Here is a 144,179-nt window from a genome sequence, read left to right on the forward strand (position 1 = left end):
ATCTAATATATTTCAAGTACAAAGTGTTTTGGTTATTCTTCTCTGAGTGTTGGTCACCCTATCTCTTTTTTGGACGAAGGCTTTCTTGTAGTATGTGGTGTTAACCAGACTCGAATGTCGTTTCAGTGTTGCATGCAATGACGAAGCTAAGGTTTGGCCCAATGGGCCATGGCCCGGGCAGAAATATATAAAACTTTCCGTTTATACAGAGCATGAATTGAATGTGGTGGAATTGGTAAAGCTTGCATTTGAGCAACAGGTAGCATGTTCGACCCTCATGACAGATTTTCTTTTTAGATTTTCTTAAATATTCTCCCATAGTTTTAAGATTATCGTGTTATTATTTATATGAAAATGAAAATCGGCCCTGGTTGCGATTCTATGCTAGCTTCGTCCCTGGTTGCATGCAACTATATAGTGAACAAGTGTCATGTGGTGTTGTGATGGATACATGACATGCAGTTAAAATGAAGTGTTAGACGTAACATAGCCTAAAACTAAATGCGCTCCATTGAGAAAGAATGTTAAATACTCATGGGGCCTGTTTGTCAGATGGTAATATACTTGATACTTGTATTCTTAATTATTTGAAGATATGTAAGCTATAAGAGTAAAGTAAATTGTTTTGTTGCCGGTCAAGGGTAAAATGAGATAATAAGTAAAGCTCTTATACTTGCTTGCTAAACCTATTGGCAGTTTGACATATGTGTACATTTTGTCAACACATTTCTTTATGCAAACTAATGAATTGTAGATGTCTATTTTTTGAATAATTGAAATATGATCGAATATCTTCAATTTCAGCGTTTTTTAGCTTATTATAACTCGCGGACATGAGACATGAGATGTGTTGGCTTCAATGTATGCCTTATACTTGCTTACTAAACCTGAGACATGAGATGTGTTAGCTTATAACTCCCTTTAATCCTCATCAACAAAACAATCAACAACAGCGGAATGAGAATAACCAAAACACTTTGTACTTCAAGTATATTAGATGTAACCAAAAACTTCATCGTCATCGTCATTTTATCAACATCGGATGCTGATAAGATTGAGAACACTCACAGAAGAATAAGCAAAAGCAAACTTCGGTCATGTTTTCTTCCTCTTGGTTGTGCTGTATAAAAAACTGAAAATGGTGTCTCACTCAAAAAATGGAGTTTCTTTGTTTTTATTATTCTTCTTTTATGTCAATTTTTATCTCTTCTTTGCACAATTTCATCGTGCTTATCACGTAATTTCGCCCGAGCATATATGCTTTACCATTATTTCATCTACCTTCTACAAGCCGTTCATATAAAGAACAAATGAAATTCAACGTACAATTACTTCCGCACGTCGTGCCTTGGCTTTTCACTTTTATTTTTGTATGTAACTATGTGACCCCCATACTCCAAGTGCCTTACCAGGACCACTCAGGTATAGGAACATCACCATCTCGGTTACCCGAGACAATGAATATCATAAGATAATAAAGAAACGTACTTTAAAAGTAAATATAATTTAAGTGATTACATGTTCAAAGCCAAAACTGATAAATCCAATACATCCAAAACCAAACTGTCTACTATCCAAAACTGAACAACTACAAATATAGTCTGACATAGCGGAAGACTCTTCTAATGCCAAGTGATGACTCATCCCAGCTAGCCCAAATGCATCATATCAAACCTGCTCAACAACTGCTCACCATCCCCGAATGGATCACCACGGTTTTACAAAACAAACAACGGGGTCAGTACTAATTACACAACACAATCACAATAAGACAAATGCCAAACAGCTCAATCGTCACATCAAACCCCAAACTCCATAATCAATCTCCATAATTGACTACACACTAAAGTGTGTAGTCCTGCCAGAGTACCCATCGCAACAGATACTCCACACCGCCAGTGGGGGACCGCAGCCGTTCCCAACTAAGCCCCGCTCATCTCCATCGAGCGATAAACCCATGTTCATTAATGTGCACATCTCTTCTGTGCCGGGTTCCACAGAAGGCGAATCAAGGGAGTGAAGTCACTTCCGCAAGCGACTCCACTCAGCCAGGAACGCACCCCGAAGATCACAGACAGATACAACAACAACAATCAACGATAATAAACAACAACCGTCACAACCACCAACAATATACTTTAACAACAATCACAACGAAACCACCAATCACATCATGTAATTAATACTGAGTAGGGAAACCCTACCTGGAATGCAATCACAAATCAGACGATCTAGCAGTTGTCTCAAAATCTCTCCTCTACGAATCCTCCTCCTATACATATATTCATACAATTACTACCTTAACCATATAAAACATAAAAACCCCCAAATCCCCAAATTAAGGTTTAACCAACATCAACCAAATGCTATAAAAATGGTACGTAGAACTTACCCTTGACGCAAGGATCACAATGATATAAAGAACAAAGGAAATCGACCCCTCTAGCTCCGGGATTTGTTAATAAAGCGGAAGAACAAAGCAATGTAACTTGAAATCTCTCTTAATCAGTGAATTAGGTTTTGTAAAAGTGTTTAAAGAAGATGACGAAAGTTATTATATATTAATCCACCTTTTTAACAAAACCCGTCAAATAACACCCGATAACTGACTTACTCGATCGAGTAAGACGATCGAGTGCCACTTACTCGATCGAGTGCCAAGGCTACTCGATCGAGTACCCTACAGGCAGACTACTGTTTCGTATATCAAACATACTTACTCGACAGAGTAAGCCCCACTCGATAGAGTACCCACATACTCATAAAACCGTAGTATTACAAACTACGTAAGGGACTAGATTCTATAGGGTCCATACGTACGGGAAAAAAATCGCTTTACTATTGAACTTGTGATTCATTGTTTCTCCTTGTTTCATAGGTTCCTCATCTTCAAAATCGCTTATTTTGTCGCGTGGACAAAAGCGTCTGTCATATACCAACGGATATTACATGTCTTTATTTCGCTGTCGTAAGTCATATACCTTCTCTTAATATCCTTAAGAGCTTATGTTTCTGTTATAATGGTCCCGTTCTCTTAGAGTTTCTTCTTAATCTTCCTTTGGTGCAGATGGCCATACCCGTTCATGGACTTGTCAGCCCCAATGGTAATGTTTTTCCTATTTATAGCATTCCTCCAACGATTGTGCTAACCTTTATACCCTTTTTTTCCTTATAGTGTTGCAAAATACCGATACAAAATTCTAACAGGTTGGCCCTTGCTCACTTGACCTTATCACTTATTTTTCGGTTCGCACCTTAACAAGTCTTTGTGTTTTTCCTTATTTTGAGACATGCGACATCAGTCCGGGCAATCATGACCACAACATATTCTCAGTTCATTCGTCACCAAGGCCGTGTGTTAGCGACAACTTTTCCATTTGGTGTTTTATGGCTATTTCTTGGTAGAATATTTTCGAGTTTTTTAGTTGTTTTGTTAAGTCTATCCTTTGTTTAACTACTCAAATGTATTTACTGTAGTCTGCAGCTACTAATGTGGATAATGTTAATTTTATGGAGTCATGAGTCATGACTGTTAGAAGATGACTTACGAAGCTTTCATAAACAATAGAGACCCACGGACTTGTTTGTAATTTAATTATATCGAGATTTCAAATGAGTAGTTTCGAATCAGTAGTGTTCGTCCTGTTCGATGACTTTTGGGTTGGGTTGGGTTGGGTTACGTTGGATCAAAACAGCATTAGTCCAACAAAGGTTGGCAACTTTTCATCCATTCGACATCTACAAAATACCACAAAGTAATTCTAAAATAGTTTTTTTATAGTCTTTTTTTGAAAATCATTTTCATTGTACGCCTTTTTATTTCCGAACTGGATGAAATTGATTCAGAAAGCAACGGCCAGAAACATCTGTAGAAAAAAGTGTTTATCTGACTCGTATTTTGAGCATAACCCGATTCATCATCAGAGTCATGTGTAAATTGGGCTTTACATGAAGTCACAAGTTAAATAAATTAAATTGGGCTACTTCAGATGGGTCTATCAACTCTACTTGGATCCATACACTTCTCATTATTCTTCTTCTTAGGTTGAGCATCGGTCTAAGACTGGATCTTCTTCTTAGCGTTGAGCATTAGTCCAAAATCGGATTGAACTGAATATCCAAGATTAAAATTTTATGGACCAAAGACCTGACCTAAACTTTTGGTCTTAGATCGGACTGGACCTGAAATATTCGGTCCATGGTTGATAATGTTGGAAAGACATATAAATGACTTGCTGCCTCTATTACATACATGTGTAATGTGTTTATCCAACAAGCCATTGTTATTCCATTGTTATTGAAGGGCAAAAAAACCAAAATGCAAGTTAATAATATTTAATTTATATTCTCGAGATAAAAAAAGGTAAATAAATGATGATGAATTCCCAAAATATAATAGGTAAGTAAATAAACGGAACAGAACAAGTATACAACTGTGCGGAGTAGCTTACTTTTCGTCCATTCTATTCTACATCTACAAAATTCATCAAGTAGTTATTCTTAGAATAGTTTTTTTTATTGTCTTTTTTCGAAAATCATTTCCAATGTACACTTTGTTTTCAAACTGGACAAATTATTTCCAGAATTAAAGGTAAAAAACATTCGGTGCGGTCCTGTCTTCGACCAAAATGGACGGAATAAATCAGATCGATTGAATACCGAAAATTTAAATTCCGTGGACGAAAACCCGATCGAACCCAAAATATTCGGTGCGGTCCTGTCTTCGACCAAAATGGACCTCAAACTATCTTTTTCACGTATAAGATAAATCCATTACATTCCGATAAATCAATGCATTGAACAAGTATACAATCGTTTTTCGTGAAAATAATTGTCAATATTATTTATAATATCATTTGAAAATAAAATGATCATTCATTTTATAATTTTTTAAATAATAGTCTTTAAAAGCATAATATTTAGTCTAAACCTAAATTGACCAATTTTAGACGGAAACAGAACGAATACCAAAACCTAAAAAATATGAACTGAAGACCAGACGTAAAAGAATTAAGTCCGGTCCGATTCATTTTTCAGGTCTAGTCCTAAAGTTGCTAACCTATGATTCTTCATTATCATCACAATTCACACATTCATACAACCGCACAAAAAGAACGAGAAAAGAAAGAAAAGAAAAAAAGCCGCAGAAATGAATCACAGAATCAAGAATGGTGCTCATAGTTGAATAATCCAGTAGGTACGTTCCTCTTTATCTTCTTCTTTATTGTGTCAATTATGGAATTAACAACCGTTTTACATAAAGAATGATTGTTATTAGAGGTTCTGATTCTCTGCAAACTTGAAGAATTTGCCCTTGCAATTAAATTGAGGGTTGTTAGAAGATTAACAGTATGACACGCACACGCCTTTCCCATTTCCCATTTCCCATTTATAGGGAGTCATCTCGAGATGATGCTTATTCCTAATGTCGATATGAATTTTGTCTTTTAATTCTGACCTTACTTTATAATTGCAGAAATTAATTCAAGATATTAAATATTCAATGTTGATTGATAAGTTGATTTCATCAGAAGAATAATCCAGTAGGTATGTTCCTCTCTATTTCTTCTTTCCGTCTTCTTTAAGGATGAAATAATCAAAGATTCCCATTATTCCCCTTCTTTTCCGTTTCACTTCTTAATTAATTGAATTTGTGGTAAGTGAAAATAACCGTATCAAGTTACAGTAGTTAGAAATGCAGTCGCTGGATAATGAACATCGCATGTAAGCTAAATTATTTATGAATATCAATTCTAGACTATAGTTTGAAATGGTTCAGCAGGATAATGAACATTGCCTGTAAACTAATTATATTATTTTCATAATTTTATAAATAATGTTTTTTTTGGCCAAATAAAACGTAAGAGTTTTCATGTAAAAAATAGAAACATGACTTAAATATAAATTAAGAAATATATACTATATACTATATACCATATACCATATACTATATTATAATAACTAAAAGATTCTCCACTTTATTCTTTACCTAAAAAATTATTATTTACTCATTATTTGACAATGCATCACATCTTTGATGATTTCACATGCACCTATGCATACCAATCATTATTTCACAATGAATCATAACTAGTGTAGATCCCGCGCAAATGCGCGGTAAATATAGGACTTTTAATTTTTAGTGTATTAGTTATAGATTTTAGATTTATATCTCGTGAATTTTTATAAAAGATAACAAATATTAAAATTAATCAAAAGAATTGAATAATTCCATGAATTGTGTTTTTTATGAAAATATTTTAACAACATCAAATTTTTTAAAAAAATCTTTTTTCGGTACGAAGTTAATAACATGAGATACAGTTTTTATGTATAGATTATTTTAAATGAAAAATTAGTTTAATAAATGAAAATTTAATTTGTTTCTATATATAAGTTTGAGCACTTTAGAGAAGTTGTATTCTTTTAGTATATAGGAGGATTTATACTTTTAAAATTTGCACCTCATTAATATTTATCAGTTCACTCCATTGTATTTTGATATGAAATAAAAAAAATTAAAATGGAAAACTAATAAAAAAATTTATTTAAGTTGTGAATATTTTTTAGTGAATGTTTTTTGTCACAAAGCTAATAGTAAGCATGTGTCAAGTTATTCTCTATAGTAATAATTATTGCATTACTGAAAAATTTAGCAACTTATACTTTATAATTTAATATCAATTTTTTTTTATTTTAATGAAAAAATCATAATTATGAATTTATTTTAAAAAATTAGAGTTTATTTATAAGAAGATATTATTGAACAGATAATAATGTAATGAAAGAAAATTTTATTTATTACCTTATATAGCTAAATGTTTTTTTGGAGGGAAAACTAAGAGAATTTTTATTCTCTTAGTAGTAGGGGGGATTTTTTTTTATTTTAATGAAAAAATCATAATTATGAATTTATTTTAAAAAATTAGAGTTTATTTATAAGAAGATATTATTGAACAGATAATAATGTAATGAAAGAAAATTTTATTTATTACCTTATATAGCTAAATGTTTTTTTGGAGGGAAAACTAAGAGAATTTTTATTCTCTTAGTAATAGGGGGGATTTGATGTTTAATTACTCGTGGAATGAGTAAATAAATTGACAAAAATACTATAAAGGCTTGTGGATACTAACCGCACGACCTGCACCAAAATTACCCGGCATGTTGAAATTGACTAGATCCGAACCTGAATTAGCCCAATTTAAAATTTCCCAAGAACACCTACAACAGAAATTGACTAATTTCAAACAGAGATCTCAATAATCACAAGGATTTACAACCAAAAATTATCTGAAACACCTTAAATGACCCCAACCTGTAATCATTCAACTCAAGATGGTTCAAATTCAATTCGAGCAACCCAATTGCCAGTCTTGTAGTAAGTAAACAGTAATATAATGTTGGTGATAACCACTGCCGTCCTTTAATCGGTCCACACCTGACATAAGGCTCCAATTGGCCGCCTGTCTGAGGTAATGTTTTGACGTTGGAGAGCAATTCTACGAATTACACACGGGAAAATACTCTCCAGACAAATTACATGTAAGATGATAACAAAGGGATTTTAAAGTTCAAAAGCAGCGAAGTGGACAAAATTCAGGCATATATGATACAGGGTTTGGTTAGAAAACATAAGAATCTGACACCATGTGTGATGTGTGAATCTGGAAATCTTCTCATGCGAAAAAATGGGCATTGTATATAATAGAAATATAGTGTAATACAACAGTTACAAAGATTACAACTTCTTCACTTATAACTCTACTGGCCGAAAATGCTGTCATCTACTCTAATCCTCAGTAAATGTGTTTTATCAGCCAAATCATTTACTCATATGAAGCCGCCGTTCTGACAGTTTAAAATATAAATAAATTTTAACATAACAGCTGCAACTCCAAATTTGATTGGGAGTGAAGCGTCTTTTGAAGACGGTATATTAGTTTGCATATGAGAGCAATTTCCGTGTTTGGGCTGGTGGCGCTAATCCAGAAATGTCTCTGATGTCTTTGTTGTTTGGATACACAAGCTGAAAACAGTAAATACATAGTCGTCCAAGTCAACATATTTTGATCTCCATTTGACTTTGGTTATCAAAGGACAAATATGAGCAATCTGAATATGCATCTACCTAAAACCGATAACATTGAATTAAACCCCATGTCTTCAGTCAAAGTTGGATAAACTAATAGTCAAAGTCGAATCACTTCACATGATCATAGCCAATTGAGTACAATATAAATCGAATGGAAGTAATACCAATTTCACTATCCTTATAAAAATTAAAGTGACATATATGAGAAAATAAAGGTCCAACACAGAAGCCAGATAACTATAATCCTTATCATAAAAATTAAACCTGAAAATGTCCCTGGGCAGAATCGGACAAAGGCTGCAAGGAATCGCACTACCACCACTGTAACACTATCTGTGCCCTAAATTGGGCCCCTAAAACATCTAGTCCCAGCGTGCGGGTCCATTCCATGCACCCGCTCCATCAACTCCACCGAGTATATGGTAATGTCATTTATGCTTCGTTTTTTCTTTTCTTTATCATCAACTAGCTGCCTTTGAAAGTCCTTTTGTGCATGACTAGCTATTTGGGACGGTGTCCTTGTTCTCACAAGATTCTTTGAAATTATCGCCCAACTCCGTTTTCCATACTCCCGCAATCTTCTTAAGAACAACCAGCAAAAACAACTTTTTTTTTAGTTTGTTGATGAACATGAATTTGGTAATGTTTTATAAAGAAGAAGATTAAATAAACTTACTGGTACTCTTCTTCACTCCATTTAATCCCTTTTTTTATCCTTTTCTTGCCGTAGTCAGGAATAGCAACCGCCCCCACTTCAATATCCCAGATATCGGCTTCCAGTCGGATGTAATGTTTGATAACATCACCGACGATTTTATTATGAAAAAGTTCTGCAATGGCGACCCATCGATCGTCAGTAGTATTTTCATCAAATATTGAAAGGGCAGTCTCAAAATCCTTGTTCTCCTGCCAAGTCCAGTTTGCAGCAGACATTTTCAGAGTAAGGGTGGTGTGTGAAAACATAGTATAAGATTGTGAAAACAGAGTATAAGAAAATAGGAGAAACAGAGTAATAATAAGATGATAGCAGACATTGGCACGATATTTATTGACTCATAGTACTCTTGGGTATAAACGTATTAATATCTATTAATATATATATATATATATATATATATATATATATATATATATATATATATATATATATATATATATATAGAGGCAAGATCCGGTGAGTTTGCCACTTTTCGTGAGTTTCCCCCGCCTATATAAGCAAATGACCTAACAAAACTAAATTAGCAATTATTTTACAAACAACCACACGATCATTCATTTCTCTATCTTTCTCTCTCTACTTTTTTATCATCAAACACTGTTCTTCAAAGTTTTGATCATCAATTCATCTGATTCTTCACTTTTTTTTTTCGATCCACAATTTTAGCACAAATTCATTAACTATTTCGATTAAATCACTTGAAACTATCAATCTGTTCATCAAATTTTATCAAATTCATCATCCGGAAACCCTAATTCTTCAAATCCAAACGAAGGTACTATTATTTCTTCTGATTTCGATTTAATAATCGAATAACTTGATTTGAATTAAATAACAAATTCGACATGATTTAGGTGTTTTTTACCGTAATTTTCAGCTTCAACGATGATGAATTCAGATGATCAAACTCTTACTCTGCTTGATAATATTGTTGATAATCAAACATCGATGAATTCAGGTATAAATTTGTGAAATAATGTTGATATAATAAATGTTGTTATTAGGTTGATAAGTTTTGTGAAACTTTTGTTCATTATATTGATTATTTTCGTACTGTTACTCATTTTGTTGTTTAGAAAGTCGTTAGAATAACTACCACATAATATCACAATAATTGCATGTAGATTTCATTCATGATATCATTCAATATCTAGTATTTGAATAACTGATTAGTATAATATAATAACTGAATTACAGTATTAAAATAACTGTACTATTGCATTAAAATAACTGTGATGCATTGTGCTGGCCTTGACTATCAATTTGAAAAACATCCTTTTTCTAATAGAATAACTGGATTCGTATAATACAATAACTGCATTATAACATTAAAATAACTGTTGCAGGAGAGATTGTTTTTTCCATCATAATGACTGTTTTATAGGATCTGGCAAAAATATCTTTAAAATAAACAACTAGTTAATAATGAAATAACTGTACTATTACATTAGAATAACTGTGATGCATTGTGCTGGTCTTGACTACCAATTTCAGTAAAAAAACATCCTTTTTCTAATAGAATAACTGGATTCGTATAATACAATAACTTCATTATAACATTAAAATAATCATTGCAGGAGAGATTGCTTTTCTCCATCATAATGGTGTTTTATAGAATCGACAAAAATATCTTTACAATAAACAACTAGTTAATAATGAAATAATCGTACTATTACATTAGAATAACTGTGATGCATTGTGCTGGTCTTGACTACCAATTTCAGTAAAAAAACATCCTTTTTCTAATAGAATAACTGGATTCGTATAATACAATAACTTCATTATAACATTAAAATAACTGTTGCAGGAGAGATTGTTTTTCTCCATCATAATGGATGTTTTATAGAATCTGACAAAAATATCCTTACAATAAACAACTAGTTAATAATGAAATAACTGTACTATTTAGATTAGAATAAACGTGTGTGCATTGTGGTGGACTAGGCTACCAATCTCAGTAAAAAGCTCCCCTCTCTGATAGAATAACTGGATTCGTATAATACAATAACTTCATTATAACATTAAAATAACTACTGCAGCAGAGATTATTTTTTTCATAATAAAGATTATTTTATATGATCTGACAAAAATATCCTTACAATAATTACTATTTAATAATGAAATAACTTTACTATTACATTAAAATAACTGTGTGTGTATTGTGGTAGACTAGGCTACCAATCTCACTAAAAAGCTCCCCTCTCTGATAGAATAATTGGATTTGTATAATACAATAACTGCATTATAACATTAAAATAAGCTATCACATTTGCGAGAGATTGTATTGTTTTGTTTTGTATAGAATCTAAGATATTGAATTTCTACTACACTAGCTCATTAGCTCAAATGGTAGAGCATTTGTGCAATTGCGCAAAGGATGTAGGTTCAATTCCTACATGGGCTTATTATTATCAACATAGATTAGAATTGCATACTCACGTGTTTACAATAAGGCGCTTTCGCACATCGAATTACTTGGTTGATTGAACGATAATGCTAACTGTTGCATTTGTGAAGATGCTACTGAAAAGTACTCCATTTGTTCTTTAAATATCAGTACAGTAAGACTGTGCTAGACATTATCGAGAGTTGGTTAAAGATTAAGCTTGACAGGGCTAATATACTGAATTGGATTATGAAAATCAAGAGATCAAAATTGCAGAGGATATATGTGACAGTCGTTGTCGTTTCCTATCCCTTAGCTCCGGCTGCAGTATGTAATAACTAGTATCCTAGCGGCTGTTTGCTTTTAATGTGTAGCTGCAAATCACATTGCGACATTAACATAATCACATTTACTCGTCTATGTAGGACTTGAACCCACATCTTGTGCAATGCTCTACCTTTTGAGCTAATAGACGCTGATTTTCCGTAATTGACAGTTATACCACTAGTGTCTCTTTAATGATTATTTATGCAACACTGAATTTCGCCTCCTTATTTTTGCACATAAAAGTAACAGAGGAACTCCTAATGTTGTACAAGTAAAGCAGCAATATTATGAACTCGTGCAAAACAATGCAAATTCTCAACAATAATTAAACATCACTCCCCTCTCACACAAGTTCCATTTGGTGAGTATCAGGCAAATGAGAGTAAAAGACAAGAAAATTGAGACTTGAAAATTGTAATCAGAGAATGACGGGATTAATAGAATAACTATTATTAATAGAATATATTTTTAACATAGCAAACAAGAAATAACTACAAAATACAATAACTGAGTTTGAATAATAAAATAACTCGGTTAAAGTAATACAATAACTGTTTTTAACAGATTAATACAATAAACAAGGAATAACTACAAAATTAGCAGTGACTTACATACAAACATCAAAGAAACTCCAACACGTTCTTGTTAATTCCCAAATTAGCATGACTTGCTTTTGTAAAGAGTTATGAATATCAAACTTCAGTAATAATGAGTCCAATCAAATTCTTAACTAGTCATTTCCATTCAACTAAGGTACACAACACCCAATAGGTCACTACCAGATACAATAACTGATTTTTCATAATAGAATAACTAGGTTAAGGTAATACAATAACTACGTCAATATATTACAATAACAGAATTATTCAAACAACAAACACATTATATCTTCATTAGAATGCACAACGAAATCACAATAAAACAAAAACAACAAAATTCAAAAACGCAAAAATAAAATTACGAAACCCTAGAAATTATGCGAAAACAATAGGAAATGTAATTTAACAAGAAAAACACAACAAATTGAACTACGTAATGAAAATGACTGAATAAATTGAAGAGTAAACACAAAAAAACAAGAAATTCATGCCAAAAACAAGAAATTGAAAAAAGCGAAATTGCTGGAATTCAATGTAAAAATAGTACAAAAGAAGAGATTCATTACCTTATGAGACGAAATTGAAGATGAGTAGAGTTAGTGAGCACGAAAAACAAGAATGACGGAGAAAATCGAAGAAACAAGGACGAACGAATTGAAATCGCAGTAGAAGAAGAATTAGAGAGGGAAACAGTGAAAAGGGAGAGAAAGACTGAAAAAAGAAAAAAAGAAAAAAGGAAACCGCAAATCTTACATCTTTTATATACAAGATGTAAGATTAAATCTCAGCCATTCATTTTAATTTAGATGAGTGGTCCAGATTTAGAGGGGTAACTCACAAAGATTGACCCAACTCATATGATCCTATTTCTATATATATATATATATATATATATATATATATATATATATATATATATATATATATATATATATATAAAGAGAGTTTTTTCGAGCGATTCTAGAGCGTCTATATTGACTTATTTTATTTAAGAGATGAGGAAATCGAGGTGAAAATTGGCAAGAATTTTCGCCTGTGCGAAGATGAGCAAAAAATCAGAAGTAGGGCCTCTTGTGTCAGGCACATGCGTGTTTTTTCTTTTATTTAATTAGCTTATGGAAAATGACCAACATAAGCGTCGTTTTGATGCTCTACAATTTTAAAGCACGTAATAATAGAGTTTGCACTGTCCAATGACAACATGCCACGTTGGTGGGTACAAATTTTCGAACATTTTTCAAGTTTGTCTGATATTATTACCCGTTCAACCTGTTGTAATTAAATTCTTCGCGATTTCTCCCCCACTACTAACTCCAAATAAAGCATACTTCCACCACCGAATATTCTAAAAACTAAACATTCTGAATCCGTTGATAATGATGTGGCGATGAATCATATGTATATTCAATTGCCACAATATATATTGTCACAGTATATATAGGCAGCCATAATCCCCTATTTACTAAATGAATAGACATCCTCACAAATTGTCCCTTCAAAAAACATCTTTCTAAATAAGGTACCTAATAACAATTATGTATACATTAACTAAATAAGGTAACTAATAATTATAATAATTTATTTCATTAACTTATTATCTTTTCATTAAAATAATTATTTCATCAAATTATATTTTTTGACAAAACTCTAAACTCTAATATTTTAATTAAAAAAATTGTATCAAATTATGATTTACTAAATATTTTACTAATTCTATTATTTGAGAATGACTTGATTCATACTATGTATATAACAAAATTATAAACCGTTTTAATTATTTTCGAGACAAAAAAATGAAAAAATAAATAAAAATTGGAATCATTAACTTTGCGGCACAAAAAAATATTATTTACAAAATTACATTTCCATATGCTACTCAATTCCTTTAATTAATTTTAAGTTTAAACTATTTATTTCTCAAAGCAAAATGCAAGGATGGGAAAAATGAACACTTAATGAGATACCACAGAGTCTAATATTTAGTATGAATAAAAAAACTTTATAAGCCGTGCATTTAATTCACAGAGTCTAACCTAATTAAGTAATACAAAAATAAAAAATTATATAAATATCGGACATTTATTGCGAGGGATCTAAACTAGTTACAAAACAATTGACACAATTATTCGTATTTTGTCACATCTATTATGGCTTTATTAGTGTTATTATATGCCACAAATATCATTACTATTGTCGTTGTTGTCGTCGTTTTTGTTTTTGTTTTTTCTTCATTTTATTATTATAATTATTAATAACCTAAATAAATTTTAGTACAAAATCTAATACAATGCAAATGGCATAATCAAATGAGAGTCTTTGTAAAAAAGTAGTGATGCGTGCATTTTATATAGTCTTTTTGAGCCTTATTTGCACGCATTTCTATGCAATTTCCGTAGTTTTAGGCTACGAAATACCCCGAATAGTCTACTTTGGTTCGTTTGTCTATAATTGCAGGAATGGACCTGAAAGAAGCAGAATTGAGCCTGAAACTGTCCCTTTAGCTTTGCATTTAGGAGATGGAAGATTTGGAGCGGAAATACCTACTGTCTTGGGATGCGTGAAGTCGTCTTGGGAAGCTAAATCATACGTCCAAAGGCTGATCCAGTGGCAGTTTCCTCGATCGAGTAGTTTTGCCGGCTAATTTGATCGATCGAGAGCTTTGTGATGAGGAGAAGTCCTCGATTGAATCCCTGCTGTGTTCGATCGAGAGGTGCCTATTTGCTGTTCCTCGATCGAGTAGATTAAGTACTCGATCGAGAGGTTTTGCCTGAGAGTTGTTCGATCGAGGAGTCTGGAAGTGCTCGATCGACTAGTTTGTTATCTTAAGTTACGTGTTTAGGAATAAATATCTTTCTTATATAAAGGAAAGACTTAATTAGGTTTAGGGGAGATCAAATCTTTAATCATTCCCTGCTCTTGTTGAACGTTGCTTTGCCTTTCAGTTTTCGGATCTCGAATTGTGTAGTTTCTTTACTCATCCTTATTCAATTTAATTCTTTCTTGCAATCCTTAATTCTCTTGTTCTTAATTGCTATGTTTGCTATTGTTTCATTCATCATTATTGTTTTATTTATCGTCATGCGTAGCTAATTCTCTATTGCTGGGATTAGGGGAGCCATGATAGTAAAGCAATGATGCGATAATTAGTTTAGGAGGTTTTTAATGTGAGAATTGTTTTATAACAATATAACAGTAATTATTAGGTTGAATGCATGCAACCGAATTGATTAAACTGGTTAAATTCAGACCTAGATCGGAAGATTGGAATGAACAGACCTGTTATGAACAATAGATTAACCTAATCAGAGCGGAAGCTATTTAGGAAGAATCTAGGGCGGATAGCGGAACGGAAGGACCTTTCCACTACCCTTCTCACATCAAACCGACTGATCTTACCTTTAGCTGATTTGTGTAATATCATGGTGAATCGACATCGTGGCATCTTTCTCTCTATTTGATCTCAATCCTTTTCATACTTGCTATTTAATTGTTATTTCTTTTATTGCTTTTATTTCAGTTCATTAGTTAGTCAAACAACTCAAATCAAACCCCCATTTTGTGACCGTAGACAGACTAGATGACAAGTAGATAGTGACCGCCTCCCTGTGGATACGATACCCAACTTACATCTGCTGCATTGGTTAGAGCACTACTACAGATACAGGCTATAACAACGGTCAAAAACCGTTGTTATATAAAAAAGCGGACGTTGTTAAAGCGTCCGTTGTAGAAGGTTTTAACAACGGTTGGTTTACTTAAGGAAACCGTTGTTAAAACTATTAACCACGGTTTTATGTATAAAAACCCGTTGTGGAAAGTGTGACTCAATTTTGGGGGGAAAGTTATAACAACGGGTTTTAATATACAAAACCGTTGTTATAACTAAAGACAGCGGGTTGTTTTAAAATAACCGTTGTTGTTTGTTCTTAAAAAATAAAAAAAAATTAAATTAAATATTACTAGATGCATGCATAATTACTACTGTTAGAATTCCGATGCATGCATTATTACCGACATCACTGTACATATGAACGGATAATATGGAATGAGAAGGGTTAGTAATAGGATTTGAAGCAGCATTATTGAGAGATATGATGATGATTATTATGGCACAACTTCCTAACATATATATTAATTAAAAAGCAATTAACTCAACCCACACATTGCTTAGTATAAATACATTGCATATCTCAACTAACATTTCCATTATCTCATATATTCATCTCCAAACTCTAAATCGCTAAAACAAACTCTACTTAATCTTTCAAATCAAACTCAAAAACTCTAAGAAAATGAATGATTTCATCCTTAAGACTCTTACCATGATCGAGAACAACAACAACTTCATCCGCCGGTTCCTCCATATTGAGGAAAGTTTGGGAGTTACCTTGCGGAAGCTCGATCCGCATCGAAGCACGCCAAAGAAGATGGCTTGACGAAGCGGCAGCGATTGCGGCAATATGACGATATAGCAATCTGCGAACGGAACCTCCAAATAGCCAAGGAGGAGAGGACGGATACGATAGAGCGGAATAAGATCCTCTATGAAAATATAAGAATTGCATTTTTACATATGTAATTTTTTTTTTTTTTTAATTTATGTATTTATAAATATATATATATATATATATATATATTAATTATGTTTATCTTACTTCTTCATCTTGCTTCTTCATTGTTTTACTAACTAATTATGCGAACAATACTTAAACAAATAACATAATGGTCGATAAAAACACATACATGCAAAAGAAATAAATAGAAAAAGAAAATAATGACGATGAAACTAACAAAGACGGCGAGATTTACCCGATAAATACGAACGTAATAGACGATGAAATCACGGTGACGGCGAGAAGATAAAGCGACGATGAGAAAGAGAGAAATAGAGAAAGAGAGAAAGAGAGTGTGTATGTGTTTTGTGTTTGTTTTGTCTGTGTTTGTGTTTGTGTTTGTGTTTGTGTATTAAGGTTTGTGTTTTGTGGTGCAGCAGACATTTGTTTGTGTGGTTTATAGTATGGAAGGTATTGACAACGGTTATTAAACAACAACCGTTGTGAAATAAGTTTTAACAACGGTTGTAAAAAACACCCGTTGTTAAATATGTTTTAACAACGGGTTTAAAAAATAACCGTTGTGATTACTTTTCACTAACTTTGCGCCAATTTTGCGCCAAATTATTAACAACGGTTGTGCATGTGTGACCCGTTGTTAAAACTAATAACAACGGTTTTTATAACCATACCCGTTGTAGTTGATTTTAGTAAAATTCGCGCCATACATTCTACAACGTCTATTGTGATTTTCGTGAATAATCGTTGTTAAAGGGGCGTTGTAGTTGCCTGGATTTGTAGTAGTGGAGCCGGTTGGTTTATTTTTGATAGGGTTGCGACAGCCGTGTCGAGTAGTATATGTTACTCTTCCCTCTATGGTATTTATACTCGTATCATTTAGATTTAAAACGAATTTACACGAATATATATTAAACCACAATTCGTGATCCAAATTGTTCACGAGTTACGCATACAACACTTTATTCTTACAATTTCGCCAATACCCACCTTAAGAAATCCCCCTTTTCACACCCTTTTGCCCCTGTTAACACCTTGATTATCCAATCTAGTTCCAATTATTACATTTTCTCTTATGATGATGAGGTTGATCAAATTTCATAATTTTGAAGATAATTTGGTTAAACTCAACACCCTTTTGCTCCTGTTAACACCGAGTCCAGTCTTACCAAAAGTTTAGGTCAGGTCTTTCGTCCATAAAATTTTAATCTTAGATCTTCGGTTCAATCCGATTTTGGACCAGTGCTCAATCATAAGAAGAAGGTCTAGTCTTAGACCGATGCTCAACCTAAGAAGAAGAAGAATGGGAAGTGTATGGATTCAAGTAGAGTTGATGGACTCATGTGAAGTAGCCCAATTTAATTTATTTAACTTGTGACTTCATGTAAAGCCCAATTTACACATGACTCTCTTTCTGAATCAATTTCATTCAGTTTAGAAAAAAAAAGGCGTACATTGGAAACGATTTTCGAAAAAAGACAATAAAAAACTATTCTAGAATTACTTTGAGGAATTTTGTAGATGTCGAATAGAATGGATGAAAAGTTGCCAATCTTTGTTGGACTAATGCTGTTTTGATCCAACATTCCAACGTAACCCAAACCAAAAGCCATCGAACAGGACGAACACTACTGATCTGAAACTACTCATTTGAAATCTCGCTATAATTAAATTACAAAACACAAACAAGGCCGTGGGCCTCTATTGTTTATGAAAGCTTCGTAAGTCATCTTCTAACAGTCATGACTCCATAAAATTAACACTATCCACATTAGCAGCTGCAGATTGCAGTAAATGCATTTGAGTAGTTAAGCTTCCAGGCTTTCTGGGGACAAAGGGTAGACTTAACAAAACACACAACTAAAAAACTCGAAAATATTCTACCAAGAAATAGCCATAAAACACCAAATGGAAAAGTTTTCGCTAACACACGGCCTTGGTGACGAATGAACTGAGAATATGTTGCGGTCATGATTGCCCGAACTAGTGCAAAGATGTCGCCTGTTCCAAAATAAGGAAAAACACAAAGACTTGTTAAAGTGCAAATCGAAAAATAAGCAAAAAAGGATACAAAGTGAAAGAAAGTTGAGGCATATGTTTTCTACCGAATATGCCCAATTCAGTGGTTAGGCACCTAATTAGAAATTTAGCAAAACCATCGTAGATAGTTTAGAATTTTGATTCGGAACGGAGCCGAATTTCACACGATTTTATTATTGCAAAGGTCATAATTAGTAGATGTTTGTAGTAAAACAAAGATTACTCTCCTACAACACGTCTAAAGAGACCTTTTGGTGCAAGTGCAATCTAAACAATACAAGACTTCATCATTTGTACTTGACTATCGTATTTACTGTTTGACAGCGAATTTAAGAGCAAAACAACCGTAACATGGAACGTGCATCGAGCCTACAACCAAATGCCTATACAAAGTAATCAAGATAGATAAAAAAAGGCTGCACATTATTTCCATGGGTCTTGACTCTTGTGTCAGGCGCATGAGTCTGAGATGTTACTCAGACAAAATAAGCTATTTTTTTTCCGTCCGTAGTTACATACATAAGTAAAAGTGAAAAGCAAGGGCACGATGCACGGAACTAACTAACTGTACATTGAATTTCGTCTATTCTTTATATGAACGGCTTGTAGAAGTTAGATAAAATAATGGTAAAGCATATATGCTCGGGCGCAATTACGTGATAAGCACCATGGAATTGTGCAAAGAAGAGATAAAAATTGACATAAAAGAAGAATAATAAAAACAAGAGGCCGGAGATCATACTTTGAGTTTTGTCAGCTTAAACTCTACAAAGAATCTCCATTTTTTGAGTGAGACACCATTTTCAGTTTTTTATACAGCACAACCAAGAGGAAGAAAACAAGACCGAAGTTTGCTTTTGCTTATTCTTCTTTGAGTGTTGTCAATCTTATCAGCATCCGACGTTGATAAGATGACGATGACGATGAAGTTTTTGGTTACATCTAAAGTGTTTTGATTATTCTCATTCCGCTATTGTTGTTGATTGTTTTGTTGATGAGGATCATCTCAATTTAGTTGAGGATTAAAGGGAGTTATAAGCTAACACATCTCATGTCTCAGGTTTACCACTGCTTCTACAGTTGTACAAAAAAGTCTTAACACAATTCGGTAAGAAATCTCATCAAACAGTTGGCGAGCAGTACACAGTACAGACATCGGAACAAAAACCTTGTATCTAGCACGGAACTACCATTAAATCAATGTAAAAAGTGAAATATCATCCTATATTGAAGCAACAAAGCATAATACTGCAACAATGTCATTTCAATCAATCGAATATTGTGAACGGCTCGTAGAAGTTAGAATAATTATTGGCACGGAAAACAGATACTCTAGCTTAGATGAATTGGATATACATGTTTTCATATAGAACCTCATACAATTGAATATGCAGAGAACTATATCCTACGCAACAATCAAAGATAATAAATACGTTAGACAACGGCACTAACCTCCCCGGAGATTTGAATGGATTGTGAAGACCATGTTTAGGGCATCTGGATAAGCTGTCAAGAAATGGCTGAACATGCAATCAGCGAATAAAAAACATCAATTTAAGGTTTATGTATAAATTGCTGTGTGTATAGTCTAGCTGTTATTAATTTAACTCCATAAATGGGCCGTCATGAAATTCCTTGGTATAAAGTATAAACCCATCTAACTCTTTTAGCGCATCGGGGTTACCTTGCAGTGCTTGTGCTTTTTGGCAAAAAAGATTTCAGAATTTTCACTAGAGTTTCTGCAACTCTCTTCAGTCTCATTGATTGTTAAGCCTTTTAGGTCGTATCTATCAGCAATCGTACAAATTCTTGAGTGCTCCTCGACAAACACTGTCGATATTTCAACCTCACATATAAGGCAAATTATCAAACTCTCATAGGTATGCTGCTGATACCCTCATACACCCCAAGAAACTCTTCGTACTGTGGGTTGTTCTGTGTTCTCAGTATGTATGAGATCTAGGGCTCTCGGCTTGGTCATCCTTTTGTCCAAAAGCACCGGACTGATCCTTTGATGGAGTATCAACAGCATCAGGATCTCTCTTTTTTCTTACGATAGCTGCAGGGAACTTTTTCCAAGACAACATCCTATAGCTGCTACCTGTGGAGTCTTGACTTCTTGCTGTACCAACCTCCACACATGTGGAGTCTTTTGTCAAATTTTCATCCCCATCTTTCCTCTCAAACGAATCTGAAATTTCTTCACTGTCTACCCCGGGAATTTTCTCGGGGTATACACCAAGATCACTCAGTTTATGTAGGCTAAGAATGTGCTCTTCTTCAAAACCACTCTCCTCCTGAAATTGCACAAGTCGAGTGCAGCGAGTCAAAATAAATAAAAGTCAGGTATAAGCTTGCTTGAGTGTACGCATTGGTGGTAAAGGCCAAATCAGGAGATGCAAAATGAAAGGAGAAAGTGTATTAGGAAAGGCAAATAATGTGTGGTGGTAAGGTAAATACGTTGAATGACATAGGCAGAGTAGTATGGTTGTAGACCGTAATTGGGAGCAACTGAATTAAAAAATCAAATAATCCTTCTCAATTAATTAAATTCCCAATTCTCCCCCAATATTTCTCTCTTTTAGGTCAAAATCAACCACTCAATATTTGACTCACTTCATCCACAAAAATCTATGACAAATTAACAATAACAAGAGGCGCAAAAACCGCTGGTCACAGGTTTCAGTATCCTCTAGCGAGGAACAAAAAAGGACTTTCTGGGATATAACTACTGCTCATAGCCCCTCTGTCACAGCTGTAAGCGAAAGAAAGACATGATTCCTCAACACTTCATTTTAATCATAAAACATGGAAATATTTACCACAAATAGCTGCTGTCCCACGTCCACATTTACAGTGAAGTAGAATGTCGGAACTCGGATTCACATAAAATGCCAAAAATCCTCTAAAATTGTAAGACGCACAAAAAGAAAATAGCCAGACTATATTTTTCATATTATCGATAACACTGCCAAGTTTTCATGAGGATATAAACTTAAGTCAGAAAAGAAGATTTGGATGCTAAAACTCTAGTAAATATGTGTTTAAATGGCTTACAAGTTAGAACTCCTTACAAGAAACATGCTGAAAACAAAGTTCCAAGACAACTTTAAGGCCATACATGACCTTAACCTAGGATTGAAAGACTTTGTCAATAGAAATTTTTTGGTCTTGGAAGCAGAATTGAAGATGACAAAAGAAGACTGAGATATGAGAAGTGAAGTATTGCACTTTAGTAGCATATGAGTGGAACTTTTAGTGGCAGTGAAACATCTACAAATTTAATTAGAGCATTGAATTTTAAATAAAATGGTCACCTTTGTTCCACCATAGTGAGGTGCAGCGTCCCAAAATTCCTCGCGCATCCTGTTCAATTGTGCCCTAGTAATGCTTCAGAGTGCTTCCATGGCTTGGGCTTACATATTTTATTACTGTTACCTGCCCAGGTAGAAAAGAGCAGTGGTATCAAATAATAGCAACAATAATCGCCTATCCTCCGGCGAAAGATATTTAACTAATCACAACGGAAAGATATTTGTTAATTTTTGTGACGGAGAGAGCAGTATATGAACTTTTGCATGTTTTTGGTGGAATTATGAAAGATATGTTACCAAGACTACAGAGTAGGGAGCAACTTAGATGGTGAATCCTTACCTTTTAAAAGGGAGAACTTGGCTGCACTGTAGCAATGAATAGTGCACAGCCAAGTTCCCTTTCCACCGTTGATTTGCTACTTTTAGATCTCCCCCCTCCATTTTCCTTTCACTTACAGCCATACCTTTTCCTTCTCATCCGTCACTCCTTTTTCGCAACACACGACCTTTGATTCCATAGGATTTCACGGTGGCATCATTCCTCTGATCTCCTCTCTCAAGTTGATCAACCCCTTCAGGTTCCTCTCTTTTCCTTCCTTTTTTCTTTTTAATCTCAATTTTCTACAATTTGATTCCATATGATTTGTGTTAATTCTTCATTTGATTTTACTTTCTGGGTAGTTTTAATTAGGGTTTCTATTCATATGATTGTTGCGTTGTTTTTTAATTGGAGTTTCGGTTTACTAGGGTGTATACAATTGGGTGGAACTGATTGTTGGGTTGTTTTTAATCGGGTTTTGGATTCGCTGAGGTTTATTGAATTGGCTAACGGTGATGATTGATGGGTATTATGTACTCCATATTATTTATTTCTGCCGATGATCAGGATTTGAGCATTTGCTGGTGTTGAAATGTCAATTCCACCCATTTTCATCCAACTCTCATTATCTGCTCATCTTCTACTCTCACTCATTTTCTCCTCCATCTCTTTCTCTTCCAGTTTTATCGTTTTTCATTGTATTCATTTTCACTTGACTAATTTTCTTTTTTTTTCTACTATAGCTACTACTCTAATTTACTCTTATTAATCTTGACTCGTAATCGTTTTACATCTTTTTTGATGTTGATGTTGATGTTATTGTTGTTGTTGTTATTTCTAATGTTAATATTAGAACTGATTTTTTCCTTTTTTCCGTATAGGCTTTAGGAACTCGATACAGCCTTGTCTTCAAAAGGTATGGCTTCTACTTATCTTTTGATCTGAGCAAATTTTTTTACCTCTTTGTTTGGGCATTTGTAGTGTTATTATTATTGCTAAATTACTACTTCTGGTGTTATCCTTTCTATCACTATATTTTGCTTATTATATTAGATCTGTTATATGGGTGCTGATTACTATTGTTATTGTGATGCCATCGGATTTCTTGCCCTTCCTTTATTGATGTGGTTTGTCTTTGTTGTATATGCAGTTTTGTGGGCTGTAGAGGTTAGAAGTACAAAGTTATGACGGCCCCTGATTTGTTAGTGTTGCGTTCTTTGTTAACAAGTAGCGGTAAAGAGAAGTGTAGATGTAACTATAAGGTGAGGGCTCAAACATTATAATTCCTGCATTGTGTACTTCCCACAGCTAGAGGTTTGCTGTTGGTAACGTTGGTAATTCGGTGACCGTCTAACGCTTGTCTGTTTCCTTAAACTCTGCTGTCTATTTTTTTTGCCCTTTTTGAGACTTTTTTTGCGGTTTGTTCCTTTGGGTTTCGTGGATTTCCAGACAGTTACCCTTTCCAGATACCGGTTTGTGTTGTGGGCACCTAGCGGCGTTGCCGCCTTTCAATACGGCTGCCACTTTTATTGTGAAAATGAGTCTGGGATAGCTTTATTGATATGAGGGGTTAATGCTTGTGTTATTGTATGTCACATCGCATTTATAAAATGTGCGAAAGTTGTGCGCAAAATAAAAGGGATGTTTTTGGTGCATTTGGAAGTATTATTGTGTGAATAAAGTTATTGGGTTTGTAGTAGGAAATAGAAGTGCTAGATTTCGATAATTTTTGAGTGGATATTAGGGTTTCTTGGCTTTACATTTCTTTTTTATTATTTTTTTTCTAGAAGTCAGTTATCTTCGGCTCCAGCGGAACTCGTATTCTATTTGACTAATTCCGATTCTATCTTTGTTGGGAATTTTTTGTGTCTTTGGTGTGTCCGAAAAGTGTTGAGGCGGTGTGGTGTTGGAATTTCTGATTAGGGCCTCCTGAACAGGAGGTTTCGCCATTCGCAGTTAAACATTTTCCATTAACCTCTCTAATTAATCGTTATGGGTTTACTTAAGATTCCAATAGTGCCTTAACGTAATGCACCTTATTGATCATGTGATTTTTTCCTGTGAGTTTAACCTACACCGCCTTTTACTTTGACGCTTTAATTCTTTCTTTTTGAGGGAAGTTTACCGGTGTGTTTTGGAACGCGCAGGGAGGTCAAGCCTTAACGTCCGGATCAATGGCTGGGTCGGTGTTGCTGGGTTGGTTGAATTATTCGGGTTGGGCTGGCCTGTATTGCACTCTACCGTTGCTCTCTCCCCTCCCCTTACCATCTCTACCATTCATTTCTCTACCACAAATTCTACCTTCATCTCTCACCCACTCATTAGTCAGTCATTCCCACATCTCCTCTCACTCCCAAATTTCGATTCTCACTCTCAATTTCTCATCTCATCAGTTCCCATCAACTCTTTCTTCTCAATCGGAGTTGGCGATTTTCGAGCTGTTTGGTCGCCTAAACCCGTTGCTGCGCATACCTCGAGGTGGTCATCGTCCTCTCTGATGGTTAGTGTATATGTTGGTTTTCCCTTTACAACTCTTTATTTTTTTCCGTTTTTCACTATTATTACTGTATTCCTGTGGTTTTTTTGTTGCTACTCGGATCTGTGACTGTTTTTTGGGATTGCCATTGCTGAAAATTTCATGGTTTTGTTGTTGGTTGTAGCCGGTTCGATTTGTTTCTACTGTTATTGTTATTATTGCTATTTTCTTAAGATCGCATTGTTTTGTTATTAGTTATTCTTATTACTGTTAAGTGTTATCATTATCGTTCCTGAATATTTGGTTTTGTCTTAACTGAATATTTTTGTAGTTTAATTACCATCCTTAAAAATTAGGGCTTGTTGATTTCCCCTTCCTTGGTCACATTGGTTAATTGTTATTTACATTGTTGTACTTTAATTAGGCGATCCTTACAAATTAGTGTTTGTTCATTTCCCCTTCCGTAGTCACATAGGTTCTTTATTCAGTATAATCCGATTAATTGTTATTTCTGGTGTTGTAGTTGAATTAGGCGAGAAACTAGATAGAAAAATTGGGTTGTTGGTCTTGTCTTTATAACTCTTTCTTTTTTCAATATTTTATGAACATGATGGGGACAATGGATATTCATTCTCAATCCATCCCACAGCTCAAAACTGTCCAATGAAGATCATAATTTCACATGCTTCATCAACTTGCTTCCCATTTCTTTAATCATCTCCATTTTCCAATAAACCAACCTTTTATGGCTGCTTTTTTGCAATTTAATCAAAATTCTAATGATTCCCCGTTAATATTTCGCAGGTTTGATGATCTGGGTTCTTATTTAATTCCTTTTTTTTTTTTTGGAATTTTTCTCAATTTGAAGATGACTGTTGTTTACCTGTTTATGCAGAAATTACTATAGAATTAGACCGTCTTTTATTGGTTAAACGCTCGTTTATTACGGTTGGTCTTACACAATACTATTGAATAAGATTGTCTTACGGTATAGTGTCGGGCTTTTTATTGGTTAAACATTCATTAATTAAAGCACAAAATCTCACTTTAGACGGACACTATCCATCTAAAGTTGAGACTAATTGTTATTACAGCCGGTCTTACACAATAACTACTGATTTTATGTGATTGGTGCTTGGTTGATGAGGTGCTGTTAAGTTTAATACAACTGTGATCTTTCATTTTATGATTAGGAGCAATTGTGGGTTATATTATTATAGGCAATTTAATGGAAATTTAAGTGCTTAAAGTGGAATCTTTTGCTGTAGAAGATGTTGTTCTTTCATTTATTTATTAGCTTCAAGTTTCCATTCAATTAATGAAATTGGTCCAGTTATTTCATACTTTTTCGTTTTGTGACATGATTTATAATCAGTTTCTCAATTTTTTATTATACGATTTAGTGGAGTTTCACATTTATAATCCTGTACGCTATTTCTATGATGATATTTGATCTATATATAGTTTATTTTCTTCTTATAGGGCCTCTTATGATGAGCAATGGTCATGACTTGATAAGACGTCGACTAAGAGACTAAAAGAAGGGCTGAGGCAGGTGCGCTACTGCTTGAGAATAGGTCATTGCGAATTACTCATGTTTTTTAATTTTAGGGGTGTTGAAGTGATTCTTGGTTATAATTTCTCCTCTTCTATATGCTATCTAATTTCAAATTTCACGATTTCCATGTTGAGGTATGTTTAAGTTGTCTTTTCACTTCTCTGTCTCTTCATTTTTCTCTTTCTTTTGACTTCAATGACTGGACTCACAAACTTGGTTCAGATATACGCTTTTTCTCTAATCGTTCTTTTGCTTTGTGCTACTGCATAAGTCTTCTTTGGTATTTAGCAGACATGCAGGCTGCAGATGTAAGGTCCCTTAGTTGTTCTGAGAGTAGTGATATTCATTATCAGGTTCAAAATCCGTCAGGATTCTTTAAGAAGGTGTTACAACAGACGCTCTCTTACTTAGCAAAATGTCTAAACTCCAACAAGGAAAATGACATTTGTCTGCTGCTTTGACTATGTCAATTATGACCACTAATCTATTCAGTTTGTGAATATTAAGTTAAACAAGACAAAGCCTTGATAAGTGTTAGAGTCATTGTTATGGTCGTCGTTTAGTTCAGTTGGTCCAATATCAAGTGTGTCACTGCAGCTCAAGAGGAATGTAGTGCAACCAAAAAGAGGCCCAATATTGATGTTTAAGTACCTCAAAATGTGCAGGAAGGAGATCCAGGGTTTCAAGAACAAGCAAGGAATTTAGGTTAGACATCCAACCTTTAAGTGAACTTCTTGATGAAATCCTTTATTGGTTATTTAAAATACCAGTGCTGCTTGTTTTGGTGGTAAGAATACACCATTTGTTGTAAGACATCCAACCTTTTTGTTGTATATATCCATGAAGGTTAGACATGGCTGAACCACCAACTTTAATGTTGTTTGTTTTTGAAGTTTAGTTTTCGGTTGATGATTTAGTTTCTTTGTAGATGGCAAATTAATTTAGGTTTTGTTGCTATGGGGGTTTAATTTGGCAGGGTGGCGGGATGAACAAGTATAAGAGGTTCCGAGTTGTTGGGAATTGTATTTTCGGAGCACAATGTGGTGATTATAGATTTCAGAAATAATGGACATTAATTGTTTTATTCCATATAGAAGATGAAGGTTGAATATTAGTGGTATTGAATTAAGAACAAGGTACATCAAGTGATATAGAGTTATTGACAACATAAACTACAGTAGTGATGCTACATAAGTTCGATTTGGTCGAGGTACAAAAGTAGGATATGAGCTTAGTAGGGTTGTTAAGTGAGAAATTGGTTTGGCAGAAACCACCTACATTCTTTGATCAACAACGTAACACTACTTAACAATTCTTTGATCAACAACACTTGGCAATTTACAAGAAACCACCTATATTCTTCAATCAACAACACAACAAAATCGTTCAACTGATCAATTTATTAGCTTAAACCAACACAGGCTCTCATAGTCATATTATAATCCGCTATATCAAAGAGGTAAATGTGTTGACTACACTTTTTCAAGTCCATACATTACATTACATATGTAGGAAACTAGGGCAGAAAATACACAAATTTCCAAGATATATGTTGGTAGCCAAGTAAATTAATTTACAGAACTCCTCAGGTTTGATTATTTGCTTATTTTCATCTTAGAATCATCATAGTTTTCAGATTTTTAGTGAACATTTTCTATTATTTCCCGCTGTGCTCTTTACTCTTGGGTGCACCGTTTTCTATTCAATGAACATGTGACACAAGAGTAGCATAAAGATAATCGAAAAGATAGACACACTCCGCCTAAACATTTAGCCAGGGAAATGAGAAGAGAGCCTTTTTAGACTTGGGTGAGCCTATGTTACTCCGACTCGGCTTGAAGGGTCGGACACGCGTGCGGATCCAAGTGTCGGACAAGACTATTTTATGAAAAAATGTCAAATTTTAGGTCTAAAATGACTTGGCTTTTATTCAACCATTTTTTGAATTTAAATGTCTGTACTCGTGATCCAGGGTATGAATGTACTATCTCCCTCCGTCTCAATTATTTGTTTTCCTTTGTTTATAATACCCCTCACAAAGAATAAAAGAGGTAAACAAACGATTAGAACAAAGGGAGTCGAGTATGTATATTGCATGGAGTATATCGAGACTAATACTCGTTAATACATTGATTAATAGTCATTCGATCCTGTTTTTGGTTCGGGTCAGCCGCTTCCCCTTATTGTAAAGGTAGGTACATTCGTATATCTTATCCCTACACCGCAAATTGGGGGGGATCCTTTCAGGCAATGGGGGAATGTGGGTATTGCTGTTGGATGGTGTACACTTTTTGGTGTTATTTGCTTGAATGTATTTGACTGTTGCTTATATGTAAGCTACCCATTCTCTTTGGTCTAGAAAAAGTGGGGTAGTATATTATTCTTGTAAGAGCTCGGTTTGAGGGTGTGAGCTTGGTGAAAATCGGGAAACCCTATGTAACTGTTTTGAAACCCCCTTTTGTTAACCAAATTTCTCTGGTAACTAATAACCAAATAATGACACGAAATCTATGCTGTTATCTTGTCGTCATTGAATTGATCTCGGCAATACGCTTTTAAGGCCTCACTTATGTCTGCCTCTATGCAAAATATTCTCTTAAATGCTTCTTTGGCGTTTATCTGATGCTTGAAGTTGCTTGCTATTTCTGCACAGATTATTTGCACGTCTGACGCAAATGAGCCCGAGGTTTCTCAGAAGAAGGAAATCACCAATGGGAGTGGGTCGAAACCAAGGAAAATATGGCGTTTTGCACGTGACTGGGAATTGAATTTAACGGTCAAAGATGCATGGCAGACCGATGGCTGGTGGGAAAGTATTGTCATCCAGAAACAACGTGGTGGGATTGTCCGTGTTGATTTTCCAGGTAATTATTGCTTTTGAACAACTCTTATGGAGGCTTCTTCTTTGATGCCCCTCACTTTGTTGATGCCATTTTACTTTGAAGTGGTCAAGTAACCCGTATAATTAAATGATAAAAACCAAATATTAACGAGTAATAGATGTTCTCAGTGCTCATTTTACAATTTCGTACATCAAACCAAACTCGTGCTAAACTTAATCGTCATTCCGGGATATACGCGACATCTCCTGCATTGGCATGCCAAAACTGCAGAGAAAGCACTGCCTTTACCGGGCAGGTCTTTATCGGGTATCACTCACAGATTACTTTGACATCGCGTATACGCGACGTCTTGCAAAAGTCATCCACATTCTACCCGTTGTGCTGCACGCACTTGCCTAAAACCCCCAGCACCACACGCTCTCCCTGTTTGGGAGCTGCCACACCAGGGGATCTACCTAATTGCTGACTGAAACATAGGCACCATTCTAGATTTCCTCAACAATGTCACACTTCTGTTACCCTAAACAACAGGCTCAAAATCTATTGTTGTCCCTGCAATTATTATTTGATATGCTCAGGTGGCTATTGCTATGCATTACATGTGCAGACCAGACTCCTTAAACGAGCAACGCTTTGGCCAACAACCAGCGCGCAACTGCCTACCTCATATTGCACAAACTAAATTCAACAACGTACTATATATCTACATGTTGTCCTGCAGGAAAGAGAAAGCTACCTCAAGTACATTGAGACCAAATTACAGAACGCAAGGTTGTATGTACAGGTAGTGCCTAGCACAGCTCTTTCCAGGGCACAACAACTGGAATGGGTGCTCAAGCAGGTCTCTCTAAACTAAACACCAAGATTCTATTAAGCTACCTTAGCAAGTTTTGAACCGGTTTTGAAGGCGCTGAATACCTACCAGTGTAAGGACGCATAATCTAATGTTAGGTTGGCTTTTTAAAAAACGGCAAAGGAATATGAACAATTGGCTCCTGGCAGTAGCGGTTAATAAGTAACCAACGACTATTAGATGCACCCTAGATATTGTGTATAAGTAACTATCTTTTCTGCAAGACTATGCTGTTCTCTTTATATATATCTTCCGCTTTGGCACATCGTAATCTTGTATAATATGCTAAGCTAACGAGTTACTGGGGTCCTTTGGATGATGCGCACCCACAGGAAGGGCTGTCGGCGGAAAAGGAAATTAAGCATAGCCACAACACATACACGAAACTCCTCTCGAGTCTACGAAAACAGAAGAACAAATTGGGGCTCCGCGCCCGGTAGGGCGCGGCGCAACAACTAGTTAGTTAAATACAACAAACCCTTATCTACTCTTTAATTCACCCCTATCTCTGTAATTCACCAACGGAAAGATGTTTTTTAAATAATCGCTCATCAATACTTAAAGCTAAAAAGAGTCCTTATCTACTCTGTAATTTCTACTTTAATTTGCTGGCCAGATCCGCAGTAACATGGACATGAACTCTCCATGTTGGCCCTCCACTCTGCAACAAACCCTTCGTCCAAAAAAGAGATAGGGTGACCAATTGCTAACATGAATTGTTAAGTAGGGAGCAACTTAGATGGTGAATTGAAAGGAAAGGAAAGGGGATGCCTGGACATAAATGAGAATTTGGGATGGTGAGTGTTGGCGAGGGGTAGTGAAACCGGTTTTGAGGAGAGAATCGGGTTGAACATATCTCTTCCTCTTCATGTTTTGCAAGCATCAAACAAAACCATCTGTTTCCTACTTCGATTTTCGGAAGTTCTAATAATCAACTGAAACTCTAATCACACATGAAAATAACAGAGGCAATATACTGATTTCACTATAAAACTACGGAGCAGGAATTGTAAATTAATTACCCCTTGTTACTGTTAATGTTACTTTGAATACGAGGTTATGAAGAACATTTCTTCATGAGCTAAAGACCTGTAACTAGCATAAGTCAATTAAAAAACGTAAGGCCATTGACAGTGAGTGTACTGCTGATATTGCCGCGTGATGGTGGTAATATCATCCATGTTCCAACATAGTCAATTAAAAAATTTGGAATTTGACTCCAGGTAATGCCATTAATTTACCGGCAATTCTGCAAATAATCACCACTATCAACAATAATTTTGTAGCTCAAAGACGTCTTGCCTACTATTTGCAGCCCAAAGAGAATAACTTTGGTTTCGGCTAATAATGCCCACATTATGAGCCTCTAAACCTCTAGACTCTAGTTCGTCTTCCACGACCATAATGTCGCCAATCTCATCCCAAACAACAAAACTCGGCCCCAACGTATTCAGGCTATGGTGATGGTGCTCTCCATCTTCTAGGTTCATACATTTATTATCAACAAATTATCTCACATAAATCATAGATACATTGTAGCCCAATCGTATGTTAGACATCTACTCCGCACCTAGTCACCTGCCTCTGTAGATCTCAAGGATACAGAGGTACAACCCTATAGGAAAGATCCTGTTCAAGTAAGGTCATGCCTAGTAACTAATTTTGACCTAATATAAATACGCGTTTTCAATATTACTTTGCCGGTGTGGTTAGAATTATAAGTAACTACTTTTTTCCTCAATATTCCGAATGTACTGCTTATAAAAATCATACTAAAATCAAGTGATAGCTTTATGATTTTAGGCTTTGATATTGAAACGACATTGCTCTCTTTTTAGTTAAGATTTAGATGTAAATTGTCCAGCTTTAACGTATCAAACCCAGGTCATAACACTATCGGTTCACATTCATTTGTATTCATAAAAGACATTGGCTTGAGTCACATTCATCGTAGTTGTATGCGTTGTTTCTACTTTCACATCATTTTTATCAATAATTTGCACGAAACTATCATATCAATTGTCCGACTGATGCTAGGAAATCAACATTGAACGCCACATGATATACAAAGTTCGACTCGTATTATCTTCATCATAATAAAACACAAACATGAATCACCATTCATTTAAAAAGGATGGTTGTTCAATCAAAGGGAAAATCACGCTCAACAGAGGAACGATGACTAAATGCATACGACAAAATTCGTATAAACAAAACCAGTGAAACTCCATGAATGCCCTAGTTTTGGGACACCTATATAGAACCATCCACAATCTACAATTATAATTGCTTCGATTCAATTGACATGGCTATTTTAAATTTTTTTCCAATCAACATTCGCAACATACATTATAATTGCTGCAATTGGCGTGACTAGTAAATTTTCGGATATCATTATCAGTTTTTTCCAATCAAAAACCAGTCACAATCTACACTTATGTTATAATTGTTCCGGTCTACAATTCTTGTTGCTCCAGACATGACTATAATTCCAATTATTTTAAAACGGATTCAAATTCTTCCAACTAAACGCAAGTTTCATCACGTCATGATACAGCGAGCAAGGAAGGATTAAATTTTATTTTAACTTGTAATAGCAGAGGCCGCGCGAACGCAGGCCCCCATCAAAACAAATGGGTGACGTACGAGATCCCTCCAAGGTAGGTCGTTAGGTAGGCAACAGTCCAGTGTGCAATGAACGTCGCCAACCTAGGTCATAAGTCTTCCTGATCACTTATTGACCCAGTCAAGGTAAGTTACGTTCTAATTGTCCAATCGTTCAATATTTATATTAGTTGTATTCTCTTCTTTTAAGTTCCTTGTCAATGTGGGAAATAAAAAGCTATAGAATATTTTGAACTTCTAAATCCAAAAAATTTCATTGTCTATACTCTTGTCAAAACAAATTTTATAATAATTCTCTCATATGTTATAGGTCGGTCCAATAGAAGAATGAGCCCACTAAAGAAATAAGAATAAACAGCAAAACAAAATAAAACTCACGGTACTGTGTAACCTCCTCCTTTTTAATTATAAAACCCGTCAATCTCATTGCTATGAACTCCATCCCTACCAGGCTGCCACCTCCTCTGTTCATGCCTCCATAACCCCAACAATCACCGAAGATATCACCTTCGCTTAACGCCCCTCCATATAACAGTGCCATGGAGGTATGTATTGCACCGTGATTAATTAGGTTGCGATCATTTTGAGTGGCAATCTTTTTATTAAAATTAGTCGTCAATACAGAACTCGTTCCGACTTTTGCACTATCTGTTGGAAATAGGGGCTTATTTGAGCATAGTCCTTTTTCCATTTTGTCCCACATTGGTGAGGAATAGTGTTTGTGTTGTGTTTATATATGACCACACTCTTTACCATATCACTAGTGGGTCATGGGAGGCTTTTGTGGAAGCTTTGCGAGGTGCTTAATTCAGCTCGCACACGCGCGCGCGCGCGTGCCCGTGCCCGAGCCCGAGCCCGGCCCGGCCCGGATCCGGATTCGTGATTCGGGATTTGCCAATCGCCTGCGGCGGGCTTTGCCTATCTTTTTGGGCCAGAACCGTTTTTTGTTTTGGACTGAAGTGTCACTGTCAATGCTGACTGTTGTGGGAGTCTACCTGACTGCTGGTGGAGCTGCTAATGCTGCACTTCTACTGGTTTAGTGACCATTACTGCTCAGTGGAGCTGTTAATCTTTGCAGCAGACTCCTTCCTTTGTGTAAATCTTTGCATTATTTATGCTTCAGTGGACCTGCTCTTGACAGTGACTCGTTGATCTATTTTGCTATAAATAGATCAACATTCTTCAGTATTCAACACACAACATCATCTTCTCTTCTCTTCTTCTCTTCTATTCTCCTCTCTAAATTCTGGGTAAAGAAATACTTTCTATCGTTCCAAGTCTCACAGTTCCGAGTGGGCGAAACTGAGTTGGAGACTGTAGTGTTATCCTTGGGGAACTACCGGCACTAGCTGATCGCCACCACGGTCGTGCCGGAATATAGTTTTCAAGGCGGTGGCTCCTTACCACGGCACTACTAATCGGGTTATTTCTATTCGGTTTTCTTGCTTTTCATTGTTACTTCTTCGATTACACCAACAATTTGAAAACTATATATCTGTTGTTGTTTGTTCTTTGTAACAATGTCGTCTGTTTTAGCGAAAACCATTCGACTTGACTAAACTTGAGAAAGCGAACGGTCATAATTATAAGCGTTGGTCACAAAAGCTGCGATGTTTTTCGAACAACTGGAAATTGATTATGTGTTGTTTAGTGACCGCCGCTCCCGTTTATCGGTTTGTTATTCTGACACCGTAGAGAACTCACCCCGCCTAAATCGGTTGTTAAGTCAAACGAAGAGGATATTAAGAAATATGATAAGGACAATAAACTTGTTAGATGCCAGCTACTAAACAACATGTCTGACACCCTTTTTGACCTGTTTATGGTTCATAAGTCTGCTAAAACCATATGGGAATTGTTAGAGAAAAAATATGGGGCTGACGATGCGGGTAAAAAGAAATATGTTGTGGGAAAGTGGCTACAATTTCAGATGGTTGACGGAAAACCCATCATGGAACAAGTTCATATTTATGAGAACCTTTGTCTTGATGTTGTTAATGAGGGTATGAAATTAGATAACATTTTTGTGGCTAATGTCTTGTTAGAGAAATTCCCTCCCTCCGGTCGACTATAGGAACCACCTTAAACATAAGAAAAAGACTGTCTCTCCAAGAACTAGTAGGACACATGAGGACCGAAGAGGCAAATCGCCTTAAAGACAAACTGTTAGTCAATCGGTTAAAACAGGAACCGATCTTTGTTGATGCTAATCGGTTGAGTCCGGTGGTCCGTCTTATCTTGAGAAGTTCAAGGGTAAGGGTAAGGCTAAGGTTGGTCGGGGTAAGAACCAGGGTCGGGCCAAGAAGAATGGTCCAGGGAAGCACTCCAAACCGGTTCCTAAGATTGAAACCGCTAAGGGTCCTTTTGTCGCTATGTTTGCGGAAAACACGGGCACAAAGCCTACCAATGCTCCGAAAAGAAAACTAATGAAGCCAATCTTTGTGGATGATGACATCATTCTTTCTTTGTGGTTGTGGAAGCTAATTTGGTGGGTAATGTTTGAATGGGTCTTGGACACTTTGGCGCTTCCCGACACCTCTGTCCGATAAGGGGTTATTTCCGAGTTCGAGGAAGTAGTGATGGGGGTTGCGTTTTTATGGGTAACTCTTCATCCGCACCGATCAAAGGCAAAGGCAAGATCTTTCTCAAACTCACCTCGGGAAAACACTTGCTTTAAATAATGTTTTGTTTGTTCCCTCGTTACGTCGAAACCTTGTGTCTGGTGCCTTATTAAACAAAGCTGGGTTGAAGCTTGTGTTTGAGGCTGACAAGGTGGTAATGTCGCGTAATGGGGAATTTGTGGGCAAGGGTTATCTGTCTGGGGGTCTTTTTGTGTTGAACTCGATTCGAGTTTTTAATAATATTGCATCTACTTCGCTTATATCGTTGAGTCTATTGATGTTTGGCATGGTAGATTAGGTCATGTGAATGTTGACTATATTAAAAAACTTAGAACTATGAGTTTAATTCCAAGTTTGACGAGTCAAGAATTCTCTAAATGTGTTAGTCGTGTTGAAGCTAAATTCACAAAGAAACCTAGTAAACTGTCACAACTAGGAATACGAGTCTTCTTGAGTTAATTCACTCCGACCGGGGTGACTTCAAAAATATTGCAAGCGAGAGGTGGAAAGAATTATTATGTCACCTTTATAGACGATTGTTCAAGGTACACCCGTGTCTATCTGCTTAAGACTAAAGATGAAGCAGAACAATCGTTTATAAACTTTAAAAATGAAGTCGAAAATCAACTCGACAGGAAAATTAAAAGGGTAAGGTCTGATAGAGGTGGTGAGTATAAATCTACTTATCTAGCCGACTTTTGTGCTGCTAATGGTTTAATACATGAGACTAGTCCACCTTACTTACCTCAGTCCAACGGTGTAGCTGAACGGAAAAATAGAACCTTAAAAGAGATGATGAATGCTATGCTTTTAAGTTCTGGCCTATCTGACGACATGTGGGGGGAAGCAATACTTTCTGCTTGTCACATTCTTAACCGTGTACCTCATAAGAAAATTGACAAGACACCCTATGAGATATGGAAAGGCTATCCTCCTAACCTAAGTTACCTTAGAGTGTGGGGGTGTTTGGCTAAAGTGGGCTTACCTGATTTTAGGAGACCTACTGTTGGGCCAAAGACCTATGATTGTGTTTTTATAGGTTATGCTCAAAATAGTTCTGCTTATAGATTCATGTCTTTAAGTGATCGTTCTATATCCGAAGCTAGAGATCTTTGTGTTTTTTGAGCATGTTTTTCCATTACTGAGAAGAATGTTGATTCATCTCCTAGTTTACCTTTTACATCTGTTGATATCTCTTCACATGCTAGTAGTAGCTCTTCTAGTGATCATGATGCTGAACCTAGAAGGAGTAAGAGACCTAGATGTCCAAAGAACTTTGGAGCTGATTTTGTTTCAACTTTGCTGTCTGAACATGGATACACTGTGTGTGCTAGTGATGAATTTGTTTCAGCCTTTTTAATAGAAGATGACCCAAAAACGTATAGTGAGGCAATGAAATCCATTGATGCTAATTTTTGGAAAGATGCTATTAAAAATGAACTTGACTCTATTATGTCAAATCAAACTTGGAAGTTGACTGACTTACCTAAAGGTAGTAAACCCATTACAAGTAAATGGATCTTTAAAAGGAAAATGAGACCTGACGGTACAATAGAGAGGTTCAAAGCTAGACTTGTAGTTAGAGGCTTTACACAAAAGAAGGGTATTGATTATTTTGATACTTACTCTCCTGTGACCAAAATCTCGACTATTAGGACTCTTGTCGCCTTAGCTGCTATTCATAACCTTATTATACATCAGATGGATGTTAAAAGCTGCTTTTTGAATGGTGAACTAAGGGAAGAGGTCTACATGTCTCAACCTGAAGGGTTTGTGATTGAGGGTCAAGAGAGTAAAGTGTGTAAACTGAACAAGTCTCTTTATGGATCGAAACAAGCACCTAAACAAAGTGGTATGAGAAATTTAACAACACTTTAATAAGTAATGGCTATGAGGTTAACCATTCTGATTCATGTGTTTATTCAAAGGTAATAGAATCTGATTGTGTGCTCATATGCCTTTATGTTGATGACATGTTAATACTTGGTAATAATTTAGAGGTAATTATTAGAACCAAAGATTTTTTGTCATCACAGTTTGAGATGAAGGACTTAGGAGAAGCTGATGTTATCCTAGGAGTTAAGGTCATCCGAAACTCCAATGGAATCTGTCTAAGTCAATCTCATTATGTTGAAAAAGTGTTGAAAAAGTTTAACTGCTTTGATGATGTGCCTGCCAGAACACCCTATGATTCTAGTGTAGCATTGTGTAAAAACTTGGGCAATAGTGTTTCCCAAGAAGAGTATGCTAAAATCCTAGGTAGTGTGATGTTTTTAATGAACTGTACTCGACCGGATATTGCTTATGCGGTTAGTAGATCGAGTCGTTATACACATAACCCTAGCAATGAACACTGGAATGCTCTTCGTCGTTTACTAAAATACCTGAAGGGAACAATTGACTTATGTTTGCATTATAGTAATTTTCTGCTTTGTGTTAGAGGGATCTTGTGATGCTAAGCTGGGTTGCAGGTAACGATGAGATCGGTTCTACTAGTGGTTATGTCTTTACCATGGGTGGAGGTGCTATATCGTGGAAGTCTTCTAAACAGACTTGTATTGCACGCTCTACCATGGAATCGGAGTTCATAGCTCTTGAGTTGGCGGGGCAAGAGGTGAATGGTTGAAAAACCTTTTAGCCGATATACCAAGTATGGGGCGGACGGCTAACACCGGTCTCCCGCACTTTGTGACTCATGAAGACAATTGGTGTTGCAAAGAACGAGTGTCTACAATTCGAAAAAGAGACATATTCGAATAAGACACGCTGCAGTTAAACAACTCCAAAACAATGGAGTGATTGCTCTGGACTATGTGAAGTCCGAAAACAATCTTGCTGATCCCTTTACTAAAGGGCTGGCTAGGAGACTAGTCGTTGATACGTCGAGGGGAATGGGGCTTAAGTCCTTAGGTCAAGAGTGAGACTTGACTAGGTCTAAAGCTTATATTCATATGACGTTGTATGATTCATAGCCTTAATGGTGGTGCTTTTGAGACGCATTTGATGAATCATACACCAGGTTGGACTTAGGTCCTTAATGACTCATGTGAGAAGTGCTATTGAGAAGCACTTGAGTCACCTACGTAGGTGTAACGATCATTAGACTATAAGAAGTCTTACGAACACATCTATCGATCGAGGTAAACGCATAACTCTAAAAGAGCGCGTTGCACTTTCGCGGAACGATCTAAATCTGAAGGTATGATATGTGTTGTGGGGGGTATCGACCGAAGCTCAGCTAGGAATTCAAATCGCAAGATATTCTCTCGCTGTAAGTAAGTTGTTTCCTCATTTCACTAAAGTGTCAATTCAAATCGAAAGATATTGATACCTAAGTATCCAATCCTTCCTTTACCCAGGAATTCTTTTTCTTTCTCTCTGGCGCCCCTAGTGGGGGATTGTTGGAAATAGGGGCTTATTTGAGCATAGTCCTTTTTCCATTTTGTCCCACATTGGTGAGGAATAGTGTTTGTGTTGTGTTTATATATGACCACACTCTTTACCATATCACTAGTGGGTCATGGGAGGCTTTTGTGGAAGCTTTGCGAGGTCTTAATTCGGCTCACCTTTGTGTGTGTGCGTGCCGTGCCCGAGCCCGGCCCGGCCCGGATCCGGATTCCGGATTCGGGATTCGGGATTCGGGATTTGCCAATCGCCTGCGGCGGGCTTTGCCTATCTTTTTGGGCCAGAACCGTTTTTTGTTTTGGACTGAAGTGTCACTTGTCAATCTTGTTGTTGTGGGAGTCTACTTCTTTGGTGGAGCGCTAATCTTGCACTTCTACTGGTTTAGTGACCATTACTGCTCAGTGGAGCTGTTAATCTTTGCAGCAGACTCCCTTCCCTTTGTGTAAATCTTTGCATTATTTATGCTTCAGTGGACCTGCTCTTGAGAGTGACTCGTTGATCTATTTTGCTATAAATAGATCAACATTCTTCAGTATTCAACACACAACATCATCTTCTCTTCTCTTCTTCTCTTCTATTCTCCTCTCTAAATTCTGGGTAAAGAAATACTTTCTATCGTTCCAAGTCTCACAGTTCCGAGTGGGCGGCGAGTTGGAGGCGTAGTGTTATCCTTGGGAACTACCGGCACTAGGTGATCGCCACCACGGTCGTACCGGAATATAGTTTTCAAGGCAGTGGCTCCCTTACCACGGCACTACTAATCGGGTTATTTCTATTCTGGTTTTCTTGCTTTTCATTGTTACTTCTTCGATTACACCAACACTATCATTCAAATTGATTGATCTGGGAAGAAGGCTCTCATTAATGTCGTGGATGGTTCGTTGTATTGCTCCTATAGCTGATAAGTTGGAAGCAATTGATTGATCTCTATTCAGTTAAAGGTGTTTCCTACTGTAGGACAATGGTATTTAAATTTATTTTAGGTTTGATCCGCAATCAGTTGTCATGGCCGAAACACTTGTCATAGCCTCATAGGTGTTGCATTCGACCCAAAGTTAATACTGAACGGTATAAAACTATGACCTAAATCGTTGCTTTATCAATATTGTGCTCGACATTGTACGGAGTATATTTTATTACATTGTGTATCCCTATCCATGCTCTATTCCTGAACATTTCATTCTTGACACGTCGACCTGCACTCGTGTTGGATACTTCAAACAAGTAATCTCAGCCTGATCTACCATTACTGGGCTTCGCTATTAACAGGTGGTTTTTTCGAGGCAGAAAGCTTAGAGCGTGGCAAGAGTCTTCAATTGATATTACTGGGCTTCGCTATTAACATTAACATTTTACTTGAAATGGGGGGGTCGCGAACGCGACCCCCATGATAAAAAATTATGACGTACGATCTCCCACTTGGGGAGACGTTAGGCTGGCGCACCTCGCAAAGTCGCCAATCTAGGCCATGACTTGATCATTGACCCCGTCCAGGTAAGTAAGTAATTAATTTTTGAAAGCTACTCATCTATAGTAGATGAGTTGGTAATTAATTTGTTAACTGCCCTTCTCTTAACTTATATACGTTTTCTTTTCTCATTCTTTTCATTCATGACCGATGTGGTAATTTAATAGATATGTATTCTAAAGCCAATAGATACTCCAGTTCTAGGAATTTTTAAGATCCAGAGCCGAAAACTCGATTTTCTATCATGTCCTTCTCTCTACATATTTTTGAAACAACTAAAAGAAAATATTACTCATCCTAGTGTGCATATCTATTTTTTTTTTTTGGAGGGAAGAGGAGTGTTTAATTATACATCCAAGCCGACTTCGATGTCCATCTAGGCTAGGAGGTGTATTAATAAAGCTTAACGACTTCGATTTCCTGCGGCTAATCGAGTAAAAATAAAGTTTAAAATGATGAGAACTTGACACTTTCATCCATGATCATGCCGAAAGACTTGCAGGGTGTACTTAGATCATTGTTGTAAGTAATCCATGGTTAGTTGTTGACAATGTAAATGGGACGGAGTGTTTATTTTTGGCGGATTCAGCCATACAAGTTTTGTGTTCGTTTGATTCTTTGTTCATCATATACTTATCTATTACTTTAGCTTATTTTCAAGCTAATTGGCGTGGAACACATAACGGAACGACAACCGGTTAAAAAGAACAAAAGATGTGTCAGACAGCCTTGCGACCATCCCAAGCCCAATAATGGTCTAGGGAACGATCCTCTACAGTGAACCAACAATCTAGCGATCGCTGGTCGCTATTAATCACGCTCTGATCGCACGGCTATTGGTTCATCAACCACACCCAGTCACCTGTCTCTGTAGATCTCAAGGATACAGAGGTACAACCCTATAGGAAAGATCCTGTTCAAGTAAGGTCGTGCAAAGTCTCCTATTTTGAACTAACATAAATATGCGTTTTCTATACTACTTTGCCGGTGTGGTTAGAATTATAAGTATTTAGACTACTTTTTTCCTCAATAATCTGAATATATCGCTTATAAAAATCATACTAAAATCAAGTGATAGCATTATGATCTTAGGCTTTCATATTGAAACGGCATTGTTTTATTGTTCTGCGAACATATTGTGCTTAACTAATTTTAGGCTTTGATATTGAAATAACGGCGTTAGAGAAGTCGCTAGAAGCCTAGAAGATACTGCCTCCGATTTTTTGGAATTGCTCTCTTTTTAATTAAGATTTGGATGTATTTGTCCAGCTTTAACGTATCAAGCCCAGGTTATAACACTATCGGTTCACATTCATCTGTATTCATAAAAGACATTGACTTAAGTCACGTTCATCGTAAGTTGTATGCATTGTTTCTACTTTCACATCCTTTTTATCAATAATTTGCCCGAAACTGTAAACTTTCATTTACGATTGCCAAAAAAATCATATCAATTGTCCGACTGATGCTAGGAAATCAACATTGAACGCCACATGATACACCAATTTCAACTCACATTAGCTTCATCACATAAATGAAACACAAACATGAATCACTTTTCATTTAACACAAAAAAAAAAAGGATGGTTCGCTGTTCAATCAAAGGCAAAATCACGCACAACAAAGGAACGATGACCAAACGCATACGACAAATTTAGTTCTACAATCAATGGAGGTGATGCGAGAGGCAAACAACCATCGAAAAAATCAAATTAAGGTGCACATTAAAACAAACTTGACATGACTATTTTAAATATCATTGACATCAGACCTTTTTCAATCAACATTCATAATATACATTATAATTGCTACAATTGACGTTACAATTATTTCAAATTCATTGTGGATCCTAAATTTGCAAACCCAATCAATTCGAATTATTTTAAAACAGATTCAAATTCTTCCAACTGAATGCGTTAAATAACGTCAAGATACAGTGAGCAAGATCGGAATAAATTTTATTTTAACTTGTAATAGCAGAGGCCGGAATAAATTTTATTTTAACTTGTAATAGCAGAGGCCGCGCGAACGCAGGCCCCCGTCATAACAAATAGGTGACGTACGAGATCTCTCCAAGGGAGTCGTTAGGTAGGCAACAGTCCAACGTGCAATGGACGTCGCGAACCTAGGTCATAAGTCTTCCTGATCACTTATTAACCCCGTCAAGGTAAGTTATGTTATGATTTTCCAACCGTTCGATATTTATATTAGTTGTATTCTCTTCTTTTAGGTTCGTTGTCGATGTGGGAATTAAATAGCTATATAATATTTTGAATTTTAGATCCAAAAAATTCATTGTCTATACTACTAAAGAAAAGTGTTGATTACAGCCTTTTAAAAATTACTTTTTGAAAATTACAGCCTTATTTAACAAAATTATGGTGTAAGACGGAAATAAAAATGATAGAAAATGCGACACAAAGATTGATAGGCCACCCAATTTAATGTAATTGTGGTGTAATTAACACCTAGATTCTATTAACCAAATGAGATAAATCCCATACATCATTCATAAAGTTCTTTAATTGCTTATTACAAGAGAACTAATGCCCTTATATAGGCTACTAATGACTTGGGAAATAAGAAACAAAAGATATAATAACCAAGCTACCCTTAGCCTCATTTTGATGTGTATCATATGATCTCCCACACGGGGAGACGTTAGGCAAGCGCACTTCCATCGTACTATGGAAGTCACCCACCTAGGCCATGAGTCTTGTTGATCATTGACCCCGTCCTGGTAAGGAATTAGTTTTTGAAAGCTACCCATCTATTGTTGATGGGTTGTATATAATTTGCAAGTTGTCCTTTAATGTAGCGAAAATTTCTTAGTCTAGTGTCTAAGACAGAGGTATTATGGACAACAAGTAGCAGGTTTGAATTCCTCTCCCTCTTTTGTAATGCGACTAAGTAGTAAGTACCCACTTTGTTAGACAAAAAGAAGCTTTAATGTAATGAAATAAATATATAAAAAGTCACATACAATATAGTTTCGATTTGATCGCATACGAAAAGCTGAAGACTAGGCACTTAGAGTTCCTTTACGTAATAAGTGATTACATTATGAGCTTGATTTTGCGTGGCACTTAGTGAGGCCAAACAAAACAAGAAATGGCTTAAAAAAAAAAAAAAAAAAGATGGATGTGTCACAGTGCCGTGCGACCATCCGAAGCCCATACTGAGCTAAGGAACGATCATCTACAGCAAACCGAGCAATCTACTAATCACCGGCAGCCATTAATCACGCTCTGATCACACGGCTATTGGTTCATCAACCATTTGTAAATAGAAGCTTTACATTAACTGATAGCACTGCGCATGACTGCGCAGGAAAGGGCAGGGTTATACTATCTACAAAATCAAGATTATAAGACACAACACATATTCTAAACAGCAAGTAAGCACGTTCTCAACAACTTCATGACCGTAAAGGGTAGTAGTTCAAGAAACGTGCAACCTAGTGCGAAATTAGGTCATAAATATTTTTCAATACAAAGGAAGGTTGCTCTAAGAAAGGTACAAGCAATTGCGTGTTCTTGAGTACAACTCCGTACCTGATTAACAAAGACGGTGTCAATTAGGTCATAAATATTTGCTAGTACACATCATAAGAGTAGACAATAGAAAAAGCTGGAGAGTTCAATATGAACAGCTGAACATTCACTTCCATGACTATGATGGTAATAACTAAGACAGTTCTGAAAATAGCATTTGCTTTGCAAGCAAAAATCAAGTAATCAGTTCACATTTGGGATTTTTCGAGAAGAAGAAAATAGCAAACCGAGGCCGTTAATCACACTCTGATCGCACAGCTATTGGTTCATCAACCACACGTTGTCTCCTGCCTCTGTAGATCTCAAGGATACAGACGTACAAGCCTATAGAACAAATCCTGTTCAAGTAAGGTCGTGTCTTGTGCTCTATTTTATCTTAATATATACATGCGTTTTATTGAATACTTTTCTGAAGTGGGTTCGATTCTTAAGTAAACTATTTTTTCCTCGGTAAGATTCTTAAGTAAACTATTTTTTCCTCGGTAATCTGAATGTACAGCTCATAAAAATCACATAATAAGTGATTACATTATGAGCTTATATATCTGAAAAGAGAGAGGAAGTCCGTCATAGGCCTCGATTTTGATACGCCATTGTTTTATTGTTCTGCAAAGCACTTCATATGGTGCTTAACTAATGAATTAATCATAGATAAAATAATTGCGGAAAAAAAAATGGAGATAAAAATAAAATCAAAGCTAAAAAGGGATGAATAGTAACCGATGGTACAAACTGTAGAAGGGATATGACTAAATGAGTTTGTTCGAGAAAAGACTAGCAAAGTTGAAGTTTTATGCGACTCATGCTTGTTATATCAAGTCATTTAGATACGGTGGTTATAAATTATAATGTCACTCGGAAATGTACAATGTCACACGAAAAATATTTTAGAAAAAAATATTAGTAGTCATATTTTATTAATGCTTGTACAAAGCGTCTTGTTTGTGACCTCTCATAAAAAGGGAAAGGGGACAAGGTGGGGCACTTCCCATGTGCTTCCTCACTCACCTCCTATGGATATTTTGTGAGAGGAAATGGTATCCGTCACAAGCTTGTGACGGATATCGCCGTCTTCAATGAGATTTTGTGATGCTCGTATATAACAACTTCATACGAGCGTGTGTCTTATCTTCAACGCTATCGCTCCCTTAAAGCATGGGTTAGTTCTGATTTTCGGGAAGATTGAGTTATTGGAAATGTATGCTTATTAACAAAAGCAAATGGATTTGATTTACGTCATTTTATATCGGTGGTGGAGCGCGCTGTCACGCCCTCATTTCTTCGGGTATGAAATAGGCCGTGCGCCACTTGAGTCAAGGCGAGAGTCTTGACACAAGTCAGACAAAACCCATTGACAAGTATCACTCGGAAGAATATGGCTCGTAATAACAATGCGAAATAATAGATGTGCGGAAACATCGCAAAGTATTACAATATATAATAAATAATAAGTAATGTCTTACAAGAGAATGATTACAAGATTGTTACAAGATTGTAGGAATACAATTCTTGTAAATATATAAAGAATTGGATAGAAAATGAATACAAACTGAATGAATGAAAATGAGGCCTAACGCCTTCTATTTATAGGCCTAGGAATTGTGATGGTTGGTGTGAAGGGGTGCCTCTTGGGAAAAGGTGTGAATAAGGGGGAATGAACCTCCTTATTCCTCTTCATGTGTAACGGCCAAAAGAGATGTATGGAACGAAAGGGTGCGACCTTCGTTCCTCTTGGAATGGCGGCAAAGGGTGAACCATCACGTCCCTTGGAGTGTGGCGCCAAAGTGTGAACCATCGCGTCCCTTGGGGTGTGGCGCCAAAATGGTGGGTGAGGGGGATGTTTTGGATAGATACAATCAAAGGGAATGTATCTATCAAGAGGGATGTATATATGTATATGCTTCTCTCTCACAAGGGAATATTCCTTCAAGATAAGGATAAAGATAGGGATAAGGATGAAAGTAGGGGATGTATGTGGATCTTTCCTATAGGGTGGTAATATCATCCATGTTCCAACATAGTCAATTAAAAAATTTGGAATTTGACTCCAGGTAATGCCATTAATTTACCTAAGCAATTCGCAAATAATCACCACTATCAACAATAATTTTGTAGCTCAAAGACGTCTTGCCTACTATTTGCAGCCCAAAGAGAATAACTTTGGTTTCGGCTAATAATGCCCACATTATAACAACAAAACTCGGCCCCAACGTATTCAGGCTATGGTGATGGTGCTCTCCATCTTCTAGGTTCATACATTTATTATCAACAAATTATCTCACATAAATCATAGATACATTGTAGCCCAATCGTATGTTAGACATCTACTCCGCACCTAGTCACCGCCTCTCGTAGATCTCAAGGATACGGAGGTACAACCCTATAGGAAAGATCCTGTTCAAGTAAGGTCATGCCTAGTAACTAATTTTGACCTAATATAAATACGCGTTTTCAATATTACTTTGCCGGTGTGGTTAGAATTATAAGTAACTACTTTTTTCCTCAATATTCGAATGTCTCGCTTATAAAAATCATACTAAAATCAAGTGATAGCTTTATGATTTTAGGCTTTGATATTGAAACGACATTGCTCTCTTTTTAGTTAAGATTTAGATGTAAATTGTCCAGCTTTAACGTATCAAACCCAGGTCATAACACTATCGGTTCACATTCATTTGTATTCATAAAAGACATTGGCTTGAGTCACATTCATCGTAGTTGTATGCGTTGTTTCTACTTTCACATCATTTTTATCAATAATTTGCACGAAACTATCATATCAATTGTCCGACTGATGCTAGGAAATCAACATTGAACGCCACATGATATACAAAGTTCGACTCGTATTATCTTCATCATAATGAAACACAAACATGAATCACCATTCATTTAAAAAGGATGGTTGTTCAATCAAAGGGAAAATCACGCTCAACAGAGGAACGATGACTAAATGCATACGACAAAATTCGTATAAACAAAACCAGTGAAACTCCATGAATGCCCTAGTTTTGGGACACCTATATAGAACCATCCACAATCTACAATTATAATTGCTTCGATTCAATTGACATGGCTATTTTAAATTTTTTTCCAATCAACATTCGCAACATACATTATAATTGCTGCAATTGGCGTGACTAGTAAATTTTCGGATATCATTATCAGTTTTTTCCAATCAAAAACCAGTCACAATCTACACTTATGTTATAATTGTTCCGGTCTACAATTCTTGTTGCTCCAGACATGACTATAATTCCAATTATTTTAAAACAGATTCAAATTCTTCCAACTAAACGCAAGTTTCATCACGTCATGATACAGCGAGCAAGGAAGGATTAAATTTTATTTTAACTTGTAATAGCAGAGGGCGACGAACGCAGGCCCCCATCAAAACAAATGGGTGACGTACGAGATCCCTCCAAGGTAGGTCGTTAGGTAGGCAACAGTCCAGTGTGCAATGAACGTCGCCAACCTAGGTCATAAGTCTTCCTGATCACTTATTGACCCAGTCAAGGTAAGTTACGTTCTAATTGTCCAATCGTTCAATATTTATATTAGTTGTATTCTCTTCTTTTAAGTTCCTTGTCAATGTGGGAAATAAAAAGCTATAGAATATTTTGAACTTCTAAATCCAAAAAATTTCATTGTCTATACTCTTGTCAAAACAAATTTTATAATAATTCTCTCATATGTTATAGGTCGGTCCAATAGAAGAATGAGCCCACTAAAGAAATAAGAATAAACAGCAAAACAAAATAAAACTCACGGTACTGTGTAACCTCCTCCTTTTTAATTATAAAACCCGTCAATCTCATTGCTATGAACTCCATCCCTACCAGGCTGCCACCTCCTCTGTTCATGCCTCCATAACCCCAACAATCACCGAAGATATCACCTTCGCTTAACGCCCCTCCATATAACAGTGCCATGGAGGTATGTATTGCACCGTGATTAATTAGGTTGCGATCATTTTGAGTGGCAATCTTTTTATTAAAATTAGTCGTCAATACAGAACTCGTTCCGACTTTTGCACTATCATTCAAATTGATTGATCTGGGAAGAAGGCTCTCATTAATGTCGTGGATGGTTCGTTGTATTGCTCCTATAGCTGATAAGTTGGAAGCAATTGATTGATCTCTATTCAGTTAAAGGTGTTTCCTACTGTAGGACAATGGTATTTAAATTTATTTTAGGTTTGATCCGCAATCAGTTGTCATGGCCGAAACACTTGTCATAGCCTCATAGGTGTTGCATTCGACCCAAAGTTAATACTGAACGGTATAAAACTATGACCTAAATCGTTGCTTTATCAATATTGTGCTCGACATTGTACGGAGTATATTTTATTACATTGTGTATCCCTATCCATGCTCTATTCCTGAACATTTCATTCTTGACACGTCGACCTGCACTCGTGTTGGATACTTCAAACAAGTAATCTCAGCCTGATCTACCATTACTGGGCTTCGCTATTAACAGGTGGTTTTTTCGAGGCAGAAAGCTTAGAGCGTGGCAAGAGTCTTCAATTGATATTACTGGGCTTCGCTATTAACATTAACATTTTACTTGAAATGGGCAGGGGTCGCGCGAACGCAGACCCCCACAGTAAAAAATTATGACGTACGATCTCCCACTTGGGGAGACGTTAGGCTGGCGCACCTCGCAAAGTCGCCAATCTAGGCCATGACTTGATCATTGACCCCGTCCAGGTAAGTAAGTAATTAATTTTTGAAAGCTACTCATCTATAGTAGATGAGTTGGTAATTAATTTGTTAACTGCCCTTCTCTTAACTTATATACGTTTTCTTTTCTCATTCTTTTCATTCATGACCGATGTGGTAATTTAATAGATATGTATTCTAAAGCCAATAGATACTCCAGTTCTAGGAATTTTTAAGATCCAGAGCCGAAAACTCGATTTTCTATCATGTCCTTCTCTCTACATATTTTTGAAACAACTAAAAGAAAATATTACTCATCCTAGTGTGCATATCTATTTTTTTTTTTTGGAGGGAAGAGGAGTGTTTAATTATACATCCAAGCCGACTTCGATGTCCATCTAGGCTAGGAGGTGTATTAATAAAGCTTAACGACTTCGATTTCCTGCGGCTAATCGAGTAAAAATAAAGTTTAAAATGATGAGAACTTGACACTTTCATCCATGATCATGCCGAAAGACTTGCAGGGTGTACTTAGATCATTGTTGTAAGTAATCCATGGTTAGTTGTTGACAATGTAAATGGGACGGAGTGTTTATTTTTGGCGGATTCAGCCATACAAGTTTTGTGTTCGTTTGATTCTTTGTTCATCATATACTTATCTATTACTTTAGCTTATTTTCAAGCTAATTGGCGTGGAACACATAACGGAACGACAACCGGTTAAAAAGAACAAAAGATGTGTCGATGACCTTGCGACCATCCCAAGCCCAATAATGGTCTAGGGAACGATCCTCTACAGTGAACCAACAATCTAGCGATCGCTGGTCGCTATTAATCACGCTCTGATCGCACGGCTATTGGTTCATCAACCACACCGATCACCTGTCTCTGTAGATCTCAAGGATACGAGGTACAACCCTATAGGAAAGATCCTGTTCAAGTAAGGTCGTGCAAAGTCTCCTATTTTGAACTAACATAAATATGCGTTTTCTATACTACTTTGCCGGTGTGGTTAGAATTATAAGTATTTAGACTACTTTTTTCCTCAATAATCTGAATATATCGCTTATAAAAATCATACTAAAATCAAGTGATAGCATTATGATCTTAGGCTTTCATATTGAAACGGCATTGTTTTATTGTTCTGCGAACATATTGTGCTTAACTAATTTTAGGCTTTGATATTGAAATAACGGCGTTAGAGAAGTCGCTAGAAGCCTAGAAGATACTGCCTCCGATTTTTTGGAATTGCTCTCTTTTTAATTAAGATTTGGATGTATTTGTCCAGCTTTAACGTATCAAGCCCAGGTTATAACACTATCGGTTCACATTCATCTGTATTCATAAAAGACATTGACTTAAGTCACGTTCATCGTAAGTTGTATGCATTGTTTCTACTTTCACATCCTTTTTATCAATAATTTGCCCGAAACTGTAAACTTTCATTTACGATTGCCAAAAAAATCATATCAATTGTCCGACTGATGCTAGGAAATCAACATTGAACGCCACATGATACACCAATTTCAACTCACATTAGCTTCATCACATAAATGAAACACAAACATGAATCACTTTTCATTTAACACAAAAAAAAAAGGATGGTTCGCTGTTCAATCAAAGGCAAAATCACGCACAACAAAGGAACGATGACCAAACGCATACGACAAATTTAGTTCTACAATCAATGGAGGTGATGCGAGAGGCAAACAACCATCGAAAAAATCAAATTAAGGTGCACATTAAAACAAACTTGACATGACTATTTTAAATATCATTGACATCAGACCTTTTTCAATCAACATTCATAATATACATTATAATTGCTACAATTGACGTTACAATTATTTCAAATTCATTGTGGATCCTAAATTTGCAAACCCAATCAATTCGAATTATTTTAAAACAGATTCAAATTCTTCCAACTGAATGCGTTAAATAACGTCAAGATACAGTGAGCAAGATCGGAATAAATTTTATTTTAACTTGTAATAGCAGAGGCCGGAATAAATTTTATTTTAACTTGTAATAGCAGAGGCCGCGCGAACGCAGGCCCCCGTCATAACAAATAGGTGACGTACGAGATCTCTCCAAGGGAGTCGTTAGGTAGGCAACAGTCCAACGTGCAATGGACGTCGCGAACCTAGGTCATAAGTCTTCCTGATCACTTATTAACCCCGTCAAGGTAAGTTATGTTATGATTTTCCAACCGTTCGATATTTATATTAGTTGTATTCTCTTCTTTTAGGTTCGTTGTCGATGTGGGAATTAAATAGCTATATAATATTTTGAATTTTAGATCCAAAAAATTCATTGTCTATACTACTAAAGAAAAGTGTTGATTACAGCCTTTTAAAAATTACTTTTTGAAAATTACAGCCTTATTTAACAAAATTATGGTGTAAGACGGAAATAAAAATGATAGAAAATGCGACACAAAGATTGATAGGCCACCCAATTTAACAGAATTGTGGTGTAATTAACACCTAGATTCTATTAACCAAATGAGATAAATCCCATACATCATTCATAAAGTTCTTTAATTGCTTATTACAAGAGAACTAATGCCCTTATATAGGCTACTAATGACTTGGGAAATAAGAAACAAAAGATATAATAACCAAGCTACCCTTAGCCTCATTTTGATGTGTATCATATGATCTCCCACACGGGGAGACGTTAGGCAAGCGCACTTCCATCGTACTATGGAAGTCACCCACCTAGGCCATGAGTCTTGTTGATCATTGACCCCGTCCTGGTAAGGAATTAGTTTTTGAAAGCTACCCATCTATTGTTGATGGGTTGTATATAATTTGCAAGTTGTCCTTTAATGTAGCGAAAATGTCTTAGTCTAGTGTCTAAGACAGAGGTATTATGGACAACAAGTAGCAGGTTTGAATTCCTCTCCCTCTTTTGTAATGCGACTAAGTAGTAAGTACCCACTTTGTTAGACAAAAAGAAGCTTTAATGTAATGAAATAAATATATAAAAAGTCACATACAATATAGTTTCGATTTGATCGCATACGAAAAGCTGAAGACTAGGCACTTAGAGTTCCTTTACGTAATAAGTGATTACATTATGAGCTTGATTTTGCGTGGCACTTAGTGAGGCCAAACAAAACAAGAAATGGCTTAAAAAAAAAAAAAAAAAAAGATGGATGTGTCACAGTGCCGTGCGACCATCCGAAGCCCATACTGAGCTAAGGAACGATCATCTACAGCAAACCGAGCAATCTACTAATCACCGGCAGCCATTAATCACGCTCTGATCACACGGCTATTGGTTCATCAACCATTTGTAAATAGAAGCTTTACATTAATCGATAGACTTTGCGCATGATGCGCGAGAAAGGGCAGGGTTATACTATCTACAAAATCAAGATTATAAGACACAACACATATTCTAAACAGCAAGTAAGCACGTTCTCAACAACTTCATGACCGTAAAGGGTAGTAGTTCAAGAAACGTGCAACCTAGTGCGAAATTAGGTCATAAATATTTTTCAATACAAAGGAAGGTTGCTCTAAGAAAGGTACAAGCAATTGCGTGTTCTTGAGTACAACTCCGTACCTGATTAACAAAGACGGTGTCAATTAGGTCATAAATATTTGCTAGTACACATCATAAGAGTAGACAATAGAAAAAGCTGGAGAGTTCAATATGAACAGCTGAACATTCACTTCCATGACTATGATGGTAATAACTAAGACAGTTCTGAAAATAGCATTTGCTTTGCAAGCAAAAATCAAGTAATCAGTTCACATTTGGGATTTTTCGAGAAGAAGAAAATAGCAAACCGAGGCCGTTAATCACACTCTGATCGCACAGCTATTGGTTCATCAACCACACGTTGTCTCCTGCCTCTGTAGATCTCAAGGATAGGACGCTGCCTATAGAACAAATCCTGTTCAAGTAAGGTCGTGTCTTGTGCTCTATTTTATCTTAATATATACATGCGTTTTATTGAATACTTTTCTGAAGTGGGTTCGATTCTTAAGTAAACTATTTTTTCCTCGGTAAGATTCTTAAGTAAACTATTTTTTCCTCGGTAATCTGAATGTACAGCTCATAAAAATCACATAATAAGTGATTACATTATGAGCTTATATATCTGAAAAGAGAGAGGAAGTCCGTCATAGGCCTCGATTTTGATACGCCATTGTTTTATTGTTCTGCAAAGCACTTCATATGGTGCTTAACTAATGAATTAATCATAGATAAAATAATTGCGGAAAAAAAAATGGAGATAAAAATAAAATCAAAGCTAAAAAGGGATGAATAGTAACCGATGGTACAAACTGTAGAAGGGATATGACTAAATGAGTTTGTTCGAGAAAAGACTAGCAAAGTTGAAGTTTTATGCGACTCATGCTTGTTATATCAAGTCATTTAGATACGGTGGTTATAAATTATAATGTCACTCGGAAATGTACAATGTCACACGAAAAATATTTTAGAAAAAAATATTAGTAGTCATATTTTATTAATGCTTGTACAAAGCGTCTTGTTTGTGACCTCTCATAAAAAGGGAAAGGGGACAAGGTGGGGCACTTCCCATGTGCTTCCTCACTCACCTCCTATGGATATTTTGTGAGAGGAAATGGTATCCGTCACAAGCTTGTGACGGATATCGCCGTCTTCAATGAGATTTTGTGATGCTCGTATATAACAACTTCATACGAGCGTGTGTCTTATCTTCAACGCTATCGCTCCCTTAAAGCATGGGTTAGTTCTGATTTTCGGGAAGATTGAGTTATTGGAAATGTATGCTTATTAACAAAAGCAAATGGATTTGATTTACGTCATTTTATATCGGTGGTGGAGCGCGCTGTCACGCCCTCATTTCTTCGGGTATGAAATAGGCCGTGCGCCACTTGAGTCAAGGCGAGAGTCTTGACACAAGTCAGACAAAACCCATTGACAAGTATCACTCGGAAGAATATGGCTCGTAATAACAATGCGAAATAATAGATGTGCGGAAACATCGCAAAGTATTACAATATATAATAAATAATAAGTAATGTCTTACAAGAGAATGATTACAAGATTGTTACAAGATTGTAGGAATACAATTCTTGTAAATATATAAAGAATTGGATAGAAAATGAATACAAACTGAATGAATGAAAATGAGGCCTAACGCCTTCTATTTATAGGCCTAGGAATTGTGATGGTTGGTGTGAAGGGGTGCCTCTTGGGAAAAGGTGTGAATAAGGGGGAATGAACCTCCTTATTCCTCTTCATGTGTAACGGCCAAAAGAGATGTATGGAACGAAAGGGTGCGACCTTCGTTCCTCTTGGAATGGCGGCAAAGGGTGAACCATCACGTCCCTTGGAGTGTGGCGCCAAAGTGTGAACCATCGCGTCCCTTGGGGTGTGGCGCCAAAATGGTGGGTGAGGGGGATGTTTTGGATAGATACAATCAAAGGGAATGTATCTATCAAGAGGGATGTATATATGTATATGCTTCTCTCTCACAAGGGAATATTCCTTCAAGATAAGGATAAAGATAGGGATAAGGATGAAAGTAGGGGATGTATGTGGATCTTTCCTATAGGGTGGTAATATCATCCATGTTCCAACATAGTCAATTAAAAAATTTGGAATTTGACTCCAGGTAATGCCATTAATTTACCGGCAATTCTGCAAATAATCACCACTATCAACAATAATTTTGTAGCTCAAAGACGTCTTGCCTACTATTTGCAGCCCAAAGAGAATAACTTTGGTTTCGGCTAATAATGCCCACATTATAACAACAAAACTCGGCCCCAACGTATTCAGGCTATGGTGATGGTGCTCTCCATCTTCTAGGTTCATACATTTATTATCAACAAATTATCTCACATAAATCATAGATACATTGTAGCCCAATCGTATGTTAGACATCTACTCCGCACCTAGTCACCTGCCTCTGTAGATCTCAAGGATACAGAGGTACAACCCTATAGGAAAGATCCTGTTCAAGTAAGGTCATGCCTAGTAACTAATTTTGACCTAATATAAATACGCGTTTTCAATATTACTTTGCCGGTGTGGTTAGAATTATAAGTAACTACTTTTTTCCTCAATATTCGAATGTCTTGCTTATAAAAATCATACTAAAATCAAGTGATAGCTTTATGATTTTAGGCTTTGATATTGAAACGACATTGCTCTCTTTTTAGTTAAGATTTAGATGTAAATTGTCCAGCTTTAACGTATCAAACCCAGGTCATAACACTATCGGTTCACATTCATTTGTATTCATAAAAGACATTGGCTTGAGTCACATTCATCGTAGTTGTATGCGTTGTTTCTACTTTCACATCATTTTTATCAATAATTTGCACGAAACTATCATATCAATTGTCCGACTGATGCTAGGAAATCAACATTGAACGCCACATGATATACAAAGTTCGACTCGTATTATCTTCATCATAATGAAACACAAACATGAATCACCATTCATTTAAAAAGGATGGTTGTTCAATCAAAGGGAAAATCACGCTCAACAGAGGAACGATGACTAAATGCATACGACAAAATTCGTATAAACAAAACCAGTGAAACTCCATGAATGCCCTAGTTTTGGGACACCTATATAGAACCATCCACAATCTACAATTATAATTGCTTCGATTCAATTGACATGGCTATTTTAAATTTTTTTCCAATCAACATTCGCAACATACATTATAATTGCTGCAATTGGCGTGACTAGTAAATTTTCGGATATCATTATCAGTTTTTTCCAATCAAAAACCAGTCACAATCTACACTTATGTTATAATTGTTCCGGTCTACAATTCTTGTTGCTCCAGACATGACTATAATTCCAATTATTTTAAAACAGATTCAAATTCTTCCAACTAAACGCAAGTTTCATCACGTCATGATACAGCGAGCAAGGAAGGATTAAATTTTATTTTAACTTGTAATAGCAGAGGCCGCGCGAACGCAGGCCCCCATCAAAACAAATGGGTGACGTACGAGATCCCTCCAAGGTAGGTCGTTAGGTAGGCAACAGTCCAGTGTGCAATGAACGTCGCCAACCTAGGTCATAAGTCTTCCTGATCACTTATTGACCCAGTCAAGGTAAGTTACGTTCTAATTGTCCAATCGTTCAATATTTATATTAGTTGTATTCTCTTCTTTTAAGTTCCTTGTCAATGTGGGAAATAAAAAGCTATAGAATATTTTGAACTTCTAAATCCAAAAAATTTCATTGTCTATACTCTTGTCAAAACAAATTTTATAATAATTCTCTCATATGTTATAGGTCGGTCCGATAGAAGAAATGAGCCCACTAAAGAAATAAGAATAAACAGCAAAACAAAATAAAACTCACGGTCTTGTGTAACCTCCTCCTTTTTAATTATAAAACCCGTCAATCTCATTGCTATGAACTCCATCCCTACCAGGCTGCCACCTCCTCTGTTCATGCCTCCATAACCCCAACAATCACCGAAGATATCACCTTCGCTTAACGCCCCTCCATATAACAGTGCCATGGAGGTATGTATTGCACCGTGATTAATTAGGTTGCGATCATTTTGAGTGGCAATCTTTTTATTAAAATTAGTCGTCAATACAGAACTCGTTCCGACTTTTGCACTATCATTCAAATTGATTGATCTGGGAAGAAGGCTCTCATTAATGTCGTGGATGGTTCGTTGTATTGCTCCTATAGCTGATAAGTTGGAAGCAATTGATTGATCTCTATTCAGTTAAAGGTGTTTCCTACTGTAGGACAATGGTATTTAAATTTATTTTAGGTTTGATCCGCAATCAGTTGTCATGGCCGAAACACTTGTCATAGCCTCATAGGTGTTGCATTCGACCCAAAGTTAATACTGAACGGTATAAAACTATGACCTAAATCGTTGCTTTATCAATATTGTGCTCGACATTGTACGGAGTATATTTTATTACATTGTGTATCCCTATCCATGCTCTATTCCTGAACATTTCATTCTTGACACGTCGACCTGCACTCGTGTTGGATACTTCAAACAAGTAATCTCAGCCTGATCTACCATTACTGGGCTTCGCTATTAACAGGTGGTTTTTTCGAGGCAGAAAGCTTAGAGCGTGGCAAGAGTCTTCAATTGATATTACTGGGCTTCGCTATTAACATTAACATTTTACTTGAAATGGGCAGGGGTCGCGAATGACACACCCCACGAAAAAAATTATGACGTACGATCTCCCACTTGGGAGACGTTAGGCTGGCGCACCTCGCAAAGTCGCCAATCTAGGCCATGACTTGATCATTGACCCCGTCCAGGTAAGTAAGTAATTAATTTTTGAAAGCTACTCATCTATAGTAGATGAGTTGGTAATTAATTTGTTAACTGCCCTTCTCTTAACTTATATACGTTTTCTTTTCTCATTCTTTTCATTCATGACCGATGTGGTAATTTAATAGATATGTATTCTAAAGCCAATAGATACTCCAGTTCTAGGAATTTTTAAGATCCAGAGCCGAAAACTCGATTTTCTATCATGTCCTTCTCTCTACATATTTTTGAAACAACTAAAAGAAAATATTACTCATCCTAGTGTGCATATCTATTTTTTTTTTTTGGAGGGAAGAGGAGTGTTTAATTATACATCCAAGCCGACTTCGATGTCCATCTAGGCTAGGAGGTGTATTAATAAAGCTTAACGACTTCGATTTCCTGCGGCTAATCGAGTAAAAATAAAGTTTAAAATGATGAGAACTTGACACTTTCATCCATGATCATGCCGAAAGACTTGCAGGGTGTACTTAGATCATTGTTGTAAGTAATCCATGGTTAGTTGTTGACAATGTAAATGGGACGGAGTGTTTATTTTTGGCGGATTCAGCCATACAAGTTTTGTGTTCGTTTGATTCTTTGTTCATCATATACTTATCTATTACTTTAGCTTATTTTCAAGCTAATTGGCGTGGAACACATAACGGAACGACAACCGGTTAAAAAGAACAAAAGATGTGTCGATGACCTTGCGACCATCCCAAGCCCAATAATGGTCTAGGAACGATCCTCTCTGAGTGAACCAACAATCTAGCGATCGTTTGGTCGCTATTAATCACGCTACGATCGCACGGCTATTGGTTCATCAACCACACCCAGATCACTGTCTCTGTAGATCTCAAGGATACAGAGGTACAACCCTATAGGAAAGATCCTGTTCAAGTAAGGTCGTGCAAAGTCTCCTATTTTGAACTAACATAAATATGCGTTTTCTATACTACTTTGCCGGTGTGGTTAGAATTATAAGTATTTAGACTACTTTTTTCCTCAATAATCTGAATATATCGCTTATAAAAATCATACTAAAATCAAGTGATAGCATTATGATCTTAGGCTTTCATATTGAAACGGCATTGTTTTATTGTTCTGCGAACATATTGTGCTTAACTAATTTTAGGCTTTGATATTGAAATAACGGCGTTAGAGAAGTCGCTAGAAGCCTAGAAGATACTGCCTCCGATTTTTTGGAATTGCTCTCTTTTTAATTAAGATTTGGATGTATTTGTCCAGCTTTAACGTATCAAGCCCAGGTTATAACACTATCGGTTCACATTCATCTGTATTCATAAAAGACATTGACTTAAGTCACGTTCATCGTAAGTTGTATGCATTGTTTCTACTTTCACATCCTTTTTATCAATAATTTGCCCGAAACTGTAAACTTTCATTTACGATTGCCAAAAAAATCATATCAATTGTCCGACTGATGCTAGGAAATCAACATTGAACGCATACATGATACACCAATTTCAACTCACATTAGCTTCATCACATAAATGAAACACAAACATGAATCACTTTTCATTTAACACAAAAAAAAAAGGATGGTTCGCTGTTCAATCAAAGGCAAAATCACGCACAACAAAGGAACGATGACCAAACGCATACGACAAATTTAGTTCTACAATCAATGGAGGTGATGCGAGAGGCAAACAACCATCGAAAAAATCAAATTAAGGTGCACATTAAAACAAACTTGACATGACTATTTTAAATATCATTGACATCAGACCTTTTTCAATCAACATTCATAATATACATTATAATTGCTACAATTGACGTTACAATTATTTCAAATTCATTGTGGATCCTAAATTTGCAAACCCAATCAATTCGAATTATTTTAAAACAGATTCAAATTCTTCCAACTGAATGCGTTAAATAACGTCAAGATACAGTGAGCAAGATCGGAATAAATTTTATTTTAACTTGTAATAGCAGAGGCCGGAATAAATTTTATTTTAACTTGTAATAGCAGAGGCCGCGCGAACGCAGGCCCCCGTCATAACAAATAGGTGACGTACGAGATCCCTCCAAGGGAGTCGTTAGGTAGGCAACAGTCCAACGTGCAATGGACGTCGCGAACCTAGGTCATAAGTCTTCCTGATCACTTATTAACCCCGTCAAGGTAAGTTATGTTATGATTTTCCAACCGTTCGATATTTATATTAGTTGTATTCTCTTCTTTTAGGTTCGTTGTCGATGTGGGAATTAAATAGCTATATAATATTTTGAATTTTAGATCCAAAAAATTCATTGTCTATACTACTAAAGAAAAGTGTTGATTACATAACCTTTTAAAAATTACTTTTTGAAAATTACAAACCTTATTTAACAAAATTATGGTGTAAGACGGAAATAAAAATGATAGAAAATGCGACACAAAGATTGATAGGCCACCCAATTTAACAGAATTGTGGTGTAATTAACACCTAGATTCTATTAACCAAATGAGATAAATCCCATACATCATTCATAAAGTTCTTTAATTGCTTATTACAAGAGAACTAATGCCCTTATATAGGCTACTAATGACTTGGGAAATAAGAAACAAAAGATATAATAACCAAGCTACCCTTAGCCTCATTTTGATGTGTATCATATGATCTCCCACACGGGGAGACGTTAGGCAAGCGCACTTCCATCGTACTATGGAAGTCACCCACCTAGGCCATGAGTCTTGTTGATCATTGACCCCGTCCTGGTAAGGAATTAGTTTTTGAAAGCTACCCATCTATTGTTGATGGGTTGTATATAATTTGCAAGTTGTCCTTTAATGTAGCGAAAATGTCTTAGTCAGTGTATGCAAGACGGAGGTATTATGACATGACAACAAGTATTGAGTTTGAATTCCTCTCCCTCTTTTGTAATGCGACTAAGTAGTAAGTACCCACTTTGTTAGACAAAAAGAAGCTTTAATGTAATGAAATAAATATATAAAAAGTCACATACAATATAGTTTCGATTTGATCGCATACGAAAAGCTGAAGACTAGGCACTTAGAGTTCCTTTACGTAATAAGTGATTACATTATGAGCTTGATTTTGCGTGGCACTTAGTGAGGCCAAACAAAACAAGAAATGGCTTAAAAAAAAAAAAAAAAAAGATGGATGTGTCACAGTGCCGTGCGACCATCCGAAGCCCATCTTGAGCTAAGGAACGATCATCTACAAAGAAACCGAGCAATCTACTAATCACCGGCAGCCATTAATCACGCTCACGATCACACGGCTATTGGTTCATCAACCATTTGTAAATAGAAGCTTTACATTAATCGATAGCATGCGCATGATTTGCGCGAGAAAGGCAGGAGGTTATACTATCTACAAAATCAAGATTATAAGACACAACACATATTCTAAATAAAGCAAGTAAGCACGTTCTCAACAACTTCATGACCGTAAAGGGTAGTAGTTCAAGAAACGTGCAACCTAGTGCGAAATTAGGTCATAAATATTTTTCAATACAAAGGAAGGTTGCTCTAAGAAAGGTACAAGCAATTGCGTGTTCTTGAGTACAACTCCGTACCTGATTAACAAAGACGGTGTCAATTAGGTCATAAATATTTGCTAGTACACATCATAAGAGTAGACAATAGAAAAAGCTGGAGAGTTCAATATGAACAGCTGAACATTCACTTCCATGACTATGATGGTAATAACTAAGACAGTTCTGAAAATAGCATTTGCTTTGCAAGCAAAAATCAAGTAATCAGTTCACATTTGGGATTTTTCGAGAAGAAGAAAATAGCAAACCGAGGCCGTTAATCACACTCTGATCGCACAGCTATTGGTTCATCAACCACACGTTGTCTCCCGCCTCTCGTAGATCTCGAGGATACGAGACGCATGCCTATAGAACAAATCCTGTTCAAGTAAGGTCGTGTCTTGTGCTCTATTTTATCTTAATATATACATGCGTTTTATTGAATACTTTTCTGAAGTGGGTTCGATTCTTAAGTAAACTATTTTTTCCTCGGTAAGATTCTTAAGTAAACTATTTTTTCCTCGGTAATCTGAATGTACAGCTCATAAAAATCACATAATAAGTGATTACATTATGAGCTTATATATCTGAAAAGAGAGAGGAAGTCCGTCATAGGCCTCGATTTTGATACGCCATTGTTTTATTGTTCTGCAAAGCACTTCATATGGTGCTTAACTAATGAATTAATCATAGATAAAATAATTGCGGAAAAAAAAATGGAGATAAAAATAAAATCAAAGCTAAAAAGGGATGAATAGTAACCGATGGTACAAACTGTAGAAGGGATATGACTAAATGAGTTTGTTCGAGAAAAGACTAGCAAAGTTGAAGTTTTATGCGACTCATGCTTGTTATATCAAGTCATTTAGATACGGTGGTTATAAATTATAATGTCACTCGGAAATGTACAATGTCACACGAAAAATATTTTAGAAAAAAATATTAGTAGTCATATTTTATTAATGCTTGTACAAAGCGTCTTGTTTGTGACCTCTCATAAAAAGGGAAAGGGGACAAGGTGGGGCACTTCCCATGTGCTTCCTCACTCACCTCCTATGGATATTTTGTGAGAGGAAATGGTATCCGTCACAAGCTTGTGACGGATATCGCCGTCTTCAATGAGATTTTGTGATGCTCGTATATAACAACTTCATACGAGCGTGTGTCTTATCTTCAACGCTATCGCTCCCTTAAAGCATGGGTTAGTTCTGATTTTCGGGAAGATTGAGTTATTGGAAATGTATGCTTATTAACAAAAGCAAATGGATTTGATTTACGTCATTTTATATCGGTGGTGGAGCGCGCTGTCACGCCCTCATTTCTTCGGGTATGAAATAGGCCGTGCGCCACTTGAGTCAAGGCGAGAGTCTTGACACAAGTCAGACAAAACCCATTGACAAGTATCACTCGGAAGAATATGGCTCGTAATAACAATGCGAAATAATAGATGTGCGGAAACATCGCAAAGTATTACAATATATAATAAATAATAAGTAATGTCTTACAAGAGAATGATTACAAGATTGTTACAAGATTGTAGGAATACAATTCTTGTAAATATATAAAGAATTGGATAGAAAATGAATACAAACTGAATGAATGAAAATGAGGCCTAACGCCTTCTATTTATAGGCCTAGGAATTGTGATGGTTGGTGTGAAGGGGTGCCTCTTGGGAAAAGGTGTGAATAAGGGGGAATGAACCTCCTTATTCCTCTTCATGTGTAACGGCCAAAAGAGATGTATGGAACGAAAGGGTGCGACCTTCGTTCCTCTTGGAATGGCGGCAAAGGGTGAACCATCACGTCCCTTGGAGTGTGGCGCCAAAGTGTGAACCATCGCGTCCCTTGGGGTGTGGCGCCAAAATGGTGGGTGAGGGGGATGTTTTGGATAGATACAATCAAAGGGAATGTATCTATCAAGAGGGATGTATATATAGTGTTGCGAAACTTTAGATTAGCAATGGCAGGGGCCGCGCGAACACAGGCCCCCATTATAACAAATTATGACGTACGAGCTCCCACTTGGGGAGACGTTAGGTAGGCACCCCTCCAGCGTGCAATGGAGGTCACCAACCCAGGCAATGAGTCTTCTTGATCACCCATTGACCTCGTCCAGGTAAGTGATTTGCTTGATGCCCATCCTTATGTATTTATATGAGGTGTATTCTTCTGTATGCTTCCTGATCGATGTGGGATACGAAAAGCTGTAGGACTATTAGGCCTCTGCCATCTTAATTTTGATTTGAACCTTGAGATCCAATACTTTGTCGATCTAATCTACATGGTCAGCAGATGTAGAGTTAATATATTTGTTTAAATTATTATATTTGATGTAACACAATGCACAATTTTTTAGGGGTTTAGATGTATTGATTGAAATGAAATCTAACACATAAATTACCTAACAGAATGAGAAATTTAGTACTTATGACGTATGCGGTTTAAGCATTTTTAAATTGGAGATATGGATACTATACGAAAAATACTACACGCACATGTCAACTAACTTAGATGGTAAAGTTTGAGAAGTGGTATTCATGACTTGGTTCAAATCCTGTCAACATTAAAACCGCCCTTACGACTCCTATTGGACCAAAAAAAATACGGCAAGCACTACCATGCCATTTTTTTGTGATTCTTTTTTTTTAGACAAACGTGTACTATTTTATAGAAACTATAAAAACGGACATTACATAGTTAAGCTACCAAACAAACTGGGGGTAACTAGAAACCCCATAACAACTTGAATTACAACAAACCGAGCTACTAATATCACAAGAGTTATTAACAGAAAGACGACACTTTTTAAATGGAGGATGAAAATAGTCTTCAAACTGAATCATTTCAGCCTCCTTTCTTTTAGTTGATTTAGCCGCTGCAACATTGTTGAAGTACCTGCAAAGAAAAACAGAACAGTTGACAGTAGTAACCTGAGATCTTTTCCTCAAATTGACACCATCTCGAGCCACACGACCATGGCAAAAGGAGTGAACCACCTTACGATTACGACTCTTGCTAAAATTTTCTTTGAGCGCAGCAAAGTGAAACTGAACCAAGGAGATCTTACTAACTAAAGAAAGATCTGGTGAAAGTCGAATTTTCTTATCCACTTGAAGAATAACCTCTTCTTGGACCAACTCAGTACTCTTGGGATTAAAATCGGTATTCTTAAAATGCTCCTCATACAAAGGAACAGAAGAAGGAACTACTGCTTCCCTTGAATTTTCTTCATGGGGAGTTCCCATCTGGATAGAGTTTTTAGAGACGAGGGGGCGAACCCTCAAATAAGACAAGGATCCTGGGTGAAAAAACTGGAGATTCCTCCCGAGCAACAAATTTTCATAGTCTTCAGACGAAAGATGTAATTTGTTTCTGGATTGTTTTTTCTTGGAGAAAGTGTAAGTTGTAGGTTTTGCGGTAAAGGAATGGGAGGTACTGTCTTTATCTTCTGCTCGCAAAGACGGGTCAGCTTCATAATTGCTATCAAAATCCATGGTACTAACAGAACTAATCTCATCTCCTTGATGAGTATCAACAACCGCATTGCTAAGCATTGTCACATTACTACAAGATGCTATTTCACACTTGTCAACCACAGCAGCACTGAAAAGAGGTTTCTTACCTTTATTAGCAGTGTTCAACGGGTCAAAAATTGAAGCAACGCGATTTCCGTTAGGGTACACTACCAATCTGTCAACCACGGCAAGAAGCTCACGATTTGCTTCTTTATTGTTCGGGTCAAGACGAACAACCTGCTTAAAGTCCTTCATAGCCTTCTTAAGGAAATTCGACTGTTTATAAGCAAAGCCTCTTCGATAATAAGCTTTAACATTGCAGGGATCAAATTTTAAGACAAAGTTGCAGTAAGAACATGCTTGATTATAATGAGAGAGTTTCAATTCGCAAGTGCAAGATTAAGAATAAGAGAAAGGGCTAGGGAAGAGGTAGTATGCTGATCATGAAAAGGCGAAAAGCCAAGAAAACATAAAAGGTTAAGGGCTTGTTTGTAAAGGCTGATTGCTAGGGAGAAATTATCTTCCTTGAACAGAGAATTGCCCCTATCTTTCATCATTTGAATACTGTATATAGATGGCTCCCCCATACTCATAATCCACCTAATTAAGTCCTCATCCTCCACATCATTGTCATCGAAAATAAACAACTCACTAAGATTGAGAAGAAACGATTGATAATCCATAGAAGCAAGAGCTTGAGAACAAGTACACAGGAGCGAACAAGGGATGACCAAACAGGCGAGAAACGAAAACGATAGCAAAAATTGACGAAAAGGACTACTACAACCAAACCAGTGCCACCACTACAAGGCCTGGCCAACCACCCAAAAGATGCTCGATCACGGGACCAAAGCTCAAACTGACAGCCACAACCAGAGAAACGAACCCTCTAACCTCCAGACAAAGATCAGAAGTAGGCAGGAAAAACCCCAACCCAAAGATAAAAAACCAACAACCTCCTAGAACTACTGATAACAGTCAGTCAACCAAACACTTGAGCCACTCAAAAACGAAAAGGATGGCCATTAAGTCAACAAAGAGAAAAGACCAAGCCAACCAATCAGGCGAAGCCCAGAACATGAACAAAAAACTTGGAATCGCCTGAGCACACAGATTCATAAGAGCCCCAAAACATCCATCCCACTCAACTAGTTCATGAATCAAAAACAAGCTTGAATAGAAATTATGAGCAAACAGAAAACCATTAACGGATAAAGATAAATCCAATTAGGTACATACCAACAAAGATCAGCGGACCCGAGTCGATGGGGACCACCTGAAAACGGAGACTGAGGTTGGGGCAGAGGCCGAAGGAGTCACAGACAGAGGTAAAAGGAGGAAATATAGAAGCTCCGATCAAATTAAAATTTTAAAAGGAGATCGAGCGACGGAAACCGCCAGAGACCGGCTGTGAACAGCCAAACCCCTGGCGGAACCCGTGTGGAAGGCAGGTATGGTAGGGGGACGGCGGTGGTAGCAGTTCAGATCCTTAGGGGTGAAGGGAAGAAAGAGAGAGAAAGAAGAGCGAGAAAGCGGTGTTTAAATCCTTTTCGTCTTGGATGTATAATATTTTTTTGTGATTTGTTACAACTAAATTACTTGTATGGACGCCTAGTATTCGAATAGTAAGTTGTAAGGGGGAAATCCCGTTGTCGGCAAATATATGATGGGAATGAATGTGGTTTGCCAATTGCGAGTAAGTTTTACAATTATTTTGATTTTAAAGATGGATTTTAATAAGATATTAATTTCTTTGGGGGTCTAACGAAGCGTGGTTTTTAGTCGCATTACAATAGAGAGTGAGATTCGAACCTGAGACCTATTGTCCACAATACTTCCGTTTAAAGCACTAGACAAAGGACATTTTCGGTGTTCTTATAAGAGTGTAATGTACTTAATCAAAACTCTTTTTTTAGTAATGCTCAAAAAATAAATTGATGTAGGTCAGATTTTGAAATGTTAACATCCTGATCCACAACCGTCGTAACACAATGTCAATAAGATGAGATATGTACATTTGGGCTATTATTTGTCCTCACTTAAGCCCAAAAGCACAAGGCCTTGTTACTACTCCAGCAACCAACACCTATATGACAAGGTGACCTCTGGCACCTCCGACATCTAGTCTCCACCTCGTCATTGACGTCTTCCTCTCCGTTCTCAGCCATCACCAAGTTTGTTTGCAATTTTTCCCAAATTGAATGCAAGGGTTTATGCAAATTACATTAATTCGATCCTTCACTATCCACTAATCCAGTATCCCCACACACATCATTTCGATCCTTCTTTTTTGTATCTTTATTTGTTCTAATTTTATGTTACTAGTGAACCAATCCCAACTTTTAGTACTCCTTATTATGTTTGATATTTATTGATATATACAAGCCTTAGGGTTGTATTTAAGGATTCAAAAGAGGAAATAAACGCTTAAATCAAGCATTAATGACATCAATAGACGTGTAAAATTATCATACATACCTACTTTAATTCCACTAAAGGAAATACATTAAATCTATAAAATCTTATTAAAAGCCTAGCTTCAAAAGGCCACGTAGACAATGCCACGTAGGATAAAGAAAAGCCACGAATGAATTTGCAATGTCACATCTTAATCCGCGTGTCACTCTAATCTATAAAATTTTATTAAAAGGCTAATTGAAACACCTATTAAATGTCACGTAGACATCGACTAAAAGCCACATAGGGTTATAAATGTCACGTAGACATCGACTAAAAGCCACCTAGCAATAAATTATTTTTTAATCCTCTTTTTTCCTTCTTTAAAAAAAAAACAAAATCGGATTAGTAATCCCTGTTCTTTTACTCCACCCACATATGAATCAACTACATATACAATTTTCAAAATATCATCTTCCCCAATTTTTTTGCCAAAATACCTTTGGATTGCCGATGTCCGCGTTGAAATATATTTCTATCTATACATTATAGTTAAATGACTAGTTAAATCATCTATAAAATACCATTAAAAAACTAACTTGAGTAGTTTCTAATTGCCATGTGACAACTCTCAAAAACCTCCTAATATGCTATAATATTTCATGTCTAATTAAGTTCTAATAATAATAATAACACATTCAAGATGTTTTATTATGCATTTACTCTACTTTTGTTTTTCCTCTTCTTTCATTCATTGTAAGTTTGTAACCTAATTTTAACCTTTCATCTTACTCTTGAATTCTTAATCTTAATGAATGTTATAACATTTTATATATATATATATATATATATATATATATATATATATATATATAAGTGAAATTACATATCTTTTGTGTATATCTTGGTATTGATTTTTTTTTTTATGGATTTTTTAACATTTCTATTAGTAAATTAAATATAACCTCTTTATTTTGTTGTGTTTTATAGGATTCAATGTCATGATCTTCTTTGATGTGAACGCTTTATTGTTATGTTGTAAGTTACTACTTTCACTTATTGTTTTATTTTTCCATTTTTTTATTTATTTAACCCTTTAATTTTCATATATGTATAGTTTCTATTCTTACCAGCTTTGAATTCAACATGACAAACAAAACCTTATATTTCACCTCATTCATAATTTTTTTTTTTAAAAAAAATATAACATGCAAACACAAAAAAAAAAAATGATGCAAACCCTTTATCTCCCTCCCAAAACTTTGGTTATCAATTTACCCTATTTATTTAATTTTACTATCTTCTTAATGATGATCTTTTTGCTTTCCTACACCATTATATAACAATAATCATAATTTCCATGTTATTCAAAAAATTGGTATATAAAGTACAATAATATAAAAAGGCAAGACTAAATATTTCACTAAGCCATGTGTCATAAAAAAATTCATTTTTTATTATCATGTGTCACATGCTTATTAGTAAAATAAATTTAAAAAATATAAAGTCTCAAACATACAAAATAAATTAAAAACAATTGATTCAAACATTTTATCTCTCACTCATAACTTTAGTCATCAATTTACCCCATTTATTTAACTTTATTATTTTTATTTAATGATGATCTTTTTGCTTTCCCCTCACCATTATATAACAATCAAAATTTCCATTTTATTCCAAAAATTGGTATGTAAAGTTTACATAGATAACTAGTTTTATTCCCGTGCAAAAAATGCACGGGTCGTAATAGCAGGCGCTATCATTAGATACATGAACATATAATTTAGCGTGATTAAGTGTTCAATACCGTGATAATATAAATAGTCCATATTTGGAGATTCGAATATTTGATAAATACTCCCTCCTATTCTAAATAACTGTCCCATTTGCCATTTCCGTCTATTCACATAACTGTCCCATTTGCCATATTTGGACATGGTTTTTTACTTTCCTATCCTTAGCTCTTTTCTTTGATTACCACCCATAACCCATCATATTCAATACTTTTCATTATTTAATTCATATATTCTTACCTTTATACAATAATTTTCATTATTATAGCTATATTCCTTAATTTTCGTGCCATTGTCCAAATGAGACACTTATTCGGAATAGGAGGGAGTATTAGATTTGAATATTAGATAATGTACAGTCGTATTTTATTAGAATTATATTAAAGGTATTTGAAATGTTAGATCCGTTGAATATATGTAAATTGCAATATTTTATGTAAATTGTGACATTTTAACTTATGTTTTAACATAAGTAATTAAAATTAGAATAAGAGATGAGAATAGAAATTGTGTTGAGAAGAGAGGGTAATTAAATAAAATAAGAAAACATGGGGGGACCCACATGTAAAAACTCAGCAGCCAATCAAAAACTAAGAAAAAACTCAGCTTTTATACTATGTAGATACGAATTCTCATTGACCCGTCTTAAAATTAAAATAGATATACTTCTCTTAAATGAAAATTTATATGCTATTATTATTTACGCTTTTAAATTGTCTTTATGACAATTGAACATTTGAACCTCACCCAAAACTTAAAGTTCAACGACACTAAGAACCAGGGGCGTTTTTGTAGGGGTTCAGGGGGTATAATTGAACACGTCACTTGCTCCGACCCGTCTTCAGCAAGACTAACTGCATTAACTATTAGTAGTGTAATGGTATGAGCGGTTTTTTAATTCCCAAAGGTTAAACCTCACAACTGACAAATCTTATTTTGTTTTGTTTGTTGGTCTTAATTTCAATTGTTATCATTAAATATTTGTCATTATGTTTTTCCACTTAAGTTTTTCCCCAATTGATAGATTACTTTTGGTATTTGATCTCATTAGTTACTTTTACTTGTTAATTCTATCTAGCATATTGTAATGAGTTTTATCAAATGTTTCAATATAACATAAAAAAAAATTTGGGTACCAATGTTATTTTAAGAAAAAAATATTATATTTATAGATTTAACGATAAATATAAATAACGATTTTAGCTTTAAAAAAAATTCTCTATAAAAGTCGAACCCCCATTAACGAAGCACAAATTCTCCCTTATGACGGAGGGTATCCGTCACAAACTTGTGACGGGTACCATATTGTCTCACAAAAAACCCATAGGGGTGAGAGAAGGAGCACATGGGGTGGGTGCCCACCTTGTCCCCTCTACCCATTTTCACTCACAAAATAACCGTCGCAAGATCTGACCCGTCACAAGGAAGACCTACTGTTAACGAAGTTCTAGAAACGCCACTGCTAAAAACCTGAAGAGCCCATCTAATTTATATATGTATAACATAATAGCAAAAATTATGTTAAGTAATTAACCCAACTAAATTATATGTAATCCCCTCTTTTTACCTACCCCTGGAATTTTTCAGGCAGCCGCACTCTTCATCTCACTCTCACCCTTTTAATTTGTCATCTTTTTTTCCCTTCCCTAGAAGAATGCATCCTTCCCATCATCTCTTCTTCAATAACCCTACTCATTCTCAAGTCTAACCCTCACTCACTATCATCTCATATTCCGCCGCACTAATCTCTCCATCATCCTCCAATTTCCGCCTCATCAACATACATATTCTATAATGGCTTTCAAATCCGAATTTAATGTCAATACTCGAGTTATATACTCAAGTGTAATATAAGAAGAAGAAATTCATGCAAGTAGATCCAAAACTTATATCTTGATTTTTTTATTCACTTTGATCTATTTCAAAGTGTATATTTTTCGATTTTTAAAATTTATGTCAATATGTTTTTTCCCAAGATATTTTTCAGATCTAATATAGAGTACTCTTTATTTGACTTATTTTAATTCTTTTTTTTTCTGCAAAGTTGTATTTTTTAATTATATTTTAATTTATTAAAATGATAAAATCACATTATGCAGATTGAAATTAAAATATAAATTAAATTTTTGCAAAGGTAATGGTAGGCTTGGACAAATAATATTCATACTTTTTTTTAATAACTGATATTTGATTATTATTTTTAAATTTCGGCGTATTTGATTTTTTTTATTTTTTTTATTTCAGTACTATTGTATTATTTTTCTAATATTTTTATCATGTAATTTCAACGCAGTATATTTAGTTCAATCATAAATTGAAAAGAGGGCAGATCTAATTTTCTACTGATTTTATCATCAATTATGATGTTTGATGTTTTATTTTACCGTCTATTCTTATCTTAATCTTATTCTTATTATTATTGAGGTTCTTTAATTTTCAATGCTTATTATTAATTAGAATAGGAATAGAAATTGGGGGGAGAGAGTAAATAATTATTTAGAATAGGAATTGAAGAAAAGAAGTATTGTTTGGTAAAAACAAAGATATTGACCAATTTTAAGATATTGAGGATTTTAAGTGTTTGACCAATCAATATCTTAATTTTAGTGTTTAAAAAAGATATTGAAATAAGATATTTGGGGTCAATATCTTTGTTTTACAATATCTTTTACCCAAAGATATATTGGTTAGCATATTGTAAAATAGGAAATATTTCTCCATTTTACAAAGAAAAGTAAAAATCTACTAATCGTAATCTGCCAATTACCAAACACTCAAATTAATTCTGCTAATTATAATATGCTAGTCAAACCTTCTGATAAAATCTGCCATTTATAATCTGCTTTTGCAATCTGCTTATGCTGAAATTAATCCGTTGTTTACCAAACAGGGCCAGAGTAATTAAATGGGCAAAATTTTGTGGGGTCCACTTCTATTATTCTTTTGCTGGATTTAAGGAGCCAATGAAAACCCAAAGAAAAACCTGGCTTTTATACTATTTAGACTAGAATATTTTTTTACTTTTTTTCTTTATTATATATTGAATTAATTAGAATCTTATTTTTTATTATTTTTGTGTTTTCAAATTGCAGGAGGATGATACAGACTCACGTAATTTAAAAATATTGCCTTAAGCAACTTTTTTTTAGTTGAATATGCAACTTTTTTCACTATGAAGTTTCATGCGACGACCCTAAAACACAATCTATAATCTATACAATCTAATTAAATGGGTACTTAAAATGGCAAATTTAATTAAATGTAACATGGAAATTTTAATGTGACGTGGATTATAAATTTATAGTTACATGGCATTGATTTCATTCACTCATCTATAAATAAATCTATACAATTTAATTAAATGGTACCTAAAATAACAAATTTTAATGTGACAAAAGAATGTAAACGTAATAAACTTTTTAGTTTCCTCTCATCTTTATACCTATTAATAATTAATACATTCTACTAATTTAGCATATCACTTTTTTCTTAAATGATGATTTTTTGGTTTCCCTCCTCATTTATACTACCTATACACATTGCCATAGTTTTGTGTACGATTATCATCTCTTGTGTTATCACAATATCTCTACTTGTCTACCTTAAACACCTTTGAGATTTTATTTTGTTGATCTAAACACTCTAATTCATTCAATCAATAAAGAGACCTTAAAATAACGCCTAAATATTTGTTGGAAGATAAACATTCATAGTCCATAATCTTTAAGCTGATTAAAACAATAAATTATTAACGATCCCGTGATTTTCATGGGCTCCAAAGCTAGTTATGCATTAATTTGCCCTTTCGTCTTTACTTACTAACTTTATTTACCGGAAAACAAAGCGACGTTCAAACTTTTACATAGAACATTTAGTACAAAATATATACAATCTAATAAAAAACAACCTTAAGCACTTAATTTTTTTTACACGGTGTCATGAATTACTGGACTCAATGAAAGGTAACTTTTTTTAAAACCACATGTTTTTAGTATATTAATCAAAATAACAACTAAAATACAAAATATAGTTTTGAAAATAAACCAAAATTGTCAAAGAAATAAGGCATTAACCAGCAACTAAGTTTTATGTATTTCAAGACTTTATTTTTTAAATGGATCAACTAATTGCTCAGACAAATATAAACAATACAATAAAAATAATAAAACTAAAATAGATAAACCCGTGAATCTTACGGGCCACAAACCTAGTTAATCTTTTATAAGGCAATATTACACAAATATCATGTAAAATTATTGTAAAACGAATACCGTGAAAGTAGTAAATTAGCCCCTTAACTTAGTATAATCGTGAGATTCAAGCCCTTAAGTATAAATAGAGGTGATTAGGCCCCTTAACTTTTGCAAAAAGTAAAATTAAGCCCCATATCAAAATCTCATGAGAAATTTATTTTCTCATACTGTAAAAACCGAAATTAGTTATGTTTTATTTAAAAACATAAACAAAAAAAAGATCGAATTTTTCAAATGTAAATAAAATTATGTTTTTAAATTCTGAAAAAAAATGAAAAAAAATTATTTTATTGTATATTTTTTTAAAGAATTAAAACAAGACAAATATATTTTTAGAGTGTTCATATTTTTTTTTCAAAAAAAAAATTACATATTGTATATTTTTTTTAAGAATTGTTAACAATTTTAGGAAAAATATTTAGTTGTTTTATAAAATTTAAATATTTTTTTTATAAAATAATTTAAAATCTTATGTTAATTCATTTTAGATTATGATTTCATTTGTTATTTTTTTTTTTTTTGAATTTTGGTTGTATATTTTATAAAAAGTATAATCAATTTCTCTTTTTATATATGATATATTGAATTCCTCATGAGATTTTTGGGCAAGGGGTTTAATTTCACATTTTATATAACTTATGGAGCCTAATCAGCTAATCGCTACAATCTAAAGTTAAGGGGTTTAATTTCACAATTAGTCAAAGTTAATGGGGCTCAATCACCACTTTTGCGAAAACGAATACAGTCTCAAGAAGTCTTGGTCCATATTATCGAACTAACTCGTTTACTTACACTCTTGGTAAAATCGGCTCAAGAAGTCGATATGTCACAAATTAATCACAATTAACAAACTCAAACATAAATCTAAGAGAAATAATTGAAACACCTCACAGATAACTTATGAATTTCAACATACCATACATTCATACATACAATTAAACATTTGAGTTATTAAAAAAATCATGAAATAACAACATAAAATTTGAATCAATCAAACTCAGGGGTTGGATCTTCCTCAGGACCAGCCAAAACCCAATCACCATTGTCATTCAAAACCATACCTTTGTTCTTCTCAACCCACCAAACCGGAGGAACCAAACATTCTTCCTTAAGAAAATCACATGATTTATTAACCAACGCGATACTTCGCTTAGTAACACTCTTAAACTCACTCTTAGGCCCATGCCAACCATCCACTATATGTAATATAGCTTGCAAATTATGCCAATCACTAGGATTTTTCGAGTCTTTTAGATAATTCGATTTTCTTGTGTCGATTTCTAGGTCGGTACCAATATCCACGTATCCCATTAGCTTCACGGGGTACAGAGGGATTAAATCGATAACATTCCTAACATGTAGAACATTCAAATTGGGATACGAATAGATCATATCTTTGAATTCTTTGTTGCCTACTTTTGGACAACCGAAAACTATGGCTGAGACCGGGATCTCGGTCGTGAGGTTTTCTACAACATCGAATGCACTTACGACTGATAATGACGCTCCTAGGCTATGGCCAGCGAATGTGATGCTTAACTTGTCGTCTTTGTATTGTTGAATGAGTTGCTTGAGTTTGGTTAAAAGTTGTGTCCTCGCGCTTAGTTTGGTGAAGGACGATTTCGGATCCTCGGAGGTGTAAATTGTCATCCAACCTTGCATTACTTTGGCCACGTTATCATCCTCATCATCGTCGCTACCCTTACCAGTATCTTTGGCTGCTTAATATGATTTTGGATTATTAAAATGCAAAACTAAGAACAAATACATCAACAACTAAATTAGCTAACATCTACTAGCATAGGATTTAGAAACAACTTCTTATGAAAATACTTGGACAATTAAATATTTAGAAACAACCTCTTATGAAAATATTTTAAAAAATATGGTTATTTTTTAGTCATAAGCCAATATGTGGTGTTATAGGAACCAGCTACTCCACATAAACAATAAGTTGCTTAAAACAATCATTATGTCGCAAGTCGCAACACTAGAAAAAGTCAAGTAAATCAATCTCCTAAGCGATTATGCTCTATGGAGCAAATGACCGTGTTGGAGTATAAATCCACTTGTGAGTCCCACATCGGTGAAAAAGAGAGAGATTGTCTATCTTATAAGGCCTAGGGGTGTTTCTCTCATTGCCAATTGTTTTTGGGATGAAACCTCCTTGGACTTGTAAACTGGACAGTCTCTCCTTCTCGACGGGTGCGGTCCAGGCCCGTGTGCGATTCTAACATGGTATCAGAGCCCAAGGCAAAAAAAAGACCTGGGTCTCGTGTTTAAAACTGAGCCTTTATGTGCACCGACCCGCCGTGAGGATGTCCAGTCCCTCCAGACCGATCTTTAAGTGGGCTCACAAGTGAGTACTTGTGAGTCCCACATCGGTGAAAAAAAGAGAGATTGTCTATCTTATAAGGCCTAGGGGTGCGGCCCAGGCCCGTGTGCGATTCTAACAGACCGGGACGGAGGAAGTATTCCATTTATACTAATTATTTGTTTCCTTTTTTATTCTTTATAAGAAGTATTTTAAGTAAAAACAAACAAATGATTGAAACGGAGGGAGTAATTTGAAAATACGGACCTTTGTAATTGAAACAGCTATTAAACCAGGACGTACCCACTGCTCCCCCTTTTCCACCTTTTCAACTGTAAAATTGTAACCTTTTTACAAAAGACGGGAAAGAGGAGCATCTAGGTGCGTCGCTAGTGGAAATATAAAACTTGGTTTTATGAACGTTTTGGTTGTTTTTTTTTTTTCCTTTTTCCAAATACCATGTCACAAAGTGTATACTGTTTTCAAGTTTTATTATTCATACGGACTCAAAACAGTCGTATCATATATACAAAAATTCGTATAGTCAAGAAATAACTACTTTGTATAATGTATAAGGAGAATTACTTAACCATGTATAGTAATATACATAATGACGCCATGAAGTGATGGTGGTAGTAAAACTCAGTACTCATTACCATTAAAGATTAATCAAATGTAAAATAAAGAGAGTAAAAAAAAGAAAAAATTGAAGGCGTACATACCTGGAGTACGAGGACGTAGCAAAGGCTTAGCAGACTGAAGTTGCGCACCAAGAACATCAATCCACTCATAATCCCTAGTAGTCCCTCTCCAAGCAACATAAATCTCCCTCCTCCCCATCTCCCGACTCGCTACATCATTCGACACTGCAACGTACCCAATCCAGTTAGACTCCCGGTCCCACCTCTCCCGGGACTTGGACTTGAGCAAAAACGCTTCAGGGACGCTGACACGCGCAGTGGCGTACAAATACGCCACTGCATCGTACCTATCAGCGCCCCCAGGAAAGGCGGTTTTATGTAGCACATTCGCCTTAGCGTAGCGGCGCTCCCCCATAGGGCCGAGTTTTGGTCGTTGATGAAGGTGTCGTAGGTGACTTGGCAGAAGTCGCCGCATCGTAGGACAAGCTCTCGTAGCTCGTTGTTGAGTGGGTTAGTGAGTCCGACCCATGATTTGGAACCGAGGAGTTCGGGCCATGTTGGGCCTTTTTGGGTTAGGCCTAGAGGTTTTCCTTCGTCCATTGTTTTTGGGTGATGGAGGTTTGGTTGGGGATTGGCTTTTGCAAGTAGTATATGAGGAATTAAGATAGGGTAAGGTGGGGACTTCGTGCCCACATTGACTCTCTTATTATTGGTAGGGGTCAATTATTGACTATTCGTCACTGTGCTGTTTTTGTTTGCTACTTTAGGCATGTCAAATTATCAATATGGGTTGGGGGGGGGGGGCGGGGATGCCTCGGATAACGAGTATTAAAACATTTTTCACGATTATCCGAGATTCGACGAATGCTGGTTTATGGCATAGCGGCACCTACGAATGTCTTCCGTTGCTACTCTATTTTTGTGTGGCCGCTTTATCTGACCCTAGGAACTTTCTGCTCGATTTTGGTTACCAACCCGACTCGAACTATCTAAAATCTAACCCGACGAAGTTTGAGAAGCTGGTAAAGCGAAGCCAACCCGACTTGGGGATCGATAAGGGGATAGCAATCTTCTTTCTCCCAACCTGTGGCCCGCTTTTTACTCAATGTAGGGCATGACTTGATTTCATGTAGCTTAAAAATGGTCTAAACTCAACCAAATCGACATTATTCTAATATTTGGATTAGAGACGGCCACGTAGAGGTGAGTATTGGTCCAAACTCGGACTGTATCGGACCGAAAACCGAATAAAATTTTTTGGTGAACCGAAGACCGGACCTAAACAATTCGGTCTTGGGTCGGACTCTCCTGGCTAGGCCCTGGACCGGCCCTTGGAAGAGGCTAGCTTGGTCAGGCCAGGCGACTAGTTCTTCTTTACAACCCTAAGGGTTGTATTTATCATAACCCTTTATTACGAATGAATGTAGAGAATGTAATGCTGTTGTTATTATTATTGTGTGAAGATATACATACGACTTGATATATATACTAAAGTACAATGGTATAAACAATGGTATAAACAATGATATGGAATAAATCCAAATATGGCAAAGGAGATTGATTGCCATATTACTTCTACTAGCCGTTGGATGCTTGTGGGTAGTGTGTATTGGGTCGGCCCATGTTACCCCCCCTCAAGTTGGTGCGTGTAAGGTAGAGACGCCCAACTTGGATAATAAATCTTCAAATGGTGTGCGTCCAAGAGCTTTAGTTAGAATATCCGCTAGTTGCGATTTTGTGTGCACATAGCTCGGTTTGATCAATCCTTTGAGAATCTCGTCTCGTATAAAATGACAGTCAACCTCTATATGTTTTGTTCTTTCGTGGAAGACCGGATTGTTGGCAATATGGAGAGCCGATTGATTGTCACATAGAAGGTCAATCGGGTCTTTGATATGGATGCCCAGAAATTGGAGAAGGCCGGTGAGCCATTTCAACTCGCAAACCGTGTAGGTCATGGCCCTATATTCGGCTTCGGCGGATGATAGGGAGACGGTTGATTGTTTCTTTGTTTTCCATGAGATAGGCGAACTTCCAAGGAACATGATATAGGCGGATAAGGAGCGTCGGGTGGTCGGACATGTAGCATAGTCGGCATCGCAATATGCATGTAAACGGAGATCGTTATCAGCCCGTAGGAGAAGGCCTTGACCCGGATTATTTTTGAGGTATTTTACCACTTGAAGGGCAGCGTGCCAGTGTTCGAGCTTAGGTGAGTGCATGAACTGGGCAAGAATATGGACGGAGTAAGTAAGTTCGGGCCTTGTAATGGTTAGATAAACCAAACGACCAACGAGCCTTCGGTATGGTTGTGGGTCGGCCAAGGGAGCCGTGGTCGTGGATGCAAGACGGTGGTTAGGTTCCATGGGTATGGAGTGAGGCTTAGACCCAAGTAACCCAGATTCGGTGATGATGTCAAGGGCGTATTTCCGTTGTGATATGAAGAGTCCGGTTTTGTTGCGGGCAATCTCTAAGCCCAAGAAATATTTTAACGGACCGAGGTCCTTCATATGAAAACAACCACTTAAGTAGTCTTTAAATCGCTTGATTACTTGAGTGTTATTCCCACAAATAACCAAATCATCAACATATACTAGAACATGTACCTCGGATGTGGCAGCGATTAGGGAGAAAAGAGAATGATCATATGGAGATTGTTTAAACCCGTAGGAGATCAATGCCGAAGCGAGCTTGGCGTACCAACACCTCGGGGCTTGACGAAGTCCATAGAGCGATTTTCGAAGACGACACACTGTCCCATCGGATGTGGCTTTATACCCGGGAGGTAATTTCATGTATACCTCTTCGTGAAGATCACCGTGAAGGAATGCATTATGAACATCCATTTGATGTATGATCCAATTCTTTGCTGCGGCGATCGTGAGAAGGGCTCGAACTGTTACCATTTTGGCGGTTGGAGCAAATGTTTCTTTAAAATCAATGCCTTCGACTTGTCGGTTGCCCATAACTACGAGACGAGCTTTGTAGCGTTCGATAGTCCCATCCGCATTATATTTTATCTTGTAGACCCATTTGGATGCGATAGCCTTTTTGTGAGGTGGGAGATGTTCGAGAGTCCATGTGTTGTTGCGTTCGAGAGCATCGATTTCACTTTGCATTGCATCACGCCATTGAGATACCTGCATTGCTTCTTTAAATGAGGAAGGCTCGTGATTGTCGGTCACGGCCGCTAAGAAAATTTTGTGGTTAGTGGAAAATTTATCGTAATTAAGAAAATGTGAAATAGGATAACGCGTACCAGATGACGGTGTGGAGACAGAGAGAGCGTGAGTCGATGGATTGATAGGCGGTCGAACATAGCCGGTCATGCGGGAGTTAGGGAATTTGAGTCGGTGTCCTTTGCCCTTAGGAGGGGAATTGGGTGTCGTGTTTGTCGTGGTAGGTTGGGAAACGTCGGGAGTGTCGTGAAGGGGGTCAGAAGTGGTGGTGGGTGTTGTGTGGATGGGAGGGTCGTTTGGGGTTGGGGTGGATGGGGTAGTGTCGGGATTAGAGGGTGTGGGAATCGGGGTAGTTGTTGGTTGTTCGTGAGATGTAACCGGGGGTGTAGTAATCGTTATGTGATCGATAGGAGTAAGGGTGTCGTGGAGAAATGAAGGGTGGTCGATGTCGTGGATGTTGAGGGATTGGTATGGAAATTCGTGTTCGATGAAGATAACATCGCGAGAGGAGAAATGGACTCCCGTGTCCAAATCGTATACCTTCCAACCCTTTTTGCCATATGGGTAGCCTAAGAAAATGCACTTGCGACCCCTAGGAGCAAATTTGTCATTGGAGCGATTAATATTTCGTGCATAGCAAAGACAACCAAAGGTTTTGATATGGGTCATGGATGGGGGTTTCTGAAACAACATTTCATATGGGGTTTTCCCATTGTGGATAGAACTCGGTGTACGATTTATAAGGTAGACGGCGGCAAGAATACATTCACCCCAAAAGAGGATAGGTAAACTTGCTTGAAAAAGAAGGGCCCGTGCAACATTTAAAATGTGACGATGTTTGCGTTCAACACGGGCATTTTGTTGTGGAGTATCAACCATAGATGTTTGAAAAATTATCCCATTTTCATTAAAAAATTGTTCAAAACAGCGAAATTCGGTGCCGTTGTCGCTTCGAAAAATTTTAATTTTCTTATTAAACTGTCGTTCGATTAAAGCAAAGAAATTAAGTAAGGTTTTTCGAGTATCGCTTTTCCGTCGAAGTAAGTAAACCCATGTGGATCGAGTAAAGTCATCAACAATGGTTAAAAAATATGTTGACCCACATGATGCATTTTCCGAGTAAGGACCCCATAAATCACAGTGTAGTAAATCAAAACTAGCATTAGCAATACTTGAACTGATCGGAAAATGTGACCGAGTTTGTTTAGCACGGAGACAAACGTCACAATGTTTACTATGAAATGAAGAAACAGACGAGTTTGATTTATTGGAAATAGGCAAAAAACGAGAAATGGTAGTTGAAGGGTGTCCCAACCTACGGTGCCACAATTCAATAGTGTCGATGGCGGTGGTATTATAGGCTTGGACCGGATCCTGGAGCACTCTTTTTAGAAAATATAATCCATCGACTTGCTCACCCGCTCCAATCACCGTCTTCGAGGAACGGTCCTGAATCAAACAAAGTTGTTGAGAAAATTGAATAGTAAGAGACGAGTCAAGTAATAAACTTGAGACGGAAATTAAATTGCAATTTAAATGTTGAGCATATAACACATTACGTAAAATAAGACGAGGTGATAATTTAATATCACCACTTTGAGTGGCCAAAGCTACGTTTCCATTTGGTAATCCAACACTCAAAGGGGCGATATTTCGAACATTAGAAAAATGAGAAAAACAGCCGGACATATGATGTGAAGCACCTGTATCGATTATCCAAGTTAAAGAAGAAAAGTTACCATTGAGACGATCAGAGGGTTCGAATTTTCGGGATTTCCACCATTGAGTTATTTCAGCCAAGTCGTTGGGATTTAGATTATTGAAGTCCAACTTATCAGCACCTAAAGACAAGCTGCCACGAGAAGATGAAGGAGCAGCAGCACCGTTCGAGACCGGTGCACCCGAGGCCATGTGGGCCTTCGGTCCAGGCCCTAAAAGACCAGCACCCGAGGAGCCTGAACCGGTATTACCACGGGCAGGAGCAGACCCGAATGTCGCAGAAACAGAGGACGAGTTTCCTTTGATTTTGGCATATCTTGCACGGCCTTGTTCGTCGGGGACGAACACTGCCTGACTAAGGTCAGTTGCACCAGGGGGTAGATAAATACGGTCCCTAGGGCGGTCCCCCCACCATTCCGGAAAGTCACCAGTGACACGATAACATTTTTGCCATAAATGACCATTACGTTGACAAGCTAAACAAAAAGGTCGAGTTCCTAAGTTATTGGAACGAGACTGATCCCGATGACCCCCATTTCGAGGTCCATTATTGACCTTAGCAGCAAAGGCCATAACGTCAGGGCGCTGTTCGGTTTTCGAAGTGTGAATATCACGGATACTCTCGGCCTGTAAGAGGCGATTGTATGCAATGTCTAGACCAGGAAGGGGATTTGTTCCAAGAATATTGGAACGGACATTATCAAATCTATCATCGAGGCCTAAAAGAAAATCGCATACCCGTTTTTTTTCGCGTCTTGCATCCATAATAGCCACCCAATCACAGCGACATGGGTTACAAGAGCATGACGGCAGTGGATCGAAAGCAAGCATTTCATCCCAAATCGTGGTTATACGGCCGTAATAGGCCATAAGAGTTTCGGTGGGGCCTTGACGACACGCAAGTAAATCTGCCTGCAGACGATATACACGTGCATCGTTACTTTGACAAAAACGATTTTTAATATCGTTCCATACCTGTTTTGCTTCAGGCCTGGTCGAGATCGTACGACGAGTGGATGGTTCGATTGAGTTAAAGATCCAGCCGGTTACCAAAGCATTGGTAGAACGCCAGGAGGCGAATTCGGTCGCGGTTTCAGCAGGCTTTTTGATTGAGCCGTCGATGTATCCGTCTTTCCCCTTTGCAAGCAGAGCAAGTTGAAAAGATCGTGCCCATTCGTCGTAATTGGTGCCGTTGAAAACGATATTCGTGATGTTTGTTCTGGTGTTTTCAACGTGGATGATGGAGTAGTTTGGTGGAGTCGGATTTTCGATGATTTGAGTATCAGAGTTCGTCATTGGGATCGAAAAAATGAAGGAGATTGAAGGGAGAGAAGGAAAAAATTGATATGTCGGGTAATAACCCTAGCTCTGATACCATATTACGAATGAATGTAGAGAATGTAATGTTGTTGTTATTATTATTGTGTGAAGATATACATACGACTTGATATATATACTAAAGTACAATGGTATAAACAATGGTATAAACAATGATATGGAATAAATCCAAATATGGCAAAGGAGATTGATTGCCATATTACTTCTACTAGCCGTTGGATGCTTGTGGGTAGTGTGTATTGGGTCGGCCCATGTTACCCTTTATTTAATAGGAGATGAAAAAAAATAGTTAAGGAAAGAAATCCCATGTGTTTCCGTGAATAAAAAAATTCATTTTGGAGTGAACCTTTTAGATGCCTTATTCTCTTAGTATTATGAACATTGTGAATCACAACATTAGAGTAATATTATAGTACTCATAAGAAGTAATAAGGATCCTCTGTTCCACATAATGTCTCATCTCTTGTCCCATGTTAAATTACTCATGCATTGACACATCAACATAAAAAGTCAGAAAATAAACCAAATATATATTTTTATGTATATGTGTTAAAAGGAGAGAGCATGTGACAGAAGATAGGACACAAATATGGGACAGGTGATCCTCATTGCATAAAAAAGACTCCAAGTCTGCAACCTATAAGTTCACTCATCCATTTTAGGCAAATTTTCGCTTATCTCAACAACATATACGTCTTTACCTAGCTTCGGATGTGGATTTTTTATGACCCAACCAAAGTTTGAGTGCCAGCAATGAAAATTTGGTTTGGCTAACCAGTTTTCAAATAAAAGCACGTTTTATCAAACCATAATAGAATGAAAGGCGGACAATCATCACCTCCACCGGAAAAGGAAAATATAATCATCACCTCCATCAAAAAAGGACGTGAAAATGTGAAGATAATTCTGTAAAGAATAAGATGAGTTGTGATTGTTATTGATGAGTTAAACCGTATACAAAGTAAGGTATATATACAAATTACAAAGTATTGTAGAGTTAATTTAGGTAACAAGATCCTAGATAATAGCTAACAACTACAACAATATAGGAGTACATAGAGGAAAGACTAAAACAACTAAGTCTGACTAGGAGAAGGACTAGGAGGAAGAATAGGAGTCGATTGACTCGGTTTTGAACGAATCAGCTGCACATTGACTTGATTTTGTATCCTTAATACGTTTCCTCAAGATGGACGGTCTTAAAAAAAGGCCAATCTTGGAGGCAAGTAATGTGAAACGGGATTTCGACAATGGCTTAGTGAGTATGTCCGCAAGCTGATCATCGCCATTGATATGTTGTATTCGTATTGTCCCCAGCTGAACTTGTTCACGAACGAAGTGAAACGCGAGAGCCAAATGTTTCATCCGTGAATGAAAAACAGGATTAGCAGAATAATTCGTCGCACCCAGGTTGTCACAGTAAATAGCAGGAGCACGAGGTAAAGAGATACGTAGCTCGGACAAGAGTGACTTCAACCAAAGCATTTCCGACGTAGTATCTGCAATGGCTCGAAATTCGGCCTCGGTAGAGGATCGGGAGATGGCTCGTTGCTTCTTCGAAGACCAGGAAAGAGGATTTTGTCCAATGAAAAAGATATACCCAGTAGTAAAAACATTATCATCCTGATTACCGCCCCAATCCGCATTACAATAAGCATGAAGATTAAATGGTGCATTCTTGAGAAGATGAATGCCTTGATGCAAAGTGCCTTTTAGAAAATGTAGCAATCGTTTCAATGCAGTTCAATGAGTAGAGGTAGGATGTGTAAGAAATTGAGCAAGCTTGTTGACAGGAAAAGCAATATCGGGTCGTGTGAGTGATAAATACTGTAAACTTCCAACAATAGCACATTAAGAGGACTCGGCTTCCACGGGCTGGTCATTCTGGGGATTTAATGGAGGATGTGAAAGCATAGGAGTAGTTGAGAGAGATCAATCAAGCATGTTGTACCGAGTGAGAATGTCTGAAATATATTTGGTATGATTTAAGATGTAGACCAGCGGAGGTAGGAGTGACTTCCATCCCGATAAAGTAAGATAAGGGACCCAAATCTTTAAGCGAGAAATGTTGAGAGATAGCACGAATAAAGGCAGTAACATCGTCTTGATTTGGACCTGTAATGATTATATCATCGACATATACAAGAGAAAACAATCGAGTATTAGTCCATTCAAAAATAAATAAAGACGAATCAGAAATTGAATTGCGAAAACCATAGGTTAAGAAATAATTCTTAAGATCAGTATACCAAACTCGATGAGCTTGTTTCAAACCGTAAATAGCTTTACTTAATTTGAAAACATGATTAGGTGTATCGGAATTTGCAAACCCCGGTGGCGGAACCATATACACAGACTCGATTAATGTTCCTTGAAGAAAGGCATTATTTACGTCAATTTGACGGAGGCACCAACCATGAGTTACAGCGAGATATAGGATAAGACGGATAGTTGTGGGTTTGATGACGGGACTGAATGTGTCGGAGTAATCAAGACCGGGTCGTTGATGAAAGCCTTTAGCAACAAGACGAGCTTTATGTTGTTTAAAACTACCATCAAGGTTATATTTGATGCGAAAGACCCACTTACAACCAATAACGTCTTGTGCTTGATCAGGAGGAACGAGTGACCAAGTCGAGTTGCGAAGAAGAGCATTAAATTCCTCTTGCATAACAGCCCTCCAAAGAGGGTCGATAAGTGCTTGTTTAACCGTGTTAGGAGTGATATAGGAAGAAGCTAGGGATGTGAGTTTGGCATATTTGGGATTAGGTTTTCTTATATTATGGCTGAGTCGAGTAGCCTGGTGCGGAACAGTAGGTGCGGCAGTGGTGGAAGCCGTGGTGTTGGGTGTCGAGGAGGAGATATAGGTAGTAGAAGGAATGTTGGAATGAGTGTGTGGGATGACAGAAGAGTCAGATTCAGAGGAGTCGGGTTCAGAGGGATAGGACAAGTTAGAGCAGGTGTTGACCGAGGGAGAAGATGTGGATGCAAGGGAGGGAGGTACAGTAGAACAGGAACAGACAGAGGACACCAGTCCGTGGGTGTCATCGTGACAGGAGGAGATAAAAGTTTGAGGAGACGGGGATACGGAAACTGATCTTCAATAAAGCGGACATGACGAGATGTATAGACACGAGATGTAATGAGATCAAGGCATAAATAAGCGCTTTGAGTGGAAGAGTAACCAATAAAGAAGCATTGTATAGAACGCAGGTCAAGTTTGTGACAGGTATAGAGTCGTAACCAAGGAAAACATAAACAACCAAAGTTATGTAATTTATTTATATTTGGCTCTTGGTTAAATAAGATGGAATAAGGAGATCGGTTTTGGAGAGTGTGCGTAGGAAGACGATTTATTAAGTAAGATGCAGTAGTGAAGGCGTGAGGCCAAAGCGATAAAGGAAGATGAGCATGAGTGAGTAAAGATAAACCTGTTTCAACAATATGACGGTGACGCTTTTCAGCGAAATCGTTGTGTTCCGGTGTATGAGGAGGAAATGTGAGGTGAGTAATGCCATTAATATGTAAATTCGGAGTAAGTTTCTTAAACTCACCACCATTATCCGAATAAAATCGACGAATTGGTTTCCCAAAAAAAATTTCAACAAGAGCTCGAAATTTAAGAAAAACAGACTCGGTGTCGGATTTTTGTTTTAGCGGGTAAAGCCATATATAATGAGAAAAGTGATCAACAAAAATAACATAGTACTTGTATGACTCGGATGACACGATAGGAGAACACCAAACATCAGAATAAATAAGATCGAGAGGAGCGTATGAGTTGAGAGTAGATGTCGCAAAAGAAAGTTTGTGGCTTTTATTAAGATGGCAAGAAATACATTGATCGGAAATAGGAAGACGTAAATTAAATCTTAAATTAAAAAGCGACATAATTTTGTTGGACGGATGACCAAGACGATGATGCCACGACGATTGTCCTGGTAAGAGAGCTAGGTGCGCGCGCGTGAGGCAATGACGGAGTCCACACATACATTCCATCAATTAGTGGACCTTGAAAAAAAAAAGCTTGCCCGTCTGGATATTCTTAATTGAAAAAGAGGAATGTGAGAATATAGGATAGGTATGATTATCATAACAAAATTGAGAGACGAAAAATAATTTGCGAGAAATTTTTGGTACGACAAGAACATTATTAAACAAAAGCGATTTGGAGGAGTTTAAGAGAGTGAATGAACCGGTATGGGTGATATGAAGCGGAGAACCATCTCCAATATAAAGATCGTCTGGACCCTCATATGGTGAATGAAGAGAAAGCGTATTGAGGTTATCAGTAATGTGATTGTTATTGATGAGTTAAACAATATACAAAGTAAGATATATATAGAAAGCATTGTAGAGTTAATCTAGCTAACAAGATCCTGGATAATAGCTAACAACTACAACATTATAGGAGTACAAGGAAAGACTAAAACAACTAGGGGGGGGGGGGGCGTTTGGTTAGAGAAAAGGAAAGGGAAAGGAAATTCGAAAAGGTAAGAGGGGAAAGATAAGAGATTACCTAAAACTTAACTAGTTATTTGATTACATCAAGAAAATGAAGTGTGGTGGGTTGTGGTTTGTTTTGGTGTGCGGGTGGTGGTTTAGGTGGGGTGGTTGTGGTAGTGGTGGTAGTGACGTGGTGGTGGCGGTGGTGGCAATGGGGTGGCTATGGTGGTGGTGATGGTGATGGTGGCGTCATGGTGGTTTTGACGGTGGTGTTATGGCGTGGTTTATGTGGGGTGGCTGTGGTGGTGGTTTGGTGGTGGTGGTGGCGATGACGTCTTGATGGTGACTGGTGTGGTGAGAGTCGTAAGTGTGGTGGTAGGTAAATAAGGTGGTTGAAGGTTAACAAGGGTAATGAAATCGCATACCTTGGAGGTGGGGGGTAAGGAATTAGATGGATTGGGGGGTAAGGAAGAGAATTTCATTCTCTTTGTTTGTCAAACAAACACCAACCAAGAAAATCAATAACTTTGTTTATCTTCCCCTTTCTTATAGATCTCCAACCAAACACCCCCTAAGTCTGACTAGAAGAAGGACTAGGAGGAAGAATAGGAGTCAATTGACTCGGTTTTGAATCAGTTGCACATTGACTTGATTTTGTATCCTTAATAAATTCCTCTATCCATACCCCTTAAAAAGAGAGAAGACCATTTACTGTTCTCAGCATAGTATTTTTTGCATTATTGCCCTTTTTGCCCTTACCTTTGCTTCTTATTACTCCCGTGCCATTTTTCCTCTGCTCAAAGTAACTCGCTTTAGAGTTTAGCCATCTGCTCATTCTCTTCTCTCTTCCTCTTTTCTCTTGCTGTCATGCGACTTGCTTTCCTTTTTTCCTTTTCTAAAATTCAACATTTATTCCACATCCTCGTACGATCTTCTTCTTCTTAATTCAACCTTTTCCTTTTTCTTCAGCCCTGCAATTGTTTTGGTCGATCTTTTGCATTTGTTTTTTTTACATTAAAGGTTTGTCATATTACTATCATAAGAGGTTAACAACTACGTTGATCATGTTTTGAATCCGGCTTATACGAAAGGTAAGTTGATCATTATCCATTGCCATGGTTTATTGTGTTGAATTATTGATTTGTGAATTAAATTAAATAATTTAGGGATTAGGTTTTGGTGTTAATTTGACCGTATGCAAAATTTGGGCATTTTATTAAGGATTAAACTGATTGCATGCAGCGTTTTCGGGCAAAGGACAGCCTATATGTTCGGTTTCTAGATATGAACTTTATCCCTTCATTTGTATTGTATTTTTGCTGTTTTTGTTTATGTTTTCTGATCTGATTCTGATTAAGTTCTTGTTGTGGGTTCCTGCTTTGAGTTGGAGTTTGCATGTGCACCTTTGCATTCCAGTGGCGCATCACTACTACAAATCCAGGCAACGACAACGCCCCTTTAACAACGTTTATGCACGAAAATCACAATAGACGTTGTAGAATGTATGGCGCGATTTTTACTAAACTTAATTACAACGGGTATGGTTATATAACCGTTGTTATACGTTTTAACAACGGGTTAAATTTGCACAACCGTTGTTAATAATTTGGCGCAAAATTGGCGCAAAGTTAGTGAAAAGTAATCACAACGGGTATTTTTAAACCCGTTGTTAAAACTTATTTAACAACGGTTGTTATTGAACAACCGTTGTCAATACTTTCAATACTATAAACCACGCAAACACAGATCTGCTACAGCCACAAAACACATACATAACCTAACACAAACACAAACACAGACAAACACAAACACAAACACAGCAAACACACTTTCTCATAGTCTCTTTCTCTCTTTCTCTCTTTCTCATCGTCGCTTTATCATCTCGCCGTCACTGTACTTGGTTTCATCGTCTCTTACTTTCTCTAATTATCAGGTAAATCTCGCCGTCACTGTTGGTTTCATCGTCTTTCATCGTCATTGTTTTCTTTTTTTAATTATTTCATTTAATTTGCATGTATATATGATGGGTTTTTATCGATCATTATTATGTTATAATTCGCTTAATTAGCTCGTAAAACAAATTAAATAAAATAAAACAAAGAAGAAGCAAGATGATAGAGAGGAATGCATGATAAACTTAATTAATAATTCATTAATATATATATATATATATATATATATATATATATATATATATATATATATATATATATATATATATATATAGAAATGGGATCAAGTGAGTCCTTTAGTTTAGGTGAGTCCCATGAGTCCTAATCTAAGCCATTGGATCTAAATAATGAATGGCTAAGATTAGAGTAAAATAAAATGATGGGATATAAAACACTACAAACCCTAATCACATCTCACATCTTTCTCATTTCACTTTCCTCACCAAACCCACTTATCTCTCTACCTCCCATCTCTCTCTAGCCGACACCCTCCACCCATCTCTTCGTCCTCCCCTGTCACGCCACAACCACCGCTGCCTTCCTCCTCTCCTCTCTTCGTCCTTCACTCACGCCACAACCACCGCCGCCTTCCTCCTCTCTTTTTCTACCTCCCTCGGCACCAACCGACACTGCCACGCCGCCCCTATCCATTCTCCTTTTTTTTTTCAGATTTGAAGAACTTGTTGTTGGCGGTGATGGTTGGAGATGCGGTGGTTATTGGCCACGCCGCCTCTGTCCCTCCTCCTTATTTTTTTTTTCAAATTTGATTGGTGGTTGTTGTGGTGGATCATGTGGGGATGTTGGTGGCGGTTGTTGCTGCCGCCTCTTTCCCTTCTACTTTTTTTTTTTTTTTCAAATCTACGGTTGGTGGTTGTCGTGGTGCTCTGGTGAGTCATGTGGGGAGGGGGGGGGGGGGTGGCGGTTGTGGCTGCGGCTTCTCTTCTTTCTCTTTTTTTTTTTCCTTTTTCAGATCTATGGTGATGTCGTGGCCTTCTATTTTTTTTTTCAGATTTGTGTTGGCGGTGGTTGCATGGGGGACGTCATGGTGGTTGGTGGTGGTTGGTGAAGGTAGTGGTAGGCGAGGAGTGGTGACAAAGGACATACAGTTTTATCGTCAAGTGTTAAAGTTACACTCGGAAGTACATAAAGTTTCATACATTAGAACTAAAGTTACAGATAACCCTTAAAATTACAAGGGTTAAAGTTACACTCGGAAGGCCATAAAGTTTCATAAATTAGAACTAAAGTTACAGAAACCATTAAAATTACATTATTACATAAATGGAAATTTTTATACAAGAAATGGCCTAAAGAAATTAAAGTTGCAATTTTTAGCATTAAAGTTTCACTTGTAAAACATTAAAGTTACCATTTATTAATCAGTGAAATTAAAATTTAGTGACAATTACGTTATAAAATAAATTTAAATATTGGTCCAAAAAAAATTAAAGTTGCAATTTTTAGTGTTAAAGTTTCACTTGTTAAACATTGAAGTTATATTTATAAAACAGTGAAATTAAATAAATATTAGTCATAATTATATTATTACATAAATTTAAATTTTTATATTAAAAAAGCACTAAAAAAAATTAAAGTTTCACTTTAAAGCATTAAAGTTTCAATCGTATATCATTAAAGTTACAGTCAAAAATCAGTTAAATTAAATAAATATTAGTCTCAATTACATTATTTCATAAAATTAAATTTTTATATTAAAAAATGATCTAAAAATATTAAAGTTACACTTTTTAGCATTAAAGTTTCAGTCGTAAAACATTAAAGTTATTTTCAAAAATATAAAAATTGAGATTTTTATTTCTAAAATGACTTTAAAAAATTAAAGTTACATTTATAAAGAATTGAAGTTACATTCACATATTAAAGTTTCACTTTTAAAACATTAAAGTTTCAATTCATAAATTGCTTAGAAGTTTCAACTCTCAACCATCAATCATAGAAGATCTAATGGCTTAGATTAGGACTTAGGGACTCACCATTTTAGGTGGACTCATTTGAACTCATCTCTATATATATATATATATATATATATATATATATATATATATATATATAAATACATAAATTAAAAAAAGAATTACATTTCTAAAAATGCAATTCTTATATTTTCATAGAGAGTCTTATTCTCTTCTATGATATCCCTCCTCTCCTCCTTAGCTATTTGGAGGTTTCGTTCAGCCAGATTCTATATCGTCATATAGGCGCAACAAACTCCGCTCTGTCAAGCCATTTCTTTTGGCGTCCTTGAGTGCGGCTTGAGCATCCACAAGATAGCTCCTAAAACTGTCCTCGATGTGGAGCAACCGGCGGATGAAGTTGTTGTTGTTCTCGGTCATAGTAAGAGTTTTAAGGATGTAATCGTTCATTTTGTTGATGAACTTTGGAGTTGTTAGTTTGAAAGATTAATTAGGAGTTGGAGATTGTTTTAGCAGTTAGGATTTGAAGATAGTGAGATAATGGAATGGTGGTTGAGATAATGTATGTATTTATACTAAGTAATGTGTCCTTTGAGTTGTTTTTTAATTAATATAATATATGCATGTTTAGGAAGTTGTGCCATAATCATCATATCTCCCTGCTTCAAATCTAATGTAAACCCTTCTCATTCCATATATTGTCCATTCATATGCACAGTACAAGAGGGATGGCAGTAATAATGCATGCATCGGAATTATAACGGGCCCCGTAATTATGCATGCATCTAGTAATATTAATTTAATTTTTTTTTATTTTGTAAAAACAAACAACAACGGTTATGTAGAAACAACCCGTTGTCTTTAGTTATAACGACGGTTCTTTGTAAATTAACCGTTGTTATAACTTTCCCACCAAAATTGAGTCACACTTTCCACAACGGGTTTTTGTACTTAAAACCGTTGTTAATAGTTTTAACAACGGGTTCCTTAAGAAAACCAACCGTTGTTAAAACCTTTTACAACGGACGCTTTAACAACGTCCGCTTTTTTATATAACAACGGTTTTTAACCGTTGTTATAGCCTGTATCTGTAGTCGTGCATGGAGTACATGTATTCGAATATTCGTTTAGTTTGGCCATTTGTTGGTCGCTCAACAGGTGGAATGGTTTTTCCGGTTTTCATGTCTTTTTTATTTAGTTTTTTTTTTAAATAGAAATTGACCTTAGCTGGAGGAAGTTTAATTGTATACTGTTGGGGCATTTGCATGGGGTATTGTTCATAATTGAATTTTTTTTCTTTTTTTTAATGGGTGGAGATTATGTATTTGGAATTATTCATTACAATCAGATGCGCTGGAAATGGTTTAAATTCCTATTATCACTATTAACCTATTTTATGTATTTGTGTTTTTTCCGTGCAGCCAGTGATTAGTCACACTAGAGGATTACAAGTTGATAAGCATCACAGTGACGGATAATGCTAACGTTCCAATAACAAGAATTGTGCATGCTTAATGAGCAACAGTCAAGCAGTGACTTCTATTCTTTTTGTTTTGGCAGAGACAACAGTGTGTGTAATGGACAAGAGCTTCCCTTTTTTTTGATGAGGCGTGTTGTTGTTTCAGCAAAAACAAAATAATCGAACTCAGACTGCTGCATCTCCTTGAATAGATGGTATATGTGTTCACTACGTTATTTTGCTTTGGGCGTCCGTAAGTATATGGAAAACACTTTGCTTAGAGCGTTCAGCCAAGCCCTAAGCAACCTATTAACAAGCAAAGTTAATATTTAAAAGTTGATGTCTACTCTGCATTTAACACTCCCTATTAACAAGCAAAGTTAATAGGGAGAATAGGTAAGGTCTTCACGTGCGCGCATATTCTCAGTTAAGAGAAAATTGATAAACCCGATCAAGAAAACAGAATTAACTAAGCTTGCTTCTACGACTTCTCTTTGTGATTTGTGAGGAATGACCGGTAAAACTTGACGAAAGTCACCACCACAAACAATTATTTTACTACAAAAATGATTGGGGCTCTTTCTGTATGTGTTAGTTTCAGTAGTCTCGTTTATGTGTATTCATTGCCTGAAATCATGAGAGAGAGCTTTTTATGGGCCTAGCTACAGTGTTACACTTTCTTTGTGCACATTCTTAGTGTAACTGTTGTTTTATGGAATGTTGATGTGGGCCATTTTTTAACCGATAAGTTTAAGCATTTTGTACTGTTATTGCTGCTACTTTTACTACTACTGGTATAATCGTTCCTTATGAGCGACAGTGTTATTGTTGTTATTGTTCATATTGATATTATTGTTGTTGTGCTGGTTGATGCACAACACCAGGAAGAGCTCTCCAACAAAACCCGAAACTATATCGAAAAGCTCAAGGCTGTTGTTTATGATGCTGATGATTTTATGGACAAGTTTGTTACTTTGGCTGAGCTGAAGGAGCATTTCAATGACAGTAATTTCTCTGAAAAGGTGAGAAGCTTTAATGTCATTATTACTGTTTCTACTTCTGCTGTTATCCTTTCTATTTCTATATGTTGCTTATTACTATTAGTTCTGTTATATGGGTGCTAATTACTATTGTTATTGTGCTACCATTTGGATTTGTTGCCCTTCCTTTATTGATTTAGTTTGTCTTTGTTGTGTCTGCAGTAGTTGTGGACTGTAGAGGTTAGCAATACAGACTGATAACGGGCCCTGATTTTTTATTGTTGCCGTTGTGTTAGCGAGAAGCATGAAAGACAAATTGAGATGGAACTATAAGGTGAGGGCTCTAACATTATAGTTCATGCATTGTGTACTGTCCAAAATCAGAGGTTTTCTGTTGATAATGGTGATAATTGGGGTACCATCTAACGCATGTTTGTTTAGTTAAACTCTGTTGTCTATTTTTTTTAAACCTTTTCAAGTATTTCCTGCGCTTTGTTCATTTGGGTTTCTCGCATTTCCCGGTACTTACCTTTTTCAGGAACCGGTGTGCGCTGTGGGAGCCTAGCCGCGTTTTCGCCTTTTAATTTAGCTTTTTTTTAAAAAAAAAATATATATTTTGGTTGTTGTGATAAACTTTGATGACAGTTTCTGGACTATGTCAATTGGGGATTCTTGGATTTACAGCGATCTATTTTGTTTCAGGAATAAGTTATCTTCCACTGCAGCGGAACTGATATTCTGTTTGCCTAACTGCGATGCAGATTTTAGGATTCCTTGAACAGGCTCGTACGTGTTTTGTGCTATGAGTGTGGAGTGCTGACGACTCCCACTATTAGTGGTGGGGTACCCTTCTTGTTCAGAGGATCGTATGCAACACTTAAGCTTCATATCATATATAGGTACGCTGAGGAAATCATGCATGATTATACGGTTGCAGGTGCCGCGATAAGGCTTGTACATCAATATGTCCCATTTCTAATCCACTGCCTTTATTGATTCCCAGGGATTTTACAAACAAATAGAAAAACATCTTACTACTTTTGGGTTTGATGCCACCAATAAAGAGCTTACTTGTGGATGTGTGGGTGTTTTTAATAGGGGTTGTGAATGTGAGAGTCCTTGGGGTGGGAATAAGAAACTGCACTTTTAAAGCACCTGCTTTTCATTAGTATCCGGCTGCTGCCACCACCAAATTGAGTCCTAAGGTCGCGCCGTTGCAGATTAGACTGACTTGCACAAAATGACTAAGCATGTTTGGTGGCGCCTTGTGATTGGCAGTTCCATTGATTCCTCCAAGGCTCAGGTATTTGTCTTTTTGGGGAATTATCTACACTGCTTTATCTGCCTGTTGTTGGTAGGAGCTACTACTACAATACTAGAGAATTAGAGATGGTGGTATCTGTTTTAACACCTGGGTTTTAGGACTTCTTTAGAGTTGTCTTTTAGGGCGGCCATGTGGTAGATTGTAAATAAATATAGTATTAGCGAAATGTTGATTGTGAATTCTTTGGGTATTTTGTTTGTGCGAAATTGGTGAGGCGGTGTAGTTTTTGAATTTTTGAGTAAGGAGTTGCAGTTTAATGGCCATTCGCCATTATACATTTCCAATGAGCTCTAATTAATCGTTATGGTTTTTCTTAAGCTTACAATAGTGCCATACTGTATTGACCATGAGATTTGTTCCCGTGTGTTCAATTGTGCTTCTCACGTCAATACGGGCTTAACCTACATCGCCGTTTTCCTTGTCGCTTTTAATCTTTCAAATTTGGAGAATTCTAACAGTGTGTTTTGAAAGCGCGGGCCGGGCAAATCGGCCCTTAACGGCCGAGACGTTGTAAAATGCCAGACCCGCATTAAATGGTTCAATTACCAGACAGTGCATGCACTGCTTGCCTTGTGATTCAAGCAAGCTAGCGAGTATCCTGGGGCTTTCACTAAAGTTTATGTACCATAGTAACATGCCGTTAACCGCGTTTCTGAACTGTGTTGTGCTTTATGACAAACCTATCTTTCAATATCGCGGAACGTTTTTATATTTCTAAAAAATGCAAAAAAAAAACTTTTGTAACACAACTAATTAATAAGCCTTCTTAGTTAAAGCCTAAAAAATTGCAAAATTATGGGCGGACTCAATGGGAAAACTGGTTAAAATTAAAAAGTAATTACCAATATAAAAAAAACTGGAAACTATTTATTGCTTGATCAAAAAGATAATTTTTTAAAAAGCGAGAAATAGAATATTTTAGCATATAATTTAATTTTTTATGAAGATAAGAAGGATTCATATAGTTATGGCGAACCATTACAAGTAAATAAAGACCAATAATTTTTTAAGACTTATAATTATTACATATATCTACAAACAAATTAGTTGATAGCATGCTTGGAATTAGAGTACTTGTATAATATATTATGCTTATATTTATTGATTACATATGCCAGTCTGATTTAATCTAACAAAAAGTTTTTTTTAAAAAAAAAAGAAACAAGCACGGGCCATACCTGATACGTATAAAGGTACGGCATAAAGTATACTTCAATTGTATCGAAACCGACTAACCATACTGCAACATTTCCCAGATTTACGAAATTAAACGCAAACCACAAATTTGCACTCAACAAACCAAAACAAAACAAAACAAAAACGTAAAAAGACATAAAGAATCTCTACTTAATGATCTCATAGATGCAACTATTCAAACGCCTGAAATGTTATGTGTAAACGGAATAGAAATAAATACGTGCAAGGGCAGTTGATTAGACAGCACTACTCATTTATACTGTTTAGGTTAAGTAAGATAAAACGTCATCTTGCCCCCTCCTCTCCTATATAATGGTAATAGAGTGCATTACAATTTGCCCCACATCATCATCCTGCCTTTATCAAAAAAATTGAATTTATTATTTGCCCAAGAATACACTACTTCCCTAACATGAATACCTTCACATGCACACGCCCTTTCTTCCAAGATGAGGGTGACAGAGAAGAATTTATAGAGAAATATGAGGACTGGAAGAAAGGTCGCTTCAACTCCAAAGGGATATTTGTTAAAGCGAATGTATTGAAGGCTATACCACAAGATGATGATACACAGCACCACCAGTCACTTGGTTTAGAGGTTGTGCTTTCTAATGTATTTAAAAGGCTATCAAAAGCTGATAAGAGGAGTGTAGCCGAGGTTTGCAAATGGTGGGCAGAATTGTTCCTTGTGGGAACTGAAACATCAAAAGTACTTGCCGATTATAATAATCAATTAGTTACAGAAAATGTACGTGGTTTGATCACGGCTCAAAGGGGTCAAAAGGTGGTGAAGATGTATTGTGTATGCAGGAACTATACTATTAAAAGGGAAAAATACGAATATCATCGTCGTCTAGAAAAAGCACACCCAGTTTTGAAAGATTTCACTATGTGGCCTGAAGAAAACTCTGGCAGCGAGGGTTACTACGATTCTGACTGTTAGGTTGATGCCAATATAATTATAGTGCGCTGCCAACTCTATCTTTGTCTTTTTGTAACCGACTCTAATGATATGTTTTTATTCTTATTATGTTTTAGGCTTATCTGTGGTACTTGTTGTGAACCCCCGCAATAACGCGGAAAACATAACTTATAAATTCAAGCGGAAATTAGGAAATTTTTGAAACTTTTAAAAATTTAAAGCGCGGGTTCATTAAAATCCAAAACACAAATAAAGATTTGCGGAAATAAAGATTAAATTATACAAACGTGATAGTCAAGGTGAGGGAAATTATATCCCTCGAATGACAAATGATAAAAGGTGAATCTAAGCAATCCTACTAAAACGACTACTAGTCCAAGGTGCTCGCTAGCTCACACGTCTAAACCCCACAAATGTATCTTCACAAACCTGTCATTCATGTAAATATGAAAGGCACAGTCAGTAGGGAGTAACTCAGGGTTCTCTCAGCCACATTATGTCAAAACGAACATAACAAAGAATTTGAACAAATAATCATATTAGATAAGTTATGAGTGAATCGACTTATAACTAAACATGGGATCATACGTGTTTAAACCAACAAGGATAAAAGAAATGATGGAATAAACAAGTAAGTATGGCATAAGCAACAATAAAATAAATGGAGAAGAAAGACAAGGAAACAGACACGACCACTTAGCCACGAGCACGTATTTCAAGGAGATATGACCAAAGTAACCGTCCAAATAATGCAAGACATTTATCATTCTTAGACTATAATTTCCTCGGGTAGGACTTCGATAATAATACGGTCCTAGTCTAAATCTGCAGATTCTCGGGTGTACATCCCGATTCGACGTGCGCCAGCACAGCACGCACCCAAGACTCGACTACTAATGGAGACCGAGTACCCCAATCGTCGAAACAAACACGAAAGTGGCGGAAAGACTAAGATAAGACTCACTTGCCAGCACAGACAAGTGGCCAAAACCATACTTGCCAGAACAGTACAAGTAGGCCAAACTCGTACTTGCCAGAACAGCACAAGTAGGGCGTAAATGTAAATCAAGCATATATGATAGTACTATGGCATTTCTACAAGAGTACGGCTCTTACAAGTAATTATTTATAATAATCTTTTCATACTTGTAACACAAAAATAAATATTTCATTTCATATTTAAACATACCGGTTAAATAAAATATAACAAGCGATAATGAATAATTTACGTTATGTGAAATCTACAGAATAAATGTGACCAACTCAAGCGACTCATTTATGAGCCCATCAAACAAGTCATAAAAACCCAATACTTAAAGTCATAGGAAATCCATCAAGTTAATCATGCAAAGTCCAACCATGTAATCATGTGAAGTACAACATTTAAAATATAACAAGCCCAAAAGAAAGAAGTATGTAAATTCTCCATATAAATTATAGTGAACCCAATTTATAAAATATAATGAGCGGTAGGTGAGTAAACGTTTCATTTCTCATTCACATGTTACTTGAACAAAGTATAAATAACCGATAACAAATGAATTAACTAATACGGAATACGAGGCAAAACGTAAACAAACCAAAATCCGAACTACCTATAAGCATATACTCCCTCCCATCCAAACCAAAGGTAACACTTACCTTATTCGGACCATCCAAACCAAACTACCCATTCCTTATTTGGTAAAAAACATGACTAAAGACCCCTATACACCCCTTATTATTTACGTAAAATGTCATCATATTTGTGGCCCTCCTTTAATTAAGCTACAAGTGGTCTACTTTAATTCCAATATTACCCTTACTTTTTCTCTATTTTCTTAAAACTTGTGCTCCCTCCCATGTTACCTTTGGTTTGGATGGGAGGGAGTACGAGTCAACAAGGGAAAACTTTGGTCATGATGAATAAAAAGCATAAATAACCATCATATACAAAGGATATATATATTTATAGAACTTGAAATGGTAAAACGGGCACCATTTACTCATACGGACTCCGAATCGAGTGATTCAAGTGGCTAAACCACCTAATTTTTCGACGCCGATCCATCTGTCATATTTTCAGTAGCATTGGAAGTCGCACCAGTCAGATATGACGAGTTCCAGGCCAACACGGGTCACCCAAAATAGTCTCAAAAATGCAACTTTAGCAAGCTAAATGGAACCGTCTCAAAACTAAAACTTTAAGCAAGTAATGATACTAGTGACATATAACAACAACCACATCTAATTACCCATCTCATAAGAAGGCCAAAGATACCATCTTTACTCAATTTAAGCAAGTAAAACCTTGTATAAATCCATCTTAAGCAACTACACATATAATCTCATAAGAATCACAATTACTACCTTATAACAACAAAACATAACATATAAACATACAAATGACATAATACCGAGTAACCCATCATTGTTACCTAATTATTTCTTCAAAATGCAAGATTTCGATTCAAAACCATGCCGGTTGCCCAAAAGGAAGCTCAAGAACCGAGTTCCCAAGTAAGACCTTGAAAATCGTGCCATAAAAGTCACGGCCAGCAGCAAGGGTGAGGGAAAGTTAAGATCTTTCTTACCTAGGAAGATGGAGGGCGAGGAGAAGAAGAGATAGACGCGAAAATCGTTGAAAACCGATAAGAAAATAAGATTTTATGGCCATTTTAGTGAAGGAGGTGGAAGTTGTGTAACAATGGTGTTTTATGTTTGTTTGTTGAGGAAAGTTGCTGAAATTTTAGAGTAGAAGGAAGAAGATAGGGTTTTGAGTGTAGGATTGGTGGAGGGGAAGAAATAAAAGAAAGGCCCAATGGTCATCTTAAGCCCAAAACCTTAAATTGAGTCGATTTTTCACTAAAATACGTTTTAAACCTACTACAAACTTAAGACGGATATTTTTATTAATATTAACATTATTATACATGTAAAGCCGCATTTTTATAAAAACGGATTTAAAGTATAAATAAAATAATAAAATGGCTAATTAAATTATAAATGTCAAAACAGAAAATTCGCGGGTGTTACACTTGTAAATTATACTACTAGGTTAACGTGTTGCAAGCGCATGCACACTCAGGCTTTATTTTGTATGCTAACATTTTGCACTGGAATGCTATGGAATATGGATAACAAGTTTACCTTCTTTCTTACTACTGTTTGGACTTCCCCGACCTCTTTGATGTGCTACTATTCTGTAGATGTGGTCCTTTATTTTTTTTGTTTTGTGGCAAAGCTTACCTTACCTCTATATTCTTTTGGAATCTTTTTGAAATTAATGCCATTATAGTTGCCATTCATGAGCATATATGTCTCTCATAAAACAGACCCACAAACGACTCAGATGACTTATTCTACGCAAACCAAACGCCCCATATAAAGCACCTGCATGCTACAAACAAATGCATGAACCCGGTGTAGCCTGTATTCACATATTGTGGCGATCTATGCCTTGCAATATTCAAGTATGTTGTTTTTGCCAGTTTAGATGCCATTGACCGATTGTACATTAGTTCCTTGCTCTGCCTTTTGTGATCCTAGATGTTCCATGCTTGAAGAGCAATTGTAATTCTAACATAGCTTTTACACTTAGAAATTGGAGTTCATAAACGCCTATGTACCTATTTGATTGTGGGCTGATGAGAATCTTTCTTCGAGCTGCACAGGTATGCTGCTGTTTGGCCCACCTGGTACTGGAAAGACAATGTTAGCCAAGGCTATTGACAATGAAGCTGGAGAGCAAGCTTCATCAATGTCTCAATGTCTACAATCACTTCTAAATGGGTTGGAGAAGGCGTAAAAAAATGCTTGTGCTACGATTGGCCCAACAATTCTCTTTGTGGATGAAGTGGATAGCATGAGAAAGATAAAGAATGAGTTTACGACTCATTGGGATGAACTTTTTTCTAGAGCTGCTGAACAAATTCTTGTTTTTGTCCATCAAGTTAATCATGCAAAGTCCAACCATGTAATCATGTGAAGTACAACATTTAAAATATAACAAGCCCAAAAGAAAGAAGTATGTAAATTCTCCATATAAATTATAGTGAACCCAATTTATAAAATATAATGAGCGGTAGGTGAGTAAACGTTTCATTTCTCATTCACATGTTACTTGAACAAAGTATAAATAACCGATAACAAATGAATTAACTAATACGGAATACGAGGCAAAACGTAAACAAACCAAAATCCGAACTACCTATAAGCATATACTCCCTCCCATCCAAACCAAAGGTAACACTTACCTTATTCGGACCATCCAAACCAAACTACCCATTCCTTATTTGGTAAAAAACATGACTAAAGACCCCTCATACACCCTTATTATTTACAGAAAATGTCATCATATTTGTGGCCCTCCTTTAATTAAGCTACAAGTGGTTACTTTAATTCCAATATTACCCTTACTTTTTCTCTATTTTCTTAAAACTTGTGCTCCCTCCCATGTTACCTTTGGTTTGGATGGGAGGGAGTACGAGTCAACAAGGGAAAACTTTGGTCATGATACGAATAAAAAGCATAAATAACCATCATATACAAAGGATATATATATTTATAGAACTTGAAATGGTAAAACGGGCACCATTTACTCATACGGACTCCGAATCGAGTGATTCAAGTGGCTAAACCACTTAATTTTTCGACGCCGATCCATCTGTCATATTTTCAGTAGCATTGGAAGTCGCACCAGTCAGATATGACGAGTTCCAGGCCAACACGGGTCACCCAAAATAGTCTCAAAAATGCAACTTTAGCAAGCTAAATGGAACCGTCTCAAAACTAAAACTTTAAGCAAGTAATTAACACAAATTCGTAAAATTGCAAATAACAAAAATACGAATAAGAGAACAAAATAATTTTATTAAATTTGAATAGTTTTGGGTTACAATCTCTAATATAATCCACTAATTCGATCTTCGCACAATACTAAAGAAATGGTGTAGAAATGATTTAGGGGAGGGTCTTGTCGACTTGGATCTCCTTTGTTGAATCACTTATTCACTTGGACTCGATGGCACAATTTCGATGCTTGATGTTGAGTCTTTAGAGAATAATTTGAATTTTTGTGAGGTTTAGAGAGAATAAGGTTAATTTTTTATGCTCCTTTCTTTTGTGAATTTTTAGAATACCTCCTAAATGATGGAGGATGAGTTGTATTTATCGAGAATGAGACATGTGAGCTCAACTCTAAATTGGGCCTAAACCCTTATTTCAGCAACTCCTCTGGACTTGGTAGTCATTTGGCCCATTTACACATGTTTGACTCATTTAAATGAGCTCGACCCATCTTAGTGAATTGACCCATTTAGCGGGTTTTGTCACTTTGGAGAAACGGGTTGGATTAACAATAATAAAAAATGGACTAATTAATTAAAATTTTGTCCAAGTTAAATATATTGTTTTGTATTTCCTTTGACGGGTCAATATTTGACTTTTTTGACTTCCGACGTGGCTGCAATTTTCCTTTTGACGAGGTCAACATTTGACTTTTAGACTTCCGACGTGGCACGCAAATAAATTTTACGTGCCAACAGGTCGGTTTCAAATTTGTGAAATCTTATTAGTTTCCCAAAGAGGGCCTCTTAGTTATAGTGTTGAAATTTGAGTACGACGCTTTATTTAGCTATCTCACCCACCAGTAAGAGGATTATACATCTGATGTACTACCTCCAATTCTATAGTTTCTGAGCATTATAATTAAGTTTTTGAGTTTTTGTTTTAAAGTTTCTGAGTTTCAATATGAAGTTTCTGAGCTTATTCACTTAAATATTAAGCTCTAAAAAATTACAATAAAACTCAAAAACATTACATTTAAGTTTAGTTAAATTTGAGTTTTGACGGAAAAAATATTAAAATCTAACATATAAACTTTATTATGCTCAAAAAAATACACATATGCTCAAAAATAAATAAAGTTTGAGGTAATAAGCTCAAAAAATATATATATATGCTCAAAAAACAAAAAAGTTGGATGTAGTACATCCAATGTATGTTCCTTTTTCTCTCTCACCCACATACCTCCTAAAACTGTAGCATAGGTAAGTCTCATAAGAATCTTTCCATGAGACCATCTCATAGGAAAATTTGGGAATTCAAAGCAAGTCGCTGTGCTTTAGGTTCTCATTGGAATTTAAGAATGATAGTCTTTCTTTTTCGACATTGTTAAGCGTATATGTATGTTTAAGTTGATGGACTTTTAGCAAAGTTTAACTTGCCTGTTTTCCTCTTGAACGGAGAATTACTGAGCAAGATGGTGTACTTCTCACACTTGATCCAAAGTCCATTGAGCTATTACTTTATGCTTTCATATTTCTGCTCTGTTTTAGGTCACGCTGGTTCTCACTTTCTCAATATTTTGGTTTTAACAGGGTGATTAGGATGGAGCTGGATGTCATACCAACTACAGGTATCTTGTTAAATCATGACTTTTTACACTAGCGCCCTAAAATAAGTTTGTGTCACTGGTAGTACTGAACTAAGTAGCACCATACTCAATATATAATACGAGTTTCATGTTATATCCATGCGACTGCTTTGATACTGAATTTAGTACGACCTTGGTAAAATGATGTCGCGTTTAGCTTGCTTACAGTTATATGAATGGATTAATAGGGTTATCAATATTTATAATGTCCTTGACAATGGATGCAAGTAAAATATCAAAACTACTTTTAAGCTATGAAGACTATTGATTACCGTCTTAGGAAATGAGTAATTTGATTATATGATTTACCTTCAAATAGTTGACAGGGTGATGTCTTTTAATTATTTTTCACATACAATAAAGATAGAAAATAAGCACATCAATTATAGTTGTGTTGGAGTCAAAGGGAAATATTTGAGTTTTATTTCAGTGACGGAGCAAAGAGAGCCAGCATGGCCGCATGGATGACCGTTCACTTGAGCGGCATAAAAATCACAACCCTTCAACATTTCAATATATTACGAAATTTACTTTATTATATCGTTACTTAGATAGTTGTTTTCATTTACAATTGTATTGCGTTTTATCTCGATGATATAGTTCATATTAAGCTCATTTTAAAATTAGTTTCTGCGTACGCCTTACTGGGAAGAAGACGGGAAGAAGAAGGGTAATGAAAAGAAGGGTGAGGAGGGGGATAGGAAGGCGAAGGAGGCTTCAGACTGTGTGTTAGATCAAAGAAAGTGGAAGGACAATCCAGCTATTGTGTAATCAATGTCGGTACCCTTGACAAGGTGTAGAGGTTGCATTTTGGGTGGTGGTGTTGAAGCACATGGAGATAATGGAAACACTCATTAAGAAGCTAAGAAACACGTTCAAAATACATCTTAATGCAAGGGATATTAGGGGCAAATCAGTGAAATTGGCGGCTGTTATTAAAGCGTATAAAAAAAAGGCATAAGCTGGGTAAGGGTACCTGTTTGGGTAATTATGAGTCTTTTACACGAAATAGGAATTAGATTTGAATTATGCGTAATCTCATCAACAGTGTATTATGTCTAAGTTTGAGGTGCTAGGTAAACCAACAATTAAGGTAGAATGAAATTATAGACTGTGAACATCATAAAATTCTAGCTGTTGTGTTTTCTTCCTGTATCCCTATCACAGAACTTTAGTTTCTCATCCATAATCGCATTTGGATCAAATTTGGGGAAACCATATTCGGGTTGACTAAACTTGACTATCATACCACCCTAGAAGAAACAGAAAGGAGATAATGCATGAACTCCACTTCACAATAGCCAGCGATTTTCAAACTATAGTCGTGTATTTACATGATTAACTTAGGGTTTATTGGGAAGTGCTTGTTGTTTCAATCTTTCAACATGATGTATAGTGAATCGGTGCTTAATTCATTTTCTTTTAAAATTGAGCGTTCCAAATAAAGTGATGAAAATGATGCATAGGACTCGCTTTAAAAGGGTGGTGTGTGAAATAATGAAATACAATGAGGGAGTATATAAAATATGTTGATTGTTCGGGGTAGATTTGTTCGATTTCATTGCTTATGGACATGATTGGGCCCTTGCATTCATCTCACCACTTCCGAGTTTATTCATATTGTTGCTATGGAATATGGTATCGTTTTGGATAGTTTATATGCATGTTACTACTATGTTTATTATTGTTTTAAATTCATATGTGATGGCGGTTTGATACAAGAAATGGTATTACTCAGACTATTGAATAATCCCTATCAGGCTCAAATAGAATGGCGCTTGTAATGCTTGCAACGGTCTTTCAAACACTGCATCAGGCTCTTCGAATTGGATCATAACCCACTTCGTGCACCAAATTATCGGAATTTAATCTTCTTGGCTCAAGCTTTTCTCATAGTTTTTGGAGGTCCTCATAGTTATTCTTTTTGTGGATATTGTACCATCATAATAAACTTCCTTTACAAACCTGTACCTATTCTTTAAACTACGAAGGATAGGCAGATTATTACTTTGTGCATATCAATGGCCCTTTTTGGGTTTGGTTTTTCACCCTATTTAGGCCCTGTTCTTTCTGGCTTTTTAGAGCGAATCGAATCGAATAGAGCTGAATGAATGAATCGAATGAATCGAACGAGTGAATCGAATGAATGGAGCTGAATCGAATCGAATGAATGGAGTGAATGAATCGAATGAATCGAATCGAATCGAATAAGAGCTGAGAATAATCGAATCGAATCAATTGAATGAATTGAACTGAAATAATCATATTAATAATAATAATAGTATTCAATATTATTGTTATTATCAACTATAATATATTAATATTCATAGTATAATAGTAATACTAAAATTAATATTTATAAGAAAAAAATTATAATATTATATATGAATAATCATAAATTATAATAATGAAAAAATAGTATTTTTCTACTAATAAGATTTTTAATAACAATAATAAATAATAAGGTCATATTAATAATGATATTAGTAAAATAATTGTTTAGAATAAAAACACTCAAGTAAGCGTTGCTCGAATTCAGGTTGAGTCAACGCTCTACTCTCATATGGTATCTCGAGCCTATGCTTGCTCTCTTCGGATGGATCTTTCACGCGTAACAAAGGCCTCAGAGGGTATGCAAAAGGTCCTTCTCTGATGCCTTATGGTAATGGTGGATAGTCGGGACATTGCTTGAAACTAAGGTCTCTCTGCCCTCTTGTAGTAGCTCGATTAGTCTTACTTCTAGAGAGAGGAAGTTGTTGGTGAGAAGTTTTTACCATTGATTGGTGAATAGTGAGATATTTATAGGTTTTATGTGTACCTCAAATGATGGTTTGGCAAGCACGGTTACCATATTCGCTATGAATACGCCTTACCGATTCGCGAATCACTTATAGAAAATGTGTTACATGTATTTTCAGTAATCAACTTGATAGAATTCGCTTTTAACGATTTGTGATTCGTAGGGTACCAAGCTAATTTGTAACCATGTTGGCAAGCGTGTTGACTTGTAAGACCCCGTATTGGCAAGTGAGTCAAGTCGGTTCGGTGTGCCTCATTAATAATATTAATAATAAATGTTATGAATTTTAATAATAATACCAATAAATGTTATGAATTTTAATAATAATAATACCAATAATAATTATAATAACAACGACAATAATAATAATAATAATAATAATAATAATAATAATAATAATAATAATAATAATAATAATAATAATAATAATAATAATAATAATAATAATAATAATAATAATAATAATAATAATAATAATAATAATAATAATAATAATAATAATAATAATAATAATAATAATAATAATATCAACAACAACAACAACAACAACAACAATAACATTAACATTAACATTAACATTAATAACATTATTATTCATTTTAATAATAATATTCATCATCATCATCATCATCATAATAATAATAATAATAATAGTAATAATAATAAATAAATAAATAAATTATTAACAATATTATTAATTATAATTATAATAATAATAAATAATAAATAATATTAATATTAAAAAAATAGTATTATTGTTAACAAAATTAATAATAACTATTATTTAAATTAGTAAAGCTGAAATGAGCTGAATTTAATGGAATGAATTTGAATCGAATCGAATCGAATGAAAGTGAATCGAATCGAATGGAGTTGAATGAATCAATCGAATCGAATGGAGTGAATCGAATCGAATCGAAAATAATCGAATCGAATAAGAAATTGAATCGAAATGGGCTGAAAATAAGTCAGAAAGAACAGGGCCTTAGTATTATCTATAATTTATTCGTAATCATCTGTAATTTTATGATAGCACTAACCCTCTTAACGAGTTACTTAGTCTTCTGTAAGATTGTAAGATGGTTCAATATGATAAAAACTATTCAAACAAATATACCTTACGATGCTCACCTAGGCCATGTTCTTTCTGGCTTTTTAGAGCCGAATCGAATCAATGGGCCGAATGAATCAATCGAATGAATGGAGTGAATCGAATGAATCGAATGGAGCCGAATTTGGGTGAATCGAATCGAATAGAGTGATTCGAATCGAATCAATTGAATTGAGTGAATTGAAATTTAATCGAATCGAAATAATCATATTAATATTAATAATAATAAATATTTAATATTATTGTTATTATCAACTATAATAATACTAATATTCATAGTATAATACTATTTATACTAATACTATAATTTTTAAGGAAAAATTATAATATTATATATGAATAATCATAAATTATAATAATGAAAAAATAGTAATTTTTTACTAATAATATTCTTAATAACAATAATAAATAATAATGTCAATATTAATAATGATATTAGTAAAAATAGTTGTTTCGAATAAAAACACTCAAGTAAGAGTTGCTCGAATTCGGGTCGGGTCAACGCGCTCCTCTCAGACGATGGCACCTCGAACCTATGCTTGCTCTCTCCGGATGGATCTTTTACGCGTAACAAATAGGGCCTCGAAGGGTTCGCAATAGGTCTTTCTCTGATGCCTTATGGTACTGGTGGATAGTTGAGACCTTGCTTGAATCTAAGGTTTTCGTGCCCTCTCATAGTAGCTCGAGTAGTATTACTTCTAGAGAGAGGAAGTTGTTGGTGAGAAGTTTTTACCATTGATTGGTCAATAATGAGGTATTTATAGGTTTCTATGTGTACCTCAAATGATGGCTTGGAAAGCATGGTTACCATATTCGCTATGAATACGCCTTACCGATTCGCGATTCGCTTATAGAAAATGTGTTATATGTATTTTTAGTAATCAATTTGATAGAATTCGCTTTTAACGATTCGTGATTCGTAGGGTATAGCGAATCCGTAACCATGTTTGCAAGCATGTTGACTTGTATGACCCCGTATTGGCTAGTGGGTCAAGTCGGTTGAGTGTGCCCCATCAATAATATTAATAATAAATGTTATTAATTTTAATAATAATACCAATAATAATTATAATAACAACAACAACAACAACAACAACAACAATAATAATAATAATAATAATAATAATAATAATAATAATAATAATAATAATAATAATAATAATAATAATAATAATAATAATAATAATAATAATAATAATAAAATAATAATAATAATAATAATAATAATAATATTAATATTAATATTAACATTAATAACATTATTATTCACAACAACAACAACAACAACATTAACATTAATAACATTATTATTCATTTCAATAATAATATTCATAATAATAATAATAATAATAATAGTAATTATAATAAATAAATTATTAATAACATTATTATTAACAATATTATTAAATATAATAATAATAATAATAAAGAATAATAATATTAAAAAAATAGTGTTATTGATAACAAAATTAATAATAACTATTAAATTTAAGATGAGTAAAGCTGAAATGAAATTTGAACTTAATGGAGTGAATCGAATCGAACTTAATGGAGTAGAGCGAATCGAATCTGGATGAATGGAGCCGAATCGAATCAATGGAGTGAAATTTGAAATGAATCGAATCGAATCAATGAGCGAATCAATCGAATGAATGAAGTCGAATCGAACTAAACTAAACTAAATCGAACCGAATAAGTGAAGTGAAAATAAGCGAGAAAAAAACAGGCTCTACTCCCAAATTAGATTACTATTCAACACAATTTGGGCCGTTGATATACCCAAATTACTTTAGCTAACCGTTTCGCAAAATTGGGGCACTGCGCCCATCGGGAACAGTGCAACAACTAGTAAATACAAACGAATGAATGAGGCTTAGTATTACACAACTACAAAATCAAGCTAATTCACCAGTTTATTGTTTGTACGTGAGAATGGCAGCTTCAACCCACGATCAGCTGGTTTCTTTGAAGCTCCTTGTCAGGTAGCACGCAATCTGTTTGAGAAGGACTAGCAAAGTAACCAACTTTGATCTAATATAAATATGTGTTTTTATACTACTTCGCCGGTGTGGTTATGCAACCGATGGTACAAAATATAGAAGGGCTATGGACTATATGAGTTTGTTTGAGAAGGACTAGCAAAGTTGAGGTTTTATGCGAGTCATGCTTATTATCGAGTCATTTTAGATACAGTGGTCATTTTAGATACGGTGGTTATAATGCACGTATATAACAACTACGACTGTGTGTTTTATCTTCGAGCCTATCACTCCCCTTGAAGTATGGGTTAGTTCTGATTGATTTATGTTTAAGTCGAGTACTTTTCAGGAAGATTAAATTATTTGAAATGTTCTTTTTTTTTAGTTAGGTCAACTTTAGACGGTACTTAATAAAAATGAATGGATTTGATTTAGGTCATTCTAATAAAGGTATGTTCAAAGGTGACGAGACGGGTTTAGTACGTGTTTAGAGTGTCGATTAAGTGATATTCAAGGTGCCTAAGGGAGGTGTTTTATGGGCCTGGGGGCTGGGCCATAATACATATTTGTGTATTGCGTTCGACGTAACACAATTATATTAGCTCTTGAGATGGATTTATAGCAAGTAACCCGAGAATGGAAGTTGAGCCAAGACCCGAGTTGGAATTATTATCTACCTTTGGGTAGTATTGAAACGAGGCTTAAGATGAAGAAGGCTTTATAGAGAAATATTTCCCCCCTTCTGAAACTTCACAACTGGAGAAGGCAATTAGCAATGTCGAAGAATGGTGAGACATAAATGAGTCGTTGGTACAGTAGACGTCGATTTCACTATTGAGATTTTGCTGTGAGCATACACCAAAGAGTAGGTCTTCTGAGAGACGGTCTCTTAATAAACTTTATTGAGAGATCATTGTATAATTTTTAAAAAAAGTGGTACTAAAGATAATAAAATAGGTACAAATCATGATTAATGATAATTAAAATGTGTACATTTATTATGTAAATAGGTACGAAATTACTATGTCACGATCAACAACAAAAAGGGTACGAATGATTGGTCTCTCAATAACTTAGTGAGAAACCGTCTCTCCCAAGTTTTGGTGTACACCAAATTATCGCTATTGTCTAAACCTCTTGTTTTTGTCTAAAACCTTCGAACATGTATGTTTCTTGATTTTGCGTGCATGTCTACTTTGCTAGTTATAATGAGTCTTAAGAGAAGGATCATTTTGAGGGCTTTTGGTGCGGAGCTAGTTCTAACTGAACCCTCCCAAATCCCAATCCTAAGGTAACTATGGAAACCGTATTAAGAATATCGTATCGTATAAACGAATTATTTGATATGATATGGTGTATATTTTAGTTATGGAAATATTATATTGTATTAGGGTAATGTCATAGCCTAGCATATGTGTATATATTGGAACATTGTAAATTGGTGAAAGCAATACAAATCAATCGTTTACCTTCCTCTGTTAACTTTCTCATGGTATCACAGAGCTAGGGTTTCACAAAAAAAAAAAAAAACAAAACTTTCTACGTTGAATCAAACAGAAAACGAAGATGCCAGGAGACGATGGCAAAAATACAAAACCCAAAAACATTCCCTCAAGTTCCCCTTTATATCTTCACCCATCAGATAATCCCAACCTATCCCTCACCCAAATCGTTTTCAATGGCGAAAACTACGATTTATGGGCCGCCGCAGTCAAAAACGGCTTAGATGCTAAGAACAAATTGAGCTTTGTTGAGGGAAAGGTCAAGCGACCATCTGATGTTGACGGAGAAGATGTAGAAGCAGTAGCATGGAGATCGTGTAATGCCATGTTAAAGGCATGGTTACGGAATGTAATCGACCCAAAGTTACATCCGAGCATAGCGTTTGAATTAACTGTTGCTGAAGTATGGGAGGAATTGAAGGATTGTTACTCGGCTGGGAACGCGCCAAGAGTGCACCAGTTGAAAGGGGAATTGATGGAATGCAAACAAGGAAGAATGACGGTTGTTGAGTATTACACAAAACTCAAAACCATATGGGATGAGCTTGCTAATTACAGTAAAATTCCGCCTTGCACTTGTGGTGCAGCGTCTGTAATGGCGAAAGAAAAGGAAGAAGAAAAAGTCCATCAGTTTTTGATGGGACTCGATAAGAATTTATACGGTCATGTCCGTACAAATTTATTGATGGAAAACCCCATCACCACCTTACCACGCGCATATGCACTAGTCCTACGTGAAGAAAGGCATTCGAATGTGACGAAAGTGAAGGAGGAAAGCAACGAGGCAGCCATGTCCGTGAGGTCCTATGGAGCAGGAAGAGGCAAGGGGAGCTACACGAAAACAGAAGGAGAAGAGGAGGTTGAACCTCCACAATGCAGCCATTGTGGAAAATTTTATCACACGGAGGAAAACTGCTATGACAAGCACGGATATGAGGTTGTGAAAAGTAGAGAAAGAGGAAGAGGAAGACGCGGTGGATATGGAAGAGGACGTGGTAGGGGCAGGTCACAAGGTCGTGGACAGCAGGGTGCGTATCAAGCTAACGCCATGAGCAGCTCGTCGAGTAACAAGGAAGGAGATGCAGCCAAGCAGAACGTGAGGAGGAAATGTGAGGTGCATTAATATGTAAATTCGGAGTAAATTTCTTAAACTCACCACCATTATCCGAATAAAATCGACGAATTGATTTCCCAAAAAAAATTTCAACAAGAGCTCAAAATTTAAGAAAAACGGACTCGGTGTCGGATTTTTGTTTTAGCGGGTAAAGCCATATATAATGAGAGAAGTGATCAACAAAAATAACTTTGTTTCCTTTTCCCTTTCTTATAGACCTCCAACCAAACACCCCCTAAATCTGACTAGAAGGACTAGGAGAAAGAATAGGAGTCGATTGACTCGGTTTTGAATCAGTTGCACATTGACTTGATTTTGTATCCTTAATAAATTCCTCTATAAATACAAACGAATGAATGAGGCTTAGTATTACACAACTACAAAATCAAGCTAATTCAGCAGTTTATTGTTTGTACGTGAGAATGGCAGCTAATTCCACCCTCATCAGCTTCAACCCACGATCAGCTGGTTTCTTTGAAGCTCCTTGTCAGGTAGCACGCAATCTGTTACTCCATTCAATCCATTTTTATTATATGGCTTGATCTAGTTTGACTAAATATCATATTTACGCAGGATGTCAAGGGTGAAAATAATGTATCATCGGTCCCGGTTTAAGACCTTTAATAAGATAGATACATGTATTCAAGTACAACATATTCATATACACGTTTTCTCGAATTTTTTTCTAAAATGAGGTTTTATAACAAAGAATTTAATGAAATGGGGTGACTTTGAAACTAATTACCCTAAATGGGTCCATGTAGGCTCGGTTTTAGCGATGCTAGGATTAGGACTAAGGTCGCTGAGCAGGAAAGCGACTTGAGGCCAAACCGCTCAGCCGCCGAGCGACTTAGCCAAAAAAAAAAAAAAAAAAAAAAAAAAAAAAAAAAAGGTGTGGTTCAGGGAAATAGAACCCGCGACGTAAAACCCTTCGACTTACAGTTCACACACTGACTAAAACACCAAGCATATTTTGATGATTTATTAGGGCGTTTAAATTAAATATTCAATGTTAAGACTATAAATGCATTTTGGACTTGAACAATATTTACTCAATATTAACTTTAAGCACTTGATTTTATCATATAAACTAGATTTCATGCCCGTGCGTTTCACGGTGACTAAATGTTGTTATGTTTTTAATAAGCTTATAAAAATGTCAATTCTTACATTGTGAAAATATATGTTTGTCATCGTTAAGTCAATTGACTTGTCAGACATTCAATCAATTTAATTTCAAGTCACGTTAAATTATATCGGTGTTATGCGTATTAACCTTATTTTTAATTTCAGTTCAATTCCGCCTAAGTTCATTTCGAGTCAATTTACTAACTTAGATATGATTCATATGAATTCAACTTGGAGTATCTTTCGGATATATCCTAAATATTACTCACAACAATGAACACCTTTATGTATATACGGAGTACTACCTAAAATAATGACACCTTTATGTGCGTGCTCTCTAAAAATTTACACAAATTCTCATTAATGACGGACAATATTCATTTGGGTGGATAAAAATAAATCATTTGTAATTTCCTGGACACTCTTACTTTTGTTTTGTCTACTAATATGAGTGATAATTGGCCTGTCACAGGCTTATGACAGATATACATACCCATCATAATAAAGACTTATTGATAAATATATGTACAAACCCTATGAGTAATCGTGATATCCAACTTATACATAAGTCAAAATTAGTATCAATATATATACTGCACCCATATTCCTATTGATAAAATTTAGGAGTTTTGGATTTATGGTAGTGTTCTTATTTGTATCAAAGTCTCGTAGAATACGGCTTCCCATGCACTATGAGTTTTATTATTCATGTAGTTTATCTTTTAACTTTCACAAAATTTGGAAAAAACGTCTTTTATTAATTTATTAAAAGACCATTCTCCCGTTCTCTATATATTTTTTCGTGATCTTTTGATTATTTATCGTGACTCTACGTGACATTTTAACTTCATATCTATTTAATGATAAACGCACAATACAACTATTGTGAAATCGTCTTTTCGAATAATTACTCTTTTTTGTCAACCAGTGCGGTGTATATTTGAAGATAAATAAATAACCGCGACAAATAAAATAATAATTAAATTTTGTAATCCTTTATAATGAACTCTTTCTCTAGGGAGAAAAAGGAGGTTATTTATGAGCCTATCAATTTGCTTTAGCAAAATTATCTTTGGAGGGACTACGACTTCTTATAGGGTTCAATTATATGATGATAGGTATTTATGATAGAGTATTAGAGTTTGGTTTAGGCCTTTAATTTTATGCCTGATCTATTTCATTACTCCGTATTAGATTTGCCATTGTATATTTATTTTTGGTCAAAAAGATTTGCCATAGTATATGCAACCTCCTGATCATGTGTATAATTTTTTAGTCCACAGACTCCACACCTACACAAAAAATATGGAAAATATAAAAACAAAGCAAGTTAGCTCTTATGAATCATCTTTGATAGTATGTATACGGTAAGATTTGATGATTTAGCGTCACTAATATGTATATCTATATGAATAATATGATAATTTACACCTTAATATACATCATACTCCGTACATGTGTGAATAATATGTTAGAGGTACCGTAAATTGATGCTTACCAAGCGTGAATAATATGTTGAATAGTCTGGAATCTGCATGTGTCATTATTTCCTGAAATAAAAATTAAATCTCATAAATAAAACCATCAAAATTGAAACACGATGCGTCCATGCTATATAATCTGAAGCTACAATATATAAAAGACCACTACAATATTAGTCACAAAATAAGGTTTGAAAGGACACATGTTAAGGTTTTTATAATGAGGGCCAGGGAGGGCATTTACGATTTTTTTATTTAGAGTAGAGATGTAGTTTTTGAATTGAATACATGGATCATAGTTCAAGTAAAATCCGTAAGATTTTAATAATGTAGTTATGTTTTAAAGATAAATTTTAGATAATAGTTCAAAATTTTAATTAAATAACATTAATATTTAATATTAGTTTTATAATTTAGGTAGTTTTAAAAGTATGGACTCTCTCACGATGCCTGAAAAAAGCCTCTTTTATATATATACATTGATTGATTGATTTGCTTGGAGTGGACGAGTGGTGGTTAGGTTCTATAGACTAAATGTTGGTTTTGTGGGAGGTCCTATGTTCGAATCCATCTAAAAGCGTTTTTTTTTTTTTTTTTTTTTTTTTGTGGCAAACACCTAAGTTACGGTCTCTAAGGAAGCTTCCTATTGCAGTGAGCAATTTTAAAATACGTTTTTGCTGTGAAGCTCGAAAACTCGTATGTTAGACATAACCGGTTAAAAAAGATAGAAAGATGTGTCAGACAACCGTGCGATCATCTACAGTGCACCTACAATCGACTGATTGTTGGCAGCCGTTAATCACGCTCTGATAGCACGGCTATTGGTTCATCAACCACACCCAGTCACCTACCTCTGTAGATCTCAAGGATACAAAGATACAACCCTATAGGAAAGATCCTTTCAAGTAAGGTCATGCATAATAACCAACTTTGATCTAATATAAATATGTGTTTTTATACTACTTTGCCGGTGTGGTTATGCGACCGATGGTACAAAATATAGAAGGGCTATGGACTATATGAGTTTGTTTGAGGACTAGCAAAGTTTACGTTTTATCGAGTCATTTTAGATACGGTGGTCATTCTAATTAAGATATGTTCAAAGGTGACGAGACGGGTTTAGTACGTGTTTAGAGTGTCGATTAAGTGATATTCAAGGTGCCTAAGGGCGGTGTTTTATGGGCCTGGGAGCTGGGCCATAATACATATTTGTGTGTTGTGTTCGTAACACAATTATATTAGCTCTTGAGATGGATTTATAGCAAGTAACCCGAGAATGGAAGTTGAGCCAAGACCCGAGTTGGAATTATTATTTACCTTTGGGTAGTATTGAAACGAGCGAGGCTCAAGATGAAGAAGGCTTTATAGAGAAATATTTTCCCCCTTCTGAAACTTCATAACTAAAGAAGGCAATTAGCAATGTCGAGCAAAAGAATGGTGAGACATAAATGAGTCGTTGGTACACTAGACGTCGATTTCACTTTTGGGATTTTGCTGTGAGCATACACCCAATTATCGCTATTGTCTAAACCTCTTGTTTTTGTCTTGATTTTGCGTGCATGTCGAGCCACGAATGATTACTTCATTTCCGAAATGCTTCAAGCTCTTGCAACTGGTAGACAGGGGTATAAGTGTACAACACGATGGACAATAAGTTTGCAATAGCAATGGGCAGGGGTCGCACAAACGCAAACCCCCACACTTAAAAAATTATGACGTACGATCTCCCATTTGGGGAGACGTTAGGCAGGCGCACCAACCTAGGCCATGAACCTTGATCATTGACCCCGTCCAGGTAAGTAATTTGTTTTTAAAAGCTACCCATCTATAGTAGATGGGTTGTATGTAATTCGCTAAATATCCTTCTCTTATCTTATATACGTATTCTATTCTAACTATTTTCCTTAATGACCGATGTGGTAATCTAATAAATCTTTATTCTTATGTAATTTATACTCCGGTTATGGGTGTTCCGGGTGTGATTCCGGAGCAGGATTTGTGACCACGTAAGCTTGTAGAATGATGTCTTTGCTTGATTCTTCCTTTCGCTCTTTCATGTTTAAGATGAACAAACTGAGGGCTCGGCTTGGCACCGAGTGTACTCACTCCGACGCTCAAGTCAGTAAACTTAAAGAGATTAAGTTGTGTGTTACTTGGCAAAGTATATTGTAGAGAGATAAGGGAGCTTATACCAGACTAATAGTGAGTTTTAGGATGAATTGTAGATCGTTTTCTCAATGAGGATTGAGGAGTATTTATAAACTTTCACCTTTTGTCACGTAGTGGCCAAGTGGCTAGCAGGTGAAAAGACTGTTCTACCCTCGGCCGAGGGACTCGTGGCAGGCCGGCTGGCCTGGTTGGCTCCATGCCGAGGGTACTGGATGTGAGTACGCGGATGTGCCTCCCGGCTGGCTAGTTGCCTAGCCGAGACCCAAGTGACAGGCCGACAGGCTGCGTCGATTAGGCTGTCTAATATGTTGACTTCCTGTCTTTTGGCTTTGACCTTGCTCAGTATGTTGACTCGGTCAGCGGGTGCAGAATATGCCCCATCAATTTGCCCCCAGCGTAGTCTATGCCGTGGTATGGACCTTCGATGAGTGTTGAGCGTATTCTGCGCAAGTTGAACTTCTTCCCCGGCTTCTTCTTCCTCGGTTTGGTTCTGTTCAGGCCGTACCATATCCCCCCTCCGCATGGATGTGTAATGGACATCCTATGTGGAAAAGAAAATGGCGCTGGCCGAGACCAAGGTTGAGAGTGCCGTTTGTACTTTTGATTGCCCCTGGTCTTTGTCTTTGCTTTGTTGATCAGCTGGCCGTTAGCAAGCAGATACCAAGGAGCGTGTCGAAGAAGTTTGGTAACTGTATGTCGATTGCCATTCCGTGGCTGCATGCTTGACACGTGGCTTGGCATTGATTGGTGAACGTTTCATGGGCTTTGCCCTGATTGGTCCGCCTCATGGGCTTTGCTCTATAAATAGGGCAGTGTGCCCCGTTTTTTGGCCATCAAACTTCATTTTCTCAAAAAAAAATTCCCCTCTCTTAGTTTTTCGAAGGAATTTCTCTCTAGTCTTCAAAGCGTTACTCGGCGTAGCACTTTTTCCAAGGTAAACAAACAAATTTTTCCAACTTTTTAATTGTTAAGTTTTTGTTGTCACTATGTCTTCTGCGGATGCTCAACCCAGTACCTCTGCGCCGGGGGGCGAACCGTCGCGTCCTGATGAAGAGGAGCCACTGGTTGTCACCCCGATAGGGTTTGGGGGTCCCAAGCCGCTTTCTCCTGAAATTGATGAGCAATTTTTGGAGGGTTTTGATGATGACGATGATGAGGCGACCCCTTCTGTCGTAAAGAGGCCGCATTTCTCGTGGCACGGCGACGCCTGTTCGATCAGTCCTGATCGTGCCTGGACGAACAAGTTCGCTAGTTGCTCCGGTTCTGACCTTTTTGAGGATCATTACTCCTTCGGCAGGGGGTATAAAATAATTGTCCCTGAGGAGGGTCAGGCCGTCTGTTGCCCTCCCGAGGGTTGTATCGGTGTATACATCAGACACCTGGAGTATGGGCTCCGGTTTCCTCTGAATGAATACGTTGCTGCCATAATTAAAGCCATGAATGTCGTCGTGGCCCAACTGCATCCGTTGGCCATCAGGACGATTATTGGCTTTGTATGGTTGTGTCTTTTTAAAGGGGAGGCCCCAACGGTGAACCTATTCCGCCGGCTCCACCATCTTCGGCAGACTACCCTTGGTGGCACGGGGTGGTATAGCATACTGAGGACCGAGGCGGGTTATGTCACCGTTTCCAAGTTGACATCTTGCAAGGACTGGAAGGGGCGGTGGGTATACGTTGAGGTTCCGGAGGACTACTCATTGCCGGTCCTTTCGAGCGCGTCAATTTGCGGTGTGAGAATCAAGGGGAGCATGACAAATATGTCTCCTGGAATAAGCTTAAGATGGACGCCTTGAAGGTCTATCTTAATGAGGACGACATTTCGGGCAATGAGGGCATTTGAGGCCGAGAAGGATGGCACGCCGAAGGGATGGATGCCCTCGACGCAGATCGTTCTTCAGGATGAGCTGCTCTGCCACGTCGGCCTCATACCGGCCCTCATCCAGGGTGAGTCGGGTCGGTATGAGGCCCATCTTTGCTTTTTATGTTTCTGTATTTGGACCTTGGTTTATTTCTTTTGCTTAACTCCCGCTTCGTTTTTTTTGCGGACCGATTTGCCCGAATCGCTGTCTCCATCCTCAAGAGGTTGGGACTTGACGAGAACGGGAGAGTTGTTGAGCTGCATCCTAAGGCCGGGCCACGTGATCGCAGACCGGCCCCTCACGAACTTATGGAGCAGCAGTTGAAGGCACTGGATGTGGCGGCGGCTCAGCGCAGATTCTTTGGTAACGTGCCGCGCCGGAGACCAAAGACAACGTCTACGGCGGCAACGGCGTCAACTCCAGCTCAATCTTCAATCCCCGTAGTCCAAAAGGAGCGGGTGGTCGTCGATGTTGAAGAGGAGGTCACTGTTGTGGAGGGTCCTCCTCCTTCAAATAAGAGAAAAGAGGACGAGCCTGCCGCTGCTGCTGTTACCGAGGCCGGGAAAGGAAAGGGACCGCCGACCCTCGCTCAAGAAGGCTAAGACGGTACGGATCTAACCCATGGCTCGGATTTAGCGAGGTTCATTGGGCATTCTGATGACGGGCTTTCGACATGTCAATGAATGTTGACATGGATGCTTTGTCAGGGTTTTTTGTAGATCAGCCGCCGTCAGCTGTCGTTCTCACTGAACGGCAATTGGAGAAGCAGCCTGTGCAGACGGGCGATAAGAACGTCACCATTGACTCCTCATCCCAGAAGGTTTCCCCTGCTCAGCTTGTGGCGGAAGGCAGAAGGTTGTCCAAGAGGCTGGGGAGGTGGACTGAAATAGCCGGCGCTCATATTATGGAGCAAGAAACGGTCATGGCTTCAACTGGCCCTGTGCTTGAACGTCTTAGGACCGAGCTTGCTGCTTCTAAGAAGGAGGCCGAGAAGTCGAAGAAAGACTTCCATGCCGCCAAGAAGGACCTCCTTGCTGAGCGAAAACTTAGGGAGGACGCTGAAAAGGCGGTCCTAGCCGAGAGAGCCAAGGTTGAGGCTGCGGAGGCCGTGTTTGCTAATTTCTTTGGAGGAGAAAGACAAATTTGAGGGCGGCTATAAGGCCGTGGTTGAGCAGAAGGAGAGATGGAAGGCTCGCATTCGGGCCGAGGCGAAGGAGCACAAGAACACAAAGGCTATCCTTGCCGGAGGGAGGAGGACATTGAGACGCTGAAAAATGTCGGCATCACGACATGTGTGCCCGATGACGGGACCAGGCCGAAGATGCTACCAGGGATGTAATTAAAGAGCTCCTTCCTGAAAGCTCCTTCCCGTGGAAAGATTTTGACCGGCTTCTTGATGAGAAGGCGGCTGCTGCGGAGGCAAAGGCGGCGGAGAAGGCAAAGGCGGCGAAGGCCGCTGAGGAGGCTGCGGAGAAGGCGGCCCGGGATGCTAAGGTGAAGGCGGCCAGGGAGGAAGCTGAGAGGGCAAAGGCAGATGAAGCTGCCAAATCGGCTTCTGGGCCTCCCACTGATGGTGATGCTGCTACTGCTGCCGGTGGCGAGCAGAAATAAGCATAGGGAGACGGGCGGTCGTCACCGATTCACCCGGCCCTTGACGGCCCACTGTTCGGGGCCAACTATTGAGCCTTTCCTCCCCGCCATCCTTTTGGCGCTTCAAGTCTTATGTCTGTAACCTTTTGTTGTACCTTTTGTTTTTGTTAAACTTTGGTAGGTTGTGTTTAGGCTATCCCTATGGGGACGGCCGTCGACTTTGTTTTGCCTCACCTGTAAACATTTTTCAATAAAGTTTGTTTATTATGCCTCCATTAAGTTGTCTTCTTACGTTTCAACATATTGAGTGCTTTTTCGTTTTTACTTTCGGCTTGGCCGAGGCAGTTAGAAGGCGCATCTCAATTGTACTTAAACGTTTTTAAACATGTTGGCATGTCGGTCGCTTCCTCCTCCACTTCCGGTCTTAGCCGGAGCGGTCAGATTTGCGTTTCCCAACCGCCGTTGTGAACATGTTAGCGTATCGGTTGTTGTGTCCCCGTCACTCCCGGCTTTGGCCGAGGCAATCGAGGTTACGGCTCGACAGCGTTCGTATCTGTAGACATATTGATCGCTTCCTCTGCCACTCCCGGATTGGCCGAGGCGGTCAGATTTGCATTTCTCAACTGTACTTATACGTTCCTAAGCATGTTGGTCGCTTTCGCGAGTATCAACTGCGTTGTAGTGACTGCCCGGCCTTGGTCGTGGCGTCTACTCGTGACTGCCCGGCGTTGGCCGCGGCGTCTACCTTGGTACGACTATGGAGGGGACAAGCATTTCAATGGAAAACTTGGATCACTCTTCATAAGGTATGATCAAGCGTTGGTGTGCCCACAATGGTCTCGGACACCTCCGCCGCTATACAAAGTATTTCCTTAGGTTGTCTGTGTTCCAATGGCTCATTAGAGGAACACCCTCCATGTCTGTCAGCCGGTATGTTCCCGGCCTCATTTCTTCAACCACCTTGTAGGGTCCTTCCCAGTTGGCCGTCATTTTACCATGGATGTTTCATTTGTTGGTTGCGGCCGACTTTCTTAGGACTAGATCTCCTACTCTTAAGTCTCTTTTGTGGACCCTACGGTTGTATGCTCTTCTCATTCGGTTTTGATATACTGCCAAGTTAAGCCGTGCCGTGTCTCGACTTTCTTCGACCAGGTCTAGGGAGGCTCTCAGGCCTTCCTCATTTTCGACTGGGTCAAAAGTTTGCGTTCTGAATGTCGGCACCGCCGTTTGCTTGATTGGCAGGACGGCCTCAGACCCATAGACAAGGTGGAATGGATTGTACCCCGTTGCTTCTTTCTCCGTGGTTCTAAGGGACCACAGGACGTCGGGTAGTTCATCAGCCCACCTTCCCTTTAGATCTTCAACCTTCTTTTTCAGCCCGTTTAGGATTGTTTTATTAGCTGCTTTCGCCTGCCCGTTGCTCTGAGGGTGGCAGACGGAGGAGTATGCAAATTTGATACCGAACCTCCAACCAGTTCATTACCATGTCGCTCCAAAACTCTCGGCCGTGGTCAAATACCATGACTTGGGGCAACCCAAATCGAGTTATGACGTTCTCCCAAATCACCTTTCTTACGGCCGCCGTGGTCTTGGTAGGTACCGCGACAGCTTCGACCCATTTGGTGAAGTAGTCAACGGCGACGATTAGGTACTTCCTTCCTCCGGAGGCCGTCGGAAATGGCCCTAATAAATCCATCCCCCCTTTGTGCAAATGGTAGGGGCTAAGTCTTGGTTGCAAGTCTCGGGAAGGTGCGTGTATCACCGGAGCATGCATCTGACAATTCTTGCACTTCTTGGTCTTAGCTCTGGAATCCTCAATCATGGTAGGCCAGAAGTAGCCGGCTCGGAGAGCTTTATGGGATAGCGTTCTGGCCCCCATGTGATGTCCACAGATGCCTTCGTGAATCTCTGTCAGTATGAGCTCCGCGTCGGCTGGGCCGACACATTTCAAAAGTGGTCTTATCACGGACCTTCTGTATAGTTCTCCTTCGAACACCAAGTACCTTGCGGCGATCCTTCTTATCTTCTGAGAGAGACTGCGGTCCTCCGGTAACTCTTTTGTTAGTTTGTATTTCATTATCGGAGTCATCCACGTCGTCTCGGCTTCGATGTCGCCCACCATGCCGACGGTCTCAGTGATGCTTTTAGCATTCCGATATCCACCAAAGACGGTTCGACCGACATTCTTGATGCTTGAACTGGCAAGTTTTGAGAGAGCGTCGGCTCGGTTGTTCTCAGACCTGGGAATGCACTGTATTTGGAAAGATTTCAATTTTGCAGTGTCGGCTTTTACCCTTTCCAGGTATCTCACCATCCCGTCGTCTCGAGCCTCATACTCTCATCTGATTTGATTGGTCACTAGGAGTGAATCTGTCTTCAACACAATATGCTCCGCCCCGGCAGCTCTAGCTAACTCGACTCCAGTTATCACCGCCTCATATTCGGATTCGTTGTTTGAGGCCGAGAAGGTAAACTTCAAGGCGTACTCAAACTCGTCCCCGTTAGGGCTGGTGATAAGGATGCCGGCTCCTGAGCTGTTTGCCGTGGAGGACCCGTCGGTGTATACTTCCCACACACCGGGATGTGATTCTTCTTGATAAGTGTACTCGGCTAGGAAGTCTGCAAGTGCTTGCCCCTTTATCGAAGGCCTCGGTTTGTACTGAATGCCGAAGCCGGATAGCTCCACTGCCCATTTGATAAGTCGGCCGGATTTTTCGAATTTTTCTAAGGCTTTGTCCAATGGCTGGTCGGTTAAGACCGTCACGGGATGTGCGTCGAAGTAGGGTTTTAACTTCCTTGCGGCAACGACGACGGCGAAGGCCGCTTTTTCAATCAATGGGTAATTTCTTTCGGCGGCCAGCAGTGTATGGCTGATAAAGTAGATTGGGTGTTGCTGCTTATTTTCTTCCCTGACAATTACGGCACTGACCGTGGCCGAGGTAACTGCTAAATATAGGTATAGCGTCTCCCCCAGCGTCGGCCTGGACAGGGTCGGGAGAGTTAGTAGGTGGGCTTTCAGTTGTTTGAAAGCCGCACTCTCTTCCTCCCCTCAGCAAAAGTCTTTATTCCCCTTCAACACTTTAAAGAATGGGGTGCTCTTGTCGGCCGACCGAGAGATGAAGCGGGCGAGAGCCGCCATCCTCCCGGTCAGCATCATAACCTCTTTTCGATTCCTCGGCTCCGGCAGGTCTAGTATTGCTTGGACTTTCTCTGGATTGGCATCAATTCCCCTGGCGCTGACAAGCACGCCGAGGAACTTGCCGGCCCGGACACCGAAGTTGCATTTCATTGGGTTAAGCTTCATCTTATATTTCCTTAGTGAACAAAATGTTTCGCTCAAATCGGCCAAGTGCTCGCTGTCAGACTTGCTTTTTACAATAGCATCGTCGACGTAAGCCTCGATGTTTCGCCCTTTTTGATCTTGAAACACTTTGTCCACCAGTCTAGTGTAAGTTGCGCCAGCGTTTTTCAAACCGAACGGCATCATTTTATACATGTATGTGCCGTATATGGTGATGAATGCGCACTTAGGCATGTCTTCCTCGGCCATGAATACCTGATGGTACTCTGAGAAGGCGTCTAGCAGGCTCAGCATAGTGTAGCCTGCCATTGCGTCAATTAAACTATCTATTCGAGGCAAGGGATAGCAATCTTTGGGGCATGCTTTATTAAGATTTGTAAAATCAACACACATCCTCCACCCCCCTGATGACTTCTTTACCATTACAACATTTGCTAGCCACTCAGGGTAAGTACAAGGCATGATAAAGCCCGCCTCTAATAGTTTGTCTACCTCGGCCTTGATGGCCTCATCCTTTTCGGCCGAGGAGTTCCTCATCTTCTGCTTGACAGGGCGAGCGGTGGAGAGTACGTTCAGCTTGTGAACGATCACCTCCCGGCTCACGCCTGGCATCTCGGCGGCTGAGTACGCGAAGACGTCTTTGTTCTTCCTCAGCAGGTCTAGGAGATCGGCTCTGAATTTTGGCTCCAGGCCGACACCGAGCGATTACGGTGCGCCCGGGTCAATTTCCACTTCCTGGCCTGGGCTCCTTCGACCATGCCGACGTTGTTGGTGCTCATCGGATCACCCTCCTGTTGTAAGGATGGGCTCTTCCCTTTCTCGATTTTTCGCCACTTTGAGGGATTGCATGTTGCACCCTCTGGCAGATACTTGGACATTGACAACTTCGTCTCTTTCGTCCTTTGAGACGAGCTTTTGCGCTTCCCCCCGGTCCGAGACATACATCAATGTCAGGGCCCGGATGGACATCACTGCATCGGCCTCGCTCAGAGTGACTCGGCCTATGAGAACATTGTAGGCAGATGAACCATCAATGACCACGAACTCGGATAAAACATTCTTGGCCGCATCGACTTGGCCAAACATCACCGGCGATCGATTGACCCGGGGGTACCAGGCGGCCCCGGAGAAGTTTGTATAGCGGGTTGGTGCGAGGGCTCGGGTCTTCAATCTTGAGGACCGAGATTGAGAAAGCACTCCCCGAACATGATGTTTGTGTAGGCGCCGTGTCAATCGGCACCTTTTGACCAAGTGGTTGGCTATGTCTAAGTGGACTACGAGCGGGTCATTTGTGCGGAGCGATGACTCCTTCGTAGTCCTTCTTTCCGATGGTTATATCGGGGACGGTGGAAGCGGGGATCGCTGTTTTGGGCACAAAGTTGATGGCTTGGTATAGCTCATTCAGGTGCCGTTTGTGCCCATTAGCTGACCCACCGTTCTCGTTTCCTCCGGTTACAACCTGGATCACTCCCATCCTCTCGGAATACGATTTTTGTTCGCCCGTCGGAGCTTGTTTCCGGGCCTCCGGCTACATACTTGCTAAGGGCCCCTTTTCGGATTAGCTCCTCGATGGCGTTCCTCAAATGCCGACAGTTGTCGGTCTTATGGCCGGTTTGGCCGTGGTAGTCACAAAATTGGTTAGTGTCGCCGTCCCCCCTCGCCTTGGGGGGCCTGGCCCACTTCTGCCCTTCATTCTTACTTAGGGCAAAGACCTCGGCCGGTGATTTGACCAGGGGGTGAGACATTGTACCGCTTCGGGTGTATGGTCCCGAACTCCCCGGCGCCCGCCGAGTTACATTTCTGTTAAATCTTTCAGGCCGTGACCTATTCATGTCACGGCGTCCTTCATCTACGTTGTCCCGGCGGCTCCTCCTCTCTGGGTGCCCAGCTTCGCTGTGGCCTACCCAGGTCTTGTGATAGTCCTCCACCTTTTCAGCTCGATCGGCCATTTTTCTGGCGGTGTCGAGGTTGAGGTCCTCGCACTTGATGAGCTCATTTTTGAAGTCGCCTTTCGGCAAGCCTTTCGGCAAGCCTTTCATCAGTGCAAAGGCCGCCAGTTCGGTGTTCAGCTCACGAATCTGCTGAACCTTAGCATCGAACCTCTTCACATAGCTTCGAAGGGACTCGTCCTCCCCCTGTCGAATAGTTAGGAGATCCGAGGTTTCCACGGCCCTTCTCTTGTTACAGGCGTACTGGGCTATGAAGTTGTCCCTCAGGTCGGCATAGCAGTATACCGAGCCATTAGGTAGCCCCTTGTACCAACTCTGTGCCATCCCATGCAGGGTCGTTGGGAAGACTCGGCACCACACCTCGTCGGGTTGCTCCCACACCGACATGTACAACTTGAAAGCCTCAGCATGGTCGGTTGGGTCGCTATCCCCTTTGTATGATATGGGCGGCAGCTTCAGCTTGGTCGGCACCGGGACTTCGAGGACATAGGCACTGAGGGGCTGTCTGACCACGTGTCGAATGACACGCGGCGATCGGCTCCTCGCAACCTTAGTCCGGCTTCTCTCCCCGTGGCGGGAAGGGCTTCTTGTTGTCCGACTTTGGAGAGTCGGACTTCTTTCTTCATTTCTTCGGGGGTGGCCTCGTTGTTGTCGCGGCGACGCTGTCCTCCCGCGAGTGGGGGATGGACTTTGGTCTGCCACTGGCACCACGGGCTCCGCCGGCGTCCTTGCATGCCCAGCTCCTTGTATTACTCCGGTCAAGTTGTTCGGAGTCACTATGTGGGCCCTGTCACCTGTGGAGGCGCCGCCGCCCCTGTCGCCGTGACAGGAGTAACCGGCGTACCACCCATCAGGTCCAGGAATAGCTTCAATTTGGCCGCATCGACCACATGTCCCATGACAGTGACTTGGCTGGTCGGCATCGGTGTTTCTGGCTCTCTTGGCATCCCGTACTTCACCAGCTCAATGACTCGGCCGGTGGGGGACTGCCCGATCTCAGAATTAGGGAACGCGTCATCCTGGTAGAATGCGGTTTCGTCGCTCACAATTACTTCTTGTTGTTTTGACATCCTCTCAGCTCTTTGAATGGTTTTTGGTTGTTTTTTTTTTTTTGTAAGGTAGGTGACCAGCTTTTAGTATGGCTCCCCACAGACGGCACCAATTGTTCCGGGTGTGATTCCGGAGCAGGATTTGTGACCACGTAAGCTTGTAGAATGATGTCTTTGCTTGATTCTTCCTTTCGCTCTTTCCTGTTTAAGATGAACAAACTGAGGGCTCGGCTTGGCACCGAGCGTACTCACTCCGACGCTCAAGTCAGTAAACTTAAAGAGATTAAGTTGTGTGTTACTTGGCAAAGTATATTGTAGAGAGATAAGGGAGCTTATACCAGACTAATAGTGAGTTTTAGGATGAATTGTGGATCGTTTTCTCAATGAGGATTGAGGAGTATTTATAGACTTTCACCTTTTGTCACGTAGTGGCCAAGTGGCCAAGTGGCTAGCAGGTGGAAAGATCATTCTACCCTCGCCGAGGGACTCGTGGCTAGCCGGTGGCCTGGTTGGCTCCATGCCGAGGGTCTTTGGATGTGAGTACGCGGATTTGCCTCCTACCGGCTAGTTGCCTAGCCGAGACCCAAGTGACAGGCCGACAGGCTGCGTCGGTTAGGCTGTCTAATATGTTGACTTCCTGTCTTTTGGCTTTGACCTTGCTCAGTATGTTGACTAGGTCAGCGGTGCAGAATATGCCCCATCAATGGGAATTAAGTCGTCTCACCTAGTGTGCGAAATGCAATAAACTATTTTTTCAAGTCGTTGCGCCCACTCTTCATTCGTTTGGACATCAGCCCCATAATCTCATTTTGGTCTAAGGCTCTGATGTTGTTGTACTATTCTATGTCTTGTTTTGATCAAAGTCACAATTATTTCCTCGTTTGAAAGTGATAAGTGGGATTTATGGAAAATTCGATGCTGGCTTTTTTTTTTGGATGGAACGAACACACTAATATTAAAATGAAACAAGGTTGAGTTACATCATGGAGGCGGATCGGGAATAAGGACCGTACAAGCCGAGATAAAATCTAGAGTGCGTAAATCTATTACAAAAGATGGGACATGATCCCAAATAAAACTACCATTACAAGGACTAGTGTCTTTGGTGGAGAAGCACAATTTTTAAATGGGATGAGTCCTTTAAATGTTCCCTACACTCATGAAAAATATTAGCAAAAGGACCACAGGGAAGGTCTGTCTTTAACATCACATTGATTGCATTTAGACAATCCGAGGCAATCACAAATTTATCCATGCCGACTTTACAATCAAATTTTGATTCTCGTCATGTTACTTGCCAGTAAATATTCGAGTCATCTAGGCTAGAAGATGTATTAATAAAGTCTATCGACTTCGATTTTCTGCTACTAGCTAGTCGAGTAAAAATTTAGATTAAGAGGATGAGAACTAGACACTTTAATTATCGTTAAACAGACATAAAAACTTGCAGCGTCTACTTACATTGCTGCAGGTATCTATTGCACCAGCATTTAGCAACATACGGAGTATAAACTATAAAGTTGAACAACATTGTTGATCTTGATTTAAGAATTTCGAATCAATGAGTTGGACTTTAAAAAATTAACGTCAAACTTGACCCTCAAAAGGAAGATATCAGCAAGAGACCATATGTATACCTTGACTGCGACGTGAGACAATGTATTTTGATTAAAATTATTAATGAGATACATCAAACGTGCTAAATTAAACTAAACCTGTTAACATTGTACTGGCCATGGGCAAGGGTCGCGCGAATGCGGACCCCCACAATAAAAAAAAATTGTACTGGCCATGGGCAAGGGTCGCGCGAATGCGGACCCCCACAATAAAAAAATTATGATGTACGATCTCCCACACGGGAAGAAACGTTAGGTAGGCTCACGAACCTAGGCCATGAGTCTTGATTAATGATCATTGACCCCATCCAGGTAAGTAAATTGTTTTTGAAGGCTACCCATCAGTAGTAGATGGGTTGGTAAGTAAATTAAACGATGTCTTTCTTTAATCTTATATATGTATTCTCTTTTCACTCTTTTCTTTTACATACGATATGGTACTTCAATAAATCTTTATTTTAAAGCGATATAGAGTCTCGTTCTTTTCAAACTTCTTCATCAAAGAGTTAATGACATTTGAACCATTACTTCGACGACAATTTTAGTCCATATCTGGTCGCAACTGATTCAAAGCAACCAAAGACCAACCACTCAATCGTTTAGACGTCCACCCTACAATCTCGCCTCTCTTGTTCATGGCCACCATACTGATATCCACATCTCCATTAATACAATTAGTCTTGTTTAAAACCAAGACTATCCGTCTTACTAATAAGATGGGTCAAGCTTAACGCCTAAAACTGAGTTTAATAGAGTCCTTATGTCATGGGATGATAAATGACAAGCTTGGTTACGCGTCCAAGTAATCACTTAACGCCTAAAACTGAGTTTAATTGACGGAAAATCAAGTTTAGGGGTACATTTAGTGATAATGACAACAATTAGGAGTACCATGTATGTTTTAAAAGGTGTAGGGGTACCATGTAGAAAGTCGAAAAATTAAGGGGTACCATGTAGAATATCCCTTAAAATAAAGTGGTAACCTATGCAAATGGTATCAAATATATTGGTTTTGTAAAATATTAAACTGATGGTGTTGATGCGAAAATAGGTGACATTAAGTACTGAGATGGAAACATGTGAACTAAAATTTTGACATACTGAACAAAATTGGTAACATATTAAACATAATGTTAACACATTTTGGAGTTCATAACAAATTTAACTTAAAGGTAACATACTGTATAAGTAAGTTTACATATTCAACCAATTAATAGCTTATAAGATTGAAATGTCAACGTATTCAATTGTAGTAACATGTTTTACTGAAATGGTTACAAGTTTTGCTTAAATGGAATGAAATATGTTTTTTTTAACAATGTTGTACTAATGTGACAACATATTGAACTTTTTTCAAACCTATTGCACAAAATATGTTGGTTTAAGATGAAAAACATGTGGATTTATAAAATATAGAACTGAATTAGTTAGTAACATGTTAATCTTAAAGCGTGACAATATGTTTTTGTGTCCGTGTTCTAATAATTTGTTACCATTATTATCTCTAAATTTAATAGAATAAATAATTATAAGTATATGGGAACATTTCATACAGAAATGGTAACACGCGTTAATGACTTAATCACTTAATTCAACTGTTAGGTGTTTGTTTCCATGTTTTACGAAATTGTAAACATTTATTTCTAAATTTATAGAGTAATTATTAATACATAAAATATTACCAGTATAGATTAACAGTGTTATCTAGTTTTCTTTGACAACATTTCTGGCAAATATGTTACCATTTTCATGAACAATGTATTTTATTAAAAAAAACAATACAATTGCAAATGAACGCATTCATCACTAATAAAGCTATCATGTTGTCACTGATAAACTTAACAAAAACACAAAAATAATGAAAAATAATGAAATTATGTGAGAACCCATCTAAATAAGAGAAAGAGTATAAATCTGTTTATGTGAGTGAAACTCTCAAAAGATTCAATTTCAAAATAAGTAGAATGGTCACATATTTAATAAAAGATGCTACATGAATAAATTTGATGGGTCAGTTTTCTTCATACAATAAGTATGAATAACTACACACACAAAACCCATTATTTGTCCATAAAATAGACCCAAAAATTTGGAACAATCTATATAAACTTTTGTAGAATGATAGATTTTCTACTTTTTAGTTTGTAAAGAAGAAAAAAAATGCAAGATGAACTTATATGACGAAAGATGAAAGAGAATAAATCTTAGCAGTTGAGAATTTTAAGAGATTAATAAAGAACAACAAAAATTTGTGATCTACAAGTTTGATCTATTTCATCAAAGAAGAAATATTGTAAGAACCCTTCATAATTGATACCACCATCAAGATCAAATTCAAAAAACATCTTGTTAAACAAAACTAAAAATATCAATAAAAAACCCAAGTTCATAAGAACCCTAAATTGTAAAACGTCAAAATTCACAAATCAAAGACATTAATAATGAAATAAATGGAAAAATAAGAGAAATCATATTACCTTGTAGACTTTAAATGTATGAACTATATAAAAACAAGAGTATTTAATTTGGTAAAAGACTTTAAATGCGTGAGCTATAAAAGTTGGTGGATAAATAATAAAATTTGACGAACATGAGTATTTAATTTGGTAATTAAATAAGAGATTAAATGAAGAACAAGATGGTCATAATAACATGGAACTTGTTGAAGAAGATCATGAAGATGGAAATGAAGGATGAAAAGAAGGAAAAGACGCAAATTGTATTGCTATGTCCAGCCTACTTGTTTGGTTCACGGGTCAATTTGTTGCAAAATGGCTTAGTTTGACCCGTCTTATTGTTTCAGACGGATAGTGCGGTCTGAAATAAGAATTTGTGCCATTAATACACACGGACTCTTCATTTGTGTTTCTCTTAATCCGATCCTTCATCATATGGTACCAAGAGTTGGGTGAGACGTCTTTACTGGTGCATAGAAGTAAACACTATCTCAACACATTTTTTTGTAATCAGCCACCCATTTGACGAGCCTAATGATGACCTATGAACATTGGGGATGGATCATCCTCAAAAATTCAGGAACTCCGGAAGAACAAATCGCCCAACTAGTCACAGATGGGTAGCCTTCAAAAACTATATATTGACAAAATAGACTCCCCTTAACGGCTTAACCGCAAGAGAATCCTGATATCCCCGACATAGTAAATAGGAAAATTTTGGAGGTACCTTTAACTAACGCCTATCATCCTTGTCCTCAACTCTCATAGCAATATCTGAGTAGTGCGTGGTCGACAAGTGTAGAAATGTCAACAACAAAAGCAAATGGTATGACTCAAGTAACAAAGCTATAGTACAAGAAAGGACATCACATAATTTAAAGAAGAGGAAAAAGCAACTGGAAACAACAAAGCATCAAGCATATAGAGTCAGCTAGTTGTACTAGGATCTCTCTTTTATCTGTGTCAAAATTTTATCCATAGTGTATTGTCCAGTTTATTAGCTATACATGTTTATATACTCTTTAGGCTTGCTTGGATTGAGGGTAATAGGAGGGGAACGAATAGGGGAGTAATATGTGAGGTGTATTTCCCATGTTTGGTATGTAGGTAATTATTCACCTCCTGGAATTATTACCCTTGTGAAGGGGTAATACATTACCCACCCTCCCCCCTGGGTAATGATTAAGAGAGTAAAAGATCTACTCAGTAATCATTACTCTTATGCCAAACATATCATCAAGGAACTCATTACCCCACTAATTAATTTCTCCAGTAATGATCGCCCAATAAAACTTACCCCCTTAATAATTCCATAGATTTCAGGCAAGCCCAATAAAACTTACCCCCTTAGTATTGCTTGTAAGAAATCAACTCAACACATTTAATATATCATCAAATTCTCTCAAATTCCTATCACTTTTTGTTAATGTCTTCCAAATCCTGCAAAATGCATAAATGCAATATGGTATCAGAGTCTCAAGAATGAGGAGACTGATAACCATACAAGAAGTGCATTTATCCATCTCAAGAGCATTTACTCATCTTCAACCACCTTTACGAGTATTTGCCTATTTATTCAGTGGTTTCTGCCCTTCAAACTCAGACACATCTTCACTGCATAATCTCAACAACTCAATCTCAACAAAATGGTGAACACAACAATTTCTAAAAATCCTCCTCACAACAATGAAATTTCCAACAACATTGTTGTTGAAAACTCTTCCAGCTCCTCCACTGCTCCATTCACTATGGACCCAACAGATTCCAGCTCCTCCACTGCTCCATTCACTATGGACCCAACAGATCTACTCTACCTGCATCTTGCTGAAAGTATTCACCCTGTCATGGTGGATACTAAGCCGTCAGGCATTGAGAACTATCTGAAATGGAAGAGGCAAATGGAGATTGTCATCTGCTCCAAAAGAAAATTAGAATTTCTGACTCGTGTGGTCAAAAGGCCCACCAATGATGCATTCAGAGAGGCTGCTTAGGACACCTGCAACTAGGGATGGCAACGGGTCGGGTATGGGTCGGATCCAATAAGACCCGAACCCGTCACTCACACCTTGGACTCGGACCCGATCCAGACCCTATAGGGTCTAAAATTAATAGACCCATACCCGGACCCATTGGATCTTGGTCGGGTCCGGGTCTACCCACGGGTCTGACAGTAAAATGGAGAAATCAACACACTTTTAATCTTCCCAATTGATTTGATTTGTTAGATGATACACTTATGCCCAATTTTAGCATTCAACACATACACTGTGCATACTACTCCATTAATAATAGCAAGATAGTATTCAAACCATCATTTCGCAAACTATTAATAACAGTAAAGACGCAATGCGTAATACAAACAGGAAGCTATTAATTTTCTCACAAATCGAAATTAGTACATCAATCGAAGTTAATCTAAATCAATAAACAAACCCTAGAAAAGAGGGATGAATCAGTAAAGACGCAGCGCCGTCCTTGTCCTCACTCCTCGCTGGTAGTCGATTGCCGATGCTCTGGCCGGAGTTCAGGATCTGTTCTCCTCACTGAGTCACTGGTCGTCGGTTGCCGATGCTCTGGCCGGAGTTCAGGATCTGTTTATTAGGGTCAGGTTTTGTGTAGGTAGAAGTTGGAGAGAGAGAGAGAGAGAGAGAGAGAGTCAGAGAGATAAAGTTGTTGTTGCTGCCATTCGCCGTCATCCTCGCCGGTCTCGGGTAAGGGGTAGAGGTGGCTAGGTGAGTAATTAGGGTTAGAGTCTTTGAGAGTTTGAGGTGAGTTTAGGCTTTAGGGCTGAAATTTGAAACAAGAATTGAGAATGAAATGAAATATTCACATAGAAGGGGCTATAGCTTAGTTGTATGTTTGTTGGACTATTATTATTATGTTTTTAAAATTTATATGGATATAGGGTCGGGTTCGGGTCCCATAAATCAGACGCGGCCTGAAACATTTGACTAAGACTCATACTCGACCCAGACCCGTTTGGGTCTCAAAAATTTAGACCCAAACCCAACCCATTAGGGTTCGACCCGAAGGGTCTGGGTCGGATCCCCGACCCACAGTCATCCCTACTTGCAACTGCTTGCTCACAGCCTGGATCATGCACAATGTTGAGCTGCTAATCAAGAGATATGCCATGTACACTAAGACAACAAAGGAGATCTGGGACTATCTCCAAGGTTAGTTCTCTATAAGCAATGGAGCAAGAAAGTTCAGGCTCAACAAGGAACTTGATGATCTTTCTCAAGGTGAGAAAACTGTCAATGAGTACTTCACTAAACTCAGGATTCTGTGGCACAGTCTTGAGATCATGAGTGATTGGCCACCAATCACACAAGTCACTCCTGAAGTGAATGCTTGGTTGGATGCTCAACTGAAGGAACAAGAGGAGAGAAAATTGTTCCAGTTCCTGAATGGTTTGAACTCATCTTATGCCACTGTGAGAAGCCATGTGCTCATGATGTCACCACTGCCAATAGTGGAAGAAGCAACCGCAATTTTTCAGCATGAAGAAGCTCAGAGAAAGAACTACAAAGGTAGTGAAAAGGGTAAAGCTGAAACCACAACATTCTATGCTGGCCAGAGTCAGAAGGAACCTAATGCTCCTTCTGATCATTTACCACATGCACCAACCTGCCTTCTGTGCAAAAGGAAGGGTCACAACAGGGACAAATGTTGGAGAGTGATTGGATATCCATCTGATCACCCTGTCTCCAAGAGATTTACGGATAAATCTCAGGCATACAAGCAGAGAGGTGGCCATCAAATTTCAGGATCTAGAGGATTCAGGTCTGGAATGCACAAGGGAAAGTACAACTCTGGTGTTCAGCATGGGAAGAGGTGAGCTAATGTTGCTGTGGGAGCTGATCAGGGAGATGCTAGTGGTGACACAATTGCTCTGACAACACATCAATTTGAACAACTAATGAACGAAGGAAAGGGCACTGGTTACCCTGACTCAGATGATGAAATAGAGGTGAACTTTGCAGGTATGGTACACTTTTAGTGAACTGTAATTATTCCTCCAACTCTTTACATGAATGGATCATAGACTCTAGAGCTTCAAATCACATAGTGTCTGATCTGAGCATACTGGACAAAGTGGTTGAATTAAAACACAAACCAAAAATAAACATACCTCATGGGAAAACAACCACTATTTCTCATACTGGTACATATAAATTCACTAATGGCATTACTCTGAAGTCAGTATTCTTTGTTCCTTACTTTAAACATAATCTTATGTCTGTTCAAAAACTAACAAGAGATGAACAATGCTTTGTTGTGTTTTATGCAAACCTATGTGTCATACAGGACTCTCATTCCAGGAGGATTAAGGCACTTGGAAGAAAATGTTTTTGACTGAAAACTTGTGGCTTACTAAACTTGACTTACTTTATATTAATTTAATATAAAGTAAACTCCACCCTTCTTCCTCTATATAAAGAGATGCTCCTTCTTTGCATAAAACACACTTTCATAGCTTATAAAATCTAAGAAAGAAATTGAAAACCTTTGCAAAACCCGTAATGCTTTCAAGTATTTAAAATCTTTTAAATTGCAAGTTTTTCATATTTCTTACAAGTCTCAAAAATGGTTCATTTATTTAAGTATGGCTTAGCTTAGTGTCTTTCTTCTCTTAGTTGATCGAAAATTGATCTCTCCCGTTCTTAAGTGAACAACTTAGAGATATTTGATCCTATAACTATTTGAGAACTAGATAGAGCTTAAAGAAACGGAGTAGTTTCTTGAGTAGCACGATAGGAGTATATTGTGGGGAATCTCGTTGTAATAGAATAATTGTAATTAGAGTTAATTACGTTATCAAATTATTAATGAGAAGTAGATTGGGCGTAGGCCTATAGAGTGTAGGCCGAACCAATTCAAAACCGATTGTGTTCAACTTATTTTGTTTATTCATTTCCGCTGCAATTCTTAGTTTGTCGTTTTTATTATCTTCAGCAACAGTCTACTATACTGTCACGTTGGTCTGTTGATTACAGTTTATACAAAGACAACAAGTTATAGTCCGTTACACTGTTGCCTTCATCATAACCAATGACACTTCTTTTAATCTCCATTTAAAAGAGGTTGTATTAGGTATTTGAGATATCATTTCATTTAACTAACTTAAATCAATTAAGTTAAGTTAAAAATTTTAAAAGGTACCTAATTCACCCCCTCCCCCTCTTAGGTACTTCGGGATCCTAAACTCTTCAATTGGTATCAGAGCCTCGTGCTCTTGATCGAGGTTTATCACCTTAGAGTTTGAATCTGGGAAATGGATCCCTCAAAACACTCCAAGATCCCGGTCTTTACCGGTGAAAATTTTGGATGGTGGAAGCTCAAAATGGAGCACTACATTAAAAGTATTGATTATCAATGTTGGAAAATCATTGAGGATGGACCTCTTGTTATTGAGGAAACCGACATTATTACGGGTTCTACTAAAATCAAGGCCGAAAAAAATTACAATGAAAATGATTTTAAGTTGTCCGAAAAGAACTCGAAAGCAATGTCGATTCTTCAACGATGTGTAGGAGACGCCGAAGTGAGTCGGATTTCCGGATGTCCTACGGCTAAATTAATTTGGGATTCCCTTGTTCTTGCCTATGAAGGGACGTCTCAAGTTATAAAACACCGTATTGACCTTCTCATGCAACAATATGAGATGTTTCACATGTCAAAGGACGAATCCATAAATAGTTTTTTATCTCGCTTTTCGTGTATTATAAATGAACTAAAAAGCCTAGGAAGAAATTTCGAGTCCGAGGACACCATTCGAAAAATTCTTTGTAGTCTTACCACTAAATGGCAACCTAAGGTTACCGCCATAGAGGAAGTCAAAGATCTATCCACTCTATCTCTTCATGAACTAATGGGATCACTAATGGCTCACGAGTTCAATCTCGATAAGCACTCTAGTGAATCCTCAAGGGGAAAGAGTCTTGCTTTAGCATCCTCTTCATTTGATGATGAGGATGAAGAAGAAGATGAGTTTGCTTTGTTCTCTAGGAACTTAGTTGGAATGGTGAATGGCCATGGACATAAAAAGTTCAACAATAACTACACGAAAAAACGCTTTCCAAAGAAAAGACTTCTACCACTATTGGATGCTTTAAATGTGGTGACAAATCACATCAAATTAAAGAATGTCCTAAGTGGGATGAGATTAAGTCCAAAGATAAGCGAGATAAGGCCAAAAAGGACTACAAAAACCGAGTCATGTCCGCCATATGGGGAATGTCCGACTCCGAGGACGATGAAATCATCGAGGAGGAATTAGAGGCTAAAATGTGTCTTACAAGTCGTCTCAAGGACAAAGTCTCAAAACCTTCTAAAACCGAGCATCTTAGATGTCTTATGGCTCATCCCGACGATTCCGACTCCGATTCCGACAATGAGGTAAAACTTCTAAAGGCCAAAGCTAGGACTTACTCCAAAGACAAAGTATGTAAGCTTCTTGACAAACTCTTTGATAAGTGTCGTTCACAAACTAAAAGGTTGGATCTCATGCAAGATGAAATAGAGGAAATTGCTCAAGAAAACTATCATCTTAAAAGTGAACCAAAGGCAACAGATAATGCGACTGTTGCCTCTGATGAGGTGAAAAGAGTAAATAAATTGAACAAGGAGTTGTCAAACGAACTAAGGTGTATTAGGTCGAACCCCAATGATGTTTATGATCTTGAAAATGTCAATACCACTCTGATTTTACAAATGTCTATGATAACTAAGGAACGTGATGAACTTCTAAATGAACAATCCATATCTAAAGGTGTAATTGATGACTTAGTTGATGAGATAAAATAACTTAAAACAACAGTGTCTCAGACTGTTGCCTCTGACAATGTCAAGGAAGTGTCAAATGAACTAGTCACTAATTTATCTAAAGAGAATGAATGTCTTAAAGTCAACTTAGATGCCTACAAAAGGGAGATTAGAATGCTTCATGAAAAATTAGTCAAATTTCAAAATGAATCTCCCGAATGTAGCTCATCTAGATCCAAAATTGTTCATTTAGAAAATTGCATTTCTAGTCTTAAGCTTGATGTTCAAGATAAAATGGAAAATCTCATGTAATTGAATGAAAGATTTGTCAAAATGAGATCCAAGTACGAAGAGTCAAAGGAGAAAATGGATTACCTTGTTTCTAAACTCAATGATCAAACCCGTGACATCATAGTTGAGAAAAGAATGTCCATTGAAAGTGAAAACAATGATGAACTTAAAAGAGAAAAGGAGAAGATTGTACATCTCACCACTAGAGTCAATGATTTAACCAAAGAACTTATTGATGCTAAGGGTGTTACCAAGAGTTGGGAGGGAAGTCAAAATGTCTTAAAATTCCTCACTAATCAGTCCAAGAGATGTGACAAAACTGCCGGTCTTGGTTTCAATTGGAACAGTCAGTCTGACTGTTGCCTCAGAAAATCGGATCCAACTCAAACCGACTTTAGAAGAAGGAAATATGTTGGTCTTCCCGAGTACATAATTTGCAACTATTGTGGTAAAACCGGTCATGTCTTTAATGCTTGCAAGAAAAGACATAGTGACATTAACAAAAACATAAAGGTTGTAAAACAAATTTGGATTCGAAGAGATTTGTTGCGAAATGTGAAGGATAAAAAGGGACCCAAATTTATTTGGGTTCCTAAACTCAAAGTCTAATATTGTGTAGGGCTTGGTGAGAGGCGGCGGTACTTGGATAGTGGATGTTCTCGTCACATGACGGGAGATAGAAGCCAATTCCTCCCACTAGAAGCTTATGATGGTGGCAAGGTAACTTTTGGCGACGACAAGAAAGATAAAATAATAGGCATGGGAAAGGTCGGTAAGTCATCGTTACTTTGTGTCGACAATGTGCGGCTTGTCAAAGGTTTGAAACATAATCTCCTTAGCATTTCTCAACTTTGTGACAAAGGTAATATTGTGGAATTTAGTGCTAATTTGTGTCGAATAATTGATGCCACAACTCATGAAATTATTCTCGAAGGGAGACGTGTCAAAGATGTTTACTTAACCGACTTAAACACGTTATCCGGTAATACCATGTCATGCATGAGTGTAATGAAAAATGATCCTTGGTTGTGGCACAAAAGGTTTGGAAATGTTAGTGCTAAAACTCTTAATACTCTTAAAAGACTTGACTTGGTAGAAGGATTTCTTAACATGAAATTTGACTTTGATAAAGTATGTGATGAATGTGCTAGATGTAAACATGTTAGAAGCTCCTTTAAATCCAAAAAATTTGTGAGCACTCTTCGGCCTCTAGAACTTTTGCATATTGACTTGTGTGGACCCATGAGAACTAAAAGTAGAGGTGGTAGTCGATATGTGTGTGTTATTGTTGATGATTATTCTAGATTTGTTTGGTCACTTTTCTTGAGTTCTAAAGATGAGGCATTTGATGAATTTATAATTTGGTTAAAAAAGATTCAAAATAAACTTGATCTCAAACTTGTTTCTATAAGAACCGATCATGGAACCGAATTCGAAAATTCATCATTTGGTGCTTATTGTGATGATAACGGTATTGACCATAACTTTTCGGCTCCTAGAACCTCACAACAAAATGGAGTCGTTGAGCGCATGAATAGAACCCTTGAAAGTATGGCTAGAACCATGTTGTTGTGTAGTAAATTACCTAGAAACTTTTGGGCCGAAGTGGTAAACACCGCTTGCTACATTCGTAACCGTGTCATGATAAGGAGCTTAATTAGTAAAACTCCCTATGAAATCCTACGTGGAAGAAAGCCTAACATTTAATATTTTAGATGCTTTGGGAGCAAATGTTTTGTTAACAATAATGGTAAAAACAACTTGAGAAAATTTGATCCACGTAGTGATGAAGGAGTTTTTATCGGTTACTCCGAACATAGCAAGGCTTATAAAGTTTATACCAAAAGAACCATGTTAATTGAAGAAAGTGTTCATGTCATTTTTGACGAATCAAGTCTTTTTTACCATGTAGGTGATGATGAAGAAGACGACGAGTTCAAAATTGGGCATGTAAGAAAGGACTCCACGTTGGAAGAGAATGAGCCAAATGATGTTTCTGAAAATGCAGAGCAGCAACAGTCTGATCCACTGTTACCTTCTGACGAGGGTAACAGTTCAGGGGGGAACAAGTGAATCCAGCAGAGAAACAGTGGGCGACACTATTGACTTCAGTGAACCCACAACAAATCCAGAGGCTACAGTCACGGAGACTGCTACTGTTGAGGGGGAAGAAACCCCTTTCGTTCCAAGAAAATGGAAGCATCAAAGCTCTCACCCTCTTTCCAACTTGACAAGTGGTCTAAATTCCGAAATAAGAACAAGGGCATCCTTATAAAACTTTTGTGCTCACAATGCCTTCTTATCCCAAATTGAACCGTCAAACATTTCAATTGCCTTAGCCGATGATGATTGGCTAGTCGCCATGCAAGAAGAACTCAATCAATTCAAAAGAAACGAGGTATGACACTTAGTCCCTAGACCCCCCAACCATACCGTCATTGGTACTAGGTGGGTCTTTCGCAATAAGCTTGAAGATTCAGGTAAAATTGTAAGGAATAAAGCTAGTCTAGTGGTGCAAGGTTATAATCAGCAAGAAGGAATCGATTATGATGAAACCTATGCACCGGTAGCCCGGCTTGAAGCCATACGATTACTCATTGCTTTTGCGGCTCACAAAGGCATTAAACTCTTTTAAATGGATGTCAAAACCGCTTTCTTAAATGGATATTTGGAAGAAGATGTCTTTGTGGAGCAACCTCCGGGTTTCTTAGACAATGATTTTCCTAAACATGTTTTCAAGTTAGACAAAGCTCTTTATGGTTTAAAACAAGCACCTAGGTGTTGGTATGATAGGTTGTCTAAATTTCTCATTGAAAACGGTTTTAGAAGAGGTTCCGTTGATAAAACATTGTTTTTAAAGACACAGTCTGCTTAACTGTTGATTGTCCAAGTATATGTTGATGATATTATATTTGGTGCAACTAATGAACTTCTTTGTATCTATTTTTCGGAACTAATGAAATCGGAATTTGAAATGAGCATGATGGGTGAGTTAGGATTCTTTCTTGGGCTCCAAATCAAGCAATCTAAGGATGGAATCATGATCCATCAACAAAAGTACATTAAAGAAATGCTCAAGAAATTTGGGATGACTCAAGGTAACTCTCACGATACACCTATGGTACCCGGATCCAAATTGGACAAAGAAGAACATGGTAAGAATGTTAGTGAAAAGGTGTATAGAGGTATGATTGGATCGCTACTTTACCTAACCGCTAGTCGTCCCGATGTTCTCTTTAGTGTTTGCTTATGTGCTAGGTTCCAAGCAAATCCGAAAGAATCTCATTTCAAAGCGGTTAAACGAATTCTTCGGTATTTGATTGGAACACAAAATCTTTACCTATGGTATCCCTTATTTGTCCCTTTGATCTTATAGGTTATTCCAATGCGGACTATGCGGGGTGTACGGTGGATCGTAAAAGTACATCCGGTGTTGCTACTTTCTTGGGGCCATGTCTTGTTTCTTGGGCTTCGAAAAAGCAAAATACGGTCGCTCTTTTTACGGCCGAAAGCGAATATGTCAGTGCAGCGCACTGTTGCTCTCAACTCTTATGGGTAAGACAACAACTTTCCGACTTTGGTATGTTTTATGATTCCGTCCCCATTATGTGTGATAATACAAGTGATATAAACATTTCAAAAAATCTCATCCAACATTCACGAACTAAGCATATTGAAATCCGACATCATTTTCTTCATGATCATGTAGAAAAAGGTAATATTAGTCTTAAATTTTGTAAAACCGAGGATCAAATTGCGGATATTTTCACTAAACCACTTGCAAGAGCACAATTTGAAAAACTTAGGTTAGAGGTTGGCTTGATTAATAACATGTAATCACTTTATTTATTCACATTATCTCATATGATTGACTAATTAGAGTGTATAAGTGCAAAACTTGATCACCCTAGCAAAGCATTTTAAGAAACCTGGTTGATGATTGTGTTTAAGTGTATTTATTCAAATTTGTGTTTATCTTCCAAAGTTTTTTGTATTTGATGATAATGCAAGTCTTCCTCTACACACCTCCATAAAACTCCCACCCACTGCCCAAATCCAATTAAACCTCATCTAACATCCTTCATTACTCTTCCCTTTTAAACCTGATAAACCCAGCATACATTTTAAACCCTCCATCACCTCCAAGTTAAGTCAACAATGGCAACCACCCACATCTTCATCACCTCGTAATCCATGATAGCTACAATTTGACCTTGAAGAAGAGGAAAAGGAAAATTCACTCCAAATGCTCATCAACTTGCTCTTGAACGCCATCTCCAAAAGCGATCCAAGGTGACATGATCTGAAATCGTCCAAAAAAAAAAAAAAAAAAAAGGAACGCTGCTCTTCATTCATATGCTGAAACGAAATATATGAATATGATTGAAGATGACCCAATGATTACAAAGGTTTGTGTGAAAGTTTCCAATAATCTTATGTTGGATTGAAGAAAAGAAAGTGGAAAGAAATCAAAGGTTTTGAATGTAAGGGATGAAGGAAAAGGTATCTTAATTGAAGAAATTAAGAAGGAATTTGTGGACATATGTAAAGATTAGATCTAAATTGAATACTCAACCGATTACAAAGCTTGCCAAGAGTGGAATTTGTGTGTTCGAGACACGGAAATCATTTTTGCTCGGTCATTGTTTTGCGTTCTCGGGAATGAATCTTCCTCAACTTTGAAACCCGGTTTATCCTAAGCCTAACCCACAAATTAGCCCCTTATTTTGCTCACTTGCTTTATTATCTTATCTTAAGTTATTTGGTTTATTTACATTAATTTGCCTTCATATGTTTAAATACTCTCTATATCCTAACCTTGGTGCTTTGTTGTGTCCGTCTTCTTTTGCCTTCACTCTCTTGATGATGTCAAGAGGGGGAAGTGGATCTATAATGTGTGCGGATGGTATTGTTCATACTCTTGCTAGTGTTCATAAGTGTTTAATATTAGTAATTTTATTCTTGTGTTGACTCTCTTTAATTTCTAATATGATCTTATCTCATTGCTCACTAATTCTAATGACTAGTTGATTTTGACTATCTTGTTAAAGGGGAACCAAAAGGGGAAAGACACATTATATTTGGCTTGTCATCATCAAAGGGGGAAATTGTTGAGCTTATTATGTTGATGATGACAAACCAAATGTTACTAATGTTTCTCTTAAGTTTTCTTAATAGGATTTACAAAGATTGATGATGATCAAAGTAGAATGAAGCCAAGGATGAAGATCGTCTTGTATTGTTTAAGGGTCCATAGGTTCGAGTTAGAAAAATATTAACTTTGCTATCTCGAGGTAACAAAGTGTCGCCCACTTTGTTACCTTCCGGACGGATGAACCATTATTTTCAAAAGGAATATATTTCTCTTTTATTTAATTGTGGCATCTCATCTAACTAATTTAAGTAATTAGATTAGTTAGTAAGATGTAAGTTTTGCCTAAACAAGTTAAGATTCCAAGTTTGTGTTTTTGAAAGCTTTTTAAAGACTTCCCCTATTTGCCCAAATCACATGTGTGATTCTTGGCAAAGAAGGAAATAAAACCTTTCTTGCTTGATTTTTTGACTACCCATTTTGGTGCAAGGAAAATGCTTTTGACTGAAAACTTGTGGCTTACTAAACTTGATTTACTTTATATTAATTTAATATAAAGTAAACTCCACTCTTCTTCCTCTATATAAAGAGATGCTCTTTCTTTGCATAAAACACACTTTCATAGCTTATAAAATCTGAGAAAGAAATTGAAAACCTTTGCAAAACCCTTAATGCTTTCAAGTATTTAAAAGGGTTTTTTGATAACTACTACCTTTGTATTACCCTGTTTTAAGAACTACTACCAAAATAATTTTCGCTTAAAAACTACTACCAATAAGTTTGAATTTTTTAAAAAACACTACCAAATTTCATCCAAACTCAATAAAACACAATATTAGCCATTTATTTTTGAATTTCCATCTTAAGTTGTTATTTTTATACCTTAAACTAGTTAATTTGATGACGTTTAAGCAACTTTTTTACCTTAATTACGTTAGATAGGTGAATTAGATGAAGCTAATTTAAAGTAAATTTGCCCCAAAATGATTGGCAAACAGTAGTACTAGTAGTGCTAAAGGGGTAAAGTTTACAACTTAAGATGCAAATTCAAAAATAAATGGTTAAAATTGTGTTTTATTGGGTTTAGATGAGATTTGGTAGTGTTTTTAAAAAAAATCAAACTTACAGGTAGTAGTTTTTAAACGAAAATTATTTTGGTAGTAGTTCTCAAAACCGTGTAATACAAAGGTAGTAGTTATCAAAAAACCCTATTTAAAATCTTTTAAATTGCAAGTTTTTCATATTTCTTACAAGTCTCAAAAATGGTTCATTTACTTAAGTATGGCTTAGCTTAATGTCTTTCTTCTCTTAGTTGATCGAAAATTAATCTCTCCCGTTCTTAAGTGAACAACTTAGAGATATTTGATCCTATAACTATTTGAGAACTAGATAGAGCTTAAAGAAACGGAGTAGTTTCTTGAGTAGCACGATCGGAGTAGATTGTGGGGAATCTCGTTGTAATAGAATAATTGTAATTAGAGTTAATTACGTTATCAAATTATTAATGAGAAGTAGATTGGACGTAGGCCTATAGAGTGTAGGCCGAACCAATTCAAAACCGATTGTGTTCAACTTATTTTGTTTATTCATTTCCGCTGCAATTCTTAGTTTGTCGTTTTTATTATCTTCAACAACAGTCTACTATACTGTCACGTTGGTCTGTTGATTACAGTTTATACAAAGACAACAAGTTACAGTCCGTTACACTGTTGCCTTCATCATAACCAACGACACTTCTTTTAATCTCCATTTAAAAGAGGTTGTGTTAGGTATTTGAGATATCATTTCATTTAAGTTAAAAATTTTAAAAGGTACATAATTCACCCCCTCCCCCTTTTAAGTACTTCGGGTTCCTAAACTCTTCAAGTTCCATCAGTGAAATCATCAAGAAGTATGGAGTGCGGCTTAATGGAATGATAATGTGTACGCGTATTTGCAACACATGTATTCAAGTACATATTCATGAAAAATTCTTGTGTACTCCGGGAGTACGGTACTCCTTACACTCAAGCTATTAAAATATTCTATTTTGTGAATTGCTTTTGAGTGTAAGGAGTACCGTACTCCCGGAGTACACAAGTATTTTTCCATATTCATATACACGTTTTCTCAGCATTAGACATTCTAACTAGCTTCACTGTCTTGCCTAAATAAAAAGTTGTTTTTTCGAGTTGAATAATTTTGGAAGCTTGCTATTGCATTTGAGCAATTTAAAAATACGCTTTTGCTGTGAAGCTCGAAAACTCGTTCGTTAGGCATCTACTCCGCATAGTTTGTTCGTACACATATAATGGAACGACAACCGGTTAAAAAAAGAAAGAAAATGTGTCAGATGGCCGTGCGACCATCCCAAGCCCAGTTACGTTCTAAGGAACGACCATCTAGAGATTGTTGGTCGCGGTCAACTAGGCTCTGTAGATCTCATGGATACAGACGTACAACTTATAGGAAAGATCCTGTTCAAGTAAGGTTGTGCCTACTAACCAACTTTGATCTAATATAAATATGCGTTTTTATACTACTTTGCCGGTGTGGTAAATATGCAACCGATGGTACAAAATATAGAAGGGATATGACTATATGAGTTTGTTCGATAAGGACTAGCAAAGTTGAGGTTTTATGCGAGTCATGGTTAATATCGAGTCATTTTATATACGGTGGTTATAATGTCACTTGGAAATTTACAACGGCACACGAAAAATATTATATTAATGCTCGTTATTAGAAATATATTAGAATAATATATTGATTAGGTGAATATTATGATACCTTATAATATTCTATAAGATATTTAGGAAGATTGTTAGAGTGATCTCCAAAGACACTCTACTATATATTGTATCCTATTTCATTAATATTAATCACGTCATTATATGTATTATATAATCACCTCGTATACAACAACTATGACTGTGTGTTTTATCATCGAGGCTATCACT

The 144,179-nt window shown here is 37.1% G+C and overlaps 1 protein-coding gene, 3 long non-coding RNA genes, 12 other non-coding genes and 7 pseudogenes across 16 annotated transcripts; 4 read left to right on the forward strand and 19 right to left on the reverse strand.

Moving 5' to 3' along the window:
• The first annotated feature begins 22,420 nt into the window (after positions 1-22,420).
• On the forward strand, positions 22,421-23,633 carry LOC141645941 (uncharacterized). Its single transcript, XR_012545235.1, has 3 exons — positions 22,421-22,628; positions 23,251-23,285; positions 23,520-23,633. It is a non-coding gene; the product is annotated as an uncharacterized LOC141645941 (long non-coding RNA).
• Positions 23,634-24,623: 990 nt separating this feature from the next.
• On the forward strand, positions 24,624-27,692 carry LOC141645942 (uncharacterized). Its single transcript, XR_012545236.1, has 3 exons — positions 24,624-24,847; positions 26,328-26,400; positions 27,069-27,692. It is a non-coding gene; the product is annotated as an uncharacterized LOC141645942 (long non-coding RNA).
• Positions 27,693-32,695: 5,003 nt separating this feature from the next.
• LOC141650060 (U1 spliceosomal RNA) lies at positions 32,696-32,858 on the reverse strand. The gene has a single exon (XR_012546122.1). It is a non-coding gene; the product is annotated as a U1 spliceosomal RNA (small nuclear RNA).
• A 7,256-nt stretch (positions 32,859-40,114) lies between these two features.
• Positions 40,115-40,252, reverse strand: LOC141650163 (U1 spliceosomal RNA; annotated as a pseudogene).
• A 679-nt stretch (positions 40,253-40,931) lies between these two features.
• LOC141650424 (small nucleolar RNA U3) lies at positions 40,932-41,149 on the reverse strand. Its single transcript, XR_012546459.1, has one exon. It is a non-coding gene; the product is annotated as a small nucleolar RNA U3 (small nucleolar RNA).
• A 1,082-nt stretch (positions 41,150-42,231) lies between these two features.
• On the reverse strand, positions 42,232-42,393 carry LOC141650015 (U1 spliceosomal RNA). Its single transcript, XR_012546080.1, has one exon. It is a non-coding gene; the product is annotated as a U1 spliceosomal RNA (small nuclear RNA).
• Positions 42,394-43,359: 966 nt separating this feature from the next.
• On the reverse strand, positions 43,360-43,546 carry LOC141650440 (small nucleolar RNA U3). The gene has a single exon (XR_012546472.1). It is a non-coding gene; the product is annotated as a small nucleolar RNA U3 (small nucleolar RNA).
• A 378-nt stretch (positions 43,547-43,924) lies between these two features.
• On the reverse strand, positions 43,925-44,128 carry LOC141650437 (small nucleolar RNA U3; annotated as a pseudogene).
• Positions 44,129-47,133: 3,005 nt separating this feature from the next.
• Positions 47,134-47,294, reverse strand: LOC141650127 (U1 spliceosomal RNA). The gene has a single exon (XR_012546184.1). It is a non-coding gene; the product is annotated as a U1 spliceosomal RNA (small nuclear RNA).
• A 1,054-nt stretch (positions 47,295-48,348) lies between these two features.
• Positions 48,349-48,489, reverse strand: LOC141650105 (U1 spliceosomal RNA; annotated as a pseudogene).
• Positions 48,490-49,168: 679 nt separating this feature from the next.
• On the reverse strand, positions 49,169-49,383 carry LOC141650433 (small nucleolar RNA U3). The gene has a single exon (XR_012546468.1). It is a non-coding gene; the product is annotated as a small nucleolar RNA U3 (small nucleolar RNA).
• A 1,081-nt stretch (positions 49,384-50,464) lies between these two features.
• On the reverse strand, positions 50,465-50,626 carry LOC141650026 (U1 spliceosomal RNA). Its single transcript, XR_012546090.1, has one exon. It is a non-coding gene; the product is annotated as a U1 spliceosomal RNA (small nuclear RNA).
• Positions 50,627-51,593: 967 nt separating this feature from the next.
• Positions 51,594-51,804, reverse strand: LOC141650439 (small nucleolar RNA U3). Its single transcript, XR_012546471.1, has one exon. It is a non-coding gene; the product is annotated as a small nucleolar RNA U3 (small nucleolar RNA).
• A 3,557-nt stretch (positions 51,805-55,361) lies between these two features.
• Positions 55,362-55,524, reverse strand: LOC141650071 (U1 spliceosomal RNA). The gene has a single exon (XR_012546133.1). It is a non-coding gene; the product is annotated as a U1 spliceosomal RNA (small nuclear RNA).
• A 1,871-nt stretch (positions 55,525-57,395) lies between these two features.
• Positions 57,396-57,613, reverse strand: LOC141650435 (small nucleolar RNA U3). The gene has a single exon (XR_012546470.1). It is a non-coding gene; the product is annotated as a small nucleolar RNA U3 (small nucleolar RNA).
• Positions 57,614-58,695: 1,082 nt separating this feature from the next.
• On the reverse strand, positions 58,696-58,857 carry LOC141650869 (U1 spliceosomal RNA). Its single transcript, XR_012546880.1, has one exon. It is a non-coding gene; the product is annotated as a U1 spliceosomal RNA (small nuclear RNA).
• A 3,313-nt stretch (positions 58,858-62,170) lies between these two features.
• On the reverse strand, positions 62,171-62,331 carry LOC141650765 (U1 spliceosomal RNA). The gene has a single exon (XR_012546781.1). It is a non-coding gene; the product is annotated as a U1 spliceosomal RNA (small nuclear RNA).
• A 10,782-nt stretch (positions 62,332-73,113) lies between these two features.
• LOC141647262 (phospholipase A1-IIdelta-like) lies at positions 73,114-75,768 on the reverse strand (annotated as a pseudogene).
• A 17,120-nt stretch (positions 75,769-92,888) lies between these two features.
• LOC141647263 (uncharacterized) lies at positions 92,889-93,768 on the forward strand. Its single transcript, XR_012545699.1, has 2 exons — positions 92,889-93,026; positions 93,131-93,768. It is a non-coding gene; the product is annotated as an uncharacterized LOC141647263 (long non-coding RNA).
• A 15,673-nt stretch (positions 93,769-109,441) lies between these two features.
• On the forward strand, positions 109,442-110,500 carry LOC141648713 (uncharacterized). The gene has a single exon (XM_074457434.1). The coding sequence runs from the start codon at positions 109,442-109,444 to the stop codon at positions 110,498-110,500; it is 1,059 nt and encodes a 352-aa protein (XP_074313535.1).
• A 3,331-nt stretch (positions 110,501-113,831) lies between these two features.
• LOC141650436 (small nucleolar RNA U3) lies at positions 113,832-114,015 on the reverse strand (annotated as a pseudogene).
• A 756-nt stretch (positions 114,016-114,771) lies between these two features.
• Positions 114,772-114,903, reverse strand: LOC141650151 (U1 spliceosomal RNA; annotated as a pseudogene).
• Positions 114,904-126,812: 11,909 nt separating this feature from the next.
• Positions 126,813-126,953, reverse strand: LOC141650207 (U1 spliceosomal RNA; annotated as a pseudogene).
• Positions 126,954-144,179: the final 17,226 nt, after the last annotated feature.

This window comes from Silene latifolia, chromosome 3 (assembly GCF_048544455.1).
Source record: "Silene latifolia isolate original U9 population chromosome 3, ASM4854445v1, whole genome shotgun sequence".
In the NCBI taxonomy this organism is placed as follows: Eukaryota; Viridiplantae; Streptophyta; class Magnoliopsida; order Caryophyllales; family Caryophyllaceae; genus Silene; species Silene latifolia.

What these genes read in the sequence shown, in the direction of transcription:
- LOC141648713 (XM_074457434.1), top strand. Translation starts at nt 109,442, where the DNA reads ATGCCAGGAGACGATGGCAAAAATACAAAACCCAAAAACATTCCCTCA.